Raw genomic sequence first — 144,179 nt, 5'->3', positions numbered from 1 at the left:
ACACCTTATCATCTCTCTGACTGCCTAAGGTAGCAATTAACAGTTTCAATTGTCTCCCTACTGGGATATCAAATTCCCATTGTCTCTTCCCAAAACCGGGAGTGTCATTCATGAAAAATAACATTAAGTAGACAATTAAGTTGCCACACCAGAAAGTTCCTTTCTTTTCACCTTTAATCTTTCCTAGGTTTATTAATAGTTCATCCAACATCCAACCGCATAGATCCAATTTCTCATTTTCTCTCATCATCTTGTAAGTTATGAAAATGCAGGAGCTAGAAACAAAATTCAGTTGGTTTGACTGAGTTACCTTATAACCAATGATCATGCTACTAAATTTGATGTTTGTGTCGGTAATAGTGCATATTCTCATAGATCTCCTATCTGATGGTGCGCCGGTGATTTTATTGAAATAATTATTAGAAACCTTCTTGTCTAGACATTGCCCTACCTTTGGCAAACCAATGATTGCCCTGATGGCTTCCTTGGTGATTTTGTAAGGTCTATCCAACCAAATAAACTCTCCATGTACTCTGCACAAATATACCTAATGATTTCATCTTCGAATTCTAGAATGTCCAGAATGTCGGTACACCCTAAGTCTTCAATGTGCTTGTATGGTGGTTTGATATTTCCAAAATTTCCCATAAGCTCGCTCATGTTCATGCCCTTTATATCAGATGTCCCCAAATCCTCAATGTGACAATGTATGTATTCCCTAACATCTTCGACATAAACAACTCCCTCCAGAACACGGGAAAATGATCCAACCAAGTCATTGAGGGTAGCCACATGCGGATATCGCTTGAAAGTTGGCTTGGGATGGTCTTTGACCTCTACAATAGTTTAATTTGCAACAAAGATAGGAATAGATGATGATCCAACTTCCATGATTAAAGATAAATACCTGATGATCACTTCCGGTGAAACCCTTAAGAAAATCTTCCAGTCACCAATGAAATCGCTCAAGAAAAAATCTGATTGCTCTGAATTGCCTTTGATCACTCTTAGTCACTCTTAACCACACTGAATCTCTCTAAATGCAAGGTAATAAAAAATGACGTGAATTCGACCTTACATCCTCCAAGAAAGAAAAACCCTAATCTTTCATTGACATCAATAACTATCGGTGAAAGATATTGGATCTCGAACAAAATATCTCCACACCTGATAAGCATCTCCAATGTCTGGAACATCTTCTAGATCCTCTTCCCGGGGTATATGCAACATATTCATGAAATTTTCCCACCCCTAAGGCATCTGTCTCAGTTATCAAATGAGCTACCTATTGGTGCAAGAGCAACCTCCTATGCTAGATAAGTAACCGGTGCATTCCCATTTGTTGATTCTTCTTCAGTCTTCCTGACCCATGTCTGGATATGATCTTGTCAGATGTCATTAACCTTCTCTTTCCCTTTCTCATTTTATCCTCCATTACCAACTGGTGGATTTCTGCTTCTACAAAATTTAACAATATGTCCAACCTCATTACATACATAACATGTAACAATGTTCCTTTGAATTGCTTTGCTAAAACCAGTATAATTGCTTGACCTGCACTGATTAGCCAAATGTCCAAATTTTCCACATGCATAGAATTTAACATTCATTTTGTAATCTTTTGTCTTATAACCATACTTATTACATTTATAACATTGACCGGGAGTAGAATCAGGGTTCTAATTTGCTCTGTTTTTACATTGTCTAGCAATGTGAATAAATTTATTGCAAACAAAACATCTACCATTAAATTTATAAGCATTAAATTTCCATGCCAGTGCCTTATGGTTTTGATCTTCATTAGCAGTACCGGAACTCTGTCCTTGCTCAAGTCCAAGTCCACTGGAATATCCAACTTTCCTTTGTCTTTTCAATAACTCATCTAGTTGTGCTGAACTAATTTTGAATTTTTCTTTATACTCGCTTGCAATAGTTAGATCATCTCTCAAAATTATCATTTGTCTCTCAAGCTCTTGTTCATTACTCTAGGATTGTACTAAATCATTTCTTAAAATATCATTCTCATGAACCAGCCTACCACATTCTTCAAATTTGTTCTTCAGGGATACAACAAGATTTAATTCATTTTTCATCTCGTCTTCAATCTAGTTATACATCCTCATGATTATAGCTTGCATTTTATTTCTCATGACTATGTTTTCCTGACTCAGCTTCTGACACTATTCCTTAAGTGCATCTTTCTCTTCATCATCTTGATTTTGAAAAAGTTCCTTCCTCCTAGCTTGAACAGATGACAGCCTCTCCTATAGGACAAGAATGAATTCCTTAGTAGAATTCAATTCATCTTGTATCTTTAAGTTCTTCAACCTTTCAGCAACATAATCTTCAAGTGCCATCTCAAGTTGCTTCTCCAAACCCATGTCGATGGATTCCAAATTTAGGATCTCCCTCAAGCTATTAAGCTTCCTCGAGGCACAAGGCTCTGATACCAATTGTTATAATCCAATAACATTGAGAGGGGGGGGCTGAATCAGTGTTATACCAAAAAGAACAATTTTAGCCTTGTTAAAACATGCATACACCAATCGGTATACCAGTACATACAAAATTGAGAGAAGTAAAACAACCAATAATCCAATCTCATAAATGAGATCCATAACACACAAAATTATACATGGAAAACCTCAAAGAGGAAAAACCACGGTGGGATTTGTGACCCACAATATTAATCCACTGGCCATATGAAGAGATATTATAAAATATAAGGGGCCTACACTTGTTGGAAGGCTTACAACCTAGAGCACACTACTCAATCACAAAAGGAGCCTCACTGACTACATATAAATCTAGACTACAATCCAGAGAAGTGTTGAACTACAAAAGATAGCATCTTCTATGCTAGAATATAGTTCCGGTTAAGTTCTATTTGTTCCAGTCTGAAACCCTAATCCTTTACCAAAATAACCCTTACATAAATATCCTCACATACATGATCTCTTTGATGTATTTCACATCTCCTTCATTATTTTCTTCCAATTACATATTTGCATAAAAATCTCACAAATGATCTAACCAACTGACCTATATACCCTTATACAATTTATCATGCCTTATGTCAGCTTACAAATATATTTACAATATCAAATTACATGTTGGCTAGATAACATAAATACATGAATATTAAAATCAATTGTTGATGCTGAAACCAAATCCAATATGGATAACCATATTCTAAACCATGTCGGCCTGGATTGCTGATAAGCAAAGAAATCCTTCTATCCTGTCGACGTCGGTACCAGTGTAGTGTCTATGAAGTCACTTCCGGTACACAGCTAAACCAAAACATGAAGCCGAAACAAGATACCATGCTTCCATCAATGACAACATAGTGAAGCGAATCAATTAAGTGTCAATTACCAACATTTAACATGCTAGAGGATGTTCCTGATCCGTTATTTACGGGATTTAATGATTGGTTTATATTTATTTTTGCCTAAGCCAACTTGGTTGATCATTGGATTATGGACTTATGTTATGAATTTATTGTATTATCTTTTAGGTGTCAAACCTAATTGTCTAGGTCCTGGGTGGGTATAAATATGATGTAAGATCTCTTTGTAAATCATGGGTTAATAGGAAAAGGTTATGGGATGATCTGTGTGCAAATAATGTTGTAATCATATGTAGAATGTTTGGTTGATCATAGGTGATCAAATTGGGTTCGGAAGAGAGGTTTAAGGCCTCTGGTATTGAGCTTAACCAGAACTGTACTCAAGCATAGGAGATGTTATACTTGCAGTTCACTCTTATTTCCGGATTGTAATTTGATGTTTATGTAGTCAGTGAGGCTCCTTTTTGTGATGAGCAGTGTGCTCTAGGATTTTGGCCTTCCTGCATGTGTAGGTCCCTCATATTGTAATCACATACTTGCTACAAAAGTATTATCTGACTATGGGTAGGCTTCCCACTGTGTTTTTTCCCTTTATTGGGTTTTCCACATACAAATCTTGGTGTCATGTGTTATGGATGGATGGTATCTATTCTGTGATTTATGTTTATATTTAAATTCTTTATCAGTCATTTTGGTATTTGGTTTATGCATTCCGATATTAAGTTTATGTGCTTTGGTAATAAGGATTTAAATGCTTAAAGTTCTATAATCCAGTGACAACTGATTCACCCCTCGTCTCAGTTGTCCTTTGGTTATCTGAATTGTCTAACAATGGCTACCCCAGGGGCTAACTCAATCTCATAAGCATTGGGACCAAATTTGTGAACCACCCTACATGGTCCTATCTTTTTCATTATCAAGTTGGTGTACTTTCCTTTGGGAAGCTTTTCCTTCTTCAAATGTGCCAACACCAAGTCACCAACCTTGAATTGTAGGTCTCTCCTCTTCAAATCTACCCTTTCTTTGTATTTTTCCATATTGTTTTGAAGCATTTCTCTTACTTGTTGATGAATGTACTTGATTGCTACATCAAAATCTTCTCCTTGAGCACTCATCCTGTTTCCTTGTAGATCTCTTAACTCATACACACCTCTCGGGTGCATCCCATAAACAACCTCAAATGGGCTTCTTCTAATGCTACTATTCATGGAATCATTATAAGAATACTCCTCTTAAGGTAGGATTAGATCCCAAGCCCATCCATGCTCTCTGGTAAGACATCTCAAGAGATTTCCCAATGACCTATTAACAACTTCTATTTGGCCATCCATTTGTGGATGGTAGGATGAACTATAAGACAATTTTGTTCCAAGTTTCTTCCATAAGATCCTCCAAAAGTGACCTATAAACTTGGAATCCTTGTCAGAGACAATATTCAATGGTAAACCATGACTTTCTCACCACTTTTTTGAAGAAAAAACCTGTAATATGAGATGCGTCATTAGTACATTTACATGGAAGAAAGTGTGCCATCTTACTAAACTCGTCAACAACCACAAAAACACTATCAAAACCCCTTGGAGTTCTAGGCAGCCCTATTAGAAAATCCATACTCACATTCTCCCAAGGCCTATTGGGAAGTGGTAAGGGTTGGTAAAGCTCTGCATTTGAGGAAGTACCCTTGGCCTTTTGACATATAGAACACCCTTCAACATACCTCCTGACATCAACTTGCATTTTTGGCCAATAATAGAACCTTCTAACCAGATCCCAAGTTTTGTTAAGTCCAAATGACCTCCCAAACTCCCACTATATTTCTCTTTTATGATACTATCCCTCATTGAGCATCTAGGTATGCATAACTGACTCCACTTCAAGAGAAAACCATTCTAAAGTAAAAAAATCAGAATAATCACTGTGGAAGGTATTTAAAGATTGATCACAAACCTCATATATCTCTTTGAAATCTGCATCATCATGATACATGTCCTTGAGTGCATCTACCCCCATGCTTTGTAGTTAGTTATCTCATTCATTCAAGAAACTGAGAGCATGGCTATCAGTAAAAACAATAAATTCTTTGGTTAACAAATAATGCCTCAATTTTTGTAGAGCCTGCACCATAGCATACAATTCCAAGTCATATGAAGAATATTTCCTTTTTAAATCATTGGGTTTCTCTAAGAAGAATGCCACTGGTCTACTCTCTTGTCTTAACACCACCCCTATGGCCTGATTGCTAGCATCACATTCAATAGTGAAAATGTTATCAAAATCAGGAAGAACAAGGATTGGTTGTTGTGCCACCCTTTTCTTCAAATACTCAAAACTCCTATGTGAGGCCCTACCCCGATCTGTCATAGCATTGCAATTATTTTTCATGTTGGACCTATTATTGATACTTTATTTTGATGCATTATGGATATAGATTCTATATGATCCAATGATTGGATAACATTGATATGATGTATGTCATTTATTTTTGATTTGCAGTACTTTATTTATGATGTTAGAAAACATGGATGCATGCCTTACGAATGATTGAATTTCATGATGATTATGATGATGCCATTGAGTAAATTATTTCATGTGGATTCTATTGGATAATTGATAATTTGATTGTTATGAGTTAAATTGTATGCAAAGTGTCTGATTTGTATTCTTTTCATATATTAATATTGCATATGATTATTTGAGATTACTAATGTGCGAAATGAGATGTGTAGGAAAACTAATCCATGTGGCCATGGAAACCATTTAGTGAATCAAGCTAAACCTATGTGTGATTGTGAAGCCAAGGGTTATCTATTTGGAGAGACAACTCCTCATGTATAATGTGTTTTATTTGTAAATATGAATGCTTGAATGGGTGTTTAATTTTTATTTGTTAAAATTGTTAATTCCAAAAAGGGACATTGCCATGCGTATTAAAGTATTGTGTATTTTTATGGTGTCACTTGACACATGTGTCATGAAGTGAGTTGGCAATGTCATGTCCCTTGGAGAGAATTTGTATAACCAATGCATTAATCAAATATCTTAGTGTGGTCCCAATAGAGTCTTGGATAGAGAGTCATTAGAATGGTCAACTCAAGTTTGACCCATAGGTAAACTTTAGGTGAGTTTCTAGAGGGCCAAACTAACTTCTAAGGTTAGGTTTAGAGAATTTTTTAAGACCCGTATGTTATACCTATGGGTAAAGGTCAATTTTAACCATGTGACCACTCACATGTGACTGTCAAGTCACCTCAAAATTTGAGTTTTCCAAGATGGATGAAATTCAACTTTTGAGGATTTCTCCTTCGTTAGACAACCTTTCATTTGAGTGATAGTTTCTCTTCCCCACTTTCTCTAACCTTTTTTAGTTTCCATTTTTAGTAAGCATGTAAGAGGTTGGGAAGACCAACCTGTGAGATCTCACATCCTTTCCAAGAGGTTGGAAAGTGTGAGAAGATTCTACTTAGGGAAGGGTTTCAAACTTAGGATTTTGACCACCCATTCTCCAATCTTGGAGACTTAGAGTTGTTGTTGAAAATTTGGATTTAGAAGTTGCATTTTACACTAGTACATTTGGAGCTGATTTTCGACAGCCGTTTGTCAGATTTGCGATGAATTTTCATCGGAGTGCCGACAAAATCAACTGTTGAAAACTCACCGTCATCTTGGTTGACGATGCCATGCCCGTCAGAAATACAACAATCCAATGGACTCTCCCAACGGTCAAAGAAGTCGTCAAAATCAATAGATTTTGTCACAAAGCCAACGGAAAATTGGAACTTCACACCGATGATGATGCTGTTTATCTGATGCTTGTGTCGTCGGTCCATTCAGAGACATCGACGACCATCCGACTACGAAGTGCCATCGCACGTACAAAATCCTTGTTGGATGTTTGTGTGGTTTGAGTCAGAAGTGCGACGACTCCAGAACATTTCACTGACAAGAAGGTTGTATGTCCACCGATTACATCGTCTGTCGAAAGCTTGGTATTCATCGTAATTCTGATGATGATAATTTTTATCAAAAAATAATTATTATTATCCAGTCATTGATATGTACAGAGAATGATATTCTATCCCCACCACCTACTAGTAGGGGCATAGGTTTGAGACTAATATGAGGCACATCGTTTCAAGCTAATATGATCAGGTGCACCATGGTTGAGATGGTCCAACTCCCTAGTCTCACTCTATGACTAAGCTCATGCCATATCTAAATCAAAGACATCTCAAATACATCATCAGTGGAAAGCTACAAAATGTCATTTTCATACATAAGCAAGACATACACAATTAGGCACAATCACCAAGAGAACAGTAAAAAGTGTGTTTGAGATCATTGTCCTAATTGTGGTGTGGTCACGAAGAGATCACTATAAATTTGTCAACCTCTTCGTGACCACACCACAATTAGGACAATGATCTCAAACACACTTTGTTCTCTTGGTGATTGTGCCCAATTGTGTATGTCTTGCTTATGTATGAAAATGGCATTTTGCAACTTTCCACTAATGATGTATTTGAGATGTCTTTGATTTAGATATGGCATGAGCTTAGTCGTAGAGTGAGACTAGGGAGTTGGACCATCTCAACCATGGTGTGCCTGCATATGTATATAGTTTTGTGTATTCATTAAAAATTTTCATTTAATTTTGAGCATTTTGGTTAGCAAATCAGGGGTGCACTTTACATTCTTGTTGTTATCCAATTCACTTACTTTATCTCTATTTCTTTCTTCATATTTGGGGTCTAGAGCTCCCCCCCAAGCAGAGATTGTTGGTTTTGTCTCCCCTGCTTTGGTTGGAGAGTTTCTTGCTATCTCTGGTAGTTAGACCATAGAGTTCAGCTTTTCTTAGATTCATTAAGCTTTTTATTTGTTGTGTAGTGTTTTTCTTGATATGCTTGATTAGGATAGTGTTTAAGCTTTGATTTTCTTACCCTAATGACTAACATTTGTTTCTTGTGCTTCTCTTTGTGTGTGTAGCAATCAAATAGGTTTTTCTAACTATCCTTCTTTTTGCAGAGCATCATATACATATACATATTAAGTATATATCTATATATCTACATATACATATATGACCAAATCCTATATATCATTTGGTTTGATTTTATTATTGGTTGTTTTCACAAATGATATTATTATAATACCTAATGTTATATCCCTATTTATTTTTGTTATCTAATTTTCATTTATATGTCAATTGCTTTTAATAGGGTTTTTTTTGTTGTTAGCATCTTCATACTTTGAGTCTAAATTTTAATATCCCGAAGCTTATTCCAATCTTTTCTAAGGCCCTAGGTCCTTGTTGTTTTGGAAATCTCATTAAAAGGCTCCAAAAGGTTTCAAATGTACCTTATAAATGAAAAGAAGGGCTATATTCTTATGATTATATTGTAAAAACTTTAGAAAAGAAGCACATTCATGTGACTTCATGAAAACAAAAGTTTTTTCCAAAAGAAAATACTTTGGAGGTAAGGTCATTCAAGTCTTCAAATGCATGTTCTACATGTGACCAATGATTAACTTGAGTCTGAAGGAGTCAAACTTGGGTTTGACATAGCTGGACTTGGGTTTTCATGCAAATACGCTATTAGGGAGAGGGACCAGTAGTTGTGAGGGGTAACTTTGTCAACATGTAGCCATCACATGGAATATCATAAGACCTCCAATTTTTTTAGAAATTTAAAATGGACATTTAACTATCTAAAAATTAAGGTTTGCAGGAGTGACTTTGTTACCAATTTTTTGACTTCAAGAGATAAAAAATAGAATTATTATATAACTCATATCTTATCATGAATTTAGGAAAGTTTAGAGAGAGGATTTATTAAATACCTTGAAGGTGTCTATAAGGTTGAGCTTATTTAAAAGGATGAGATTTCACAATGCAAGGTTTGGAGGGAAAATAATTCGCTTGAAAAGGCATTTTAATTCAAAAGATGTAAAGACAAATAAAATTCTTTATTTATTTACAAAATTTTCTAAAGTCCCTCCTTCCACGTGATTATCAAGAAAATCAATTTCATGCATATCTTGGAGGGAAATAGAAAGCTAAAAGTATAAGCTTTCATGTGATTTTAGGGTTTGCATTCTGTTTCAAATGAAAAGAACCATTTATAGCCAGTTTTTAGAAGTTATGCTAGGGTTCTGTTGGGTCTCAAATCAACAGATTGGATAGGTTATAAGAAAATGCCAACTCCTATGATCAAACCCTCCAATTGACCAAGCCAACTTATAGAGTGAACCTATTTGGTTACTAACTCTCTCACTTAAGGCTCTGCAGGACCTAGGCAGGTATACCTACTTACTAGTTGTTCCTTCAGCAAATGCTTTTTATAGCAGATTTAGTGTCTTGATTTGACTTCCCCCTATCTCAAAATGGCATCAGTTCCTAGAATGGAGATATAGCAGATGAGTTCAAGATTGTTGTTGAAGAAGCTATTCGATCTTGCTGCTTGGAATTTATATATACACTATTGCTAATTTACCCTAGAATTCGTACTCATTTACTCCTATTATTCTTTATGTGAAAGTATGAATTGATGGGTTCTATTTTATAGATGACCAGTGCCTTTCTTTATTGTTTGGGCTGCAAAGTCTTTATATTTCTTTAGGACTTATTGTGTAAAATTATGAGACAATTTTTAAACCCACCCCTTCTCGATGAGTCTATCAATTATTGTTTCTTATGAGCTCTATTTCGATGTCTTTATTGTAAATTGCTTGAATTAATTTAACTCTAACCTTAAGAGACCATCCAAGGAAGAAATATGAGGAACAATTACAATTTGCAAGTAAATCTTTTATTCAAATCTACAATATGAAACACAGAGTTTTACTGGAAGAACACAAGTAACCTTATCTCCTTTAGATAATATCACAAGCAACTGCCTGCAGAAAAATGCAGTAATCTGCAATGGTTCAAATCCACTTCCAGGATTCACTAAAATGCTTCATTTCAGTTTTCTACCTTATTGTTTGTAGGTGGAAAGCCTGAGGTTCAATGTCAAACTTGGTTGCTCTGATACCATATGTAATATTCCATTAATTATACACTTAAAGAAAATAAATTGTGATCTATATTAAGATAAAAAATTGAGCATTTCAAAATAAAACATAACTACTTCAGTTGAAGGAGAAAACTAACTAAATGTTCTTCAACATAATAAGAATCTACCTAATTTATCTAAAAGGAAGGTAATCTTTTAATGATAAAAAACATTGAACAAATATTATTAAGCTAATCAATATGAGAAAGGAATTCAAATGGCAAGTTTCATTTTTGAGGGAAGAGATAAAGGTTTAGAGGTTACAATTCATTTAACTTTCCAACTAAAACTTTTTGTATCAACCCTCGACATAGTTTGGAATAGGGAGAGCATCATCAAGGGCTTCTCCATTCAATCGTAGACTTGCCAGACTCCCATGCCCCTTCCAATTGGAAGAGACCCAACCCTTCATGAGGGTACATTCTAAGGATTGGGTCTCTTTTACATTTGGCTATCTGATCTTGGTGTTCAAAACCTACACGCAACTAGTCAGTCACACACTATAGGTAACCCCTAACTACTATGACCATATGACTAGTAGGTGTATCTAGTTCATGTGATCTAACAATCACCGCTCGACTTGTGCTTCCAATTCTTGAGCTCAACAAACTCACTAGTTACCAACCATCTAAACAAGCCATTTACTTAATGTGTACTAACAATAATGGTTATTAACGACCATCATATGATAAATAGCATACACTTGAGCCAACTAACTCACTAGTTTACTAACCAACTATCTAGTGAACTTCTTAACGTCTACTAAGAATAATGGTCATAAATGACCATCATAAGATAATTAACATACACTTGAGTCAGATGATTCATTGGTTACACAACTTCTATGTTTAGGTGATCCAATTCGTTACATAACAATCTCATGTCTACTAACATTAACGGTTTACAAGGACCTTCATGGGATTGTGACATAACCTAACAAGCCAACTGCTACAAATCCCCTATCTCTAACAAGCTTCAACTGTCATCATGGAATTAAACCTAATACAACATTGGTTCCCTTATTTAGCTAAATTAACACATCATATTATGACTCAACAAAAAATATGGTTCTAATATATTTTTTTGTCTTTGTATATTCCCAAAAGTATGCATCTAATTGATGATAAGAATCCTTCTTCAGGTCTTGCAACCATGGAGACTGGTTATAATCTGATTATAACCGACATGCATTGATTCCAAGATGAACCATATTCGGTTGAACTATGAGTTAAGAGTGGAAAACAAGTAAACATAGAATAGCTGCAATACTCGGCTATTATGCCCTCATGGGCTAGCAATCATATTCTATAGTGAATGCTCTGAGGTTGCTACTCAACCATACCATACACAAGATATGAATGCAGTATTCAATTTTCTTATGAATAAGATACGATAGTGTATTTGAGTGAATAAATTTATCTTCCTTCAGTTCAAGACTTGATAATGAATGAGTAAATCATTTAGGCTCTACAATTTATCTTAACTAGAAAGATCATGAACATGCAATAGCTATACATCGACTACTCAAGGTGGAATTTACACGGCTATGCAAGAAAGAATAATCACAGTTAGGCATGATAGTATGTTCATGACTATCAGAGAAAGATTCTTTTCAATTCATTTTACTTTTTCTTTTAATGAGTAATATTTCCATAGTCAATTAGTGATACACAGTTAACCTCTGCATTTCAGTCATATATGAAATAGATACATACCTAATGTGAGAGTAAATGAGGAAGGAATACCCCTCAAATGCAACATTTGCACGACTATGATAGAAGAGAATCTAGAACAATCTTTGTTTCCTCCTTCTTTCCCCACTACTAAAAGTTCACATATGCAAAGGAAAAACAACTGATTATATTATATATATTTGCCAAAATAGTGCAGTGGTAAGCCTGAGGCTATATTCTACTCCTTTCTCTAAATTTCCTCCATATTACAAAAGCTCCCTCCTTTATATGAGAGTATACATTATCACCAAGCGTCATGGCTTTTCAACATATACCCATCAACTAACACTTTTGTTTCAAACATTACTTCAACTAGGTATTTTCTCCCTTCATCGAAATGTTGTATTCGATCACTGTGGATGTCTCCTCACCGATACCTATCAGATGTCCATTGGGTTTTAATGTTAAAGAAACCTTGGGCTTTGGTGACCTCCTTTATTTTTCCATTGAAATACCTCTTCCATCGATATCACTATGCCCCATCGATGAATGGATCTATTGTCTCACCGAAGCCTTTCTTTATCCTCTCTTGTCGTCTTCCATCAATAAAGTTATATTGGTGAAACAACACATATCAGATACATGCCTTTTAGCCTCCTCGAAACCTATTTCCTCATCGATATATATCTGATGTCCATCGGGTTTCATGTCGAAGAAACCTTGGGCTTTGGTAACTTTCTTTATCCTTCCATCGAAACACTTTTTCTATCGACATCACGACACTCCTTCGATGAATGGGTCTATTGTTTCATCGAGGCCATCTTTCTTTTGATGATTTTCTTCCACTATCATCTTTCATCGATGAGCTCATTAGTAATCTTCCTCGATAAAGTTGCATTGGTAAAACCACACATATCAGTAACATGCCTTTTAGCCTCCTTGAAACCTATTTGCTCATCGATATATATCTGATGTCCATCGGGTTTCATGTCAAAGAAACCTTGGGCTTTGGTAACTTCCTTTATCCTTCCATCGAAACACTTTTTCTATCAACATCACTACACTCCTTCGATGAATGGGTCTATTGTTTCATCGAGGTCATCTTTCTTTTGATGATTTGCTTCCACTATCATCTTTCATCGATGAGCTCATTAGTAATCTTCCTCGATAAAGTTGCATCGGTAAAACCACACATATCGGTAACATGCCTTTTAGCCTCCTCGAAACTCATATCCTTATCGATATCTTTTATCGATTTAGATTCCTTCTATTTGATCAATATCATTCTTTCGATAAGAATGCTTCTTTCGGTAAGTTTCCTTCATGTTGCGCCGATGGTATAATTTCCTCGGAAGCCTTTTCCCGTCGATGAAAACCATCTCTGCTTTCTTCGATATCCTCTTTCGGTGGAATCATTTCTTTCAATGAGTCCCTTTTAGAGTTCATCAGTGTTACCTTTCCTTCGATACCCTTTTTATATCAATGAGACATCGTTGGGTCTCATCAATATTATTTGAATTTTGGATATTTCGATAGAATGCTATTAGACTTGTTTGATAACTTATGGGTTATTATGATATCAATGAAAATGATGATTTCTTCCAAAGATAGATGGCTTCTATGATTTAATCTCTCAAATCAAGATATTTTACTTAATTCAGATTTGATGCTCAACAGGTTCCACAAGCTACTCCTTCAGTTTATGTCCTAGCACGTCACCACAAGGAGGAAGGTTTATAAGAAAAGGACTACATGAAATAGGCAAAGGGTTACTTCAAAGTTTGAATGAGAGGTTTGCCTCTTCGATGAAGGAGTTTCATAAAAATATGAAGAGAATCCATAAGGACATTTACAAAGCACCTCATGCCAACACCATGCAAACCACATGCAGAGTTTAGGCATGATAGAAGTTAGCATCAAAGCTTCTAGAGAGAAATTGTCATAGTCATAATAGTAGATATCCATATTTGGAGGTAGGGTTTTCAGAACCCTATTGTAGAATTTTTAGTATCTTATTGTTTAAATCATGCATTGGATACACCTACAATAATGATTCAATCAAAAGTCGGGTTAAAGGAGAAATCTGATTATCTATAAAAAATAATATAGTTTCAGCTTTGTGTTATGACAACATCTATAAGTTTGTCAATGCTTTCTTGCTCACCGTAAGGGTTCCACATATTATTTAAAAGGGTTGATTGTCTTGCTAGATTTTCTTTTTCCTTGAAGTGAGCAAATCCCTAGGTCTCTTTTGTTCCCTAGGATAGCTTAGAAAGTACAGTCATGCAAAAGTCATTTAGTGAAATCATCAAGAGTTTTTAATCCCAAAACAAATCTCAATCATAAATAGAAAAGGTACAATAGTAGGATTGACACAAACTAGATAAAGATCAAGTACGGGAAGTAGTGAGCAAGGTCTTTTACATATAGGGTAATAAAAGTAATGAATAGTGGCCCAAAATTATTCAAAACGTCGAGAAATAGAGCAACCTCAAGAGTCAAATTCAAAAGACAAAGACATCTTATGATCATTGAGCAGTGATCTGAAATGCTAATTATAGCAAGGTATTGTGACTATAAGATACAAACCATCCTAGGAGCCTCCAATATATCAAAAGTTGAGAAAGTAGCAAGCTTACTGTACAAAGACAATGATCACTATAAAGTTGCAGTCAAGTTCAAAGCATTGATTTGTGGGAACAAAGGGTTTCATATGGGGATAGAGTAGTCTCATGAAATATCATGACAGTCATAATCATAATCTAAAGAGTAGTCAAATCTTCAAGATAGATTGGTGATAGTGCAGTCATTCATTAATTGTTTTGGACATTTTAAGCTATGTTCTCCTAATAGATGGTCAAGTATAGAACAACAAGACTCAAAAAATACAGTCTAGAGAGATTGCAGTCTACAGTAAAGCCAGTAGGCAATCATACCTAGTACCAAATAAAATGACAGTAATCAATTATACTGAGTGAAAAAGAGTAGGGTATAAGTTTCTAAAAGGTCTTTTCAAACCTTAACAACAAATAACATGTTATTGTTGCAGCATTGTCAAAACTTGACAAGAACAACACCTTATAACCTCAAGAGGCATAGCAGTCATAGGGCAACTCATGTCAAATGTGCAACTTGATAAAATAAATAATCTTAGTTTGTAGCCCTATAGCATCATAATGCAGTCATTGACAAAGTATGCATACAAGAAACATCTAGTTCTATTAAGGCACAAGCATCAAAGTCAGAGGTTATGACAACTAGTCAAAAACATCAAGTACAAAAAGGTTAGTCTCAGTCACTAGAACACAATTTGCAACATGCATTAGGATTTGTCCTCCTTACAAATAGTGCAACATTAAAAAGGTATTATCAAAGCTAAAACCACAATTCAAAGAGGAAGCTTACAAAGATAGGACAAAGCTAGGTACAGTCATAAGTCAAGGCAAATACATAGTTGAAACTCAGTCCAAAATAGTGAAGAAGTGCAACAAATGACATGAGAAGTCTAAAGAAGTATTATAGCAATCATGAGTCAAGGATTAATGAAGAGATTTTTTGCATCCATGATGCAATCCTTAAAAGCATCCATGATACAATATCAAACACTTTTTACCGTTCTCTTGGTGAATGTGCCCAATTTTGTATGTCTTGCTTATGTATGAAAATGGTATTTTGTAGCTTTCCACCAACGATGTATTTGAGATGTCTTTGATTTAGATATGGCATGAGCTTAGTCGTAGAGTGAGACTAGGGAGTTGGACCATCTCAACCATGGTGCGCCTGTATATGTATATAGTTTTGTTTATTCATTAATGATTTTAATTTAATTTTAATCAACTGAAGAACAATATTCACGACTTACAAGTAATAAAAAAACTTACAAGGATGAGGCATATTCATTACCTACAAGGATGAGGCATATTCATAACTTTTGTAATCCTACCTTGGATATCAACACTAGAAGCAACTCATATTATTCGTGTACAGACAAGACAATATGGGAGTTCATTATACCCAGCAACTTGTGATGTTGTTCATGTTGGCTCTGTTGGACCCTGCAAATAAGATTCAATATACATTATTCAGTAAGATTAATTGTGCAACATAATGAAATATTGAAAAGTGTGTTATCTTGTTGAGCTTTGCTTGGTTTCAAGAAGAGTTTAATATTCTCTACATAACAGGGCCAACCACGTGAAGGTGGAAGCTCATTTGGCCCCTCCCCCCCCCCCCTAACATCACTCTAAATTCCCCATTAACATTTTATAACATTAATTCATTCATTCTTTCTACCATTAATAAAATATAGCATTCATTCATTAATATCACATAACGTTCAATAGCACATAACATTGATTAACATTAATTAACACGCAACATTCATCAATATTAATTAACACATATCATCCATAACCATTAATTAACACATAATTACATTCACTAACACATAAAAATCAGTCATTATCAAATAAGTTAGATTACAATCATTTCTTTCTTTGTTTTTTCTTTGAAGTTATGAAAAGACTAAGTGGAACATTGGTTTCTGCATTATTTCCCCCCTTTGCAGATGTTCCACCAACTACTTGTGATCTTGATGTATGCCTAGTCCTGTATTGAGGACGAGGACACTGAAGCGAAGGGGGGTCCTCTGCAATAACAAAGAAATGGGTTAAATTCAAAAAAAATAATATTATTGTTACAAGTATTTCATTAATTTAGAGAACATAATTGTTGTGCTCTTTACCTGATGGGGCCACATCATTTTGTGTAGCCTCAACCTCAACATGTTGAACACCCTCTAGATCATCTAGAGTTGAAATACTAAAGGTTACATTAATAATGAACACCAATTGAAATTATATTTGTTTAAAGCAATAATAGTGGTCCTCTTTACCTGAGTTGTGAACATCACATTCTTGATGTTGTGTACCCAGATCATGCTCCACTTGCTCACCACTGACTACATGCTCTAAAATATTAACAAAAAAGGTTACATTAATTACTACTCTAATTACAAATTAAGATGTTTAATTATATTAATAGCTAAATAAATAAATTTGAATAGAAAATGAATACCTCCACTACTGGGATGCACATCCAGACCTTCATGTGCAGGTGGTGTTTCACAATTAGTAGGCTGCATTCCAATGACATGCACATTGTTATCATTGCTTGCTTATTTAAAACAAATATAGTCACTTTATGTTGGAACTCAACATCAATTAGATTATTGGTAAAGTATTCAATTTGAAACAACTTCCATTTAGCATATTTAACTGTGTGATGGATGCACTCGAATGTTGTGTATGCCCACTCAATTCTCATAGCCGATCAGCCATGGTTGAATAGCCTTGCTGGTAGGAAGGCAATTCTCTTGTCATCTTCTGTGGGCACTCTTTTGAATTTAGAGCCCTACATTTTTGCTTGGTACCATGAATTTTGCTTGCATTGTTTGATAAAAAAAATTGTCTGCAATTTATTAATATTTTGATGCAATATTTCGTTTACATGAGATACTTACAATTCATGCAGCAAGTTTCATGTAATCACCAGAACTGAGTTTTTGTTGCCTATGCTTTTCTTGGCTTGGTTGCCTTTGATGTGTCACTCAGTCTATAAAAAGTTTGAAAAATGTTAGATTATATAAATATAAAGAGTAATTAATTAGTACATAATTACATTCTTAATAGTATCTCGTACCTTCTTTTGGCATCTAGTGGTGTATTTCCTTTTTTCCTTTCAATTTTCTCCTCGGCATCCAAAATCAGGTCCTTCCACTCCCTCTCAAGAAATCATGGGGGGATGCTCGTACTTTAGGTTCCTCTCCAAATGGGTCCTGTATTGGTCCCTTACATACTTTAGATATGTGCCAGCTTTTTCAAGGAGCTTGGTTTTGTCAAAGGTGTCATTTCCAAACCACTCAACCATTTGGTTTGTCAATTCATCTTTTAACCTTTTTTCTTGGTCATTCCACCTTTTAAAGCAAAAACAAGCCTGTTAGATTCAGAAATGAACTGAAGCTACATTTATTACACTTCAAGAAATGGATCAAAGAAAAACTATTCTAGCAATGATATGAAATCAAAAGTGGATTAGGGTTAGTTCACATATGATGTACCACCTTTTATATATGGTGGGCCCAAATATCTACAATGCAATGTCACTAAGATATTTATAGAAAATATCATTGCCTGCAAAAAATTCATGGGATTATTAGTCCAAAACAAGTGATCATAAAGTAAATTACAATTAGAGTATATATAATAATAATTTTAATGTACCTGGAACCTTTTGTATATTTAAGGGAATCATTTCTTCGTCGCTCATGACCGATGTGGCCTAAAATGTTCCCATACTAGCAATATGAGAAGACCTAGGAAATGATGGTATGTTATCAGCAGTAGTCGCCTCTGGCACATCCTCATGTGCATCTCCTCCCGCAAAAAATGAATCCACTATGAAATGGCATTAGAATTCAAGAAAGAACGCTTGAAGGGAAATAAACACATGACAGAAGATAGAGCAAAAGAGGGATCTACCAACAGTGAACAGGCCAATATGACATGCACTAGAGGATGTCTACATGCTACATGTTGCCGACATTGTAGTCAACAATACAGGTGAGCGTAACCTTTGATGAGGCGGCGGTGACATTTGCACAGTAACATTGACAACACCTAAAGAATAATACATTAAATATATGAAAAATGCAATAATTGTAAACAAGGATGAACCTTTATTTTGAAAATTGATAGTATCAAGTATGATGTGTTTTGGGTACTTAGAGTGATAAGCCAAGCAAGTGATAATACAAGAAAATTGTCATCACCTGAAGATCTTGCAACACCCTGATCGTGGGAATGACTTTGATGCAGGCAGATAAATTGCTGTAAAAACAATATGTACATATTTTAGTTAATGACATAAAAGAGAATAAAATATAAACCATTATTGAACTTTTGTTATAATTAAAGCTTTCATTACTGCTTACTTGCAAGTTTTCTGCTATTTGAATCAATAATTCCACCCTCTCTCGTATCTCATCAGTGATAGGATGCACGGTTTCCAAAGCAACAATCACTTTTCTAAGTTTTATAAGAGGCATTTTAAAGAATTTCATAAGGTTTGTGGGATCTTCAGGGTCATCATCGCTTAACCCTAATGATTCCATATCCCTAGAAATGTGCTCAGGTACTGCAACTCCCTTTCCCTTTCCCCAAACATCCGTCTATGTCAAGAATATCATTAACAATTACAAGATTAGTATAAATCACTAAAAAAAAGAACATAATAATGTAACAGTTTGCTTCTATCTAATTTGTACAATTACAATGAGGTTTACCTGCTCGGTAGAAGTGTTGCAAGCTACATCTCTATCTGTGATATGTGATGGATCCATGTCGGCCCATGACAAAGAAAAAATATAAAAAACGTTAGCGAAATTAAACCAATAGACTTAGCAAAAAAAATTCATAATAAAATGGTATATTGGATTCATTAATTGGAGGTTGGTTAATGTAAATGGTATATAGTACATACCACCCCCATGATATTAAATTTGTTTGTATCTATACGATTCAAACTGTAATCGATTAGAAGCTCTTTGCCTGCACTTATTGATTTTATCGCACATACAAATACACGATTTCCCTCACGCACCTCAAATACGCAATTGGGTTGTTTATTAGTTGACCCAGGTCGCGTACTATTTATAAAACCTGCAATATTTCTTGTTGCTTTTGGCTGACCATCAATGTATACAGCCACTCGTTTGCTTTGATCATTATCTTTCTGTTGTATATAACTTGCTGACAGTGCATACCTACACATACTTTTTTTATATTTAACTATCTGCATCCAATGATTGTAATTGTAACAAGGTCCAACAAACTCCATCAATTCTACAACTCTATTGTAACAAACCTTTATGCCGTCCATGGAAAATAAGCCTAAACCATGTAACAACGAAGGTGCTATGCGATATATCCTATCGTTAACACAAAAATCAGTGTTTATTGGAGGAAGTTCCTTGGACACCCATTGTTTCTGTAGATTTCTGTACCTCAGTGGCACCTCAATGTCACCTTTGGTCTCATCATCATAAGAACATGACCCCCCTTGAGCAAGGACAAATTTCATGCATTTATTGAATTTTCTTCTAATCTTTTGACCTCTTGTTGATCTCCCTATTGTAGACCTACTACATGTGTCACTTTCATTTTCTATTACTGCATTTTCCTCACTAGACGAAGACAGATCTAAAAAATACCTATTTGGGGGTACCTGCACTCCATGAAATGAGAGATTTAATTGGTAATGAGAGAGAAATTTTGCAAATGAGGGTAATGTTGATGAAGAAGTCCACCCTAAAGTTGATTTTGGGATGAAAATTGGAATAAGTCCAACTGGGGCCTCGAGTGTTGATAACTGTATTAGATTTGTTGCTAATGTCAAGGTTTGAAAAACTGAGGAAGTTTGTTTTCCAAGTAGTTTTAAAAAAAATAAACTGTTTCTATAGGGTGTATTGACTAGTTATACCTGTCCATCCATGAGACTATGCAGGATCCTCATCAAAGGGGTTCAAGGTCCTGTACAATGTAATTCAATTATCTTATGTTAGCTAAAAATTACATAGTACACAACATGAACAACATGAACTTTGTAGACAAAAAGAGTATTAAATAATAAAAAGATGTTGTCATCAAAATCATTGTAAATTTTTTAATTCCTTACCTTTACTTTATGTAGACTATGCAGGATCCTCAACTAAATGGTTGACGATGTTTGTAGTCAACGACCTGTTCCCACCAAGGGTGACAACATCACACAGGGACTATACTTGAAATCAACACCATAAATTGAGCATCATAAGCATTACTACATTTGTAAGTTGATAAACAATAAATACATATGTATCATAAGCATCAGAAGCATCACATGATGTGTCATCATATATGTAATTGAGCATCACAATTAGCATCACATATCATGTGTCATCATGAACATGTAATCCATCACATATGTATCATAAATCACCATCCATCACATAGGTAATAAACAATCCACGTTCTATTAGTAAACACAAAGTTCAAAAAATGTCACATGCATCATTAGAAACATGTGATCCATCACATATGTATTTTAAATCAACATCCATCACATAGCTAATAAACAATCCAATTTCCATAAATAAACATAGTTTAAAAATTGTCACATAAATAGTCACTCTCCCTATCTCCATCTCCATATTAAAAGGTGCATCATGAATTAATTATGTAATGGCATTATAATTCAAAACATAATGAATTAATTATGTAAAAAAATTCTATCAAGAAGTCAATATTAAATAGATAATATACTAATCACATACCTCATACATTTCATTCTTCATCATCATGAACATCAAGGTCATCATCGCCAACATCATCATCATCATCATCATCATCATCATCATCATCATCATCATCATCATCATCATCATCATCATCATCGTCGTCGTCGTCGTCGTCATCGTCGTCATCGTCGTCGTTGTCATCGTCGTCGTCGTCATCGTCGTCATTGTTGTCATCGTCATCGTCATCGTTGTAGTCGTCATCGTCATCATCATCATCATCAACGTCATCATCACCATCACCATCACCATCACCATCATCATCATCATCTTCTTCTTCTTCTTCTTCTTCTTCTTCATCGTCATTGAGAAACTATTGATCATGATCATCATCCACTTCATCTTCTACTTCTTCGGTATCTTCTTCTTCCTTCACATTATACTTTATCGGCCTTCCTTTTGGATCATGTCTAACAACAAATGACCAACCCAGTTTATGTGGAACCTCTGAGTAAAGTAATTGCTCACATCAGCTTGGAAGAACATAGGGCTCATCCCCAACTAGTTCAAATGACCTTGTATTTAGCATTATAAAACCATTATCATGTTCAATAACAGTTCTATCAGGATCATTTTTATTCAATTGTAGCCTGTACCATTTGACGATGAACAAAACTAATTTGAAGGAATTAAAGTCACACTCAAGTATATCATCCAAAATGCCATAGTATCGATTTTGAGACTATTGAGGATGTATGTCATTTCTCAATGAAATATTTGTCCCGTCAAAGACTGCAGTGATGCCAGAATCACAAGTTTTCTTCATGTCATCGAACTTTTTTATGCGAAATTTATGACCATTGCAGCACATAGCGTTGTGGTGTTTGACCTGCGATATGTCAAACATGTAAAATTTATTGCATTGTGAGTTGATAAACATATGGGTGATTAATAAATTTATACGTACCTGTTTATCTCTTAAACCATATGCTAAAACAATTTCCCTTTGCGTAACATTGGAATCTCCATTACGATGTGCTTCTTTAACCAATGAAGCCACACCTTCCCATGTTAATGTGCATCCAGAATGTTGACAATGTTCAATCCATACCATCATCCAATCAAGGTTGTTTGCAATATACAAATGTAGTGCATCCCACTCTCGACCAACTATACAAAAAATGAATAGACGTCTTACAATCGATTTATTTTGAAGATTAAGAATTAATTAACTACAATAATATCTTATAATTACCTCTCACTTTCCTCAATCTACCTTTCCCTGTCAAGTACTCCCCTTCGAATTTGTTAATGGACCCTCAGGATGTGCTCTTTGTCGAACCAAAGCCTTCAAAAATTTCAAGTGCCTCTCAACCATCCACATTGACCTAGTGTGTACAGGTCCACACAATTCAATCTCCTCAACTTGGTGTATGAGGTAGTGTTCTTATGCATTGAAAAAAGTTGGAGGTAGACACTTTTGCATTTCACACATTAAATGAGGAATTTTTCTCTTCCAATATTTTATATCGTCTTTATGGATTTCCTTACATGACAACCACCTACAAGGTATTCAAGACGCAAAAAAAAAAATTACATTACAAGTAAAACAAATCACAAATATAATATCTATACAATGAACTAAACAAATATCACTACTTACCTCATGTATTTTCCAAGATCATATATGACTTGCTTGACATTATTGTCGAAGTCATCTAGGAGAGATAGAGGTAGAACGTACTGCAACAATTATAAAATTATCTTTTCATTTTTTGTAACATAATGAAAAGTACATGTACGTGCAGTACTTAAATACATACTAAAAACACAAGAGCATGAATTACCTTAATGAAGGTATGCCAATCATGCATTTTCATCCCTAGCCCAAATTCACTTTTCTTTGATATGAGATTGTTTATGTTCACAGCAAATCCTATGGGAAATCAAATTTTTCATATGACTTCTTTTATAGCATTGCTTTGTTGGTCCGTTAATAACCAAGGAAGCTCACTTATATTAATCTGGTCTCAATGGCTATTTTATTGAATGATTGGAATCCTGAATGTCACTACATATTTTGACAATTTTTTCTTTGTCACGCCTTCCATCCAATATTTTCCATACTGTCTCTATTATATTCTTTCCAATATGCATACTATCAAACAAATGAACAATTTGTAACTACTCATAGTAGGGAAACCTACTAAATTGTCGGGGATAACTTTTTAGTCCCTTAGGAAGGTGGTCATTTATGCCTTCATGACCTTCATGATCATCAATCACATCATCAGTAAACAAAACAAAATAGAAAAGATGTTTTATGACAAACCAATAGATGGAATGGCATTATCTTGATGATTAATTCTATTATATTCCAACTTCCATAGGTGAGGTATCATTCTTCGTGGCTTTGATGTATTCTCTTCTTTCCCATTGAAAAGATGGTTTTCAGTATTTCGATACTTATGATTTTTGTGGAGAAAGTGCCTATACTCATCAAACACCTACTTTCGTAAACTTTTTGAATGACAAGATTTCATCTTTGGACCACAAACAGGACATGCAAATTTTCCCTTTGTTTGAAGACCTACAAGATAATGTATAATTGGATTAAATATGATAATTTTTTGAATTATAATGTTCATGCACAACTTAAACACTATAACATACCACAAAAATGTGTTAGCCTCAGGGCATTATGTATTGTCCATAGAAGCATCGCATGGAATTGAAATTGTCTTTGTCCTATTGGTCTAGAGACGTCATACATAGTGACACCATTCCATAACTCCAACAACTCGTCGATAAGAGGCTTGATATATACATTCATATCTTTAACTTCGTACTTACCTAATCGAATGAACCAAAACATTACATAATTATTATGACCATTTTACTCCAATATTTATAATTAAATTTAGATGACTATATTTAAATGATAAAATACCTAGAACAATCATTGCCAACATTTGTGCTCCCTCTTTATTGACATCCATGGAGGAATGTTATTGTTGATAACAAAAACAGGCCACACTGAGTAAACAGATCTCATCTCTCCAAATGTATTGACACCGTCTGCTGCCAATGAAATCCTAAGATTACGAGGTTCTTTTTTAAAGTGTGGCCACTTTTCCTCTATGTCCATAAATGTTGAACCATCTATAGGCATTCAAATAATGTCATCTCGACTTCTATTGCATGCATGGTAATCCATAAATAATGCCAAGCTAGTGCACTTGAATAATCGTTGCATACGTGGAATAATAGGAATATAGCAAAGAACCTTGCGATGAACCCTTTTTGTTATTTGATCTGTTCGATATCTACTAATATGACATTCAGGGAATTCAGTTGGAAATTCATGTTGTTTGTGATATATAATATGATCATTGGGACAAACATCTATTGCTTGATACTCCATTCCAATATCTTTCATAACGGCAGATAATTCTCGGTATGAGCGAGGTAGAATATTTGATGGTGGTAACAAAAACTCACCTATCAATCTACAGCAAAAAAATATAATTTGTTATAATAAAGAATATTAATGGTACAACATGATTCACAATTTATTATGACATATATGACATACCTTAACATACGTCACATTGTTATGTTGGATAAACCATTCATAACCTTTAAGTTCACCAACAACAATATAGCGGAGAGAAGAGTTGCCTGCGAGCCTTCATAAAGGGCCTCAGATGCCTTCTCAAGTAGAGGGACATCATGAACAACATCAAGGTCATCTTCATCATCATGATCAGTTGTGCGAGTACTAAATGAGTCATGGATCAGTGTATTTGTACCATCATCTTCAATTGTGTTTTCTGGCTCATGATCGTCATCTTCCATGGGATCATTATCTTCAGCTTTGATATTCACACCTCCATGTTCATCCACTTCGAAAACCATATTCTCAAGGTTGTGTTGATCCATACCATGTGCTCCGGGGTGCTCAACCTATATAAAATTGATAAACATAAATAAACCGTGATCATGATCTCATCATCACGTGATTTATTATGTATATAAATTGTCAAAACGATATAATGAAAAACTTACCAATGGATGATAATCATGTCCACCTTCAATGTGACCATGCAACCTACAATGTTTCTTTGCTATTTTGATTAGAAGTCTTCTAGTCTTTAACCCCTTACAAATTTTGCACGGACAAAAACATTTTCCATCACCTTTTCTTTTCAAGTTAGACCACAATCTAGCAATTATCTCCTTATTTTGTTGTTCGTTGATATTGTCTGACATGGTCTTTCTTCACAGGCAAGAAATAGAAATTATCATCATTGAACAAAGTATCTCATTGAATTTATATTTCTAGTTTTCTTATGGTACATCACACAATATGGAAAACAAGAAATACTCAATAAATAACAGGAGTCATTGATCTAGTATTATCACAATCTGCACTTGGCCTTCAATATTTTCTCCTCCTAACACTGTTTATCCATTACCTGTCAAGTATAGAACTCTAAAACCCGTGGCTATTAAAACACATAAGACAACATTGTAGCATCTTATAATCATCTATTATAAAACCAAAGCACTTGGGAGTGATTCTTTTGTTTGTCACAGCCTAGGAAAATGATGTCTACTGGAGCCTTGAATAACTGACTAGAAAGATTTTTAATTCCTTTTCTTTTTCCTTCTTATTTTTTCACTGTCACTTCCATCCTCTGAGTCAGATGCCCTCACCCTTTTCTTTCTTCTTGTTTTTTCATACTCATTATCATTCTTTGAATTATTTTTCTTTCTTGGTGACTCCTTACTGCTCTCACTATCAGTTTCACTCTCAAAATCTGAGTCTGATGTATCGAAATCTGACAAACCTGATGAACTAGAAGAATTGTCATTAGAGGTAGATTCATCTGACTCAGGAATAGACTTTTGCTGCTACATTACAAGCCTTGGCATATTCTTCAAATACTCATCTAAACTCTTAGTGATATCACCAAGACCAATAGAAGTAAAGAAATTGATAGCAAACCATGAATTTTTGGGATTTTCCTTTGGAGAAATTGAATCAAAAGGCTCCTGCATTGTTGGATCGTTCAACCTTTCATTAAGCAAAAATATACCAAGTTGCTCTGCGAGCTCCTGCAAGAGCATCTTTATAAAAGTAAAGGAAGAGGAAGTAGTATCTTCCCCTATCAAACATATATAAGCAAGACAATGCCATGGAAGAGCATTTGTGCCAAGTAAGTGGGCAAAAAACTTTGCAACATTACACAGTTTATTTGTTTCCAGTCTGTGTATCATAGAATACTATTGTACAAAACACTTATCAAAAAATTCCTCATAAATTTTATTGATCATATAGAATCTTTGCCCAAGAAGACCATAATAACAAAGGTATGTTCTCTCTTGACCAGGTTCAAGCTTGATCTTTAGTAGCTTATGACCAACTTCCTCAAAATCAACACTTGACATGATTGTCAAATAAATTGTATGTCTTAAATTGACCAGGTTTGTCTCTGTCTCATCCTGTATTCTCAGTGCTTCCTCACCTTCCTCTTCATCATCATCATCATCATCATAATCATCATCTGAATCATCGCCTGAATCATTCTCCCCTTCTGCTTCATCTGAAGAAGCATCTCCAAGGATATCTTTCTTCAGTTTTTCATAGGTTGCCTCATGCTCTAAGAAATCAGGATCTGGCTTGAAAACATCCAAACTAGCTTCTTGATCAAGTTCATCTTCTAGGAAAACTTCATGTGTTAACTGATTTGGATGCATAGCTGGATAACCCTCGAACTTAGCTTTGTTAATTGCAAAAAGGCCTTCAATTAAAAACTATACTCATTTGTCAATTTCCCCCTCATGGAGAATACCTCTAAATATTTCAAAAATCCCGTAGAGACCTTTGGGTAAAAGGTCTTGCAACAAAGAACCACATTCTTTCATGAACCCAATAGCAACTTCTACACTATCATCTGTGGGGTTCTCTAGTAAAAGGCTAAGAAGTTCCAAGGCAATGATCTCATGTGCAACTTGTTGATTCACTAAATGATCTATGAATTTGGGTGTTGCTATCAACATGTGCTTGTCATCACGTTTGTATGGCCTCTTAAGCTGCAAAATAGTTCTTCGCAAAAGCAGATTGCCAACTTCAGGAAATTTTGTATTTACCATAGCAACCAACACAACAAAAACATCTGTAAATCCAAGGGATGCCATTTGGGATTTCATACAAGACCTACAAAATAGACCCCTCCCATGGATGAGATTCTCTGCAAACAACTCTGGAATGATGTTCTTGATGTTAGATGCATTTACCTTGTTTACTAGCCCATTGATACTCTTCCGAATGGCATCCCATGTCATGCGCTGGTATTCCATATTGCTCTTGTCTTCCACATCTTTCATCATTTGAGCCAACTTAAATGGGGGAATGTAAACACCCCCACTTCTTCCAACACCCTTCTTAGCTCCTCTTATAGCACCTTTGCCATTCCCATTCTGAGATGGAGCAAACACAACACTAGAAGTTTTCACTTCCACTGCCCCTTTGTCCCTCTTGTTTCCAGAAGCCCCTTTACCACTTAATTCGTGCTTATTTCTGTACATAAACCCATCAAGAAGCATGAGTTTTTGCATATAAGCTCGCCCAAATATTTTACAGTTATTTTTCATCAAGATTCCCTCAGGAGCTAGTAGATCTTGCTTCCATACTTTAATTCTATTTTCTCAAAGGACAATCCTAAAAATCCATGCATTGAAAACAAATTTTTACACCTTTGTTAGTTGTGGTGGCGTCACAAAGAGTTTACATCAATAAAAGAAGAACATGCCAATGCTTTTAATGCAGCAGTAGAAGTCTATCTCTTATTCAATTTCTCTAGTGAAACCTCCATGATCTTTTGTTGGAGTAGAATTTGTTATATTCTAGAAAGGGTATTGTCCTTTGTTGATGGGATATTCATTTACCTCAAGAAATAATTGTTCTTTTCTCCAACAAGAAGTGGAACTAAATGAAGATCTAGCACCATGAAATGAATCCTCGAGGGGATTACTATAGTTAGTTTTGGTAGATAATGATTTGGGTAAAATACTAATATGGCTTTAGGAAACATTATGTACTAGCTTAGCATACTCTAACAACTTTGGTGCGACATGCTACATCCAATTAAGTCTCCATCGGTATCTCTATTGTGTTTATGGACTGGGATTCAATGTACTATTTTTATACACAGATTTTACTTTCAACTGAGGAGGTTTGTATGTACTTACTTGTCTTTCGATTGTATCCGCATTTCAAGAATTTTTTCTATCAACAAATCATTTGTTGTAAGTTGTACAGGTAAATTCTTGAACATGCCTTCCATGCTAGCCTTGTTGATACATTCAACACCATCTTGTGCAACAAATCTTTAGAACTCCACTATTTCATTGAAGAGTGAGTAGTAGGGACAATCTAGGACACTTACAGAGGTTTTGCAAGAGAGATAAATAGACCTAAATATTATGGCTTAATAATGATCAATAGGTAAACAGATAAGAAACTCTCAATATCAAAATGAATTTCTCAATTGTCTTTACTAGAAATGGATAGATCTACTAATAATGGCTTTATGACTGTATGTCAACTTTAGACTCAATCCAAGAAGAGCTAGAACTAATATGCGATATCTAGATTTATGATCTCTATAATATAACAATCCCATAATTATGTTTCCACGCATCTATACCACAACACAAACATCATGCTAGTGTTCAGCCATAGCAATTGATATCCTAATTATAGAATGTGAAATATGCACATAACTATGAATAAAGATTAAGAAAAACTAAGAAAGATGCTTATTGCAAACATAAATGACTAATGGACAAGAATTGAATTCATTGTAGATAGTTTTGAATATCAAATTCACTTATTTGTGTGCATTTAGTAATTCATGTACTTGTGGCCAACCATTTATCTCTTTCATAAATTAAACACTTATTAATAACATTAAATGACTGAGTAATTATGTTTTAGTTGAAATTGAAAATAAAATATTTTATTTCAGGACAGCTCACACTATTCCCTATCATATTTTAGACTCTCGGTTTTGTTAGTAGTGGTTTGATGTCTTTGGAGCTGATCATTGCATTTATTTAGTTACGTTTGCCAACATACTCGTAGCCTGTGCCAAAATGGGAGCTTTGGAACAGGGTATGGACATCCATCAAAGCATAAAAGATAGAGGAATTTTGTCAGATGTAGTTGCAACTGCTCTGTTAGCATGTATGCAAAATGTGGAAGCATAGACAAGGCACATGAACTATTTGATGGATTGCCTCAAAGATATGTGGTTTCCTGGACTGCAATGATTGTCGGATATGCACAAAATGGATTTGTTGAGAAGGCTTTAGAAACTTTCAAGCAAATGCAATCGGTAGGTGTAAAGCCAAATTCTAGGACCATTGCTACTATCCTCCCTGCCTGTGCCAAAATGGGAGATTTGGAATAGGGTATGGACATTCATCGAAGCATAAAGGATAGAGGAATTTTGTTAGATGGTGTAGTTGAAACTGCCCTGGTAGACATGTATGCAAAATGTGGAAGCATAGACAAGGCACGTGAACTGTTTGATAGAATGCCCAAAAGAAATGTTGTCTCATGGACTGCAACGATTGTTGGATATGCACAAAATGGATTTGTCAAAAAGGCTTTAGAAACTTTGAAGCAAATGAAATTGGAAGGCATAAAGCCAAATTCCACAACCTTTGCCAGCATCCTCCCTGCCTGTGCAAAAATGGGAGCTTTGGAATAGGGTATGGACATCCATCAAAGCATAACAGATAGAGGAATTTTGTTAGGTGTTGTACTTGCAAATACCTAGTTTGACATGAATGCAAAATATGGAAACATGGACAAGGCTCATGAATTGTTTGATACGTTACCGCAAAGAGATGTGATCTCATGTGAACAATCAACACGTGCGTATACGGGAGGAAGGGATTGCTGCTACAAAATTGAATGCTCACTCCTCAATCACAGTTCTATGGTTTTACAAGATTAAACTAGGGCAATTAACTACCACATGTATATTTTTTGCAACATGAAATTAAAAACTAGGGCAATTTGAATCTACCTCCTGCGCGGGATTGCAAGCAATGCCACAAATGCCTTCGACGCAGGTTGTTCTTGGGGGTTGAAGTCACCACAGACGCCTACGTGGGATTGCCAATGCATAAATGAATTCCCCTCTTCTTTTTTTTAAAGTAATGGTCATTGTCATCGGAATTATGATGAACTTGAGCACTTTTTTGAAAACAAGAAAATTCCCATTGCTAATGCCTTCTTCATCGAAACCAAATGGGAAATTGCCGTCAAAATTACGACGAATGCGAGCATTTTAAAAAAAAAAATCAAATTTGGCCACAATATACCTTCTCCGTCAAAAACCTCAGTCAGAAATCTATTCCAAATGTATTAGTGTTAAGTTTTGGGAAGAAAAGACAATTGGATTGGGCAGCTCTCCTTCAACCATTCCTCATACCATTTGCAGGATCAAAGGTTGGTAGTGTTCTTCCATGCATATTGAATACCATTGTTAATGTGAAGGAAAAATTGTGTGTATTTTGTTTTGTTGTTTATGTGATTTCTGGAGTTGCATGTGGAAGCTCCTTCTTTGTATTTGTTTTTTTTTGAGTTGTATGATTATTTGTGTTATGGGTGTTTTAAGGCCATACTCACCCTTGGGAGGGTAGAGTGGCCTTGGGGGTGAAGGACTGGTTGATAGCTGATGAGTGTAGAGACTCTCTTCTTGGAAGAGAGAGATACACAAGGGTTATGGGACCCTTGTTGCATTATTTTTATGCTTATGCAAAGGGGATCATAAGGGGAGATATGGGCTTCTAAGCCATGGGGGACATAAGGTTTGTTTTGGGTCAAGTATGTGACTTGAGTTGGTTATATTTTGGTAGCCTTGTGAAGGCTATTGTTCCTCTTTCTTGCAGATCTCTTGTAGATACTTGGTCCACCTTCATCCCAAAAAGTTAGTCACATAGTGACAATGTAAATCCTTGTGTTGGGATTCCATGTGATGTTTAAGTTCTTCTTGCTTATGTGGTTGAGTTTTTTTGTAACCTGTTTAGCCTTGGTTCTCCTAGCTCAAGGGTGGCTTCTTGTAAGACTAGGTTGGGAGGTGAGCCTCCATGGTCACAACCTATAAGTTTTATTTGCAGGTTTTTTATTTGGAATAAAGGATGGAGAAAAGCCAAGTTCATGTGCAAGTCTCCTATTTGATTCATTTGAAAATTCTGAAAATATATATTTTAACAAGCCCACATTCTTGTAGAAATGTAAGAGGCTTGAGATTTTAATCTTGTTACTATTGTAAAAGTGGATTAAAAAAAATGATTTGTATTTTATTAGAAAGTGTTCAAAAGACTATGAGTAAAAGAATGTATTAAGCTAGTAATTTTTATTATTTTTGTAGCATGAAAAAAAATATAAAAGCATTATGTTTTCTGCTATAATCTTTTTTAAGAGAAAAGAATAAAGTTGGGAAGTTTATTTCTTAGATGAAATTAAGTTGTAAAGTTTCAGATTTAGATATTGTCAAGTAAATATTCTTGAAAGTTTTAAACTTTATATGCGTCTTATTTTAAATCTGTTTGAACTATTTAGTAGATTCATTCAAAATATATATATATATATATATATATTCATTTGCAAAAATAAGAGTAAAGAGAAATATATATGTATTTACAGTTGCTTAATTTCATTGTAAAAGAAAATAAATTTCATGGAAAGAAATTGGATAGATAAACCCTTTTTCTCATATTTTGTTTTAGCATTTAAATTTGATTATTACCTAGTTTAGAGTTCGACTATTTAATCACTGCATTAGTATTCATTTAAACTCATGGAACTATTAAATTTCCTAAATCTGAAAATGAAAGTTCATTATAGCATTTCTATAAATCACTACATTTAGTAAATATGGAAAATACATTGCAAAGGAAATGTTTAAATATATGCCTTCACATTTCATGTAAACAAACAAGCTGTTACAACAAACTAATCTGAATTATAAAATAACCTGCTCACATTAAATGTATTGTTGCAGATATATATATTAGATGTTGCATTTAACCAAAAACAAAATAGTATAGTAGGACTAAATTTGAGCATGTATATATATATGCATTTACTTTCATTTTCTGGTTCATATACATACATACATACATACATACATATATGCATACACACATATATACATACATAGATATATATATACATACATACATACATACATATATATATATATATACACATGTGTATGTATATACATACATGTATATATATAGATACATACATGTATGTATATGTATATATATACATGTATGTATATATATATATACATGTATATGTATATATATACATGTATGTATATATATTTATATACATACATGTATATATTTATATACATACATGTATATATATATGTATATATATATATATACATATTTTAAAGATATAATAAAAATATATATATATAAAAAGTAATGCTAGGAATGCTAGGAATGCAGTAGTGGGCCCTGAGAAAGGAGCCAACGACATCCCTGGTGGAGCAACCCATAGTGGGTGACCACTGTGAGGCTGTGTCCTCAGCGTGACCCACAATGGGAGAGCACTGTCACGCCGCATCCTCAACATGTCCCATAGTGGGCGACCACTGTGAGGATGTGTAATGCTAGGAATGCAGTAGTGGGCCCTGAGAAAGGAGCCAACGACATCCCTGGTGGAGCAACCCATAGTGGGTGACCACTGTGAGGCCGTGTCCTCAGCGTGACCCACAATGGGAGAGCACTGTCACGCCGCATCCTCGACATGTCCCATAGTGGGCGACCACTGTGAGGACGCGTCCTCAACGCAACCCATAGTGGGCGTCCACTATGAAGCCGCGTCTTGGGTGGCGCAGCCCAGCCACTGTGGTGTCGCCATAGTAACTTTGTCACCCGGGTAGTAACTCTGCTGTCGTCATGGCCCTCTTCCCTACAAGCAACCTACATAAACATTAAGAGAAAACCCTAACCCAATTTTTGGGTTAGGGTTAGTAAAGCTAACAAAGAAAAGAAAGAATGTTAGATGAGTGTTAAAAGGAAATTAAAAAGAAAATAAACCATAGCTATGGTAGAAAAAGAAATGAAAAAAATAAGAGGGCCTTTGGAATTTAAAATAAGTGAATGGGAAAATTCCCATTTTATTAGAGTTAAATTTGTTTAAGTTTTCGTGGGTAAAAACCCCATTTCAAATGGAAGGAAATTATATTATTATATTATTGTCTTAAATTAGGGAGGTATTTTTGTCATAACCCTTTTAAAGGAGAATTTGTATAACAACTTAATTAGAGTTATTTTAATATAATAGGATGATTTAAATTTAATGATTATTTTAATCTAAAGGGGGGATGATTTTACTTTTAAAGAATATTAAATCTTTGAGGGGAATTTATTTCAACATTATTGGAAGGTTTATTTGTTAGGTAATATTATTATAGATTTAGTTAAATTTTAAAAAAGACAATTTTTGATATCCTTATTTAATTGGCTCAATTTATTATTTTTAATACAATGGAATTGTATTAATATTAATTTTATAAATTTGGGGAATTATTTAAATACTTCAAGGGATTATTATTAACTCTTAAAATATTTGGAGGATTTATTTGGGTGAATTAAATTAATTGATTGATAAAGTTGTGATGGCTTTATAGGGTTAAATGATTCAATTTAAGTAATGGTAATTATTGTAATTGTTAAGTAAACTAAAATATAATTGTTTATTAAGCAGCTTAAGAGATTGAGATGAGACTTAAGTCTCCTAACTAAACTAAATTAATTATCGCTCTGCTTAGGAACCCATTCTTATTGACACATGAGTTAACCTTTAGTGTAAACAAATTAAGCTATCTCATCTTTTGAACGTAGAACATCTAGTATTTTAGTGTTGTTTAAAAACTTTTCTTGTTGCATTTTTTCCCAAAAGTTTGGCCATGACATTTTGGTATCAAAGAAAGGTTTCCAGCACTATGAATCTTAGGAGTCTACCTCCTACCCATATAGAGGGTTAGGCAGAGCATGAGCCTGAGTTAGTCCATCAAGCTGAGCCACCCCTAGTTGTGGCACCTGTGATTATAGAGAGAGCACCCCGTGATCCCGAGGATCAGATTAGAGAACTTTTACGTCTTTAGCCACCATCATTTGTAGGAGCTACTAATGGGGTAGACGCTGAGTCTTGGCTATTGAGTCTAGAAAGGTGCTTCAGATTGTATCCCTATGAGATCAATTCGAAGGCACGGTTTTTCATTCACCTTTTGAGAGGCACAACTTCCACATGGTGAAGGCAGGAGGAGTATAAGAATGACATAGTTGTAGACACCATCACTTGGGACACCTTTATGGAGAGATTCAGAGATAAATACCTATCAGAGCACTTTAGGCAGTGCAAAATAGATGAGTTTCATGACCTTTAGAAGAAGGGGATTTTAGTGTCACAGTATGAGAGAAAATTCTTTGAGCTCCTACCCTATGTAGACTACATGAAGGATGAGAAGCTACTCGTTAATCGGTTTATTAGAGGATTGAATATTGCTATAGCAGGACCAGTTCAGATGGCAGCTCCAGGAAGCCCTTGTTATCAGAGGAGATTTAGGGTAGACCTCAAGACACACAAGATAGATGTTAGAACCAAAACCCTATACCTCAGTCTTTTGGGTTTCAGAAACCCCACTGGAAGGGTAATCACAAAAATTTATCGAGGTCCTTCAAACCCCCTCCTCCGTAGCAGCCACAACAGATTTAGAGGCAAAGGCCTCCACTGGGACAATGGGGCTTTAAGCTCAAGCAGTGGCAGACACAAGGTCCTAGGTGAGATCAGTGACCACAGGTATAGTACACACCTCCTGCTCAGACTGAACAGTCCTCGAGGGGTGGTTACAGTGGATTGAGTAGGACAGTCGGACAGGCATACTCTAGGCCACAGGGTGTTCAGTTTTAGACACATGGACCATGGTGCTTGCTTCACTTATGGGGCCATGGGACACATGGCGAGAGAATTCCCACAGGGCCAGATGGTAGGTAGTCATTGTATGACAGATTTAGAACCTACAGTTGGGGACATGGGCAAGTCCCATAGAGTCTTCGTAGGAGTTGACAACCGCCAAGCTGAGCATCAGGCCACAGCCATAGAGGCCATAGGTATGATCAGAGGTAGTAGTGTTACTATCCTGTTTGATTCAGGAGCTACAGATTCTTTTATATCTCCATTGGTTGTGGAGCGTTGCGAGATAGTGGTAACTAGGCAAGATGTTAGTTGGGAAGTGGAGTTAGCTTCAGGAGCTAGGGTGTTCATTGAATCACTGGTTAGGGACTGTCAGCTTCAGATTGGAAGTACAACCACCATAGTAGACCTTTGAATCACACCACTAGGATCTTATGGAATTTTTCTTGGCATGAATTGGTTGTATTCCCATAGAGCCAAGATGGACTATAGCTAGAAAAAGATCAAGTGTGTGGACGATCATGGTACCTCCAAAGAAATTTCAGGGATTTGGACACCTGTATCACTTTGTATGATATCTGCTATGCAACTTAAGTAGAGCATGTGAAAGGGATGCCAGTTATTTGCCATCACCATTAGTGATAGAGAAGAAGAGGATGAGAAGGAACCTTCACTTGATGATCATCCTATTCTTAAGGGGTTTGCAGATGTGTTTCCTTCCGAGCTACCTGGTATGTCACCTTGTAGACAGATTGGTTTTCACATAGATCTTGTACCAGGAGCTAAGCTAGTTTCAAGAGCACCATATAGGATGACCACTAATGATCTTAATGAGATTAATATGCAGCTTGAGGAACTTTTAGAGAAAGGTCACATTCACCCTAGCGTCTCCCCTTGGGGTGTACCAGTAATCTTCGTAAAGAAGAAGGATGGATCCCTTCGGTTATGTATGGATTATCGACAGTTGAACAAAGTAACCATTAAGAACTGATACCCTTTGCCCAAGACCGATGACCTATTTGATCAAATTCAGGGTGCCAAAGTATTTTCAAAGATAGATATGAAGTCAGGGTACCATTAGATGAGGATAGTGGAGAGCGATATCCACAAGACCGAGCTTTCCGTACTAGGTATGGCCACTATGAGTTCATCATGGTTCCATTTGGTCGTCTTACGAATGCTTCAGCTGTATTCATGAGTCACATGAATGGGGTATTCCACACTTTCCTTTATCGATTTGTGATTGTGTTTCTTGATGATATATTGATATATTCTCATAATGAGGAGCATGAGGAGCACTTGAGGCAGGTATTACAATGCTTGAGAGATAATCAGTTGTATGGTAGTTTGTTGAAGTGTGCATTCTTTAGATCAAAGATCCAATATATAGGACATGTCATATTTGGTGATGGGATCTCAGTCAACCCATCGAAGATCAGAGGTATTATGGATTGGCCAGTGCCAACTAGTGTGACATAAGTCAGGAGTTTCATGGGTCTAGCAGGTTATTATAGAGGCTTCATTGAGGGGTTCTCTAGGGTTACACATCCTATTACATCTCTTGAGCAAAAGGTTGAAAAAAATCAGTGGATAGAAAAGTGTGAGAGGGCCTTTTAGGAACTCAAAAAGGCACTTACTAGTGCACCTATCCTTGTTGTGGTAGATCCCTCAGCCAATTTCATGGTGTGTGTAGATGCTTCCTTGGATGGTTTAGGAGCAGTCCTTATGCAGGATGGTCAAGCTATAACATATGAGTCTAGGAAAATTAAGACTCACGAGCTTAACTACCCTACTCATGACCTTGAGCTTGCAGCAGTGGTGCACGCACTTGTGAGGTGGATACACTTTCTTTTAGGTCATTGTTTTGAGATTCATTCGAATCATCAGAGCTTGCAGTACATATTTAGTCAACCTAATCTTAATGCTCGTCAAAGAAGATGGATGGATTTCTTATGTGAGTATGATTTTGATGTTCACTACATCAAGGAGAAAGAAAACATAGTTGTAGATGCCTTGAGTAGGAGATGTCATGAGATATACTCCATGTCTATGGACATAAATTTGAGAGATCCCATATTGCAGTAGTTTCCTAAGGATGAGTGGTTTTTAGAGGTATGTCAGGTGGTGCAATCTTAGGAGACCCTAGAAGGGAGATTTGTAGACTATTCATTAGAGTCTGATGGACTACTACGCCATAGAGGGCACATTTATGTGCCTTCTTCCTAAAAGTTGTGTGATTTCATTGTGATGGAGGCTCATACAACTCCTTATGCTACACATCCCAAAGTTAAGAAGATGCATGCAGATTTGAGGGAATTGTATTATTGACTAGGTATGTGGCAACTCATTTCTGAACTAGTAGCCTGATGTCTTGAGTGCCAGAGAATCAAGGTGGATCACCGTCATCCAGGTGGGTTACTCTAGTCTCATGCGATACCAAAATGGAAGTGGGATACTATTTCGATGGATTTTGTCATTGGTCTTCCTATGTCATCACGTCGTCATGATGCCATCATGGTGATAGGTGACAAGTTGACCAAAGTGGCCCACTTCTCACCAGTTTAGATTACTCTCATAGCACTAGCAGTGGCACAAGTATTCTTGCAAGATATTATCAGACTTCATGGCGTTCCACGCAAGATTATTTCAGACATAGATTCCCTCTTTACTTATTCCTTTTGGAAGGAGTTGCAAGTAACGTTGGGTACCAAACTCAACTTTAGCACAGCCTATCATGTGAAAATGGATGGACAGACAAAGAGGGTGAACCTGGTGTTGGAAGATATGCTACATATGTATGTCATGGATCATCTGACCAGATGGGAAGAGTATCTTCCTTTGGTAGATTTTGTCTATAATAATGGGCATCACACTTCTTTAGGGATGCCACCTTATTAGGCTTTGTATGAAAGACCTTGTAGAACACCTTTGAACTGGGACCGCATTGAGGATAGAGTAGCTATTGGTCTAGAGATAGGTCCAGATATGGAGCAGTAGGTGGATTTGATTACACAACGCCTTAGAGAGGCACATGATAGTTAACTCTTTTCCTTGATTGAATTTGGCTTTCTATAGTTTCAGCACTACCAAATACTTGTTCTTCTGGTTCCTCAGGAGCTTCCAAGAAGGCTTTTGCATAGGTTTCTATTATGTTGTCATCAGTCTCATACCCCATTTCAGTAACCTAGATGGTTCTAGGAATAACTGCCTCCATCCAAATTTCATCTTTCTTTATTACAAAACTCCTTTTGGTACTTATCCACAATAGCTTGTGATAGCCTTACTCTTGTTTTCATTCGAGCCTTTAGTGCTTGAAAGTGCTCATTTATAATTTTCTCCCTGTTATCTCCCATATTGTTCAGCAATTTTGATAGTTGTTTTCCTACTAATATATCAAATCCAAAATCTTTGGCACCAATACCAGGTACTTATTTGGTAATGTATAGCATCAGAAAAACAAGTAGGTTTCCAAATCTGAATGTTCCTTTCTTTTCCCTTTTGATCTTTCCTAGATTGTCTATTAGCTCATCTTTAAGCCATTCACATATGTCTATCCTTGCATTATCATTTATCATATCATAGGCACTTTTGATACATAGGCTAGAAACTAAGTTTGACCTATTTGCATGTGTAGTCTTTTAACCTAAGATCATACTGATAAATCTGATATTTACATCGTTTACCCTTAGTGATGTCTTATCAAATGTTGCACCAGTTAGGATTGTTACTAAGTCATTTGAGACCTTCTTAGTTTTGTCAGGTCTATTGCTAGTGGAGGGTAACCCTGTTACTACCCTTACCACTTCTTTTGTGATCTTGTGAATAGAGTCTAACCAGAAAAATTCACCATGTAACCTGCTTAACACAATTCTTATGATATCCTTGGGGAAATTTGGGATACTAAGAATTTTAGTGAAACCTAGGGTTTCTATTAACTTTTGTTCAGGTTTGAGATTTCTGGATTCATCATAGATTACAATCTCATACATATTTTTAATTTCATCATCACCTAGTTCATCAATATGACAATGTATATACATTCTAGGGTCTTCAGCTTATACTACTCCTTTAGGGATTTGGGAGAATGCACCTATGCTATCATCTTTCTTAGCAATTTTGTGAACTAGCTGAAAAATGGGTCTAGGTCACTTAACAACTTCAACAACAGTAGGGTTTGCAATAAATTCAGGAGTGGATGAAGATGCCATAGCTATAAATACCTCAATCTGCCTTAAGGATGAATGCTTTGATGGATTGCTTCACTTCTTTTCTTGGAGTACCTTCGCTTAGGAATTTTCACGCTCTCAAAGATTTGAATGCTCAGTGAATGAAAAAGAGCCAAAACACTTGCTTTATAATGTTATTTTTGCCAACTACCACATTTAATACTTGTCGGTTAAGTCACAATTTAAGTCATCTGCCAGTATAGAAGTAATCTCAACTTCTCACCATCAACCAAGGGAATAATAGCATGTTTTTCATTTTGTTGCTAAACCCCCAAAGGTTTTTTCTTCAGTTAGATGAGGGGTCTCCTGTCGGTGGAGTGTTACTCTGTTCTACCGGTGGAGGAGTAATCACATCAACATTCTGATTTGACTTTCTGATCCATTGTTTTGAAAATTCTTGCTTTACCTGTTCAACTTTTTCATTACCTTTCAAACTAGGACCTTTGTTATTTGCCGGTGATGCCTTACTTCTGCAAAATTTAGCAATATGTCCAATCTTGTTACAGGCATAATAAGTCACATTGTTCTTTTGAATAGCTTTCCCATATCCTATGTTGGTATGTGTTCTGTATTGATTAGATAAGTGCCCAAATCTTCCATAAACATAACATCTCACATTCATTCTGCAATCTTCTGTATTATGACCAACTTTGTTGCATTTAGAACATTGACCGGTGGGTGCATTAGTGTTGTGATAATTTCTAGATCTACACTGATTTGCTCTATGACCATACTTGTTACAGTTAAAGCATTTTCCATTAAACTTGTAAGTAGTAGGTTGTCTTACCAGTTTTCTATGATCATGATTGTTTGCAGTACCGGAGCTTTCACCAATTTCAAAGCTAAGGCCATTAGTGTCACCATTAGGTTTCTAATTCTTTAGCATGTCACCAAATTCTTCTGAACTTTTCTTGAATTTTTCTTTGTGATGATTTGCAGTAGTTAGTTCACTTTCTAAGATTCATTTCTATCTTATGAGTCCAGTTCTATCATTTTGTGTGTGTATTAGATCTGTCTTCAACATATCATTTTCATGACTAAGTCTTGTGTTTTCATTTCTCGCATCATTTAGTCTTTTCACCAAGTCTTCTTCATTCTTCTTCCTATCTTCAATTTCTTTACAAAATCTCATAGTCATATCCTTCATCTCATTCTGTGTTGTACTGATCTCTTGTCTTAGCTTGTTTACCAGATCATTAAGAGTTTCCTTTTCATCATTCTCATTCTGCATCTTTTCACAAAGTTCTCTTCTCTTATTTCTTGCAATGGTAAGAGTTTCTTGAAGTGCTTGAATGATATCCTGAGTAGCCTTTAGATCATCTTCAAGTTTGATATTTTTCAACTTTTCTACATCATAGTCTGAAAGAGCTGTTTTCCATTGTTCTCTCAAGTTTTCCATCTCTACAGGTGATAAGATCTTCCTCAAGCTGTTAGGCTTCTGAAAATAGAGGACCAGGCTCTGATACCAATTGTTAGGATTCCCAAAGATACTAAGAGGGGGGGGTGAATCAGTATCTAATCGGTTTGTTAATTTACTTGAATTAAAACATGTAAAGTATATCAATACTGTGTACTGGTAAATGAAAAAAATGCAGTAAACAAGAATAACAACAACCACATGAAAACCACACCATAACACAGTAGTTTAACAAAGAAACGTAGTGTGGGAAAAACCTCGGTGGGATTTGTGACCCACAATATTCACTTACTGGCCAATAAGGGAATTTTACTATTTTACAAGAAGGGCCTGCACATGCAGGAAGGCCAAGTGCCTAGAGCTCACTGCTCAATTACAAAGGAAGTCACACTGACTTACAAAAATGGATTATACAAATCCAATGTCTTCTCCTGCTTCAAATTAGCATCTGCTATGCCAGATCCAGTACCGTTTTTAGCTCTGTTTCGTACATAAACCCTTAACCTATATTTCACATATTAGGTCTACATAATTTTTGCCTATCACCTTATTACTAAACGTTCTACAATGATCTCATACATATATGAGTCATATTACAACTCACCATGTCGGCTTACAATGAGTTTACAATTAATTACAAAATATATTATCAACAAAATTCCTGTCGACCAGAGTGTCAATATCCATCCTTTCACTGTCGGTGTTCTATGTGTCGGTGTAGAGTTTGTTGTTGCCGGTGCTAGTATATTTGTCTTGCCAGTATCATATGATTGCAAGGTTGCCATCAATGACAAAACATTCAATCACCTACAATTTCTCATTGGAGTGTGCATTTGCCAACAATTATAGTTCGGTCTTGAAGGCCACAAATACTAAAAATTGTCAAAAAACAATACTTTTGGGGATATTGTGGGTGTATGGTCGAAGATAATCAGTTTGAAGAATAAAATTTATATTTTTATGTGTATTTTTTGAGTCTCAATGTGTTATAGTCTGATCTTTATTAATTTTGATGCATTTGATGTTCACATCTTGAAATTTCCCTGGTTAGAGATGATAAGGAAATGATTTAACTTTTCTTTGGAAGCAGTGGCATTTGATTTGGTGTTCATTAGATACAGTTATCAAAGTTTTAGTAAAATCTGCCAAAACCCTAAACTAGGGCATCCAATGGCTTTATAAATGTAATATCTTTTGTTTAAATGTTTTTCCAATCCTTATTTTGGGCAGGGATGAGGTTAAGGGTGTATACTACCTATCCATGGTGTGTGTAGGGTTCCATGTAGGAGATTGAATGTGCATGCAAGAGGTTTCCATGACTATTATAGTCATAGAGAGGCAGTTTGACTATCACAGTCAAGAGTAGAAGCTTTGTTTGAAGTGACAAAGTATGTTATGGCCAAGAGGGCTTAGAGGGGGGTTGTGTGGTGTGTGAAAAACCTTCTCAAAGTGTTGGTACAAGTGGAGTACACAAAGGAGGGGCTAAACTAGTGAGTTACCAAAGTTAGCAGCAGATTGTCACAGTTAGGATAGTCTGAGGTAAGGCGAGTTATTTGCCAAGAAAAGTTGATTTCAAAGATACCATGGGATGTGGTTTGAGTCTATATTGTTGTCAAAGTGCCTTAAGTTATTTGGATTGGATATAACCATTGTTTGGGTGTCCATCTTAAGGGGTATTGGTTGACTGTCAAGCAACCAGTGTTAGGACAATGATAACATTTTGTCTTGTGGACCTAGTTTGGATTCTAGTGGGTTGTAAGACTTCCAAGTACAATGTGGGAAGAGTCTACCTTGGTGTTAGAGTATGGAGAAGACTAAGAGCAAAGTGTTGATCCTAGGGTAGGGTCCAAAGGAGTGATTAGGTTACCAAAACCTTGAAAGTGCAATGTTAAACAAAATGATGAGATGATCAGTCATGATCAATAGGAGTTGGAATGGAGAGTTTGTAACACCTAGCATGTAGAAGGATCCCCTGGTGTGTCACGTTGAGTCATTGAACCCTTGGGAGTTCTAGAGTAGGATTTCTCTACATCAGTCTGAAGTTCAACAAAGATAACTATAGAATATGGAGTGACAAAAGGAAGATTTACATTAAGAGTCTTGGTAGTCAGTATTGGGATCATATAGAAAATAAGTATACTACACCTACTAGACCCCTGACTGGTGATCAGAAGAAAGAACAACAAGAAAATCACAAGGCATTAGAATCTATTATTAGTTCCCTATCTGATGTTGAATATGTAGATGTTCATAGTCTTGAAACTACATATGAAGTATGGAAGAAATTAGAAGAGATTTATAGCAGTGATGAACATATAAAGATTGCCAAAGAGGAGAGTTTAAGAGGAAAGTTTGATGGCATGAGGATGTCTGAAGGTGAGAATATCTAGCAGTATGGTCAAAGGATTAAAGAGATAGTGGGTGAGATAAAGAGTGCAGGAGGGAAAGTGGAAGATGCCACAGTAATTAGTAGGGTACTGAGAACCCTGCTATCAGTCTATGCTATCCAAGTTACAACTATTCAGGAGCTGAAATCCATTAACAAGACAAAGGTAACTCTTGACTCTATTATTGGCAAACTTACTACTTTTGGACTAAATGGCTATGATGGTAGTGCACAAAAATTAGAATCTGCATTTAGAGATTTTTTCTCTAACCCATCTATGAGAAAAAGTAGAGATACCGACCATAACTATGAATCTAGATCTAGCAGAGATGCTAAAGATGAAGACAACTTAGTGGAACTTGAAGCATTGTTGGAAACACAATTGCCTAGAGGCACTGGTAAATATAGAGGTAAGCTACCTTTAAAATATTTTGCATGCAACAAGATTGGTCATATAGAAGCAAACTTCCCTAATGGTGAAAATGAATACAAGAGACAAATTTAAGAAATATAAGGGTAAAGGCAAGAGAGATTAACTTGTAGCTATTGACAGTGGCATTACTGATGAAGAATCTAATGATGATTCTAGTGAAGATATTGTATTTGTAGCTATTAAGGAAGAAATATTAGATCAGAAGACATTACTATCCAGAATGGATAAATCTAATGATTGGATCATTGATAGTGGTTGTTCACATCACATGACCGGTGATCAGAGGAAATTTCTTCCCCTAAAAGAATTTGATGGCAGTGTTGTCAGATTTGGCAATGACTCACCTTGTATGGTTAAAGGTAAGGGATTTATTTCTCTTAATGGGAAGAGTAGTGCTGACGATGTCTATTGGGTTGAAGGCCTAAAGCACAATCTGTTAAGTGTGACACAACTTAATGATAGAGGATACCCACTAGAGTTCATAAATGGAATGTGCAAAATATTTGACAACAAAGTTGAATTGATTGCAATTGGGAAACAAACCAGAGGTAATCTATTTCATCTCAATCCTAAAGTTAGCAATTGTTTGATTGCAAAAATAGATGATAACTGGCTTTGGCATAGAAGATTTTGTCTTATAAATTTTGACAATATTGTTAAAGTAAGCAAGTCCTTCTGAGCAAAGCACTATTTAGATTTGGTTAATACAGATCTATGTGGACCAATAAGAACAAGAAGCATTCAAGGTGACAGATACTTAATGATCTTCACTGATGGTTGTTCAAGGATGATGTGGGCCATTTTCTTGAAGGATAACAATGAAGCTTTTGGTAAATTCAAGGCATTCACAGCCTTAGGTGAGAAAGAGAGTGGCAAAAAGATAAAATGTCTAAGAATAGATCAAGGTGGTGAATTCACTTCTGTAGAGTTCACTAAATATTGTGATGATAATGATATCAAGCGGCGACTTTCTACACAAAGGACACCACAATAGATTGGTATAGTAGAGAGGAACAACCGGTCAGTGGTTGAAGTGGCTAGAACTATGTTGATACAAGGAGGTATATCAAAAATATTTTGGAAAGAAGCTATAAGTACAACTATGTACAGAATGAACTAATTCTGGTAAAAAGAGGTAAGGACAAGAACCCATATGAGTACTGTTATGGGAGATCACATGATGTTAGCTATTTTAAGATATTTGGAAGTAAATGTTTAATTAAAAGAGGTGATTACATAAGAAAGTTTGAAGTTAAGAGTGATGAAGGCATATTTCTTGGCTATTCCACCAAGAGTAAGTCCTATAAATGCTTCAACAAGTAGACACATAAAATTGTTGAGAGTGTTGATGTTTGTGTAGATGAATGTCCTGAAATTTCAGAAGGAACCAGTTTTGATAAGAAGGATGATGATCCTTGCATTTTGCTTTTGGAACCTAAAACTATTAAATCATAAATTGGTAAAACAAATCTTGATGTACTTGTTCAATCGAAACAAATAAATTCAGAGGAAGATTATAATGAAGAAGCTGAACCTGAAGAGAATGATCATGTTATTCCTAGGTATGTGAGACTAAATCACAATCCTAAATAGATAATTGGGGATAAGGATGCTGAAGTACTAACTAGAAGGAGAATAAGAGAGAACTCTTGCATGATGTCCACCTTTGAACCTAGAAGTGCTAAGGAGGCAATTGGTGATGATAATTGGGTGAAAGCTATGGAGTAGGAGTTAGATCAAATTGAGAAGAACAACACTTGGACCCTGGTACCTCGACCGATAAACAAGAATGTTATAGGTACTAAATGGGTGTTCAGAAAAAAATTAAATGAAGATGGTGTTGTAGTTCACAATAAGGCAAGATTAGTATGCAGAGGATATGTGCAAGAAGAAGGAGAGGATTATGGAGAAATGTTTTCCCTAGTAGCAAGATTGGAAGGTGTCAGAACATTTCTTGCATTTGCAACTCATAAGAAGTTCAAGGTATACCAAATGGATGTCAAGTCTACATTCTTGAATGGGATACTATAAGAAGAAGTTTTGAAGACTTTCGGTATGAGTGAATGTAAACCAGTTGGAACCCCAATTGTTATAGGTTGTAAATTGTCCAAGGAAGATGTATCTAAGTTTGTAGATGAAAAAGAATATAGGTCAATTATTGGAAAATTACACTATGTTGTTCACAGTCGACCGGATATTGCCCATGCAGTTGGTATTGTTGCTATATTTCAGAAGAATCCAAAGGAGGCACATCTGATGGCAACTAAGAGAATTTTTACATATCTAAAAGGTATTGTTTACTATGGGTTATGGTATCCATATGGTGGAAATTTTGATTTGAAAGCATACACAGATGCTGACTAGGCTAGAAATATTGATGACTAGAAGAGTACTACCGATGGAGAATTATTTCTAGGAGGAAGGCTAGTCTCTTGGAGTAGAAAAAAGCAAAGTTGCACTTCACAATCTACTGCTGAAGCTGAGTATGTAGTAGCTTATATGAATTGCACACAAGCTATGCGGATGAGGCACATTTTGGAAGGTTTGAAGATGGAAATCTCAGAACCAATAAATATTTTATGTGATAATACAAGTGAAATAAACATTTCAAAAAATCTTGTTTTGCACGCAAGGATCAAGCACATTGAATTGAAATATCACTTCTTGAGGGAAAAATTTAAAAGTAAAGATGTTATCTTGGAGTATGTCTCTACCAAGGAGTAGCTTGCAGATCTCTTTACCAAACCTCTGCCTAAGACCACTTTTGAGTATCTTAGAAGTCAATTGGGGGTTATCCCTCTTCATGAAGTTAGTTGAGCATGATGTTGATTGCATCAGTCCCTGAATTACTTGTAGAATTCTACATGGATTGATGAAAAAGTGGATGTATTCCACAGGGGAAGCATCAACATCATAGTGAGAGAAGAATTACATGTTTTACTTTCACTTTGGAATTATTGTCAAAGGGGGAGAAGAATTATGTGATTGAGGAGAAGAGTTTTGTGTTTGATTAGGTGAACCAGTGGTAGGATGAAGATAGACAAAGCAAGGTGAATACTTGGTAATGTAAACCAGGATTCCTATTCACCAATCTTAGTAGCAATAAGAGGCATTGATATTTGTATTGTTATCAATGCCAAAGGGGGAGATTGTTGGTATTTTGCATAGAGATTGCATTAATGATATGTTGTCAATGATGTCAATTGAACTGGTAATGGTATTTATGTTATTGTTAATATTGTTGCTTTTGATGTTGGCTAGTAACCGGTAAAGAGAGCTTTGTGGAAGATGTTGTAAACCTATATGTTAAGTTTGTGAGATAAACCAATGAACCAGTGTAAAGGGTTAAACCTTTCTATGTATTGTAACTAGTAAACCCTATCAGCTGTTAAACCCTAATTGATATAGTTTGATGGTTTATTATCTGATGAGCGGTAATGATGGAGACACATGTGATAATTGAATGGGGAGGATGTTCAAATTGTTTTGGCGTGTTTGTTATCATCTAGGGAAGGAGCAAAGTGGATTACATTTAATACACAACATGTGATGAGTTACAAAGTCCTATGAAGCAGTGATCATGGAGAGGTTGGAATTTTCTTGAAGAATGTGAAGAGATTGTCATGATTTCTAAAGGTCAGGATTGTACCGACTTGTTTGTAATCTCGATGTTGAGAGTTAGGTTTTTGTTGTGTTACCGACCTAATTGATATCCATTTAAGGTCATTGAAGTTGTTTGTAAAGGTTGTTGGCAAGGTTGGTAGAAAACATGTTGAGTGTGCAGTTGCTTAACCAGTGGATCGATCTCCACTTTTAGTGAAGGTAGATTGAAGCATAGAAGGATCTGATCAAGCAAATATAGTGCCACTCTGACAGATCAAGAAAACCTATTTTTTTCTAACAATCATAGTAGAAGTAAAATCCCTTAACTGGGTAAGCTCTAACAAGCTTGGTTACTCATTAAATCCTCTAACAAGGTGGTCCATTAGCTTGGATTCTTAAATCCTCCAACCAGGTTACTCCTAATAAGATATTGTGATTTTCATCAAGGCATATTTGTAAATCCCTTAACCGGGTGACTCCTAACCAGAATTAGTTCTTAACAAGACTTATTGTAAAGCTTTAATAGGCTTGGCTCCTAATAGGGAAAACTTCAGAAGAGTTCAGATCGCTATCCTTGTGAGTCCCATCTCAACGTGGTTTTTACCTATTTGGCTTTTCCACGTATAAACATTTGTGTCAAGTGGTGAATGCTTTTGTGGTTGTGTTCTTATTTGTTGATTTGGTTAATTTGTGATAAGGCATGTTAAGTAGAAGCATTGAGAGATGAATATGTTGAGTTATGATTAAGCATTGTTGATGTTTACAAGATTGAAGTTGTTTACTATTAAAGTTGTCATAACAGTTAAACTGGTTGATGTCAAGCATTCTTATGAATATTGATCTTGACTGAGATATGTTTACTTTGTTTGATTGAGTTTGAGTTTGGGAACTTTGTATCAGTTTTTCAATATACTGATTCACCCCCCCCTCTCAATATTATACCGGATGCTTATTCTTTCATCATACCATCAAGATAGTGTTGACATCAATGACAAAACATTAATGCAACACATAATCAATTCCACCAAATGGCCAACAAAATGTGCATTCTTGAATAGGGATCTTGATGAGGAAGTTTATATTGAGAAACCTGATGGTTTTTCACATCAACATCGGAGGAGAAGGATGAATACGTCACCGATATGTTGTGTGGTTGCAAAATAGTATGAATCCCACCAGATAGAGATGTAGTCACCATGTGTAGAGCTTACTGACAATGAATGTGCCCACACCAGATCACATGTGCCGATTTGAAGATGTGAAGATATGATGTAAGTCACATGAGTGCATTGCAGGATGCAAATGACAAGGTATTACTCCACCAATAAGTGGATCTTATCTCCTATTATGCATAGTGTGAATCATTTTTATGAGAGATAAGGAAGAAGAGGTAAAGGAGAGTGTTTAAAGGCTCAACACTAGAACTACTGGTGAATCAAAGGGATGCCTCAAGTGCATGAAATCAGGCATATGAACTGGACCGACATAGAAGGCATGTTATACCACCATAACAGATGAAATTTGATGGGTTTGTCCCTTTGAAAAACCGGTTGAGATATGGTCTGAGTTGATCAGGAAGAAGGAAAGGTTGAGCAGATGTAGACAGATGAAAATGGTCGGATTGAAGATGGAGTCTATTGAAGGTTGATGACATGGTGTCACAAAGAGTGTGTACTGGTATGTAAGTCCACCAGTAATATTGACAAGGTGCAGATGTAGAAGACTTCCCACTTGATGAGAATGACCATGATATGGATAAACATGTCTAGTAATCGGTTAAGGTGTTCCATTGACAGTTCAGCAAAGAGAAAACATGAAGGATAACTAGTAAAGTGTGAGATATAGGCATGTTTAGTAAACCGACAGAAAAGAAGAACCGATTGAGTGGTTGGTAGATGATCTAGCAGAGGTGGAGGTTGATGTGGATGCCACGGAGAGATGAAGTGGCAAGGTCACAGAGGTCGGTGAAGTACCGTGTAGGGATAGGTGTTTCTACATGTGTGCATTTAATATGGATCCCATGATTTGTGGATCAGATCAGAGGAGTGTGGCTCGAGGAAGAATGAACAATAGAGAAAAATCAAGGAGTTGTTGGCAGCAGAATCAAAGCAAGAAAATTAGATTGTGAGAAGACCTCAAGAAGGAAACAACATCAATATTAATGGCATTTTGACAAATGCAGGTCGAGATACAGGGTCGTTGTTGCTAAGTTTAGAAAACGTGTATTGGAGGGCATGCTAATGGTGGTGATGTGCAAATAGGTGTTTGGGGATCATATTGGATAATATCTGATTGGATTTGGTTTACCCCAAGGTTGATGTGGAAACCCTAATAGCTTGAGATTTGAATTGGGTTTTGGCGGGAAACACAGGTTATAAATAAGGAAGCCAAAGATATTATTAAGGGCTCTTGGATGAGATAAGAGTGAGCTACTACAAAGTGATTGAGTGTTGCATGAGAGAGTTAGATCAGTCAGAGGGAAAATAGATGAAGACAATAGTGTTGGTGTAAATAAATATTCATTTTGGATATTATTACACTTACTTAAGTTAACTTAGGATAATGCATCTCTTCGTAGTTTGGATTTGAGACACTTAGGGAAGTGTGCACATAGGGATAGAGCTTGTAGGAGAAATTCCACCTTTTGTGGTCTTATTTTGCTGTTACACTCCACATTCGGTGGGTCATCCACCTCTTGTGGAATATTATATTATTTCTCCTACCTACCCCTAGTATTTCTTACCTACCCTTGTTTCTCATTAAGCCACATGTCATATTTGTGTGCTCATACATCCATATGGCCTTGCCTATATAAGCAGACCTCTATTCATTGTATTGGTTAATCCAGTTGATCATTTTTGCATATTGATGAGAATACAGTTTGTTCTTATCATTCTATTGTCTCTTTTATCCTTTTCATTCCTTGATCTCGGCAAAATCCTACATGGTATCAGAGCTATTGGGGCTTCATTGATCGGTTTTTGGAGACATCATGGAAGGCTTCTATTTTCAGATTTGGAGATCTCCATTTTTTGGGGGCGTCATACAGCAATTTGGACATCACTGTTGAATCCGGGAGGCCGTTTCCATAAATTTCGACTATAAAGTCGACCTATTTTGGTGAGAAATTTTTTTTCCCCATTTTGGCTATTATCGTACGGATTTCGAAATTTTTTATTTATTTTTCGGAAAAAAAAATAAAAAATTTCTGAACAATTTCGAAAAAAATCAAAAAAAAAAAAAAAGTTTTTTTTGTGTGTTTGGAGGTCCGTAGACCCCCCCTTACCCGCAGTGCATGTGTTGCAAGTTGCAGGACGTACTTGCTGACAGAGCCGCGACTCGTGCCGCAGGCCCACGTCACCCGCCGCCGCCCGCGCCGGTACCTACCGTCCCCGTCGCCACCATCCGAGCAGGTTCCTCCGGTGACCGCTTCCACTCTACACATAGCTGCCACCTCTGCCGACCGGTCAACCTCTCTCGCCGGCTGCTTCGGCTCCCGGCCCGCCGCCAGTCCCCTCGGCACCGGGCTCGGCGGTCTCTCCCGCCATCGGCGACCACCAAAAACAGGCGGCCCCATGTCTGCCACATGGTAGGCGGCCACTGGCCCATGGACAAACCCGTATGCACAGTCATTTGCCACACAGAGCTGACACAGACCACCCAGTCAACCGTCCGTACGGTACGACAGCTCAGTCATCTGCAAAGTCACTTGCCTAGTCAACAGTCCGTACAGTACGGACACCCAGTCAACTGAGAGGCGAAGTTTTGCGACGGTCATACAGCCGTCAAATTTAACACAATGACTTGCTGATGTCAGCACCACATCAGCATTTTTTGAAATTTTTTTGACCCCTCTCCATTGGGCTTTTCAGTTTTATAGTTCAACTTTGAAAGGCCATATCATGCTCATTTTTGCTCCTTTTTTGGTGCAATTTTTTTTGAAATGGGCTAAAATTTCATGATCTTTGCAGTGGTGTGGTTATTTTCTGATTTTGGTGCATAGGGTTTTCAGAATTTTTGGATTCTCTCAGCTGTACCTATCCAATCCTCAATTCTGCAACTTCAAAGGCCTCGTTTGAGCTCATACGACCTCCTTTTCATGTGCCGTTTTTTTTGAAAGTGCTTATTTTTTTGTCTACTTTCATAATATATGATCAGATTTCAGATATTTTGAGTGGAAATTGTACTTTAAGATATTGGTCTTATTTGGCCTCTTAGGTACTTGTAAATTGCTTGGATCTTAGTTAGATCTCTTACATTATCAGTTTAAGACTTTTTTGGCCTTATTGAGGCAGTTGTAAAATTGTAACTCAGAAGTCCACTTTGCCATTTTTTGCAAGTGGCCCATTGTATACACACTACTTATAAAGTGCCAAATCATCACATTTGGGGGGGGTTCTTTGATTGAGTGAATTTGGGGGGGTGTCTTGTGTGATTGTGCCTCTCTTTGTGCTCTTTCCATTTTTGTTGCAATGAGTCCTAATAAATTTCCACCTTTAACTCCACATAATTATACATCATGGAAAATTAAAGTATGGAGTAAACTAATGGAAAAGGGTCTCACACACTACATAGATGGAACAATAACAACACCACCTGATCCTAAGGCTGATCCAATTGCTCAATTAGAATGGCTCACAAAGAATTGCATGGCTCTTGGAACCTTACGCAAGTATGTATCAGATGACCTCATTTTTCACATTGAGAAGTGTAAAACAATCAAAGAGGCTTGGGATATGTTTCGGAAATTGTATGGACAAGTTGATGAAATTAGAGGCTATCAGATTGACAATGAGCTCACCAACTTGGATCCCAAAAGTTTTGATACAATCCAAGATTATGTCACCAAAGCAAATGAGCTAAGAGAAAAGCTTAAGGATTGTGGAATTGACAAAAAGGATGCTCTGTTGATCTTCAACTTGTTGGACAAGCTTGCACCAGAATATGCAGCATTTGTGTCTAGCTTCCAAACTCATCGTTTGACAGTGGGGAGTTCCTATGTTATGCCTTCATATGATGCTTTCACAAAAATGTTAATATTGGAACAATCTAAGTTGTTGAACATGGGGTTTATCAAGTCTTCAAAGTCGAAGGCTTTGGTGGCTAATCAAGGGAATCAAGGAAGTCAAGGCAAAGATTCCAACAAGAAGAAGAAGCACTCTAAGTCTAAGCCACACTAAGAAAAAGGACAATCATCCTCTCCATCACAAGGTGATTTTTCATCCTCTTCCAAGAAGGGGACACCACCTAAGAAGGATAAACCAACTTGTGCATATTGCAAGAAGTATGGTCATGATGAGCATCGATGCCACGCAAAGCAAGTTGATGAGTTAACCAATCTTCTTAAGAAAAACAACATCAACTTGCCATCCGCCTACACAAAGAAGGATTCATCTCCTTCCTCTTCCTCATAGTCTAAGGGAAAAGGCCAAGCATTTGTGGCTACAACAGGTTCTTCACAGCAATGGATACTTGACTCGGGTGCCTCATATCACATGGGTTCTACAAAGGAGTAGTTTTCTTCATTAGAGCCATCTAAGGTACCTCACATTTACATAGGTGATGACACACAAGTAGAGGTTGAAGGGAAAGGTTCAGTTGACATGGATGATGGAACATTTGAGAATGTTCTTTATGTTCCTAACTTGTCTACCAACCTTCTCTCCATCTACCAAATCACTCACTATGGGAATGGGAAAAAGGTTGAGTTTACACCAGATTCAGTTGTGGTAAAGGAACTTGATGATGATGCCTTGGTAGCAGTGGGACAAATCAATCATAACTCAAGGCTTTATTCATTCTCCCACTTTGTGCCAAGTTCACCTTCTAGGGCCTTGCTTACTCATTCAAATTCAGAAAGTAAGCTATGGCATGAGCGGTTTGGTCACCTCAACTATCGCTATCTTTAGTAGCTAAGCACTAAAGACATGGTCACAGTTCTACCTCAAATCAGTTTTTCAGAGGGTGTATGTTTAGGTTGTTCCATGGGCAAGCATCCCGAAGAGAAGTTTGATAAAGGGAAAACTTGGAGAGCTTTGGAAGTTCTTCAACTTGTTCACAGTGATGTAGCAGGTCCATTTCCAGTACCTTCATTTAGTAAGGCCCGCTATGTTCTTACCTTCATTGATGACTTCTCCCGCTTCACTTGGGTCTACTTTCTCATTCATAAGAGTGAAGTATTTGATAGATTTTAGGACTTTAAGACTTGTGTGGAGAAGCAATCAGGGAAAGTGGTCAAGATTCTTCATACAGATAATGGAAGGGAATATGTGAACAAAAGACTTGAGGATTTTTGTACATTTGAGGGGATTGATCTTCAGCATTTTGTAGCATACACTCCACAACAGAACAAGGTTGCAAAATGCAAGAATAGAACTCTCAAAGAAATTGCTAGTTGTATGATTCATGCACGTTCTCTTGATCCTGCCTTTTGGGCAGAGGCTATTAGTTGTGCCACACACATCCAGAATTGAGTTCCTCACAAAGCTTTGCAAGGTATTACTCCTTTTGAAGCTTGGACTGGTAGGAAACTGATTGTGAGACATTTCAGAGTCTTTGGGTGTCCAACATGGGCTCGCATACCTCCATAGAAATGAAAGGCATTGGAATCATAGAGTCGACCTTGCATATTTGTTGGATATCCTGAGGGTGTTAAGGCATACAGATTGATGGATCCAGAGACACATGAGGTATTCATTGAGAGGAGTGTTCACTTTGAGGAAAGCTCTCCTAGCTTAGCCTCTCTACCTCCTCCACCTTCCTCCATTATGGATAGTGATGTTAGTGATTCAGATGATGAGACTCCTTCAACTCTGACTTGCAGGGTTACACCTCCATAGGGTCCACTTGTAGTTGAGGAGCCTCATTCTCCAACTCCACCTAGACCTCGTTGGGCTTGACAGACACTTGAGTCTACGGGTTCTCTTGTTGGGGATCCTTTAGATACATGGAGAACTCAATCACAACATCAGGATCTTCCACATGCATTCATTGCTACCGCTTCCAATCCACACACATTTAGGGAAGCATCAAGGGTTCCTGAGTGGGACCAAGCTATGGAGGAAGAGTATAGTTCCTTGATGAGGAAAAACACATGGGATTTAGTCCATCTCCCTAAGGGGAGAAAGATGGTTCGATGTAAGTGGATCTATCAAACCAAGTTTGCAGCGGATGGTAGTGTGGATAAGTATAAAGCTCAGCTTGTTGCGAAAGGTTTCTCGCAGGTTGCAGGTGTTGACTATACTGAGACCTCTGCACCTATAGCCAAGATGAACTCCATTCGTTTGACACTTGCTATTGTTGTAGCTCATGGTTAGGTTGTACATCACATGATGTGAAGAGTGCTTTTCTTCATGGTGATCTTGATGAGGAGATTTATATGGAGCAGCCATAGGGTTTCATCCAGGATACTTCCTTGGTTTGCAAACTAAGGAAATCTCTCTATGGCCTTAAGCAGGCCCCTAGGGCTTGGTACACTAAGATGGATTCCTTTCTTCTCTCCAAAGGGTTCACTAGGTGTCATTCCGATCCGACTGTGTACATTTTGCGACAGGATGACTCTCACTTGATACTTGTGCTCTATGTTGATGACTTGATCATTATAGGGAGTACTTCATCCATCATTGGCAGGGTCAAATCTGCTTTGCATGATAGATTTGCTATGACTGACTTGGGTCTTTTGCACTACTTTCTTGGGATAGAGATTTCATAGTCACCTTCTGAGATTACACTATCGCAGCCCAAGTATGCTCTTGATCTACTTGCACGCTTTCATATGGCTGATTGTAAGCCTACCCCGACTCCCTTTCTTTCAGGAGTCAAGCTTGAGGCTCAGTGTTCTTCTCCACTAGTTGATGCCACTTTGTATCGTCATCTTGTGAGTAGTCTCATCTACTTGACTCATACACGCCCTGATATTTTATTTGTAGTTGGCATGGTTTCCCACTTCATGCAGGAACCACATGAGCTTTATTGGAAAGCTGCCAAACGCATCCTTCATTACATCTAGGGTACACATCACTATGGGATTCACTATGCAGTAGGCACAGGACTTAGCTTGGTTGGTTACATAGACTTTGATTGGGCTGGCGATCTTGATGATCATAAGTCTACTTCTGGTTACAGTTTTCACCTTGGTTCGAGCCACATTTGTTGGCAAAGCAAGAAGCAACATGCTATTGCTCTCTCTTCGACTAAGGTTGAGTATCAAGGTGCTATTAACGTAGTTATTAAGACCATTTGGCTCCAGTAGATTCTCATAGAGTTTGGTTTCACCACTCCATGGCCGACAGTTCTACATTGCAACAATCAGAGTGCTATTGCAATCTCGAAGAACCCGGTCCAGCACCAGCAGACCAAACACATCGAGATTCATATGCACTATATCCGAGAGCTCATCTAGGAGCAAGTCATTGATTTGCAGTATTGTCCTATAGCAAAGCAGGTTGTTGACATATTCACCAAACCTTTCACCGAGAGTAAGTTCCAGCAGTTGCGAGCTCTCTTGGGGGTGCGGGATGTGTCATTAGGGGGGGTCAGTTGACTTCTCCTTCCTCTCTTCTGGGGGGGACTTTTTCCTCTTTGAGGTTTTGTCCTTCTTCTTTGAGAGTCTTTTGTACATTCATCTCTCTTTTGGGGGGGAGTTTTTTCCCATTGGGTTTTCTCCCTTTCTCTGTTTGTGAGAGATTGCATCGCATAGTTTTGCTTGCCTTTGCATATTGTACATGGGTACCTATCATGCCCTCATAGTTGGGACCCATCTTGCATTGTTGACTTGAGTCTTCATTCCCCTAAGTTGCACTTAAGGGGGGGTGTTGGTGTAAATAAATATTCATTTTGGATATTATTACACTTACTTAAGTTAACTTAGGATAATGCATCTATTCGTAGTTTGTATTTGAGACACTTAGGAAAGTGTGCACATAGGGATAGAGCTTGTAGGAGAAATTCCACCTTTTGTGGTCTTATTTTGTTGTTACACTCCACATTCGGTGGGTCATCCACCTCTTGTGGAATATTATATTATTTCTCCTACCTACCCCTAGTATTTCTTACCTACCCTTGTTTCTCATTGAGCCACATGTCATATTTGTGTGCTCATACATCCATATGGCCTTGCCTATATAAGCAGGCTTCTATTCATTGTCTTGGTTAATCCAGTTGATCATTTTTGCATATTGATGAGAATACAGTTTGTTCTTGTCATTCTATTGTCTCTTTTATGCTTTTCATTGTGCCCTTGATCTTGGCAAAATGCTACAAATAGCGATTGAGGGAGTGAAGGTTAAATCAGTGATAGGGTTAAATAGAGGGTTAACCAGTATGGTTTGAGTAAATGGTAAAGTAGCTAGATTCAATCAGAGGAGATAACCGGTAGGTGCTTGTACTAGCAGGAAGAGAAAAAAGGGTACTGAAGAGAAGAGCAGTAAGGAGGAGAACCAATAGAGAAAGAAGAAGGGTAGTGGTGAACCGATAGAGTTTACCAGCAATGCAACAACATATGAGAGCAATACAAGAGTGAACTAGTGTAGCAAAGAAGGCTTCTCACTGGCAGAAGGAAGTTATGTGCAGAGGTTGCAAAACTATTTTGTAACCAATATATTACATTTGTATTTGAATGTTCATTGTGGTCACTGAGTTGTAGCTCGGTGTAACAGTTTTAGCTCCTTTGGGTTGTATCCCATAAACAAGTTAGGGGTTGGTGCTCCTTGGGTTGGTGCCCTTAATCAGGGGTTGGTGCCTTAGCTTGGTGCCCTAAAGATTGTAACAAAGATTCATTGTGAGGCTAGATTGGAGCAGTAGACTCCAACAACATTTCTCACCAAGGTTTTTCCCAGCTTGGTTTTTCCTCATACATACTAGTGTCATGTGATGTCCCTTTGTGTGAATGCATTTAGCTAGATCTATTAATTGGTATACATTCATAAGGATAGTTAAAGGGAAAAATTTGAGAACCACTGATTCCCCCCCCCCCCCCCTCTCAGTGGTGCATTGTGTCTGACATTATATGGACTGAAAGAAGCACCTAGAGCTTGGTATGCAAGGTTGGATAAATATCTTTTGAGGCTTGGTTTTAGTAAGGGCAGTGCTGATTGTAATTTATATTATAAAATCATTGATGATGATATACTAATTTTTGAAGTGTTTGTTGATGACATTATTTTTGGAGGTGAAGATAAGTTACGCATAAAATTTTCTAAGAATATGGAGAAAGAATTTGAGATGTCTATAATTGGAGATGAAATTTTTCTTAGGTTTGTAGATTACTCAGACTAACAAAGGTATTTTTATCTATCAAACTAAATATGCTAAGGAATTGTTGAGGAAATTTGGTATGGGAGACTCTAAACCGGTAAGTACTCCTAAGGTTACAAGTGAGAAATTGACAAGAAAAGATGTTTCTGCACCGGTAAATCCTACAAGATACAAATCTATGATTGGAGGTATGCTTTATTTGACTTAGACTAGGCCTAACATTATGAATTCTCTTTGTATTGTTTCAAGATTTCAAAGTGATCCTAGAGAAAATAATGAGATGGTGGTGAAAAGGATTTTTAGATACTTGCAAGGTACATCAAAATATGTCTTGTGGTACCCTAAGCATGATAACTTTACTTTATGTGCATATACAAATGATGATTGGGTTGGAGATGTTGATGACCGTCAAAGAACTTCCGGTGGAGCTTTCTTTCTTGGAAAGAAGTTGGTTTCATGAATCAGCAAGAAATAGTCATATACTTATTTATTTATAGTTGAAGCTTGTTGGTATTTTGGTATGGTTTTGTCATTGATGTCAACACCTACTAATACACCTACTTTGAAGATCTAGCAACATTCACCGACAAGCAAGTAAACTGTGCAACAATTACTGGTATATGGTTCACCGACATGATATATTGTTCATCGGTACCTAGAATGATATGGAAGAAACTTGGCAATGTCAAAGACATCATGTGGACACTTTGTTTTGAAGAATTAATCATTGGTATATTCATATTTGCATATTTTCTTTTATCGACAAATATGTCCAAGTTATCTAGGGTTACACCGGCAGGTTTATCTTTTCCAAATCAGCATGGCACGCTATAGAGATGATTTATTATTGTTGTAAATGCATTAAGCCGACATGTTCAATTGGTTATTGCATTGGATATTATATTGTATGGAAAATATTTTTATTGTAATATCTTGTAGAGCCGACCTACTAAAATTGGTCTTAGGGTATCATATAAATGTAAGATCTTATTTGTAAGATCAAGTGTAAAATGCGAAAAGAATTAAGTGAAGGTATATGCGAGATCAAGTAGGATATACATGAAGATATCATTTGAAGGTGAAGTTAGGTTTTTATAGAAGAATATCAACATTACATTGGTATTGAATCCAACATATGAAGATGCTATTTTGTGTAGTACATTCTTATTGGATTTAACCATCCAACTGTAGTCAGTGTGACTCCCATTTTGTGATTGAGCAGTGAGCTCTAGGCTGTTGGCCTTTCTGCATGTGCAGACCCCATTTATGTACACTTACTATTTGCAGTAGTATCATCTGATTGTGGGTAAGGTTTCCCACCGTGGTTTTTCCCCTTACAGGGTTTCCACGTACAAATATTGGTGTCATGTGTTGTGGATGACTTTATGTTTATGTTTCATGCATTAATCCTTACCGCTATAGCAATTTACTATTAACACTGTCTACTGGCACAATTAACTAGTTTACTGGTATTAAGCACTAAGTTGGTTAATAAGCTTTTGGTTTGAATTTATTAGACAACTAATTCACCCCCCACCCTCTCAATTGTCTCTGGGACCTAACAATTGGTATCAGAGCTTAGTCCTCTTTTGTAGAAGTTTAACAACTTGAGGAGATCCAATGTCTACTAATTATTTCAGGAAGGACAGTCCTAAACTTGATGGAACCAACTATGGAATATGGAAGATCATAATGGAGACACATCTGGATTGCATTGGTAAAGACATTTGGGAAGTTACTAAGAATGGTTATACTGCTGCTGTAGCTGGTCAGACTGCTCTAACTACTTTAGCCAAAGATGAAGAAAATGATTGCAAAGAAAGAGAAGCACTTTTGAGCGCATTATCAGATCAACAAATCATGGGATTATCAGATAGGTCTACTGCTAAAGCTATTTGGGATCACTTGGAAACACTAAATGAAGGAGATTCCACAGTCAAGATTGCAAAACTTGAAAGCTTCCGAGTCAGGTATGAACATCTAAAAATGGAAGAAGATGAAAGGATTTCTATTTTTATGGAAAGAGTAAACGAAATTGTTTTAGGTATTAAATGTTGTGGAGGAACTTTGAGTGAGGATGAAATTGTTTCAAAAATCTTAAGAGGTTTGCCACTAGCATATAAAACGAAGGTTACTGCTATAAATGAGTTGAGAACAATACCTAATACATCAGTAACTAGGGATACATTGATTGGAAAACTTTCAGCCTTTGAAATTGAGGAATTTGGTCTTGTTGCTACTATAAAGACTGATTTGGGCTTTAAAGCATCAACATCATCTACTCCATCATTTGACAAATCAGACTGGAGAGCCTTTTATGCAAGAGAACTTGAAGAAACTAGGAAGGAGAATGAAGAGCTTGAAGAACTTGAAGCACTATTTGCAAGGAAAATGCCAAAAGGTCCAATTGGAAGTAAGTATGAAGGTAAAGCACCAAGATGCCCTGATAGACATGCTAGACTAAGAGAAGAAGCTAGAAGAACATACAAGCCTAATCCTGAATATCAGAGATACAGATTTAAAAAGAAAAAAGATAAATCTTGTTACATTGTTGATGAAGGTGTGACTGATGATTCTGATGAGGATCTCGCAGACAATGGATGAGTTTTTGTTGCTATAACAGAAGATCAATTGGCACCTACTGCTCAATCGGTAGAACAAGCCCTAGCAGCTAAAGTTGAAGCAAAGGATGAATGGATTATTGACTCAAGATGCTCACATCATATGATTGGAGACAAAGGTAAATTCTTGAACTTTCAAGAATACAATGGAGGTTTAGTAAGATTTGGAGATGACAAAGCCTGTTCAATCAAAGGTAAGGGTTCAATATCTCTTGATGGTAAGCATAACACTGACAATGTCTACTATGTTGAAGGATTAAAGCATAATCTTTTAAGTGTTGGTCAATTAGTTGAGAAGGGATTTCAGTTACAATTTAAAAATGGAAAATGCAAAATCATGAATAGAACTGGTTTGGAAATTGCAACCGGTAATCAGACTAGAGGCAATATCTTTCATTTGAATAATAGTGAAAAGGCATGCTTAATTGCACATATAGATGAAAGTTGGTTATGGCATAAGAGACTATGTCATGTAAACTTTGATTGCATGGTAAAAATCAGTACTTCTAAGGCAGTTAGAGATCTACCTAAAATTGTGAAACCTCAGAACACAATTTGTAAGGAATGTCAATTTGGAAAACAAGTTAGAGCTAGTTTCACAAGTATTCCAGAAAAATCCAATAATGCTCTTGATTTAATTCACACTAATTTATGTGGTCCAGCTAGAACTAGAAGCTTACAATGTGATAGATATTTCATGCTAATTATTGATGATTATTCTAGAATGTGCTGGGTTACTTTTCTCAGAGAGAAATCAGAAGCACTTGGAAAGTTCAAACTATTCAAATCAATGGTTGAAAATGAAACCAATAATAAAATCAAATGTTTAAGATCAGATCAAGGAGGAGAATTCACATCTAAAGACTTTAATACATTCTATGAAGTGAATGGAATCAGAAGACAATTATCAACACCTCAGACACCACAACAGAATGGAGTTGTTGAAAGGAAAAACAAAACAATCTTAGATGCAACTAGAAGTATGTTATCAGAAGCAAATCTACCACATGTGTATTGGAGAGAGGCAGTTAGCACTGCTATCTATACATTCAACAAAGTTCACATCAAAGGTGAAACCGGTAAGACCCCTCATGAACTATGGTTTGGTAATACTCCTACTCTTAAGTATTTCAGAATTTTTGGAAGTAAATGTTATATTAGAAGAGATGAGTATATTGGCAAATTTGATCCTAGAAGTGATGAAGGAATATTTCTTGGTTATTCATCTAAGAGGAAGGCATATAGATGTTTTAATAAAAGATTGCAAAAAGTTGTTGAGAGTACAAATGTAAAGATTGATGAACAATTCAGAGGAACTTCAAGGTATATAGACTTTGAACTAGTAACAGAAATTGTGAAAAATGAACCTATACTGTATCCACTGGTACAAAATGAAGATCCAGTTACCCTGGTATCATCAGAAGATTCCACAGTAATTGAAGAACAACAACAAACTAAGACACCCCGGTATGTAAGATTGAATCATTCTGAAGATCAGCTAAATGGAAACAAATTTAAAGGAGTTATGACAAGAGGAAGATTGGCAAATGAAGAGGTATGTCTTATTTCTCAAATTGAACCATCATCTATTAATGAGGCATGTGAAGATAAATTTTGGATTAAAGCTATGGAAGAAGAATTAGGACAAATTGAGAAAAATAATACTTGGACATTAGTTCCTCAACCTAAAGATAAGAATGTAATTGGAACTAAATGGGTATTTAGAAATAAACTTAATGAAGATGGTAAGGTTGTCAAAAATAAAGCAAGACTAGTGTGTAAGGGATATTCTCAGAAAGGAGTTGATTACAATGAAACCTTTGCACCAGTAGCCAGAATTGAGGCAGTTAGATTATTCTTGGCTTTTGCAGCTCACAAAGACTACAAAGTTTATCAAATGGATATTAAATGTGCATTTTTGAATGGAGATCTTGAAGAAGAAGTATATATTGAACAACCTGATGGATTTTCTTTGACAGATGACAATGATATGGTTTGTAGGTTAAGAAAAGCTCTGTATGGACTGAAACAAGCCCCAAGAGCTTGGTATGCAAGGTTGGATAAGTATCTTTTGAAGATTGGTTTTACTAAAGGAAATGCAGATAGCAATTTATATTACAAAATAACTAATGATGACATCTTGATTATTGAAGTATTTGTTGATGATATAATCTTTGGAGGAGAAGATGGATTATGTAAGGAATTTTCTCTTGAAATGCAACAAGAATTTGAAATGTCTATGATTGGAGAAATAAAATTCTGTTTAGGTTTGCAGATTTCTCAGACTAATGAAGGTATATTTTTGAGTCAATCCAAGTACTTGAAAGAATTACTAAAAAAATTTGGGATGGAGAACTCTAAACCGGCAAGAACACCTATGACTACAAATGACAAATTATCTCAAAGGGATGAATCTACACCTGTTAATCCAACTAGATACAAATCTATGATAGGAGGTTTACTATATTTGACACAAACCAGGCCTGATATTATGAATGCGGTATGTATTGTTTCTAGATTTTAGAGTAATCCTAAGGAAAATCATGAATCAATAGTAAAAAGGATTTTCTGGTGCCTACAAGGCACAACAAATCTTGGATTATGGTATCCTAAAGATGAAAATTTTGATCTATGTGCATACACAGATGCAAATTGGGCAGGAGATATAGATGATAGAAAGAGCACCACTGGGGGAGCATTCTTTCTTAGAAAAATATTAGTTTCTTGGTTAAGTAAGAAACAGAATTGTACATCTTTATCAACAGCAGAATCAGAATATGTTGTAGCAGCAACAAACTGTACACAGGTATTATGGCCTAAGCAAATGTTCAAAGATATAAAGGTAAAATGCAAGGAACCTATTACTATATAGTGTGATAACATTGTAACAATTGATATATCTAAGAATCTGCTATTACATTCTAAAACAAAACATGTTTCTATCAAACTGAATTTTCTAAGGGAAAAAGTTGAAGAAAAGGAGATAAAACTGGTTTATGTGAATACTAAAGAATAGCTTGCAGATATTTTCACAAAACCTTTGCCTAAGGAGACTTTTGAATATCTCAAAGATCAGCTTGGATTCATACCACCACCGGTAGAGACTTAGATAGTTGATGATTATCATCAACTAGCAGAATTAAAAATACAAATCTTTTATTTCGGTATTTGATGAGGAAGCTACTTCTCAGGGGGAGTAGTTGGTATATTGAATTGGTCGGTATTTTGTATGAACTTGACTTTTTGTGACTTTGGCATTTGATGTCAAAGGGGGAGAGAAATCTATGGAAAAACACATTATCTTTTTGGGGAGAGATTTTGGGGAGAGATTTTGTAAAACACATTTAAGGAGAGATTGGTATTGAAAATAATCTTTGGATAAACACATGTTACTCCCAGGGGGAGAAATGGGGATTGTTGGTTTTTGTATTTGGCATTTCTATTATGGCACTTTGATGGTTTTTCCATCTTGTGTTGCCATCAATGCCAAAGGGGGAGATTGTTGGTATTTTGGTATGGTTTTGTCATTGATGTCAACACCTACTAATACACCTACTTTGAAGATCCAACAACATTCACCGGCAAGCAAGTAAACTATGCAACAGTTACTGGTATATGGTTCACCGGTACCTGGAATGATATGGAAGACCCTTGGCAATGTCAAAGACATCATGTTGACACTTTGTTTTGAAGAATTAATCATTGGTATATTCATATTTGCATATTTTCTTTTACCGGCAAATAGGTCCAGGTTATCTAGGGTTACACCGACAGGTTTATCTTTTCCAGATCAGCATGGCATGCTATAGAGATGATTTATTATTGTTGTAAATGAATTAAGCCGACATGTTCAATCAGTTATTGCATCGGATATTATATTGTATGGAAAATATTTTTATTGTAATATCTTGTAGAGCCGACCTACTAAAATTGGTCTTAGGGTATCATATAAATGTAAGATCTTATTTCTAAGATCAAGTGTGGAATGCAAAAAGAATTAAGTGAAGGTATATGTGAGATCAAGAAGGATATACACAAAGACATCATTTGAAGGTGAAGTTAGGTTTTTGTAGAAGCATATCAACATTACACCGGCACTGAATCTAGCATATGAAGATGCTATTTTGTGCAGTACATTCTTATTGGATTTAACCATCCAACTGTAGTTAGTGTGACTCCCATTTTGTGATTGAGCAGTGAGCTGTAGGCTGTTGGCCTTTCTGCATGTGCAGACCCCATTTATGTACACTTACTATCTGCAGTAGTATCATCTGATTGTGGGTAAGGGTTCCCACCATGGTTTTTCCCCTTACAGGGTTTCCACATACAAATATTGGTGTCATGTGTTGTGGATGACTTTATGTTTATGTTTCATCCATTAATCCTTACCGGTATAGGAATTTACTATTAACACTGTCTATCGGCACAATCAACTGGTTTACCAGTATTAAGCACTAAGCTGGTTAATAAGTTTTTGGTTTGAATTTATTAGACAACTGGTTCACCCCCCCCCCCTCTCAGTTGTCTCTGGGACCTAACAAAGCTGAGTATGTTTCTATTGATACTAATTGCACACAAGTTCTTTGGATGAAGCAAATGTTGAAGGATATAAAGGTGGATTGTGATGCCCCGGTAGTTATTCACTGTCAGAACTCTATTGCTAGTGATATATTAAAGAATCTAGTATTTCATTCTAGAACAAAGAACATATCTATCAACTATAACTTTTTGAAGGAGAAGGTGGAAGCAAATGAAGTTAGACTGATTTATGTGAACACTAAAGAGTAGATTGCGGATATTTTCACTAAACCTTTATCCAAGGAATCATTTGAGTACCTGAGAGACAGATTGAGAGTTTCTTCCCCTCTAGTAGAGACTTGAATGATGTGGTTTGGCATCAGTCCGACATGCATTATCAGAGATGCTATTCATTCCAACACTGATGTGGGATGCTACTGCTCAGGGGGAGTAGTCAACTTTGTGATTCAGAGACTTATGTTTTTGCTTTGATATTTCTATCAGATTTCTGGCATTGATGTCAAAGGGGGAGTGATAGTAATGTGAAAAAGAAAGGGAAAAAGAAAAAGAAAGGGAGAGTGATATTCGGAGCATTACAAAGATATTATTTATAGGGAGAAAGATATTGATATTCAGAGCTATCTATGGGAGATTGTTGGTTGTCTTCCATTGGGGCAGACTTATTTGGCATTTCTTGGTACTTAGATCCTTTTCACATCTGGTGTTACCATCAATGCCAAAGGGGGATATTGTTGGCCATTTGGTGGAATTGGTTATGTATTGCATTGATGTTTTATCATTGATGCCAACTCTAGCTATTTGGATGCATTACCGACACCCTTCTGGTCCTGGTAGGTTGAGTAATTTATGATTAACTTGGATCCGGCATGATCTGGTAGGCTTCAGTATAGTCTAATGATGGAATTGTCTTGTTCATGATACTTATACTCATATTTGGTCAGTTGGTTTTGGTATGGAGATCAGATGTTATCCTGCTTGCTTAGAAGATTGGTTTTTGGTTTTAACAAGGGTTTCACCGACAAAGCTTCTGATAGAGATCTTTGATGAATTGCATAAGTGGTGTTGGTGTAGCTTCTAATTGAGTTTCAAGATGATTTTGGTGATCATGTTCAAGACTTGGTGGATAGAGATCATTACTGAAGTGTATGGACCTATACTTTGTCTTGGTTGATCTAGCTTATGGATCGACTTTAATGTAACGTGTGGATATGACCTATTGATGTATTTTAGGGATGTTTTATGAGTTGGATATTATTTTTTTGAAGACCGAAATCATTTGTAATTATGTAATTGGTTTATTATCTGGTGGCCAACCTGATTGGTTATGGTCTAGGGTTTTATATAAATTGATGTAAGATCTCATTGTAGATCATCATGGTTATATATAATAGGTCATGGTCAAGGAATGTAATGTGCTAATAATGTAATATCATTCAAGAAGAGGAGTTGGTTGATCATTGGAGATCGAATTGGGTTTATGTAAGAGGATTTAGTCCTCTAGTATTGAGCTTAACCAGAACTGTACTCAAGCGTAGGAGATGCTATCTTTTGTAGTTCAACACTTCTCTGGATTGTATTATGGATTTATATGTAGTTAGCGAGGCTACTTTTGTGATGAGAAGTGCACTCTAGGCTGTTGGCCTTCTTGCAAGTGCAACCCCTTCATTTTAATTCATATACTTACTGCATAAGTATTATTTGACTATGGATAGGCTTCCCACTGTGGTTTTTCCCTTTACCAGGTTTTCCACCTACAAATCTTAGTGGTGTGGATGGCTTTTAATTTGTGATTATTGTTTATGCTAACTACTATTCCGGTATTACTATTTTGGGTTATTGTATTAATGTTTAAATTGATAATGGTCCCTATAATCTGTGACAACTTATTCACCCCCCGTCTTAGTTGTCTTCTGGTTATTTGAACTGTCTAACTTTGTGATGAGGTATACTAGAATTATAGACCTTGAATTCATCATCTACTTTTTCTTTCCCATGATCTAATGGTTTCCCTTGATTCATATCCCTAGACCCTTTACTTTTTTTTATTCTTATCCTCTTCTTGGTCTCCCTAAGTAGAGGAAGACATTGCTTCCCCAAAATATGCTACTTTGTCAAGGTCTATTAAAAAATTAGACTTATGATCCCCACATGATAGTTCTCAACAAACACTGAAAAATTTGAATATTGCCTCATCATTTTTTAACTAGTCTAGATGTGGTTTGTCTTGTTGTTCCTAGTCAATAAGGTGGGGAAACATAAGTCAAAGGTCACTGTCTCCATTAGAATAGGGCATAGATATTAGAGTGAAAACAAAAGTGTTAAAGTAGTGTCTCCATGAATTAGGATCAATTTATTTATCCTCATAGATAATATCATCATCGACAAGAGGTTGATGATCATAATACTGGTCTACAACATAAGTGCTAATACTATGAAGGGATAACCATTTGTAAAAATGAGAGTTGGTCTCAATTTCGATGTATGTTTCAACATCAAATCCTTCTTCAAAGGATTTTCTACATTCTTCAATAGGAGGCAATGGGGTCTCAGTATTGTTCACTACCAATGGTATACTACTTCGACTTGTGGACCCTTGTTCTATCCGTGGAGTCATACCAAATTCTTCAATGGTAGGTACTAAAGTAGTGATGTTAACATTCCTATTCCTCAAACTGACTTCTCTTGCAAGGGCCACACTCATTTCTTCTAATGAAAACAAGTGGGAAGGGGTCTAATACCACCAATGATAGATTTCTTTGATCTATTGATTCTTTCTTGGGTGTTACACTAACTTGTTCTGAAGGAGGTATGTTAGTTAGAGGAATACTTAGTATTCCTGGTGTGTTATTTTGGCTTGTGGATCCCTATTTTATTTTTGCATATCCTAGGCCTTGATTTCTTGGATTATCTAAGGGCAATATTGGTTCTATAACTCCTCGGTGTTGTGCCCACAATCCTGTAGTGCTATTATAACCATGTCTCTACAACATTGCAATCCCTTTTCCATAATGACCTAAGGGGACCTAGATTGATGGATTGTCTTCTTCATCCTTGTATAGCCATTCACATATATCCTTTTCCAATGAATATTCATTCACGTCTCTGGAATTGATGAAGGATGAAGAGGGTGAATACCAAACTATTGCTTTTCTTTTGCACTAGTTAATATGATTTGACAAGGATTTTCCCAAAATATTCCGAGGACAAGGGTAGACTACCTATGTAGAAGGCCTCTGAATAAGAGTATTCTCCACATCCTTTGTCATTGATGCAAAGTTTCATATTAGGTTTATATGTAGAAGGTGTTGATCTATCAGATATTGACAAAGACTCAAGTTGTGAGGTAACTGGAGCTCCCTAATTTATAAGAACTTGGTTGTTTGTGCTTTCGCTTAGGTTGTTGCAATGTTGGAATGGAATGTGATCCCCTTGTATGGTGATTTCAATGCCATTGTAGGGAAACTTGACACACTGGTGAAAATTAGATGGCATTTCTTTCATTGCATGTATCCACAGATGACTTAAGAGAATGTTATAGCCCAATTCAGAGTCTAAAACTTAAAATGTTGTGTTTGTTGTTATTGGCCAAACCTTTACCTATTGTGTGGTCAATCCTTTAGATGGGTATTCCTCATCATCATAAGCCTTCATATTAATACTCTTAGAGGGATCAATACTGAGTTCAGAGTACTCCAAGGCTTTAACCAAGTTCAGTGTACAAATATTGAGACTGACTTTGCCATCTATCAATATCTTTTAGTTCGTATGTTTGTGAACAGACACCTCCAGGTGGAAAGGATCATTATGTAATGGTTTATCTGCAGGAATATCTTGCTATGTAAAGGAAACATGAGGGCAGCAACTAAGTTTACCGCCATCTCTTGAATGGCATTCTCATTGGTATCATGGGGTATAGTAGAGTCACATGGGGCTTTGTCTAGGATTGCTTTATGAGTTGGGGATATGTGTGATAGCTCAAAGAAGAATACCTATGCAAAGATGTTCTTTATTTGATCAATTACATGATAAGTTCCCACTAGATAACTATTGGATGACACTCCTTGGAGAGTAACCTTAGAGTGATAGGTTATTATCACACAATTGATACTTTTGGCCTTCACCCTAATGGTAGCGATAGTTTCATTGGTCTTCTTGATGTGGTTGATCTTGTAATAATAGGATGCATAAGTATAATTGGCTTTATTGTCCTGTGAAACTGAAATGGAGGTTTTTCCTTTCTCATATTATAGAAAGGGTTATTAAAAATAGTGTGATAAATTTTCAAGGTTTCTCTTAGATTTTTGACACTTATATCTCCCTAATAAAAAAGGTCTTGAAATAAATTATTAAGCTTGTACCAATTTGTTGTCTTATGACCTTTACTTCAGTGATATTCACAAAAGTTGTTATTGTTCCACCAAGCTAATTTGAATGGATCGGGCTTGGATTTCAGGTAGTATTATATTACATTCCTTTAGATTGGCTTCTTGATTGCAGATTCAATGGTTTCCTCGAGGGGACTATAATTCCTCTTTGGGTTAACATTCTTTGGCAAACACAGATTATTAGATTGATCTACATTTTTGGAAGCAACATTATTATCATTGGGTGAAATCTTATTAGGCGCAAATGCATTATTGGGGCCTTATAGAGAGATGATGGGTTGGGTACTATTTACTAATCTAGCATCCACTATACCATTTTTGGTAACATTCTTGTTTTTCTATCAAAATTTGGATTTCTCGTTACTCACATTATTGGTCGAATTGCTTTTCTTAGAGTTCTTCAAGATCCCTTGTTTGATGAGACCTTTCTCACACTTGATTCCTTTTTCGATTACCTAGTGGAATGAATTAAAGCATTCCATTTGAAAAGGATATTTTATCTAGGGGACTAAGTTCTTTGTGAACATTTTGACTTGTTCCTTTTCAGGTATATAGCATGGACTCCTTTGGCCAAGTGAACGCAAATGTTGTAAGAAGGAAGTGAAAGATTCTACCTCCTTTTTCTAATTATCACACAAGTATATTAATGTTATAGGGTTATCAATTGTCTGAGAAGAATATGCAATGAATTGTTCACCTAGTTCTCCCCATTATCGTATCCTTGGTGGGAGCTAAGAGAACTACTCCCACCCAAGCTTTGGGGAAAGAGACACATAAGGTATGTATTGTCACCTACTACCTTTATACAAGTAGTGGATAGTTATTGAATATGATCTCTTGGCTCACCCTTCCCCTTTTACTTCTTGAATTTATGAGTTTTGGAGGAAAGGGAAACATATATATCATCCGATTGAAAGGATTTGGGCAAAGATCTTCCATAGTGTAGATATTTTTTTGTGTTCCCTATCTACAGGTTTGACATCTATCGTTGTAGGCTATAGAATTATGGAACAAGGAGGTTTGTTTGAGTCAATGGCACCTATGTAGCATGATTGGTATTGACTAAAGGGTTGGTATTCATACACATAGGCGATTGCTGGAAGGTTGAATGACTGTAAAGTTATGAACTGCTACACTCACTTGGTGGGTTGAAATACATAAAATGGGTGCTAACATTGGGTTGAATTGTACTGAATGGCTTATAAGAACCTTGATTGTCTTGAGTGACATTTTGATGGCTATATGTTAATCCTACAAAGACTAAGATTGAATGTTGTGTCATGCTAGCCATTGTTCCCCCAAGGGTTGAGGTTAGAATTTGAGTGGCTTTGGACGATGTTTGCAATGAAGTAGTAGCTCTTGTTTGAGATGAAACATTATTGTTTGTCTAAGTGTTTGCCAATGAGGTATAAATATTTGGGCTTTAGGTAGAAGCCATGACAACTTGGGTTGATGTTGCTTGTGTGTTGTGTGTAGAACTTTTAGTGGTAATTGATGAGGCATTCCTTGCTTGAGATTGTTGAGAGGATGACCCTTGTGTTTGTCTTGTGTTTGAGAGGATGAACCTTGTCTTTGTCTTGTGTTTTTGGTAACTTGGCTCCATTTAGAAGTAGCAATAGGAGGCATGTATTCGATCCATTATTGAAAAGACCATTGAGGAGTGTAAGTGTATGAGGATCTTGTTGTCTAGCCTCAAGTTCTTTGGTTGTTAGGTTATGTAGAAGGGTATCTATTGAGAATGAACCATTGGTATTTGATGGTAAGGTTTCACCTCTTCTAGATTTTCTATGTGAATATGCTAATAGGTTCATTATGCTAGTAGGATTGAAATTAAGGTCACTATTCAGATGCATTTGACTCTTAGCCTTTTGTGAGTTTTTAATGGGCATTAATGACTCCTAAGACACACTAAAATGTAATTTTGTGATATGTAGATGTAAATGGTGTTTGAGACTCACTAAGGATGTATTCCGGGACTATAAGGGATTGTGGAGGACTCTTAGGACACTCTAAGTGATCTATTGACGTTATGCAAGGTGAGGAGGAGGTTCTTGTTGTATGCATACTCTTTCAAGTATTTGTTGAAGGATTTCTATTTCAACCATTTCTTGAATACATTGTACCTTCTCCTATTCTTCTTCTAATACAAATCTCACTCTCATATACTCGGGTGTGTTTCTCTTTCATTTCCAAGAAAGGTTGTTTAGACCTTAGATAATTATTACTTGCTTGTCGTTGAATCCTAAGTTTGGTTGCAAGATTGGGAATATTTCTCTATGTGGTAAGACCATTGTGTTTCATGCTAGACAATTTTCCTAAATAGAATTGTATGATTCGTAAGGTGATGAAGCTATTGATATGGATGATGCTAATGTCAACTACACCCAAGGGTAAACTTATGGAGATTGCATGTGAGATATGAAAGATTATTTTGACCCAAGAAAAAGTTGAGATTGATTCCAAGATGACAAATGTTGATACCCTATGCCAGACTTATGAGCAAGTGAATTAGATTATGAGGATTGACGGATGGGGGGCTTAATTTCTTAATGGTGTCTCTAGCTTGAAGTTAAAACTAGATCCTTTGATGACTTGGGATGAAACTAAATTCAGGATAAAAATGAGGACTCCTATGGATGTGAAACTTATAGGGATCTAATGACTCCAAAAGGATCTATTGATCTTAAAAGTTTGGAGAATTTTGGAACCCAATTGTGAAATCAGGATTCATCTATTCAAGTACTAGTTTACCAGTCGTATGCGAGTTTGGGCTAAGAAAAATGTGAAATGGAAAATTGAAAAGTGCAAAGTTTTTTCTATTCAAATACAAAATGACAACTAGACAAATATGAGATAAACTTAGGATAAATGTGACAAGGGTTGTGTTTGAATGTGAATTTTTGAGTTCCCTATGGAGTCTGAAATTTTTTATTTGTTTTGAGGAGTTTTAGTCAAATTGTGATAATCAGATAGTCATAAAACAATTCATACAATATGGCTTTGGACTTCTATTACTTTTAAAATCAAAGTTGTGCATGTTGAAGGACCTAGATAGGCCCAGTTTAGGAATGACTTTACTAGTTTAACACTATTGGAATCAAGGAACACTGAGAGGGAGGAGGTGAATCAGTGTTTTGCAATTTTTAACTTTATTAACTTGTTATTTCAACCACTTAATGCAAATGAAGAAAAGTAAAGTGCAGAAACACAAAGAAAAGATTAGCAACACCATAACACCAAGATTGGTTATGTGGAAACACAGTTAAGGAAAAAAAAATGGTGGGATTCAAAACCACAATATTAATATACTCTATTAGAAGTATAAAAATATTACATAGGTGAATGCACATGTATTTAGATAGACTACCTAAAGCTGACTACTCAATTAACATTAAGGGCTACAACCTCAGAACGCTAACTGCCTTACAAAAGAATTATAGATAATAATTGGAATGTTTTAACTATTAAACAACATCTACAAATGCCTGAAACAGTTCTAGTTAAGCACAAAATACTCTGTTATGCACCACTATTCTGTTATGATATTCTACTATATTCTGGAGTACAAACCCTTCAACCGCACACCTGAAATTGCACACAATCGCTCATACACACTTTATACACCACCATTGATAAGCTAAATGATCAAATAAATCAGTCTAATATATCCACATCAATAATTTATGTATATTTTATCTCAGTCCAAAATGCATAACACACAAATGAAACCTGTTGCCCAAGTTAGCTCAATCCGATCAAAAACATCATGTTGACCAAAACAAATTGTCCACACACTTCCCAAATGTCAACTCACCAACCTCAAACACACAAGAAATTACCAAAATCACTCCACACGATCTGCACAATGAATCTTCACATGTTACTATTGATGAACACTGTACTACCAGAAAACCTGTCTATCAAATCTTCCAATTAACACAAGACTCAACACCAGAGGCTACAAATCAGGAATAAGGCCTATTACATAAACACAATGCTTCTCAAATATCCACAACATCAAATACTCAACACAACTAAATTGCTAATCACAACACTGTACACTCTGTCAGATGACTTGTTCTTCTCACCGAACCTCAATCAATCTTCCAGTATGAATGAATCATGAACTGCAAATTGTATATTTGACTCAAGTTTCCATGAATGATAACATTTGATCATCGATGCAGTGTCTCTTTCCAACAATCTCCCCCTTTGGCATTGATGGCAACACTTAGTGAAAAATAACTAAGTGTCGGACCAAAACCAAAATATACACAGTGCAACCAAAAATTTGACTATCGAACTCCAAAAATCAATGACTCCCCCTAAGATAAATATTATTCACTCCTCTACTCTCCCCCTTTGACATCAATGATAAAGGTGTTACAAGTACGGTTTTTGTTGCATCAAAAGATCGACTTGTTAATGTCCGATACAACCAATAGACTTATAGAATCCACAAGAGGTGGTTAAGCCATGTCACAAACCGGAGTGCTACACTGCACAAGATAAGGAGACCAAGGGTGCACACCTCGCAACAATCCCCCCAAATGCAAGAGAGGGGTTTGAACGTGTGACCATGCTCTGATACCACTTGTTACAAGTGTGGTTTTCATTTCACCAAAAGATCAACCTATTAATTCTTGATACAATTACTAGACTTATAGAATCCATAGGAGGCGGTTAAGCCATGTCACAAACCCAAGCGCTATACTATACAACACAAGGAGACCAATGGCACACACCTTGCAATAATTTATGTTGGCACAAGACACTATCCCGGTGATGCTCCAATGAATATTGGTGATGTATGGTGCATGATATTTCTTAGGACTTTTCATTGATGACAACTAAACCTATTTATCTTATTTGGTCTGGATTTTTGGTTAGACAGATGTCCTGAGGAAGTCTCGAGTATATTTTAGTCGGTGATACTCTATGTGCATCTTTGGTGAACAATTCTCATTTTCGGTGATGTGCTCTTAGTTTCAGTGATCTAAATTAAGTTGATTGAGTATGAGAAGCAAATTATGATGTAATAGGTCACCCTCCGGTGTTGATTCTTTAGCATGTTATAAGGTCTGGTATGTGGTAGAGTAGAAAATAGGTTTATCTCCATTATTGAAGGTGTATCGTGTGGACCAGATTGTTTGAGGTGATTCTGGTGGTTGTTGATTAGTTTGAGGTAATTGGACTGACTTATGGGAAGCATGTGATCATATGTTTTGGATCCAAAATATTGTTTTGAGAAGATTTGAGCCGACGTGAAGATACATGTTTCATATTTTGAGAAGTCGCATTGTGGGAGATTATTTTTGCTAGTGCAGATATATAAGATACAATTGGTTAATGCATTTGGGAATGGATATGATGCATGAGATGATTTTGGGAGCAATTGAGTGCAGTTTCACATGCACACCTTGCGTTTTGTTGACCCAATAATCAGTAGCAGGGAAAAACATAATATTTTATTAGAACAGTGTAGTGGATCACTTTGTGCCTAACCAAAACTATTACTTGGTATAATTAGATGCTTTTATTTAGTTCACTACTCATTGTAATAATTTTCTATTAGTCTGTGAGGCAGTGAGCCTTCCTTTGGGTTGTATCCCTTTTGTAATTAAGCAATGAGCTCTAGGCCGTGTGCCTGAATACATGTGCATTCCAACACATGTAATATTGTTTTACTACTGTCCATAGTATAATAATATTGTGTGTTCAAATCCCATTGTGGTTTTTCCCTTTCTAGGTTTCCACATAAAAATATTGGTTTTATGTTTATGTGCATGTTATCTTTGTGTTTCTGCATTTTAGTTTCTTATTTGTGCATCTAGTTGATAAAGAATATGATTAACAAATTTATAAATGTTAGAACACTGATTTGACCCCCCTCTTAGTGTTCATTGATTCCAACAATTGGTATTAGAGCCTAGTTCCCCAAAGGAATCATAACACCTTGAGGAAGATCTTTAAGATTCAATCAATGGACTCCAATTTGCAGAGACAACTTAGTGTGGCGCTTGAAGATCTTGATGCAGTTATGAAGGAAAAGAGTAATCTGACAAGAAATCTAAATGTAGCTAAAGATTTCATTAACACCCTGAAACATCAATTGAATAATTCTTGCGAAAAGAGAAAAGAGTTGATGGACAAGTTGAAGGAGAAATAAGAGAAAAACATTGAAAATCAAGAGAAGATTGATGAATGTGAGAAGCTGGTTGGTGCAAGAGCACCTAGCTTCATTCTCAGCTTCATTTTCATCTCAGGTTTGATTTTTCTTGTTTTAAGTTGGAAAGTGGTTTAGGATGTTTTTGAAGTTGTTCTAGGTTGTTTTTATGAGTTTTGAACTCATTATGGGGTTTTGGTTTCTTGTGTTCATCTTTTTGCTCAAAGTTGCCAGTTTGGTGTTGCCTGGCAAAATGATGGAAAAATGAGTTTTTTTTGTGGTTTTTGTTTTGAAAAGGTTTTAGACATGTTTTATGCTTGGGTTTAAGGTATGAGAAGTATTTTTAGGTGAGGGTTAGTTTTGGAGGTCAATCTTGCATTTTCTAGGCACCAAAAGTTGCCATTTAGGCATCAAAATGTCAAAATTAAGTGCCCTTGGACATGTACCTATTTGTACAAGAGGTTAACCAACTTGGAGAGGTATTTAATCTCCTATTTTAACTATTTTAAGGGTTGATCATTCAAAGTTAAGAAGCATTTTGCAAACTTACACTAGTTTTTTGGGTTTTTCTCTAGTTTTTGGCTCCATGTGAACATCAGTCCGTACAACAGCTGTACTTGGCCATACTATTCTTGAATTTTAAGTTTCTAATATTTTTCCTTATACTTTTCCCTTTGGTGGCATTTTATTTTATCAAGTTTTGAGTTTGTGGCAAAATTAGTTTGATTTGACAGTTTCACTGCCTTGTCTAGGAATTGGCAAGGATGCTTCACCAACTTGGTTTCTTGGAGTCCTAAAATGCTCATGGCTTCCCAAGAACCAGTTGGTCAAATTTTAGACTATGTAAATACATGTTTTGTCTTCAATAATGCAGGTGTAAGGATTTTTTGTGGCCATTAAGCCTTAGGCAAGTGTGCCATTTGGCTAGGGTCTTGAAGGAAATTTAATGCTTTGCTTTACTATAGCAAGTGCATTTAAAAGTTGAATAGACTTGCCTTGATGAAGAAGTTTGTATGCCAAGGCAAAGAGGCTTTCTAAGCCATGAAGAGATTGTTTGCAAGTTTACTTTGTGAAAATAATGTAAAAAAATAGTGAGTCACTGTTTTAGAGTAAATTTTCTTGCATTAGCCTTCTCTCCGTCATGCATTGGAACTTGTAAGGTTGTTATACCTCCTTCTAATTGCTTGTGAACAAGCATAAGGAGTGTTCTTGATGTTAACTAAGGGTTTGAAGTTGCCAAGATCAATCAATGATCTTTGAGGCAAGACTTGAAATGCAAACTTGCTATCACAGTCAATTAGGACTGAGTTTTACTTTTTCCTTGAAGCTATACATGTATTCTTCTCCTTTCAAATGATAGGTATGAAGGAAAATAAGTCAACAAAGATTGAGCCTTGTTAAGAAGCACTAAACAAACTTTTTGTGAGGAGTTCTAATAGTGAAAGTGCAAGTCACAGTGAACTACAAAAAAATAGTGAAAGACAAAGGGCAACAACAGTCAACTTGACAGTGAATTAATTCAATTTTGTAATTGCCTAATTCTTGTATGCAAGGCTAACATGACTCTTCTTTTCTTCTAGATGGTAGACATGTTCGCATGTTGAATGTAATTGGTTGTGTTTGCCAATGATGTGTTTAAAAGAGGCAATATTGGAAAAGTTGTAAAATGTTGCATTTTCCTTATAAGCAACTTTTTGTAAAAACTTGTTTTTCAAACTTTGAAGTGTAAATCTTCTTATTTGTGGCCTAAATAGTTATTATTAGGGTGGCACTAAGGTCTCTTGTCAATATTGGAGGTTTATAGTTTGGATCTTGGTTTTTCACCATCAAAACCCTTAAAAACCCTCCCTTTTCACCCATTTTTGGGATAGTCATGGACAAGGCCTGAGAGACCTTGAAACTTTATGAATCTTCAAGAATTCCCAAAAGGGTATCCAAAAGTGTAAAGATTTTGTTTTGGAATTCCATCGATTGAACAGGGCGAGCACAAAACCCCTATTGGAGGGCTAATTGCCTAGTAGCCCGTTTTAGGCCTAAAACCAAGTTTTTGTCAAATCGGCTAAGCAAGTGAAGGTTGCAAAGCATGAAATCCAGCAAAACAAGTTGAAATAGGTCAAGCTAACATGAATTCAACCTATTTGGTGAGTTTGGCTTCATAAGATGGTTTTGGAGCCCTTGGAAGGATGTCATCAAACTAGGGAGTTGGGGCTTTTGAGTAGCCAAGAAGAGTTTGACATAGGGAGGTGGAGCAAGGTGAGTTGTTAGACTGCCTTTGATCTATTTTCACTCTGACCTTGGTGTTTACACCTTGAAAATAGTAAGGAAATTTTGCCAAGCAAACATACTAATCACCTAACAACCACCCAACACTTTCCTCCCTATCATAGTGGTATAAGAACCCAGCTACACTTGGGAAGAATTAGCAATTTGGTAGCCATGGTGACAAATGTAGAACTAGCAAAGAAAGTGGAAGACTAGGAAGAAGAAAATAGGTTACTCAGAGTGAAGCTAGACCTCTTAGATCAAAAGCTGGGTGAAGTAGAAGTGAAGGCGGATGAAGCCACCAATAAGATAGAGGGAACAAAAGGTAAGGGTAAGCTATTAGCTATAGAGGATGAGACCCCTATACCAGACCCTGTGATAGAGAATGAACCCTTTTTGAAAGCCTTGAAGGCTATGAGTGGGAGAACACTAGAAGGAGTCCCACTATTCAGTGGTAAAATGGACCCAGAAGTGGTCATGGAGTGGATTCAGGGGCTTGAGAGCCATTTTGAGTGTGATGGTGTGACAGAGGCCTAGAAAGTGAAGGTGGCTAAGTCCAGGTTGAGAGGAGCTGCCTTAACATGGTGGAAGTTCATTCAGGATGAATGTGAGAAAGAGGGCGAAAGGCCCATAGCAACATGGAAGGGAATGTTGTCCAAGATCAGAGAGGCTTACATTCCAGAGGACTATGAAATACAGCTCCATAGGAGAAGGCAAAACCTTAGGCAAAAAGAGTTAGATGTTAGCACCTACACTGAGGAGTTTCAGAAGCTATGCCTTCGGTCAAAGATCCAAGAGGATGAGAATGTCAAGGTTGCTAGGTATCTCAATGGTTTGAGATAGAACATATAGGGACAGTTAAGTTTGTTGTGCCCTACAACAGTCCAGAAGTGCTATCAACTTGCACTCAAGGTAGAGGAAAGGAGTAGGAAGAAGCAAGAGTAGCATAACAGAGGTAGAGGAAGAGGTAGAGATGGTCAAGGCCATCGAGGCAGTTTTGGGGGAAGACACATAGACCAAAGGTCCCAGGGGGAATCTAAGCTTATAGAGCAAAGCGGGGATTCTTAGAGCAAACCTAATTATAGGGGAAGGGGATCAAGCAACCCAGGAAGGGGTAGGTCTAGTGGCCCAGGTAGAGGGTCTTATTTCTCCATAATGAAATGCTACAACTGTCAGAAACTGGGTCATCTTGCTTATAGGTGTCCTGAGAAGCCTAGTTCTTCCCATGGAGGTGAAAAAAAAGTGAACTATGTGCATGAGGAAGGGAGTAGTACAAGAACTCCAGCAATGTACCTAGCACCCGAAGATGGTGAAAGTCTAATGATGAGGAGAGTATTGATGCAAGAACCTCATAACTGTGAAGTGTCTCAGAGAAGAGCATTGTTCAGGATAAAGTGCAAAATCTTGGGCAAGGTATGTAAGGTGGTTATTGATTCAGGCTTCATAGATAATATTATCTCAGAGGAGGCAGTTAGCAAATTGAACCTACCTAGAATGAATCATAGTGAACCCTACAAGGTAACTCGGTTAAACAAGGGCCAACATGTCCTAGTGAATGAACAAGCATGGGTAGACTTCAATATAAGTGAATACAAGGATAGTATACTATGTGACATCCTTCCCATGGATGCTTGCCATCTACTATTGGGTAGACCTTGGCAATTTGACAGAAGGGCACACCATGATGGTGAAAAAAACACATATTCCTTTCAAAAGAATGGCATTGTCTACAAAATTTAGTCCCTTAGTGAAGAGACAGAGAACAACAAACCACAGGCACCTAAAGTGCTATTAGTCAATGAAAAAGAGTTCATCCAAATCATGAAAGAGGGAGATGGGATTGGTTATGCACTTGTAGTAAAACCTAAGGAGGATAAGAAACAAAAACAAGTTGAGATCCCACAAGAAGTGCAGCAACTTCTTGATAACTTTAAGGGCATCATCAGTGATGGACAACCAGCAACATTACCTCCTCCTAGAGCCATTAGTCATCAAATTGACTTTATACCAGGATCTTCTTTGCCAAACAAAGTAGCATACAAGATGACTCCTGAGCAGAACAAAGAGGTAGCTAGACATATTCAAGAGTTATTGAATCGAGGATTAATAAGAAAGAGTATAAGTCCTTGTGCAGTACCCACTGTGTTAGCACATAAGAAAGGGGGCACATGGAGACTATGTATAGACTCCAGAGCTATCAACAAGATCACAATAAGATACAAATTCCCTATTCCCAGGATAGAAGATTTGATGGATTGTTTAGGGGGTGTGAGGTATTTCTCCAAAAATAGACTTAAAAAGTGGTTACCATCAGATAAGAATAAAAGAGGGTGATGAGTGGAAAACTGCTTTCAAAACAAATGAGGGTCTTTATGAATGGTTGGTTATGCCTTTTGGACTCTCTAATGCTCCCAGTACCTTTATGAGGTTAATGAATGAAGTATTGAAAGATTTTCTTAGTAAGTTTGTGGTAGTCTACTTAGATGATATACTCATTTTTAGTAAGAGTAAAGAGGAGCATTTGAAACACTTAGCTATTGTTTTGCAAAGATTATCTGATGAGCAGTTAACCATAAATCTTGAAAAATGTGATTTTATCCAGCAAGAGCTAGTCTATCTTGGTTTTGTTGTGTCCACTGGAGATTTTAAGATGGATCAATCTAAAGTTGCAGCCATAACAAGTTGGCCAACCCCACAATCAGCCAGTGAAGTTAGGAGTTTTCATGGTCTAGCATAGTTTTACAGGAAGTTTATCAAGAGTTTCAGTGAAATTTGTGCACCCATGTTAGATACAATAAAAGGTGGTCATAAAGTCAAGTTTCAATGGACAGAAGTAGCCAATAAGGGGTTTGAGTTACTCAAAACTAGAGTTACTACATAACCAGTGCTAATCCTTCCTAGTTCTGACAAACTCTTTACAATAGAATGTGATGCTAGTCATCTTGCAATAGGTGCAGTCTTGAGTCAGGATAATAGACCAGTTGGTTTCTTTAGTGAAAAATTGAATGATGCAAAGAAAAAGTATTCATCTTATGATTTAGAGTTACATGCATTGGTGTAGGCACTCAGGAAGTGGAGGCATTATTTGCTTCCTAAGGAATTTGTTGTCTATACAGACAACCAAGCAGTCAGTTTCTTGAATTCTCAGGATAAACTCAACCATAGACATGTGAAATGGGTAGAGTACCTACAAGCATATACATTTACTCTTAAGCACAAGAAAGCCAATGTAATAAAGTAGCTGATGCTTTAAGTAGGAGATTGTTAACTATTCAGGAGATCCAAGTAAAGAGTATTGGGATTGATTGCTTTCAAGATTTATATCCTAATGATGATGATTTTGCTGGTGTTTATAAAGTTTGTCCTGCTTTTGAGAATCATTTTCATAGTGAGTATGCTAACTATACATTGCAGAATGGTTTTTTATTTAGGGGAGGACAGCTATGTGTTCCTAAAGGTTCAATGAGACAAAATCTCATTCAAGAGAAACACAATGGGTGTTTGAGTGGCCATTTTGGTCTCAATAAGACCTTGGAGTTGGTTCAATACTTTTATTACTGGCCTAAGATGCAGAGAGATTTCCGGAGGTATGTTGAACAGTGCATGGTATGTCAGAAGGCTAAAGGTCATAGCACTGATGTTGGTTTATATCAGCCACTTCCCATCCCTTCCAGGTCATGGGAGTGCATCAATATGGATTTTGTTGTAGGCTTACCAAGGAAAAAAAAAGGGCATGACAGTATCTTTGTGGTTGTTGATAGATTTAGTAAAATGGCTCACTTTATACCTTGCAAAACTACTAATGATGCTAGTCATATTGCTTTTCTTTTCTTTAAAGAAGTTGTCAGAATACATGGTTTTCCATCTAGCATTGTATCAGATAGAGATGTTAAGTTTTTGGGTCATTTTTGGAAGACTTTGTGGAAGAAATTGGGTACTAACTTATCTTTTGGCTCAGCTTACCATCCATAGATAGATGGCCAAACAGAGGTGGTGAATAGAACATTGGGTAATCTACTCAGATGTCTCACCAAGGAGTATGGACAAAGCTGGGATCAGCTCATCCCACAGGCAAAGTTTGCCTACAATGACAGTGTAAACATATCCACTGGTAAGAGTCCATTTCAGGTTGTTTATGGTATGCATCCAAGAGGTGTTTTTGAGTTACATGATGTGACTAACTTGCAACATGTTAGTGGGACAACAGAAGATATGGCTCAATCTCTAAAAGAGATACATGAACATGTTAAGCAGTCTTTGCAGGACACCACAGCAAGAGTCAAGGCAAGGGTGGATGCTTCAAAGAGGGATGTCCAATTCACAGTTGGAGATTTTGTGATGGTACATCTCAACAAGTCTAGATTGCAAAAGGGAGTTCCTACAAAGTTGCAAATGAGAAGAATTGGACCTTGCAGGATTTTGGCTAAGTATGGTCCAAATGCTTATAAAATTGATTTTCCTGCTAATGTTTCTTTGTCTCCTATCTTTAATGTTGCAGATTTGTTACCTTTCAAGGGAAGCCTCCACAAGAGACTTAGAGAACTTCAGACATTTCAACTTCCCTTTCTAATCTATCTATCCCCTCTTCTTCTTCTCCCATTCCTGAACAGGTACTTGATTCCAGGATCATCAAAAAGACTAGAAGACATGACTACCTTGAGCATTTGATGAAGTGGAAAGATCAACCAACTTTTGAAGCCACTTGGATACCTAAAAGTGACTTCACCAAGGCTATTATTCCTCTCTCTATTCTGCCCAAACGAGTCACATGACTTCTTTGTCACCAGGGGAGTATGGTGCAGGAGCACCTAGCTTCATTCTCAGCTTCATTTTCATCTCAGGTTTGATTTTTGTTTTTTGAAGTTGGAAAGTGGTTTAGGATGTTTTTCAAGTTGTTCTAGGTTGTTTTGATGAGTTTTGAACTCATTATGGGGTTTTGGTTTCTTGTTTTCATCTTTTTGCTCAAAGTTGCCAGTTTGGTGTTGCCTAGCAAAATGATGGAAAAATGAGTTTATTTTGTGGTTTTTGTTTTGAAAAGGTTTTAGACATGTTTTATGCTTGGGGTTAAGGTATGAGAAGTATTTTTAGGTGAGGGTTAGTTTTGGAGGTCAATCTTGCATTTTCTAGGCACCAAAAGTTGTCATTTAGGCATCAAAATGTCAAAATTAAGTGCCCTTGGACATGTACATGTCCATACAGGAGGTTAACCAACTTGGAGAGGTATTTAATCTCCTATTTTAACTATTGTAAGGGTTGATCATTCGAAGTTAAGAAGCATTTTGCAAACTTACACTAGTTTTTTGGGTTTTTCTCTAGTTTTTGGCTCCATGTGAACAACAGTCCGTACACCAGCTGTACTTTGCCATACTGTTCTTGAATTTTCAGTTTCTAATATGTTTCCTTAAATTTTTCCCTTTGGTTGCATTTTATTTTATCAAGTTTTGAGTTTGTGGCGAAATTAGTTTGATTTGACAGTTTCACTGCCTTGTCTAGGAATTGGTAAGGATGCTTGACCAACTTGGTTTCTTGGAGTCCTAAAATGCTCATGGCTTCCCAAGAACCAGTTGGTCAACTTTTAGACTATGTAAATACATGTTTTGTTTTCAAGAATGCAGGTGTAAGGAGTTTTTGTGGCCATTAAGCCCTAGGCAAGTGTGCCATTTGGCTAGGGTCTTGAAGGAAATTTACTGCTTTGCTTTACTATAGCAAGTGCATTTAAAAGTTGAACAGACTTGCCTTCATGAAGAAGTTTGTATGCCAATGCAAAGAGGCTTGCTAAGCCATGAGGAGATTGTTTGCAAGTTTACTTTGTGAAAATAATGTAAAAAAATAGTGAGCCACTGTTTTAGAGTCAATTTTCTTGCATTAGCCTACTCTCCATCATGCATTGGAGCTTGTAAGGTTGTTATACCTCCTTCTAATTGCTTGTGAACAAGCACAAGGAGTGTTATTGATGTTAACTAAGGGTTTGAAGTTGCCAAGATCAATCAATGATCTTTGAGGCAAAACTTGAAATGCAAACTTGCTGTCACAGTCAATTAGGACCGAGTTTTACTTTTTCCTTGAAGTTATACATGTATTCTTCTCCTTCCAAATGACAAGTATGAAGGACAATAAGTAAAAAAATATTGAGCCTTGTAATAGGAGCACTAAACAAACTTTTTGTGAGGAGTTCTAATAGTGAAAGTGTTGGTCACAGTGAACTACCAAAAAATAGTGAAAGACAAAGGGCAGCAACAGTCAACTTGACAGTGAATTAATTCCATTTTGTAATTGCCTAATACTTGTATGCAGGGCTAACATGACTCTTCTTTTCTTCTAGATGGTAGAAATGTTCACATGTTGAATGTAATTGGTTTTGTTTGCGAATGATGTGTTTGAAAGAGGCAATATTGGAAAAGTTGTAAAATGTTGCATTTTCCTTATAAGCAACTTTTTGTAAAAACTTGTTTTTCAAACTTTGAAGTGTAAATATTCTTATTTGTGTCCTAAATAGTCAGTAGTAGGGTGGCACTAAGGTCTCTTGTCAATATTGGAGGTTTATAGTTTGGATCTTGGTTTTTCACCATAAAAACCCTTCAAAACCCTCCTTTTTCACCCATTTTGGGACAGTCATGGAGAAGGCCTAAGAGACGCTGAAACTTTATGAATCTTCAAGTATTCCCAAAAGGGTATCCAAAAGTGTAAAGATTTTGTTTTGGAAGTCCATCGGTTGAACAGAGTGAGCACAAAATCCCTAATGGAGGGCTAATTGCCTAGTAGCCCGTTTTAGGCCTAAAACCAAGTTTTTGTCAAATCAGGTAAGCAAGTGAAGGTTTAAAAGCATGAAATCCAACAAAAAAAGTTGAAATAGGTCAATCTAACATGAATTCAACCTATTTGGTGAGTTTGGCTTCATAAGATGGTTTTGGAGCCCTTGGAAGGATGTCATCAAACTAGGGTGTTGGAGCTTTTGAGTAGCCTAGAAGAGTTTGACATAGGGAGGTGGAGCAAGGTGAGTTGTTAGACTGCCTTTGATCTATTTGCACTCTGACCTTGTTGTTTACACCTTGAAAATAGTAAGGAAATTTTTCCAAGCAAACATACTAATCACCTAACAACCACCCAGCACTTTCCTCCCTATCACTGGCTAGGGAGAATGCAGTTCTGAAGAATGAAATGCAATCTATTGTGATGAAGCTGACTAAGGAGATTAAAGACTAGAATAAGAATGAAGAAAGATCAACTCAATCCTTGAAGGAAAGATCAAATGAATGTAGCAAACTAGCCTATGAGAATGACTAGTTAAAACCTGAGTTGATGCAAACAAAGATTGATGGGTAAGAACTTGAAAGACAAACCATAATTTTGAGAGATGAGTCAACCACTGCTAATGAGTACAAAGAGAAGTTTAAAGCTATTTTAGTCTTGTTGGATGAGATGTTGGATAGTCAGAGACATGGGAATGATAGAGGAGGACCTGGATATGAGAAAGCTTAATCCTCTGATTCTAGACAGAGCAATGCAAAATCAAATCATCAACAAAGAAAGAAATCTCCAGTAAGACAACCTAATTCCTATAATTCAATGGTAGATGTTTTACTTGGAATAAATTTTGTCATTTAGAAAATCAATGCAAAAGTAGGATGAATAATGGGACGATGAATAATGTGATGAATAATGGTCCTACCTTTACCGGTCAATGTTTCAAATGCAATGATTTTGGTCATAAGTTATGATGATCAATTTGAAGGATACAAGATGTTTTGCATGTGGGATGTTTGGACATATATCTAATCAATTTAGGATGAGACCAAATCAAATGAATTTCAGGCCTATGTAGAGGAATGTTGTCTGTCATGCATGTAACAATGTAGGTCATATTGCAAGATATTGCAGAAACAAGAATGCACTGGTGAACAAGAAACAATTTGATGTGAAAGGCAAAGCAAAGGTAGATGAAATCAGAGATCAGCATAAGAAGATGTGGGTAAAGAAAGAAGATCAGAATGTGTAGAATGTCTCTACACTAGAATCTAGTGATGGAACCTCATCCGGTAACTAGGGCTTTTTGGCCTTAGGGGGAGTTTTTCATGGAAATAAGTAGAACCCCCTCTTCAGAGATTTGTAACCGGTTCCAAAAGTTTGCAGAAGATTTAGATCAATCATGCAATGTGATATTCGGAAGATTTCATGGAGATTTGAGATTTCGGTATGTGATTTCATGAAAAGTAAGGTAACCAATAGCTTTAAGGTTGAGCATTTATTACAACTAGAAATTTGGTTTTCTTAGGTTATAAAGGGCATTTCAAGAGTTTATTTTTCACAATACAACCAAGGGAAAAGTGCAGAGCAATAGAGCGAAAGAAATTTGACAACAAAACCAAACTTGAAGTGATCATTTAGTGATTTCCTATGCTCGGTTGAGAATCTAGAGGTATTTGTCCATTCGCGAGCTATCCTTTTAAAACCCTAAATTCGTAATGGCATCTACATCTAGTATTTCTACTCCTCTGGTAGTTGATATTTTTGAGAGGGAAAGGCCTGTTTTCAAAAGGTATCCTTTCAAATCAGTTGAAGATGATCCAGAAGGAGAATTTTCTTCAATTTCATATGAGGTTCTTCACAATGAAGATATAAGGACATACATTCATTGTGACATTGAAGAACTTGGAAATGCAGACATGCTTACACTGTATAATAAGCATATGTTAGACACTCTTGGAAACCTGAACCCAGAATACAAGATTCTTGTCAATAAGGGTTTTGCGCAATTCATCCATTTTTCAGTATCTGATGAAGTGAAATGGGTTTGATACATTCTCAGTAGGGTTCATGCTAATTTTATCTAGCTGGATAGACCACATAAGATCAAAAGTAGGCTATCCAGGAAGTAACATGCTTGAGTGCAACCAGTGAGATATCGAGCCTGAGGAAAGTGCAAAATACCACTATGGTAGCAGTTACTAATTCCCAATATGATAACTGGTCGATGAAAATTAGTGATATAGTTGAACGTGATGTGAGATTTGCCTCAATGGTGGTAGGCTACAAAGTATATCAATCTAGCAGGCAAAACTCAGTCTCCACAACTGCAATATTCATTGCATATCAGATGCTTAAGGAAAATAAAAGGTGTGATCTTTGTTCTGTACTTCTGAGTGAATTATTGAGCAACTTGAAGAAAATTAAACAAGACAAGAAACATAGTTTCAAGTTTGGATCTTTAATTTTGTACTTAGCTTTATATTTCTTGAATGAGATTCCCTGTATTGGTAAAGTCCAGTGGGCTTATGACAAACCAGTGATGATGCAAATTAAGGAAGGGTTGATGGGTATAGGTGACAGTGCAATGAGAATATCTACCTTATGGGGCTATTTTAAGAACTTCCAAGCCTCTGTGAAAGTCAGAGAAAAAATTCCTACATAAATAGTAGAGAAATATGAGAAGACACTTTTTTTATGGTTGATAAAGATCAACGCCATATGGAGATAGTCGATCCGAGAATAGTCTAGATCATGCCCATAGGGTATGAGGTTGATGATATCATTCTTGAGGCATATGTGCAACACTTATTGAGTCAACCGGTAGATCACAATGAACAAAGATTTGGAACTTTTCAAGAAAAGGATCTAATTTTGCATAAGAAATTCACTAAGGCCGAGAGGAAGAGGAAAGTGAGAAAGGAAGTAGAGGAACTTGTTGAACACATGGGTATTACCCAAGAAGAAGTGCAGAAGGAAAGGGAGAAGAACATTCTAAATGAGGAAGATGTGATGAAGCCACAAGCTAAACCAACTCTTCCCAAGTAGCCCAAGGCCAAGCCTAACAAATCTGCACCGACCTCTAGTGTGCACAAGCCGTTACCTCCACTAATGCAGAGCCCTACCCACACACCTAAGGACAAGACCAAAAAAGGTTAGACTTTTGACCCCTCAAATGATCAAAAGGGTCTTGCAAGGAAGGACTCCACACCTTGAATGAAACTACACACAATTCCACTAGGCTTGGGCCTACTCAAGATGAGTAAATGCCTCAACACCTACCCGACACCATCCTATGACACCTTGCTCCTAAGGGGTTAGGATTTGGTTCATTTATGGGCATTAGAAACTGGTCCAAGTACTGGTTTTGGGATTAGACCCCAATTCCTCATACCTCCTTTAGAAACCTACCCCCTAAGCTTGTAGCCCTATTTAGCGATAAAATGGATCTTAAATCAAAAATGTTCCACACATCCATACAAAAAAATTACCATTTCAAACACCCTTTTGGAAGTTTTAATGATCCCCAAAATCGTTTGACTAGGTCTACAATTACAAGGTCTGATCCCTTTACGGGGCCAAGAGACCTAATAGGAGCAATTAGGCCTATTTTCCAAAGCAACTACCAAACAATGAATCCAAACTGGAAAACCAACTCTATGAGCATTTGGTGGATGGTGAGTAACCTTTAGTTCTAATTTAGTACACCTAGAATCCAACGCTATGAAAACTTATGATGACTGTCCTAAATCTTGTCTTAGGTAGTCACATTGAGATGCCTACCTAATTCTGCTCCTTTCTCTACACAACCAAGTTTCCCCTGCAACAAACCATGAAAAATATAAATTACATAGTATTATCCTACATCCCTCTAAAGGAAGATTCTTCTAATGGACTAGGATGCAAGATAAGGCCATGTTTGTCCAAAACCCTCTCCAAACCCTCAAATTTCGAGTTGCAGTCAGAAGAATGGAGGGCTCTCTCTACTTCGGTACAATTAGAACCTTAGACCACCACCAAAAGAAATATATTTCATCCTTATATCTACTCAATGGATGGTGTGGTTCAAATCTATCTGTACAGGCACGTGCAACTCCTGCAAACTCAGAATTTATTGGAAAACTAAAGTATTTTGTGTTTTATTTCTTTACAAACTCCAATTACAACAACAAAAACCTTGGTAATCATGTCCACAAGGATTATAAAAATCCCCAATGGTTTCACACCAAATTTGGAGTAGGTTGGAGTCATTGAAAGGCTTCCCCTAGTTGAATTTCAAAAAGTTGCACTTTTGCACTCAAAAGTTACATTTTACAAAAGTTGCAATTTTGCAATTTTGCATAAAATATTGTAAAACTTGCTAAGGTTGGAATCCACATACATGGATCAACCAAACACTCATAAAAAATTTCTAAAAACCTATCAAACACAAAACTAAACCATCTACTACCCCTATTGACCACATTGTCTTAATTGGCTTATCAAATTGCCCAATTGGTGACATGGGCTTACATGGTGGGGTTTATTGCATATATGAAACACAAGACACACTAAGACACTCTAATGATCCTATTTTTAATACTTAGGGTCATTATTTGAGTGTAGATGAGGTTCCCCTACACCATACTCCCCAGGAGAAGAGATCTCAAGCCCACTTAAGATCAGAGTTTATAAATCTGCACCATGGTTGGATATTTATTCACTTGTCATCCAAACTGCCTCAGAGTCTGGTTTGTCCTATGAAGTCACCAAGTGATCAATGTACTCCTTGTTCTTTGTATTCTTTGTGACTCTAGTGTCTAACACTTTTCTCAACTTAGGTGATTCACGCCTTGGAATGTCATTGTCTTTTGCAACTTGCATTAGTTCCTCCCCTTCATTGTCACTACCTTTGAAAAGTGTAAGATCACACACATTAAAAATGGGTGATAATCCAAGATTAGGAGGAAGTTAGATCTCATAGGAATTTTGTCCACATTTCTTCAATATCTGACATGGTCCAATCTTTCTTTGTATGAGCTTGGTGTATTTGCTTTTTGGGATTCTCTCCTTCTTCAAATGTACCCATACAAAATCCACAACACTAAACTATACATCTCTCTTCTTCTTATCAGCATGAGCCTTATACTTTACTGCAAACTATTGGAGATCAGATTTGACTTGGTCATGGACCTCTTTGATGGCTGATCCAAAAGCTTCACCATTTGCACTAATGGGATCTTCTTTGGGTAAATCCCTTAACTCCAATACTCCTCTTGGTTGGATGCCATATACAATCTGGAAAGGAGACTTCCCTGTGCTCCTATTGATGGCATCATTCTAATAAAACTCTGCCTATGATAGTATATTGTCCCAATTTTCTCCATGTTGCCTTGTCAAACACCTCAATGGGTTTCCCAGTGACCTATTGACAACTTCAGTTTTCTCATTCATTTGAGGATGGTAGGTTGATGAGAAAGCTAGGTTAGTTCCCAACTTCTTCCAAAGGGTCCTCCAAAAGTGACCTATGAACTTCACATCTCTGTCTGAAACAATGTTTAGGGGCAATCCATGTATCCAAACTATCTCTTTGAAGAATAGGTCTGTAACATATGATGCATCACAAGAAGTCTTACATGGCAAGAAATGGGCCATTTTACTAAACCTGTCCACCACTACAAAGACACTATCAAATACCCTCCTTGTCCTAAGTAGACCCAACACAAAGTCCATAATTATGCTCTCCCATGGTCTAGAAGGAATGGGTAAAGGCTGATACAAACCTGCATTTTGTTGGAATTCTACACTCTTATGAGAATAGTTGATGTTGTCATTGATGGCAACCAACTGGCAATCATTTGGCAACCAACCAATAGACACTGACACCGGCAATAGATTTATACATACACTGGTAGGCACTTCATTGACATTGGCAATAATGTATACCGACACTCAAGCCAACATGGAATAAACTTTTATTTATTTTATTTTAATGTAAATATCTTTTGTAAGCCAACATGATACATTGTAAAAGACTCATATATGTATGATATCTTATAGGTCATTTTAAATGATAGAGAGGAAGATGATGGATGAGAAGTATAAGGCTATTTTGTATAAGGTGATATAGTTGATAGCGAAGGTTTTGGTTATTGTCTAAGCTTAAACTGATACTGAACCTAGCATGTGAGATGTTGTTTTGAGCGGTACATTGTATTAGATTTGATAATCCATTTGTAGTCAGTGTGACTCCTATTTTGTGATTGAGCAGTGAGCTTTAGGCTATTGGCCTCCCTACATGTGTAGGCCCCTCATTGTTAGTAGTATTTATTCATTGGCCAGTGAGAAAATATTATGGGTCACAAATACCACCGAGGTTTTTCCCACACCAAGTTTTCTCGTTAAATATTTTGTGTTATGGTGTGTTCTCTATGTTGTCTCTGTTATTCTTATTTGTTGCATTAATTCTTATTTACCAGTACACTGTGCTGGGATGCAAAGTTTCTAATAAGTTTAAATATTCTGCTAACCAGTTAGACACTGATTCACCCCCCCTCTCAGTTTCTTTGGGACTGTCATTGAATCTAACAATTGGTATCAGAGCCTGGTCCTCTATTTTCAAATGCCTAACAACTTGAGGAAGATTCAGACACTGGTACAGATGGAGAACTTAAGAAAACAGGTGGAAGGAGCTCTTGAAGATTGGATTGCATAGGAATTCATTAAAGGACTTCAGGGGAATTTTGCTATAGCACAAAATAAAAGAAAAGAACTTCATGAGAAGATGCAGAATGATGATGATGAAAAAGAAGCTCTTAGTGACATTGCAAACAAGTTGAGACAAGAAAACAGTAATATGAAAAATGAAATGCAAGATATGACTATGATTTTATGTAAAGATATTGAAGATATGAAGAAGAATGAAGAAGACTTGAATAGGAGACTTAATGATGCTGGAAATGAAAATCTGAGACTTAGTCATGAAAATGATATGTTAAAGACAGATCTAATTCACATGCAACATGATAAAACTGAGCTTATGAGACAAGTAGGAATTCTTGAAAATGAGTTGGCTACTGCAAATAAGAACAAAGACAAATTCAAGAAAATTTCAAAAGAACTTGATGACATGCTGAAGAGTCAGAAGCCTAGTGGAGATACTAATGGACTTGGATTTGAAGTTGGAGATAGTTCTAGTATTGCAAAAACTCAAGATCAGAACAAATCGGTAAGACAACCTAATGCTTACAAATTTAATGGGAAATGTTTCAATTGCAACAAATATGGTTATAGAGAAAAATAGTGTAGATTTAGAAATAATCAAAATATGAACTCACCCACCGGTCAATGTTCCAAATACAACAAAGTCGGTCATAATTCAGAAAACTGCAAAATGAATGTGAAATGTTATGTTTGTGGAAGATATGGACATTTATCTAATCAATGCAAATCACAAACCGGTCAAGGATATGGAAAGGCTATTTAGATGAATAATGTGACTTGTTATGCATGTGACAAGATTGGACATATTGCTAAATTTTGTAGAAGCAAGAATGCACCGACAAACAACAAAGGATCTAGCTTGAAGGGAAAAGAAAAGGTAGAAGAAGTAAAGAAAGAGTTTTCAAAACTATGGATTAAGAAAAGAGATCAGAGAACTAATGAAACTATATCTTCACCGATAGAACAAATTAACTCTCCACCAGTAGGAGATTCTTCATCTAACTGAGTACTAATCCCTTGGGGGTATGGTAGCGAATTGAAAAACATGCATTCTACCCTCGGTTGATGATGAGAAGATACATTTTTTCTTTACTGGAAGGTGCGTTAAGTTTTCAGTTAACCCGCGAGCATTTAATGATGTTTTAGAGAACACTTTTTGGCTATAAAGCATCGAGAAACCCTCATTTCAAACTCACTGAGCATTCAAACTTTTTGTGAGCGCAAAATCGTGCAAAGGCATTCAAGGCGAATCAGAGAAGTGTTTTTCAAGCAATTAGCAAACATCCGGATAAGAGGTATTTTTCATAATGGTTGCTTCATCTTCTGTTTGTGAATTTATTTTGAACCCTACCATTCTGGAGAATGTGAAATGCCCTAGGCCCGTATTCAAAATAATTCTCGAGATTGCGAAGCAAGACGACTCTGTAGGAGCTTTTTCAAAAATATCTAAGGGTGTAGCATTTGCAGAAGACCCTATAATTTACATACATTGCAATATAGAAGATCTAGGATATGAGGAGTTAATGAAAATGTTTAACAAGGTCATTTGTGATGAACATGGAATTGTTAAACCCGAACATAAGATTGTGGAAACTTTAGGTTTTGTGTAGATACTGAATATCCCTCAATTTCCAGAGGAAGTGGTAAGGATTGTATTGAGTAGAGCACATGGAGAATTCTTATGGTTGGATTCTGTTTGTAAGATAACTCGATAAGAAATCAGGGCAGTTACCATTTTACCCTCAACTGGTAGTAGACCTGATAAGACAAAGAAGATTCCTAACAAAATGGTGACAAGCCTAACCGGAGAAACATCTGACAATACATCACTTAGAATGAATGACATTAAGGACATTAATGTGAGATATGTAAGTATGGTCCTTGGATACAGAGCCACACATGCTAACAGACTCAATTCTGTTTCCTATTGGGACTCATTAAAATTGAGTCAAGTTTAGAGGCCCATTTCAAAATTTTGCCCTACATTTCCAAATGATAAAATGAGTCAGTTTGAATGGCCTAGTTAGAGAGGGTGAAGTGGAGCCAGTTGATTTTCAAGAGGGTTAGTCTCGGGATTCATGTCCTACACCTTTCATTTGGCCTATTCAGTGATCTGAAACTTTTAGAATTCAGTTTGGATAAGTTTACTAGGTACCCATTTCGAGGGGTGAGCTGAAAGTGCATTTTAGGCACAAATGCAGATTTTATTGAGTAGCCTACTTTGAGAAATTATATCTTTTTCCCTGTTGATTGTCATCAAGAAATTCAAAGTGGATTGGATTCTATGCATAAATGTGAGTTATCCTACAAAGTTTCAAGTCTTACCAAATCCATTTGCTCAGTTTTTGAAGGTCAATCCATTTGCAGTTTGCATGTTTTGACAAGTCCCTGTTTCGACAACTAGTCGGAGCCCTGTTTCGCATAAGTGTAAAAGTTGCCTCACTAAGTGTTATGACACAATGTTTTTCCCGGGATAATTTTAGTATAAATGATGAGCTACGTTTAAATTTTCAAGCCTCTGTCAATCCGTTTGATCGGTTTTTAAAATGGTTCATTTAGCCATCGTTTTCAGTCTTCTGCACTTTCAGTGTTATATTAGTTAATGTAGCTATTCTCATGAGCGCGCCATTTGCATCCAGTCAGGTTTTTGGTCGAACTGAGAATTCAAATATTTAGTATGTACTTCAAGGTACCTATGTTTCAAATTTGAGGGCCTACGGAGGTCGTTTGGTATTTTTGAGAAAGGCATCATGTGTTGCCAGAACATTGACTTCGTCAGGTGCGCAGTGTCAACAAAGCCAGTTTGCCATTTTCGCCGATTAATATCTCTTCACTCGGGACTCATCTTGAAAAACCGTTTGGTAAAGTTCATCCTTGTATATCAGAGTACACGCCTATAAATTTTCAAGATCCAAAAAGGTGTTTTCACCACTTTGAAAAATACGTGTTCGCGATTAAATGCGAAAATGTGGCATAAGTGCCTGAAAGTTGTAAAATTCAATTTTATGATCCGAAAATGATGTCGATCATTTCTGAAGGTGTGTTTGAGGTTCCTAAGGTATTTCAGAGGTCAGTTGCATGAAAACAATTTTTTTTTTAGCCGGACCCACTTTGGGGCCCGACTTGGATAAATGCCTGTGTGTTAAATTTTATGGCGAAATGGTCTGAAATTCATGCTAATGTGTAAGTTATTTGTAGTTGGAGGCAAGAATGTTCAGTTTTATTAAGCCAAGTATATCTTATAATGCAATTGGCATGTGAGTGCAAAGTAAATGGAATGTGTTTTGAGAAGGCCTTTTGAAACATTCAGCCAAATGTGTTTTGGTGACTGGTGCAGCGTTTAAAAGAGAAAATGAACTCCCAGCAAATGTGCATTGGTAAGAATCCTCCCTTCACGTGGTATGTTAGAGGGGACATTGAAGGAAACTTTCAGTAAATACAAATGGTGCAAAATCTCCCCCTCTATGTGGTTTTGAGGAACAATTTTTTAAACTTTCAAACTGCTGCAACCAAAGACTTCCCTCCTTCCTCTATGTGGTTTTGTGGGAAATGATTCAGCAACAACAGTAGCTCCTCCCCCCATGTTTTTCCTCAGACTCCAATGCTTCATGTGGAGATTGAAGAAGGAAATGTTCCAAACAAACTAATGCACTTGGTAGATGTAATGATTAAATTCCATAGCCTTTGCCAGTCCTCCCTACTGTGAGTGGTGGTAGTGGCAAACAAATATAATTTTTAAGCTTTAATGCAGATGCAATTGGTTGAAAGCCAACATCCCCTCTACCATGGGAGTCATCAAAAGAAAAGGTTTTAAAACAAGTGCATTTGGAAAGCATAGAGCCCAGCCAACATCCTCTTCCCTTGAACGTAGTGTTTAAAAAGGGAAATAAAATCATTTTAACTTTCAAACAAATGCAACATCAGGTAAAAGGCAACGTTGCAGAGGCTGTCAGCCCTTCTAAATGCTTGATTGATGGTGTGCACTTGTTATGCTGTGTGATATTCCCCTTTGTAAATGAAGAAACATGCTTGGAGATATTGAGAGTAATGTAGGAGGCAATAGACACTTTTAGACAAATGCAATTTGCAGGTGTGAAGTGAATCCAGAAGCATTGAAACTTTCAGCAGATGCAAATTGGAAGGTATAAAGCGTAATTTCTTCCCTTGTGTGGTATGGGTAAGGCAATTTCCATTAAAACCCCTAGGCAAGGCACCAAAGAAGAGAGTAAATCCTCCCTCCATGTGAAAATTTCAAGCAAAATGCAGTTTCAGGCATAAAACTTAGTCCCACATTGGTTCGGCGAGCATGTTTCCTGGGTATTTAAGTATAAGGCTCCACACTAGTAATATGTCAAAGCCATCAAGGCTTTTGATGGATGGTGCCCGTTGAGTGCCCAAGGTGGACCCCACGCGTGGGCATGGATCCCAAGGCGACCGGAGGAGGTGATAGACAGTGACAGGTGGACCCCACATAGGCATGCTTCTCGAGGAATATAGGTGAATTTTGCAGAGGAGGGTCAGCTTGACCAGTGAGAAGGTCTGAGATGATCTGATGAAGCATGTTGATTCGCAGGCCGAAGGTGCTCAAAGGTTAAAGGCAGCGAAATGGCGAAAGCGAGTTGGCAAAAATGCAGCAATGGTAAAGATCGAGCAAGTTCGGGTTGATCCGATGGTTCGTGCGGTTTCATGAGGCAAAGATGCACAAACATTAGAGGCCGCGAAATGGCAAAAGGCGAAATGCAAAATGGCAAAAGCCAAGTGGCGATGACATGGTAGGTACAGTCAGATGTCCAGCAGGTAGGTCCCGTTTAGGTGGTGATGATGTGGCACAGAGGTGGCGCCTAGGTGGACAACAAGCAAGCGGACACATGGCGGAGTGACGAGGTGTCATCCCAAGTGGCACCCAGTGGACTCCATCGACCAATCAGGTCCCGACACATGGCAAGGTGTCAGGGCACAATCAAAGCAAAAATCAAAGTTAAATGCATGTTAATAATATAGTTCAGACTATGTAAAAAAAATGAAAAATTTAAATGATTGTGCACACTTGAGGAATTAATTCGCTCAGGGCTCATTGTTTGGCCAAAATATGAAGCATTATATGTTTCCGGAAAGCTCTCGGAGTGAGGAATCCGATCAGGTAGTTAATTGTAACAAATATAGGATATTTTGAGAGTAGTTTCCATGGGAAAGAAGAAGGTAAAGAATTTCAGTTAGAGAAAAGAGACACTTGGCTTGTTCTGATGAGATCTGATCTTTCCCTCCTCTTCTTATTCTCAATTCTTCTCATTTGTAAGGGTTCCAAAAATTTGGAGAATGGCTCCATATTTTCATGGCTTCCAATTCTGAGTTCTTTTCAAAAAAATTTACAGAGCAATGTCCTTTTCCATAGAATAGAGTTCGATTCATGCTATAGGTGTTCTTAGTTGCATGTTCTTGTGTATGTAAGGCATACATAAATTTCAACAAGATTGTCTCTAGATTTGTATTTCCATTTTATCAAATCAGATCCTCAAGGAGGATGGAATTTGTTATCTCAAGGAGATAGTTGTGATTGTTTGCAAGGATTCTTCAATGAAGGATTTAAATTTTGTAATAAATCATGAATAATGGAATATAGTTTCAAGATCTGATGATTTTGTAAATGATCTTAGTAATGCATTTATGCAAGGTATTAATGCATGAATATTTAATAATGAAGATGGATTTGCAATCGAAGCTTCCATTTATAGTTTGATGTATGACTCTGTTGCCCTTGGATAAGGCACTGATCTTGCAATTAAGGGGGTTTTCAAACCAATTTAAAATTCAATCACAATATCTTTAGTTTATGTTATGTTTTGAAATGTTTCATCTATCTCATGCTCAAGCATAGTTGAGTTTTATGTGTAGATTTAGCCCATTTGCAATAAACTGCTTATTTTAGAGCCCTGGTGAGATCTATCTATTTATGTTGATGTTGTCATAGGTGTGTAATAGGTTTAATTCTAAGCATCAAAGGTATACGCGCCTAGGTTTTGCAGAGCCTGAAGAGTAGAAGGATTCATATCCTTGTCATGTTGTCCAAGCCCTAAGGTTCTTCATAGATTGAATTGGCTACTTCATAGATCAATTGCAGGTGTTCTTGGGTTATCACTTTTGGTGAACAACATTTCCAATCTTTGCATTTATAGTGCACATGAAATGATAAACAACAATGCTAAGATAGATGTGTGTGAATGGTTAAAAGATGAGCTTATTGATAACCTGAAAAAGATTAAGGGAGACAAAAAGGGTACTTTCTGCTTTGGAAACCTTCTAGTATGTTTGATGTTATATTTCACCAAAGAGATCCCCAATAGAGAACCCAAAGACTTTGGTTATGATACACCGATAGGAAAATAACTACATGAAGGTTTTACCAACATGGGAACTGATAGAGATAACAACATAATAGTTTACTTAAAAAATTTCCAATCTAAGATGAGAGCTAGGGAAAGGATTCCTCAGAGCATAGTTGAGAAATATGACAAGAAAATTTGTTTTGTCATTAAAAGAGATGAAACCTGGATGGAAGCAGTAAGCCCTAGAACTATTTGGGTTACTGAAATGGGATATAAGGTTGATCTACATGTTCTAGAAATGTATGCAAAAGCACTGCTTGAAGCACCTAGAGAACCATCAGAAGAAATATTTGGAAATGCATAAACCATAGCCAGTAAAGTATCAATGGAGAAAAATAAGAAGAAAAGAGACAAATTCATTAGGGATGCATCTAAGAAAGCACAAGGAATCAAAGAAAACATCATGAACCTTAGTGGCATATCGGCTAGTGAGCTTGAAGGACTTCAACCGGAGACACATATTTCACCGGTTGACACATCTTCTGACAATGATAGTGGAAAGGTTGTTGAGGTCAAAAGAGTGGAAAGGAAAAGGAAAAACTCACTGACACCTTCTCCTACACCAAAGAAAACAAGAAACTTAAGGAAGAAACAATAGGTGGCTAGGGAACCCAAGAAGAAGCTTACTCCAAAGAGAAAACAAACACCGGTTACCCCTTCATTGAATGATTTACTGAATGAAATAATAGAGGAAGGCAATTTATCTAATGTGAATAAATGGTATACTTCTTCAAATGATACTGACAAAAAAACTATTGAAGAAAGCAATGTTATTCATTTAGACATTTACAAGAAAGTTTTGATTGAAGTTGTTGATGAGCTACCAAATGATCTCTACATGAGACTAGAAGCTAAAAGGCTATCAGTGATGGAATTATACAAGAAATTGAAATTTGAATCACTCTTGTTTGTTCACTCGGTTAACTCCAAAGAAGAAATTGATGAACTTATTTCTTAGGCTAACCGATCAGTAATTTCTAGTGGACACCGGCAAGTGAAACTGATGGCTAGAAGAGTAAAGGAAATTGCAGCCGAAACAGCGGACAATTGGGATATATTCATTATAGAGAAAGAAAAACAAGAGGAAAAGAGAATACCCAAGAAGACTTTTAAGGTTTATCAAAATGAAAAAGGTAAAGGAAAAATTGATGGGGTTACAAACATTAAGATTACTTACAATCTTCCAGCGTCACCTTTGGATATTGTACCAGTACACTCAGAAGATCCATCAGTTACTGACACAGAAGGAATAAAACATGATGACACTAATCCTGAGTCAGAGATACTTTTTAGAATGAGTATGGATACACAAGAGGTAAACATTGTTGTGGATAAGGAAACCTCCAAAGTTAATGTAGACAATGTTGACAATAGCAACATAGTAGAGGAACCGGTACAAACTATTAAAACTGAGACATCAACACAAACAGAGAAACTGACACAAACTGAAAAACTTACTGAAGGTAAAGGTACTAGCACAAGGCCACCGAAGACTAAGAATCCGGCAGTTGAACTTGTAGAGAAACAAACTGAGGTAGAGGTGCACATAGAGATAGAGAAACCGACAATCACAAAAATATTGCAACAATATGAGAAACCTTTAAAAGTTGAGATGCAAACACAGACTAACCTACCAAAAGAAAATGCAAGAAAAATGGACACATCTGATGGAAGCAAAGACGTATTAAAAATGATTGGTTAGACATCATGTTGTTCTCCATTTTCAAAACTTATGTTCCTTCTCTTGAAAAGTGAAAACTATTACCTCTATGTTGCAATGGAAGAGAACAACGAAAGTTTGAAATAAAGACAACAATATGAGGTTCCAGACTTAGGAAACCTCCTACACTTTAAGCTTATAAAATCTTGGGCAGGCGAACCCTTTAAGACTATTTTATCTCAAAAATATTAAATGTTTTGCAGGAAACCAGTGTAAATTCCTACAAATTTCCCTTACTGACAAGTACAACTAAACTTAAATGTAAAGTTGATTTTGTCTTTTGAATAGGATCAAAAAATGTACCCAAAGACTCAACAGATAAACCAGTGCCTTATCTGGGCAACAAAGTCATCTATAGCAAACTGCAACCTAACAAGAAAAACTAATACACACATCACAAATTCTTGATCTATCAACTTTGAATATGCCTGACATATACAAAGTTCAAATATACATTAGACTTCATCATCCAATCCACACCAAAAGTAATGATATCAATTTTTTTGTTTCAAGTATATCTATATTTTCCTTCTTGAGAAAAAGACTAAAAACAATATCATTAGATGCCTAGCAAATCATTCAAATAAGCGATCCTTGATTACTTAAATGGAATAAACACTAGTACAATGACATAGAGAAAATATAAGTCTAAGTTTAAATTCTCTGGACTATATATTTCATTCCTCTGTCAGAAGGTTACAAGTATTTCATATTTGACACATAAATTGCTAAGACAAAGGCCTGTATTAATTTTTCCAGAGTTTAGCTACAAAAATTATGTCCTCCTTTTTAGGTAGCTTTGGTATCCTTTTATAGAAAATTAGGATGCAACAAGCTTCGGGCTACCTCCCAGAAAAATCTTACCATAACTGTCATTTTTACTAAAAGTTACATTGGTGTGTTGTTGCAGTTGAGGGAGAAACCTAACATTCTTCCTGGGATGCATGCTTCATTAATTCGCTAGTCATTCAATTGGAAAGTAGCCGAAAGGGCAGGCTCTGATCTCCCAAAATTGGTTGCAACCACCGATAGCCACATAATGCCAATGTATCATCTTATGCTAGAGCATTTATGAGTTATTATCTTAAGAAAACAAACACCCGCACACCATTATGTTTTCTATACATTGCCTTGAGTACCTCTCACCAACTTTGCACTTCGAACAATATCTGATGGGATTTTCACATCTCTGCCATCGTTTCTTTTGAATATTTTAAAATTTGGCGCTAATGAACCAAGAAAACCATCTTTCTAAGAACCTTTCCCTTAGTTGCCATGTCGCGGCCTTTAAAGTTCGGGCATGTTTCCATTGCAGTATAGCGAGAACCACCCGATCATGGGAAACTAACACACCCATTAACTTTCTTGAGTAATTTGCTTAGAAACGGGCCCCACCACTTGGTCTCCAATATGTTAAAAATTAACTGCTACCACTATCAGTTCACCGTAACTGCTTACCTTAGCTACTAGCAATAACCATTGTTTGGATTTGCCACTAGTCGTTTGTCACTATGTCATAGGTGATAACCATCATGCACCTTCGGATTGCGATGTAGCGACAACCGTCGATCATCATAGGACTTTCTTGTTCTTTATTTCCTCCGGATTGCTCAACTTTTCATCGGGCCCCACCACTTGGTTGCCAAGTCATGGCTATTAGCCATCACACATCTTTTTGTTGTGGCTTGGTGACAATCGTAGATCTTCCCTAGCTCACCTTTGATCTGCCTTAACTTGCTCGACCATTAATGTCTGGGCCACTTCACATTTAATGCACATACTTTGTCGCCAAGTCGCATGGGATATTTGGCGATCACTTTCGCATCGCGACATGGTGCCAACCATTAGATCATCTCACCTGGCCGTTGATATTTCCAAACCTGCTCGGACTTTACCTTCTCTGAACAGCTCTCGCTTATGCCACGGTGTCAATGCATTGCATCTCTGAATTCACTCTCTAATGTACCTAGACTCCACCTATCTAGTCAGGCCTACAACTTGTCCAACTTTGGTTCGCCACCTGACCCACCTGGACCACCAAATCATCTCCACCGGATCCACCACCTCTTTTGGTTTGTTTGGCCTTAGCCTTTCAGCCAAACTTCCTCTTTGGCTATCCATTTTTGTGTCTCATCGAAACCCCATTTTCATTGATGCCTTCACTTTTTGATGAAACCAATTGAAATCTCCTTGATGTGCCCTTTGTCAATGGATCTGAGCACTCAATGAACTATTTTCTCATCTTATCGAAACCCAAGTTTCATTGACACCTTCACTTATCGATGAAATTGATGCCTTCGCTAAGTCCATTTTGAGATCTATCAAAGCCATCATCTGCTCAATATACACCTTGATGATATGCCACCCGTCCACTACGTGTTACCATTTGATTGGCTCTGGAGTTCACAATGGGGTGCCACATGTCACGTGGGTATTCATTCTGGGCTCTCCACTCTGACATCTTAGCATGACCTCCACTAACTGCCAGAATGAACTGCTTGCCTTCACCGCTTGCATCAACTACCAGCCATGGTTCACCACTAGTGGTTTTTCGCCAAGTTGCAAGCAATATCGGATGAGAATTTTTACGTCACGACATAGCGACAACCCTTGGATCCATCTTGATCACCATTGATCTTTGTTTATCTGCTCGACCCCTAGCCCCTCTGAGCGGCTACATCTTATGCCACGACGTCACCACGTGTTAGCCACTTGTCTGACACATCATCAACCACGTGTCACCACACGACACCTCATGACTTTCTTAGTGCTTACCTCAGCACAACCTGTCCTACCAGCTCATCAGTCACCAAGTTGCGACTGTTAACAATCAAACACTTTCATCCTACGGTATAGCGACCGCCGTCTGATGTTTTGCAACCTACCCACTATTTAATTTCCCCTTTTACTGCAAAATTTTGGGTGCTTTGAGGTGCACACAGGGGGCCCACTACCTCTGAGATGCCATTTGCCAAAAGCTCATGAGCTTTGACACTTAATTTATACACAGCCTTGCCCATAAATACTAAAATGCTCCTCCCTACAACCAATGTGGGATAAAAGGTTTTCCTTAGCCTTTTCTAGTGGGTCCCCACTACCTAGTCACCATGTCACGGCGAATAACCATTGAGCACTTCTAGGTTGCGGTATAGCGACAGCTGTGAGATCAACAAGAACCTGCTCGATCTTTAGGAAGCTCGACAAATACATAGGAAAAACTAAGACTTAGGCAAAAAATAAAATTTAACAGAATCCGCCCAGGCCTAGACATAAAAAAGGGGGCCCCTTATTGATGACACACAGACCCTTCTGCTTAAGTACCATGAACCTTGAACCAATTAGAAAATGGTTCATAACAAACAATACGTATTCTCACATGCTTATTAAAAGAAATATTACAAAGCCATGACATAAGCACGAGAAGCAGTTGAACCTTGAATCTTGAACCAAAATGGTTCAAGGGTTCAAGTTCAAAGCAAATTACAAAAATGCGCTATAGAGGCTTAATTTTTTAAACACCTTCATGAAAAAGCAAAAACCTAAAACCCTCAGAATTTTATTGGTCCCAACAGTGGCTCTGACTAGGGATGGTTGTACGCAAGATCAACACAAGAATCTAGCAAAACTCTGGAATGCAGACCAACAAGAAAAAAAGACTTATCCATGATTCAAAATAGGGGCCCCTTATTGCAAAACACACAACTAAAGGCTAAAATATACAACCTACAACTACTCTGCATGGACTGAAATAGATCAAGAGAAGTAATATTTCAGGAATTGTCCATGCATTGGAAAATCCTATACTTCGCCATTCATTCTTCACAAGAAGTATGAACCCTTTCCATTGACATCACAAACAATTAAAGGGCCTATCTACAGTGATTCAAATTTCTTATGCTTGCCTTTGTCTTGGTCCTTCACATTTCACTGCAACACCATGTCATCAATCTAGAACTTCCTTGCACTAGTCCTTTTATAAAAAAGGTACTTCAACTGTAATTGAAGTTTCATATTCCTTTTATGGGCTGCAATCCTCATTTCCTCCAGCTTTACCAACTGAATCATTCTTTCTTCCATGGGTTTAGACATTTCAAGTTCTTCAATATGTAAAAAATGGTAAACTAGAAGCAAATTGTTCACAGGTAACCCGACCTTCACTCCATAAACTAGGTCAAAAGGGGATGTACTAATGGCCTTTTTTATAGTCACCCTATGAGCCCATTAAACTAATCTGAGTTTTTGATCCCAAGACCTTTTATTTTCTTTTAGGATCTTCTTAATGATGTTGAGGAGGCTTTTATTGCTCGATTCTGCCTGGCCATTTCCATATGGGTGGTAAGGTGAAGAGTATGACATAATAATTCCACAATTGGCACAGAATTCTGTAAACTTCTTAGATCTGAAGCACATAGCATTGTCCATGACTATTTTAGCTGGCACACCAAACTTTGTCACTATATTATCCATCAAAAAATAAATGACTACCTTACTAGTGGCCTGTTTGGTAGGTATGGCTTCAATCCACTTAGTGAAATAGTCTATAGCCACCATGATCCACCTGTGACCCCTGCTTGATTTTTCTATTATTTCTCCAATAAAATAAATGCCCCATTGAACAAAAGGGGCTTCAACTATAATAAAATTCAAAGGAAAAGCACCAGCATACCTTAGTCTAGAAGAAAACCTTTGACAAGGATCACATTTTTGAACATATTTATGAGCATCCTTGAACAAAGCTAGCCAATAATACCTTGCTCTAATTATCCTACCAGCAGTAGTCTTAGCTGAATAGTGGCCTCCACACACCCCACTGTGCATCTCTTTCAGAACCCTCTCAGCTTGGAATTCATCTAGGCAAAGCAGTAACATCCCATCACTGTTCCTCCAATACAGGTCTCCCTGAATAAGAACATATTTTTGTGACTTCAACTTCAATGTTCTTATCTGGCTGTGTGTCATACCTTGTGGACATGAAGCATTCTTTAGGAAATATACCAAATCTGAATACCATGACTGCCTCTTGATACTAGTTGTCAGGACTTCCTTTGTTTCAACATTATTAACATCGACAATTGAAGAGGATAAAATCATGCAAGGTGAGATTAGATGGTTAGAAATCCAAAGAAACATTCAAAATGCAAACAAAACAATTTTATACCTTGCAAGCTATCATCTCCCTCGGATTGAGCTTGATGAAGTGAAGGCGCCCCTTGATGCTCCACTTGATGTGCTCCTTGATGTGGATGTGGATTTCTCTCCAAATGCTCAACAAAATTATGTTTGGATTGGATTTGGATGATGAGGATGAATGAGATGAATTGGATTAGATTAGAAGATATTTGGGCATTATGAGGGTATGATAGGAAGAAGATAGAAGACAAATGGGCAGCATGACAATGTATGAGAAGTGGATCCTTTGTGAGGAGAATAGACTCCAATTTATAGATTGGAGAAGGCCAATGGAGGGCCAAGATTGATTTGGTCATGAAGGGTTGAGATTGATTTTAGAAATTCCTTGGGAAAAAGGGGTGAGAAAATTTAAATTTTAAACATCGGGAATTAAAAATTCCAAAATAAGGATGCATTGAGGGATTCAAATAAATTTGAATTTCTTTGAGAGGCTCAATGTTGATGTGACATGAATGGGAATTAAAAATTGATGGATAATGATAAGCATGATTATAGATTCTAGAAGGATTAATTAGGTTGAGTGGGATTAGGAAAAGTGATTTGTAGGAATAACATGACTAGGTTAATTAATTAGAATTAATTAACTGAGTGGGGTTTAGAGGAAATAATTATTGAAGGGGACTTTAGAAGAATAGGAGAATAATTAATTTATTTGATAAATTAATTATTGGATGATAGTGATAGAATTAATTAAATTAGATTTAATTGATTCTGAGAGGAATGAGGACAACACAATTAAATTAATTAATTATGTTGATAGGCTTAAATTAATTAAATATTAATTTTAGGTGTCTACAACAATAACCAGATTTGATCCAGCCATCAACTTTGCAAGGCCTAATCCCCTTACCAATTTGGTGATCTTGGTCTCTAAGTTAAACTCTTGTATTCTAGTTATGTGTTGCATTGGTTTTGTCATTGATGTCAACACTTCTCAACACCTATCCTTCTGGAGATCTTTGGTTATGTTCACCAGCAAGTTCAATGACTTATGCATAGTCATCGGTATTTGGTTCACCGATAGGTTATATTGTTCACCAGCACAAAGGATGACTTGTTATCATCTGTAGATCACTTGGTTATGTCGAAGACATGGTTTGGACACTTGGTTTTGGTGATTTGGTTATTGGTCTAATCGAGTTTGCATATTTGTTGTTACCGACAAATTGGTCTAGTTTATGGACCGACAAGCGTTATCTATTCTAGATTAACATGACACATTATGGAGATGATTTATTGATTGGTTATTATTGTAAATGTATTAAGCCATCATGATGCATCACATATTGATTAATTTGTAATTTATTTAATTATAATATTCTTAGTGAGATGACCTACACATTTGCTCTTAGGTTTTGGTATATATGTAGGATCTCATTTGTGAGATTAACATGGTATTGGTAGAGGAATGTAATAAGGTATATGTGAATATAAGTAGAGCTACTCATGCAAACTTCATTTGAAGATTAAAAGAAGGTTTTGAAGAAGACAATCAAAGCTTAACCGGTACTGAATCCAGCATATGAAGATGCTACTTTGAGCAGTACATTATCATTGGATTTAACCATCCAATTTTAGTGAATGTGACTCTCATTTTGTGATTGAGCAGTGAGCTCTAGGTAGTTGGCCTTTCTGCATGTGCAGACCCCATTTGTACACACATACTATCTTCAGTAGTATCATCTGATTATGGGTAAGGTTTCTCACCATGGTTTTTCCCTTTACAGGGTTTCCACGTACAAATATTTGTGTTATGTGTTGTGGATGTTATTTGTCTTTCTGTTTCATGCATTAAACTTTATCGGTACTGTTATTAACTATTAAACTGTCAGTAGGCATTAAGTTTGGTTTACTGGTATTATGCATCAAGCTTGATTAAGTTATATTTGGGTTGAAATTAATAGACAACTGATTCGCCCTCCCTCTCAATTGCCTCTGGGTCCTAAAAATTGGTATCAGAGCTAAGTCCTCTTTTTGCAGAAGTTTAACAGCTTGAGGAGATTCTATGGAAACTAACTATTTTGGGAGGGATAGTCCAAAGCTTGATGGAAAATTAGAATGGAGACACATCTGAATTGCATTGGAAGAGACATATGGGATGTTACAAAGAATTTCTATGTTGGTCCTACACAGAGTCAACCTAATCCACCAAACTTGGCTAAAGATCAGGAGAATGATTGCAAAGCAAGAGAAGCACTTTTGAGCGCATTGTCAGATCAGCAAATCATGGGATTTATCAAAACCAATCTACTGCTAAAGCTATTTGGGATAAATTGGAGACATTGAATGAAGGTGATACCACTATCAAAATTGCAAAACTGGAATGCTTTTGGGTTAGGTATGAAAATCTGAAAATGGAAGAAGATGAAAGAATTTCTGCTTTTATGAAAAGAGTTAATGAAATTGTTTTGGGTATACAATGTTGTGGAGGATCCTTAAGTGAAGATGAAATTGTTTCTAAAGTTTTAAGAGCATTTCCATGGGCATAAAAAATGAAAGTAACTACTATTAATGAATTGAGAACAATGCCTAATACATTAGTATCTAGAGATACCTTGGTTGGAGAACTTTTAGCTTTTGAACTCGAAATAGATTTATCTTTCAAAGCATCATCATCATCTACAACATCATCATCATCATCTGAGAAATCTGATTGGAAAACACTTTATGCAAGAGAACTTGAAGACATCGGAAGAGAGAATGAAGAATTGTAAGAGCTTGAAGCACTATTTGCAAGAAAAATGCCTAAAGGTCTAGTTGGAAGTAAGTATGAAGGTAAAGAACCATTTAAATGTTTTAACTACAATAAAATTGGTCATATGGCATCTAGGTGTCTTGATAGACATGCAAGATTGAAAGAAGAAGCTAAAAGGACATATAAGCCTAACCCTGAATATCAGAGATACAGATACAGATTTAAGAAGAATAGAGACAAATCATGTTACTATGCTGATGAAGGAGTTACTGATGATTCTGATGAGGAACTGACAGACAATGAATGGGATTTTGTTGCAATAAAAGAAGATCAACTGACACCTACTATACAACTGGTAGAGCAGGCCCTGGCAGCTAAAATTGGAGAAAAAGATGAATGGATCATTGATTCTGGATTTTCACATCATATGATGGGTGATAGAAGTAAATTCTTAACCTTTCAGGAATACAATGGAGGTCTAGTAAGAATTGGGGATGATAAATCTTGTTTCTTTAGAGGAAAAGGCACTATATCTTTTGATGGTAAGCACAATACTGACAACATTTATTATGTTGAAGGTTCGAAGCATAATATTTTGAGTGTTGGTCAATTAGTTGAAAAGGGATTTTAGTTACAATTCAAGAATGGTAAATGCAAAATCATGAATAGAACTGGTTTGGAAATTGCAACCGGTAATCAGACTAGAGGTAATATCTTTCACTTGAATAACAATGAGAAGACATGCTTAATTGCACATATCGATGAAAGTTGGTTATGGCATAAAAGACTTTGTCATGTAAATTTTGATTGCATTGTAAAGATCAGTACAACTAAGGCAGTAAGGGATTTACCTAAGATTATAAAACCTCACAATCGGGTATGTAAGGAATGTCAATTTGGAAAGTGTAGTCACATAAATCTGTCCAGTTAATTAAATGAATATTTAGTATTTATTTGATTATTTAACCATCAATCAATAATTAATTAAATTAATATTTAATTAATTCATCTTAACCCTCTTCTCCTATTAATTAAATAAATTATTCAATTTATTTGATTTAATTCACTTAACCAAATTCAGATCATTACTTAAATAAATAAATCATATTTGTTTAATTAAATATTCTCTCACATTTAAATAAATTAAATATTTATTTAAATCCCCCAAAATCTCATCTCTCACATTTCAATAAATTAACATTTATTTAAATCACCTTTATCCTCCACCCACTTGCATTTTCCTACAAATGCAAGTTGCACAACTATTTTAAATAAATTATTAATTTAAAATCCTATTTATCCTCACCCACTTGACACCTTTAATGGTTTCCCTTAAAGTCTTCTTAAGACTTTAATGGTTTCCCTTAAAGTCTTCAAACTTAATGGCTTCCTTCTAGAGTCTTCTTAAGCCTTTAAAAGTTTCCCTTAAAGTCTTGAAGCGTTTAATGCTTTATCTTCCTTTTTCTCATTTAAATAAATTAATATTTATTTAAATATCTATCCAAATGCAAATTACACTATTTAATTGAAATAAATGATTTTATTTTAATTGAAAATCCCAAAATTCCTCCCACTTGCATTCTCCTACAAAATCCACTTGCATGCCTAAATCTCTTCTAGATTCTTCTAACTCCTTCTAATTAGCCTAATTCACCCCCTAAATATTGTCACATTCCTAATCAACTTGGAGTCACTTCTCAAAGCCCTCAAAGTCTTTGAAAGGCATTTAAGGCTTTAAGTCTTCAAATGGTTAACCTCTAAAGTCTTGCAAACCATTAAAGGCTCTTACATAACCATTTATGGTTAACTCACCTTTTACCTTTGGTTAGAGACTTTCCTCTAACTTAACCATTCTTTTGACTCATGGGTCTCTTCAAAGAATTTATCTCTTTGACTAAGGTAGCCATTTAACCCTTGTACATTCATTTATCCCTTGGATAAAAGGAATATCCATTAACCTAACCCTAACCCAACCCCCTAGGGTAACCATCATGTCCCCTCAAGCATTTAATGCTCCTTATATCTCCTCTCAAGCCTCCTCATGGTGACACTTGTCAACATGGGATTGGGTTGAAAGTCTCACATGGATTGAATATCTTTCAATCCTAACCCTTGTTAAGATTGCTCAATCTTAACCCTTCATTTCCCTATTTCTTCTATAAATAGAACCCTTTTCCTCAAACAAAGAAGGAAGCATTAGAGTATTGTTGTTATACTGGTATTAGCATAGAGCTTTTTCATAGCATCACTATCTACACTTGCATAGCATTTGTTTACCATTTTCAACCATCTTGAATCTCCATATGGCATCCATGGCTAGTGTTAAAATTTGAGAGCTACACTCATGTGGAACTTGGAGAGGAGAGGAACAAGGGAGGAGCAACTATGAGCATCTTGATTAGCATTTGGAGGAGTATATTTTATCTATTCTATATTTGTATGCTTTCTATTTCATGCTTAATATATCTCTTGATATGCCTATTTAGGATAATCTTTTGTTGCTAACACTAACATTTGTTTCTTGTGCTCTTGTGTGTGTTACCATCAAACACATTTTCTAATCTTTTTTGCAGAGCATCAGAAAGCAAGTTAGAACAACTTTTAAGAGTATTCCAGAAAAATCCAATAATGTTCTTGATTTAATTCACATTGATCTATGTTGTCCGGCAAGAACTAAAAGTTAACAAGGAGATAGATATTTTACGCTAATCATTGATGATTATTCTAGAATGTGTTGGGTTACTTTTCTCAGGGAGAAATCAGAAGCTTTTGGGAAATTGAAACTATTCAAGGCAATGGTAGAGAATGAAACCGGTAAGAAAATAAAATGTTTAAGATCAGATCAAGGAGGTGAATTCACATCTAAGAAATTTAATACATTTTATGAAGTGAATGGAATTAGAAGACAATTATCAGCACCTCAGACACCCCAGCAAAATGGAGTTGTGGAAAGGAATAACAAAACTATTCTGGATGTAGCTAGAATCATGATATCAGAAGAAAACCTACCTCATGTATATTGGAGAGAAGCAGTGAATACAACAGTTTATACATTCAATAGAGTTCACATCAAAGGTGAAACTGGTAAGACCCCTCATGAACTATGGTTTGGTCTCTTAAATATTTCAGAATATTTGGAAGCAAATGTTATATTAGGAGAGATGATTATATTGGTAAATTTGATCCTAGAAGTGATAAGGAATATTTCTTGGTTATTCATCTAAGAGCAAGGCATATAGATGTTTTAATAAAATATTGCAAAAAATCATTGAGAGTGCAAATGTGAAGATTGATGAACAATTTAGAGGTAATTCAAGGTCTATGGACTCTAAACCGGCATATGAGATAAACACAAATGAACCTACACTAAATACACTGGTACAAATTATTGATCCAATCACACCGGCATCATCTGAGAATTCTACAGTGACAAAAGAATAGAAGCAAGTGAATACACCCAGGTATGTAAGTTTGAATCACTCTGAAAGTTAGATAATTGGAAATAAGTATCAAGGTGTAATGACTATAGGAAGCCTGGAAAATGAAGAGGCATGTCTAATTTCTCAAATTTAACCAACATCAGTTAATGAGGCATGTGAAGATAAACATTGGATTGAGGCTATGGAAGATGAATTGGAATAAATTGAAAAGAATAACACATGGACATTGGTTCCTTGGCCTAAAAAAAAAAAAAGTAATTGGAATTGAATGGGTATTAAGAAATCAACTTAATGAAGATGGTAAGGTAACCAGAAACAAAGCAAGATTAGTGTGTAAGAGATATTCACAAAAAGAGGGAATTGATTACAATGTAACATTTGCACTGGTAGCTAGAATTGAGGCAGTCAGACTATCTCTAGCATTTGCAGCACACAAGAACTATAAAGTATATCAAATGGATGTTAAATGTGCATTTCTAAATGGTGATCTTGAAGAGGAAGTTTACATTGAACAACCTGATGGATTTTCTTTGACAAATGACAAAGATATGGTTTACAGGTTAAGGAAAGCTTTATATGGATTAAAGCAAGCTCCTAGAGCTTGGTACGCTAGATTGGAAAAATATCTTTTGAAGCTTGGTTACACTAAAGGTAATGCTAACAGAAACTTATATTTCAAAGTGGCTAATGATGACATCTTGGTTATTGAAGTTTTTGTTGATGATATCATTTTTGGAGGACAAGATGGATTGTGTAAAGACTTTTCTAATAAGATGCAGGAAGAATTTGTAATGTCTATGATTGGGGAGATAAAATTCTTTTTAGGATTGCAGATTTCATAGACTGAGAATGGTATATTCATATGTCAATATAACTACTTGAAGGAACTACTAAATAAATTTGGTATGGAAAACTCTAAATCGGTGAGTACTCCTATGACTACAATAGATAAACTATCATTGAAGGATGATACAACACCTGTTAATCTGACAAGATATAAATCTATGATTGGAGGTTTACTATATTTGACACAAACAAGACCTGATATTATGAATATAGTATGTATTGTTTCAATATTTCAGAGTAATCCTAAGGAAAATCATGAATCAACAGTGAAAAGGATTTTCCGTTATCTACAAGGCACAACAAATCTTGGTTTATGGGTATCCTAAAGATGAAAATTTATATTTATGTGCATACACAGATGCTAATTTGGCAGGAGATGTAGATGAAAGAAAGAGCACCACCGATGGAGCATTATTTCTTGGTAGCAGATTAATTTCATGGTTGAGCAAGAAATAGAGTTGTACATCATTATCAATAGTAGAATCTGAATATGTTGCAATAGCAACTAATTATACTCAGGTATTATGGATTAAACAAATGTTGAAAGACATAAAGGTAAAATGCAAAGAACCTATAATCATTTACTATGATAATATGGTAGCAATTGATATATCCAAGAATCCAATATTTCACTCTAAAACTAAACATGTTTCTATCAAATTCAATTTTCTGAAAGAGAATGTTGAAGTAAAAGAAGTGAAAATGGTCTATGTGAATACTAAAGGGAAGATTCCAAATAGCTTTACTAAGCCTTTGCCTAAGGAAACTTTTGAATATCTCAGAGAGCAGCTTGGAATTATACCCTCACCAGTAGAGACTTATATAGTTGGAGAATGGCATCAAACCTATAGAATTTACAGAGAAATCCTTTTTCCTACTTTGATGAAGGAGAGCTACTTCTCAGGGGGAGTAGCTGGATAAGTTGGTATTTGTAATTAGTTCTATGAACTAGTTGTATTTGGTTTTTGTATTGCTTTGGCATTTGATGTCAAAGGGGGAGAGATATCTATGGAAAAACACATTATCTTTTGGAGAGAGATTATTCATTAAGGGAGAAATATTATGTATTTTGATTTTTGGTAATTAATTTCTTTGGGAGATTGTTGGTTTTTGGGTTTTGGCATTTATGCTTTGGAACTTAGATGGTTTTTCCATCTTGTGTTGCCATCAATGTCAAAGGGGGAGATTGTTGGTATTATGGATGTGTTGCATTGGCTTTGTCATTGATGTCAACACTTCTCAACACCTATCCTTCTGGAGATCTTTGGTTATGTTCACTAGCAAGTTCAGTGACTTATGCACAATCACTAGTATTTGGCTCACTAGCACAGAGGATGAATTGTTATCATCTAGAGATCACTTGATTATGTCAAAGACATGGTTTGGAAACTTGTTTTTGGTGATTTTTTTATTGTTCTAATCGAGTTTGCATATTTGTTGTTACCAGCAAATTGGTCTAGGTTATGGACCGGCAAGTGTTATCTATTCCAGATCAGCATGACACGTTATGGAGATGATTTATTGATTGGTTATTATTATAAATGCATTAAGCTGGCATGATGCATCACATATTTATTCATTTGTAGTTGAATTAATTGTAATATTCTTAGTGAGTCGACCTACACATTTGGTCTTAGGTTTGGGTATATATGTAAGATCTCATTTGTGAGATTAACATGGTAGTGGTAGAGGAATGCAATAAGGTATATGCGAATATAACCAGAGCTACTCACGCAGAAATTATTTGAAGATTTAAAGAAGTTTTTGAAGAAGACAATCATAGCTTAATTGGTATTGAATCCAACATATGAAGATGCTACTTTGCCCAGTACATTATCATTGGATTTAACCATCCAATTCTAGTCAATGTGACTCTCATTTTGTGATTGAGCAGTGATCTCTAGGCAGTTGGCCTTTCTGCATGTGCAAACCCCATTTGTACACACATACTATCTGTAGTAGTATCATTTGATTGTGGGTAAGGTTTCCCATTGTGGTTTTTCCCCTTACAGGGTTTCCATGTACAAATATATGTGTTATGTGTTGTGGATGTTATTTGTCTTTCTGTTTCATGCATTAAACTTTACCGGTACTGTTATTAACTGTCAAACTATCAACCGACATTAAGTTTGGTTTAGAGGTATTATGCATCAAGCTTGATTAAGTTATATTTGGGTTGAAATTAATAGACAACTGATTCACCCCCCACCTCTCAGTTGCCTCCAGGTCCTAACACATCTCTTTCCTATTACTTTAGACTAGGACATAATGTCTTTTACAGCTGCATGTGGTACATAGGCTACAATTCAAGCATTTACCAGATAAGGCCTAAATGCCTTTACGGATTTGACTAGAGCATATGCCTACTTCTCCATGATTTCATACTTTAATTCAGCAACCTGTAATGATTTATTATAGAAAGCAATTAGATGTTCATACGCTTCATCATCCTTCTATAGTAGAATTGTGGCTACTGTATGATAAGAAGCAAAATAAAATAATCAGAAAGGCCTACTATAATTAGGGAATTTTAGCATTGGTGCTTCTTAAATAGCCTTCTTAATTTTGTCAAAATCCTATGCAGCTTCTTCATCCCAAGAAAACTTTGCATCTTTTTTAAGTAATTTAACAATAGGCTTAACGATTTCAACAAAGTGAGCTATAAATCTTCTAACAAAATTCACCTTGCCCAAGAAAGACTGAATTCCTTTAGCATTATATGGCTGAGGTACATTATTTATAGCTTCAATCCTTTCAGGGTCTATTCTAACCCCTTCCTTGGAGACAATTGTAGCGTCCTAAAATTGTGACACTTGCAATTTCAATTGCATTTCGGTCTTCACGATGGTGACACAACACGCAACCTGAATGGAGACCCCGAAACCTGATTATGACACTGAAAACTGCATTTTTCAAGCACCCTGGCCTGAACCTCCTTGCACCCTGCTGTCCCGGGAGGTGGGACCAGAGCGCCTAGTGCCCTGGTCCTTCAGGACCAGGGCGCTCAGCGCCCTGGTCCCCCAGGACCATGGCGCCCAGCACCCTGGTCCCTGGGCCTATTTTGGGCCCGGTCTCCTAAGGGGTCTCGGGTCTTTTTGTTTGCAATTTGGAAATTAACTTTCCTGGTCGGCCTAAGGTCGGGAAAATCAGTCTATTAGCCCTAATTGACAAGTATATAAACTACATTTTCTCTCTCATTTTGGGTAGAAGATAAAAGTAAGAAGGACATATGTGTACAAACATTCAAGCATTCAAGCATTCAAGCAATTAATCATTCCAAGTCTCCATTCAAGGCTAAGTGTTGCATTCAAGACAAGGATTCAACCATTGAAGAGGAGATCACATACTACATACTACAACAACATACAACATCTATACCTTTGCACATAAGGATACAAACATCCTTAGAACAAGGTATTAGTACTTGTTTTACAGTTATTTACATTTATAGCACTTGCTCATTTCTTGGTTAATTCCAAAACTGGGGTTTGACCTAAAGGCAAACCCCTAATCCCTAACCCCCCAATCGTCTTCACTTTTCTGTGTGTAGGTTGTAGGTACTGGGCTGAAATTGAAGATATGGAATCCTTGTGCAGAGACGAACAGATCCCCCTTCGTTTCGCGGATTTTTCGGAGGACCATGGCGCTCGGGCGCCATCGTCCCGACAACTTTTGCTCAAATTTGCAGGATAGTGCCGTATTGACATTTTACTACTAATTCCAGGTCCGCAGCTTCATCCTATATCCCTATCTCAGTTTATAAGCGAATCTTTGTCACTTTCTATGCATTCCTAGCTTAATTCTTCTATCAACATTCTTTACAAAAGAGGGTAGCCTTGCTTTCTTAACCCTTGAAACTCATTTAGCATCCAATCTTGCATTGTGTGGGATTGGATCTTGTGGGTTTCAACCCCTCTTTTGAATGTAAAGTCTCTCCCCTAAGTGAAAACCATCAACCCTAGTGAATCTCCCTTCTCTCTCCTCGGAGTTGGAAGAGGGGAGGGAAACTAGGGTTCGATCGTGATTTTCCGCTTTACAACAATATGACCTAATAATTTTCCTTCTGTCACTGCAAAATGACATTTTTTGGGGTTCAACGATACACCAAACTTTAGAGCTTTGCAAAAACCCTTTTCCAACTGACCACAGTGATCATCTGCCCTCTTTGAGAAAAATGTCAAATCATCCTGGTAGACTACCATTATGATGTTGATAAACTCCTTAAAAGCCACATCCATTGCTCTCTGTAAAGTAGCTCTAGCATTCTTTAGACCGAATGGCATTCTCACATACACAAAAGTCCCGCAAGGGGTAGTAAAAATAGTCTTAAATGGTTCAGACTCTTTCACTAGTACCTGATTATAACCTAAGAACCCATCCATCATTCACAACAGATCACAACCTATTACCCTTTGTAACATGGCTTCCATATTTGGGGAAGAGTAATTGTCCTTTAAAGAGGTGACATTCAGATTTCTAAAATCTACACAAAGCCTTATATCCCCATTCTTCTTTCTGACAGGGACCAAGTTGGATACCCATGAAGAATGTATTGTAGGTTTTATAATCCCCCTTCCCTTAACTTGGTTAACTCTTGTTGCATTTTGATCTCCAAAAGGGGGTTAATATGTCTTTGCTTTTGTCGAAAAGGCTTAGCATCAACATGCAGAGGAATTTCATGTTGAAATAAATCTTGTCTATACACCTTTAGGTCCTCATAGGACCAAGCAAAAACATGTTTATACCCTTGTAATAAGTTAATGAGGTTGGTCCTAACATGGGGAGACAGGTTTTTCCCAATATACACCAGCTTAGGGGATGCTTCTGTCCTTAAGTTCACCTCATCCAATTCCTCCAATTTTGTAGATGATGCTTGGTGTAAGTGACCATCACTACAACTGAACATACCCTCAATTTCAACTAGTCCCCTAGGTATCTCATTTGTCTCTAGCTGCACTATGTCACTTCCAAGAATGGTTTCCTATCCATCTACAACTTCTACCAATGCATTACAATCAATCCTTTGACCTGCATAGTCGTCGATGCATTGTACAAATCTAAGGATGTCTTCATCATCCTCAAAAACTTGCCAATTATACACATTATCTGGGATTGCTAGTCTGGCTTTTATTTCAATTATTGAAACTCCAGTCAATGTTACATCATCATTCTTTAATGCAAAATTAACTAAAAGTCTGTCATAATGTTCTTAGACCTTTGAATCCAATCAATAGAAAATGCATTAAAGTGTTCAATGACATCCCAAACAACATGCTTATATCTTTTTAACTTGTCATTTTTAGATGCATATCTTGACCTTATCTGAGACACTACAAGCTCAGAGTCTCCATAAACCCTTAAAAATTTGATCCCATGTCTTTTAGCAATTTCTAAGCCTAATAGAAAAGCTTCATACTCAGTTGTGTTGTTTGTACATTGGAATGCTAACATAAAAGAATACTTGAAGGTAATACCTGATGGGGAAACAAATAGTACTCCCACTCCAGACCCTTCCTTAGAGAAAGCTCCATCAGAGTACATCTGCCACATGCCTTCTTGTTGTGATTCCAGCTCATTGACAATAGGATCAGTATTATTTAACTGAGGCTGAATGGGTTCAATTCTGAAGTTATCAAGATCTACATCAATCATGCAATTAAGAATGTTTGGGTCAATTTTTTCAGTAACCACTAGGGCACGTGGTTCTCTATACAAGTTTACAGAATTCCCATTCATTGGGATAGTTTCATATGACAAATCTAGCTGAAGATGTCCTCCAATAGCAACAACCCACTACCTAGACAACAACATGACATAATGTGGCTTGGTGTCTGTAACAATTACATCCATTTTGTAAGTAGCTTTAGGGAAAGCTGCTATTTTTACTTCCACATCTCTCATGGTACCCACAATAGGAACTTCTCTATTATCCATAGCATAAAACCTCCCATATGAAGTGTGTACAAACAAACCTAGTTCTTTCATAACCCCATAGGGCATCACATTGGTAGTTGCACCAGAATCTATCATGTAATTTTTTATCAATCTATTATTAACTAATAGTGTGACATAAATGAGATCTATTTGAGATGGTTCCTAATTGATAGTAGTTCCCACATAAACTTTTGGGACTCCTTGTTCTTGATCCTTCTCATCTTTTACATTTGCCTTTTTAGAAGACGCATCTCCATTTGATATACTTGAAATCAAAGAGAAGGTAACCTCCCTATGTTCTTTTATTTTCAGCAGCTCTATTAAAGGTACTAAAACCTTCATCTGCGTTAAAACTTGAGTCGTGTCAAAAAAAGTGCTAACATTAGACTCAATAAGAGCTTTAACCTTTTTTGCCTTTTGGCTACATGTCCTCTTGTCACCAGTGGTCTCTGCCTTATTTCCAGTTGTATCAGCAATATCAAATTTTGCTGAACTACTTGACTGGTCACCTTTAGCCTAACTATCTTTGGCGGAAGTTTTGTTCTCAATGGACCTCTTAGAAGATGTTTCTTTAAAAAATAGAGAACCAGGCATACCTTGACTTCCATCATCTTTGTTGCTCCTCAGATTGTAATTATTCTTGGCTTTACGTATTGCCGCCTTAGTGAGATTCTTGACTTCCTCCTCACTAGGCCTCCTCAGATGAACCTCTTCGTCATCTATGGTGACTATGTTCAAAGTGGGATTCTAATAAATTGTTAATTGTTCATGGAAATTTGCATTTCTTTTTGAGACAACATATTCACTTGCTTCATCATCTGAAGACTCATAGTCAGTTTCCACAGTATAATCAAACATATTAATTGCAGGTTCATCCTCACCTCTCATGGATTCATTCAGAGCTTGAGCCATGACACACTAGTAGGGGGAATGTGGCCCATCAAATTCCATACACCAAGGGGTACTTTCCACATTGTGTACATTTCCTTCCTTTAATGGATCAAGGGTATTCTGATTTTGTGCGCCCTTTTTATCTTGCACTGGTTTGCCATCTTTCCCTGCAGTGTTATATGGCATATCGTGCAGTCTAGTCGATCTGTCCTACCAGTTGTAGTGAGGCCTCTCAGGCTTACTTACTTTAGCAGTAAGATCCTTGACAATAGTCATTAATTTTTCCATCTTATTCTCTTCTTTAGAGGATTTGTTTTGTTGTGACTTTTGTTCCTGCCACAATCTTCCATTAGTCCTTCTTCCCACTTTACCTGATGCTTTCCTATTACTCTCTACATTGATTGCAATTTTGAAAGCATCCCTTAAGCTATGTGGGATGTTATCTCTAAGAATGTAAGCCATTTTGGGGTCAAATGCATTATAATAGGTAGTTAGACACACATTTTCATCTAAACTCATTGCTTGAAAAATTCTATGCATTTCCTTTTGAACCCTTGCATTAAAATCTATGACGACTTCATTATCAAATTTCCTGATGTTATTAAACTCATTGAGCATGAAGCTCACATTAGTCTTGTCTCCATTTTTCTTTTGAAAGCAATTTTTGAACTCTTCCCAAGAACCTATACTGTCCATTGGTAACCCTATGTACCAATCTCTAGCATCCTCAATCAAGGATTGCACAAATAGCTTCATGATGACATCTTTGTATGCAACTTCATAATCATTAATCATGTCACCAAATGATTTCAAATGATCTTCAGCACTGACAATATTATTCCTAGCGAACTTCTGGAGTTTATCCCTCATTTCAATAGGGACATGGTTTGGGTATCCTACAATTCCATCAAAATACAATGGCCTATACAACTCCACATTTATCAGTCTCCTTTGAAACTGATTTCCAATAAAGTTATTTCCAGTATTTACCATTGGGCTTGACTACCAACTATAAGAGTTCAATGACTTTGATTGTGGGTTGGTCATTGACTAGTTTGGTTTGCTGAAATTGCACTTGAGGGAATAGTGGAATTACTTGGGGCAACAATTTGCAATTGGTTAGCAGGTGGGATAGCATTCATTTGTATCATTGGTTGTGTGTTCAATAGAGAGGAATAAGTATGTTGGGACATAGGATTACTATTAGCTTCAGGTGGGAAGTTTATAGCAGGAGCTTTTAAGTAGCGTATTTTTCTTCTAAACTCTGCATTTAGTGCTTCTATTTCAGCCTTTTCTAACTCTCTTTTTAGGTCTTCATTTTACTTCCTTACTCTTTCTACTTTGATCTCATGCAACATCATTCCCTAGGGTTCTTCTACACTTCCTAACACCAGACCCACAGATCTATTCTCCAACACCTTCTGCTTCCCTTTGTCAATAATAGGTTTGGCAAGTTGGGGATCACTGTGAACCTCCCTACTAGGTTGTGATACAAACTTAGGTGCAGAAACAATTTTTGGATCAAGGATTTCCCTAATAACAAGACCTTGCTCTTTACTCACAGGTTCTTCTTGAGCAAACAACTCAAGCTCTATAATTTGTTTTAATAACCTATCTCTTTCAATGAGTTTGGCTTTGGTTTGCCTTTTCCTTTTCTTTCTTTTTTCTTAATGCAATCAATTGATGTACTCTTTGATTTAGAACCTCAATCTCCTGAGACACTTCATCTTGGTCTGGAAAATTTTCCTCTTAATCAGACACATTTAACTGGTCCATGTCAATCAAGCTGATATTTCCTTCCATAGTTTTGGGAATGGAATTGGCTCTATTACTTGTAATATGCCTATCTCTCCTAGAAACGTTGGTATTAGATAATCTTGGGTGAAATGTTTGGATATCATCATTAGTGCCAAATAGGCCAGCATGAAAACCCATAATATCATGGTCAGAGTCATGAGAAGAGGCATTGGATCTTGTGTATACAGAATGCTCAGAAGACTTGCCTGTTTGATTACTCTTTTGTTTCCATGATTGATATGATTGCTCAAGAATAACAGTCCCTCTCTAGCCCTTCTTGATTGTTTCAGGTAACCCTTCATGCAACTTCTCTTGAGGTTTTTTTTTTCATATAAGATCTAGTATTCCTTCTCCTATTCATTTTGCTAATCTTGTGAAGTGACTGTGATTTTTTCTAAAAGAGCACTGGTTTTTTTTTTTACTTCAAAGTTGCCACCCAATATCTTGGGAATAAAATATATAGTTTAACATAGTGAATCACTTACAAGAAACCTAAAAATGAAACTATTGATCTTTAGAAAAGAACATCACAGTATTATAAGATGCTATGAGATAAACCAAGGATTTTCTTTAGAAAGGTAAGCACAATAATTTTCAGACTAAAACCAAGGGAACCTAATCTCAAAGCTTTTAGGCAATAAAGACACAAATATGTAGTATAAGACTTATCTTATTTGACTCTCCCCAGCAGAGTCACCATTTTTGTTGTTCTCCATTTTCAAAACTTTTGTTTCTCCTCTTGAAAAGTGAAAACTACTGCCTCTAAGCTGCAATGGAAGAGAACAACGAAAGTTTAAAATAAAGACAACAATATGAGGTTCTAGACTTAGGAAACCTCCTACACTTTAAGCTTATAAAAGCTTGGGCAAGTGAACCCTATAAGACTATTTTCTCACAAAAATATTAAACGTTTTGCAAGAAACTAGTGTAAATTCCTGCAAATTTCCCTTACTGACTAGTACAACTAAACCTAAATGGAAAGTTGATTCTATCTTTTGAATAGGATCAAAAAATGCACCCAAAGACTCAACATATAAACCAGTGCCTTATCTATGCAACATAGTCATCTATAACAGATTGTAACCTGACAAGAGAAACTAATACACACATCACAAATTCTTGATCTATCAACTCTGAATATGCCTGACATATACAGAGTCAAAACCTGCATTAGAATTCATCATCCAATCAACACCAAAAGTACTGATATCAATGATTTTATTTCAAGTATATTTATATTTTCCTCCTTGAGAAAAAGAATAAAAATAACATCATTAGATGCCTAGCAAATCATTCAAATAAGCGATCCTTGATTACTTAAATGGAATAAACACTAGTACAATGACACAGAGACAATATAAGTCTAAGTTTAAATTCTCTGGACTATATATTTCATTCCTCTATCAGAAGGTTACAAGTACTTCATATTGACTCATAAATTGCTAAGATAAAGGCCTATATTAATTTTGCTAGAGTTTAGCTACAAAAATTGTGTCCTCCTTTCTAGGTAGGCTTGGTATCCTTTTATAGAAAATTAGGATGCAACAAGCTTCAGGCTACCTCCTAGAAAAATCTTATCCTAACTATCATTTCTACTAAAAGCTACATTGTTGTGTTGTTGCAGTTGAGGGAGAAACCTAACATTCTTCCTAGGATGCGTGCTTCATTAATTCGTTGGTCATTTAGTTGGAAAGTAGCTGAAAGGGTAGGCTCCGATCTCCCAAAATTGGTTGCAACCACCAATAGCCACATAATGCCAATGTATCGTCTTGTGCTAGAGCATTTATGAGTTCTTATCTTAAGAAAACACATAGCCACACACCATCATGTTTTTTGTACGTTTCCTTGAGTACCTCTCACCAACTTTGCACTTCGAACAATATCTGATGGGATTTGCACATCTCTGCCATCGTTTCTTTTGAATATTTTAAAATTTGGTGCCAATGAACCAGAAAAACTATCTTTCTGAGCACCTTTCCCTTAGTAGCCATGTCATGGATTTTAAAGTTCAGGCATGTTTCCATTACAGTATAGTGGCAACCACCCGATCATGGGAAACTAACACACTTGTTAACTTTCTTGAGTAATGTGCTTAGAAATGGGCCCCACCACTTGGTCTCCAATCTGTTAAAACTTAACTGCTACCACTAGCAATCCACCATAACCGCTTACCTTAACTGCTAGCAATAACCTCTATTTGGATCCGCCGCTAGTGGTTTGTCACTATGTCGTAGGTGATAACCATCATGCACCTTTGGGCTGCAGTGTAGCGATAACCGTCGATCATCATAGGACTTGCTTATTCTTTATTTCCTTCGGATTGCTCAACTTTTCATTGGGCCTCACTGCTTGGTCGCCAAGTCACAACTATTAGCCATTGCACATCTTTTTGTTGCAGCTTGGCAACAACCGTAGATCTTCCTTGGATCACCTTTGATATGCCTTGACTTGCCCGACCCTTAACGCCTGGGCTGCTTCACATTTAATGCACGTGCTTTGTTGCCAAGTCACATGGGATATTTGGCGATCACTTTTGCATCGCGATATGATGACAATTGTTAGATCATCTCGCCCAGTCGTTGATATTTCCAAACTTGCTCAAACTTTACCTTATCTGAATAGCTCTCGCTTATGCCATGGTGTCAACATGTGGCACCTCTGAATTCTCTCTTTGATCTACTTGGACTCCACCTATCCAGTCAGGCTTGCCACTTGTCAGACTCTGGTTTGCCACCTGACCCACCTGGATCACCAAGTCATCTCTACCGGACCCACCAGCTCTTTTGGTTTGTTCAGCCTTAGCCTTTTGGCCAAACTTCCTCTTCGGATATCCATTTTTGTGTCTCATCAAAACCCCATTTTCATCGATGCCTTCACTTTTCAATGAAACTGGTTGAAATCTCCTTGATGTGCCCTTTGTCGCTAGATCCGAGTACTCAGTGAACTATTTTCTTGTCTTATCAAAACCCAAGTTTCATCGACACCTTCACTTGTCGATAAAACGGATTCCTTTGGTGAGTCCATTTTGAGATCTATCAAAGCCATCATCTGCTCAATATACACCTTGATGATATACCACCTGTCTACTATGTGTTACCATTTGATTAGCTCTGGAGTTCACAACGGGGTGCCACCTGTCACGTGGGTATTCATTCTAGGCTCTTACCTCTGACATCTTAGCATGACCTCCACTAACCGCCGGAATGAACCGCCTGCCTTAATCGCTTGCATCAATAGTCGGCCATGGTTCACTGCTAGTGATTTGTCGCCAAGTCATAGGCAATATCGTGTGAGCATTTTTATGTTGTGACATAGTGACAACCCTTGGATCTATCTTGATCACTGTTGATCTTTGTTGATCCACTCAACCCCTAGCCCCTCTGAGTGGCTACATCTTATGCCACGGCATCAACATGTGTCCGCCACTTGTTTGACACCTCATAAACTACGTGTCACCATGCAACACCTCCTGACTTTCTCAGTGCCTACCTTGGCGCCACCTGGCTTGCCAGCTCATCAATCGCCAAGTCGCGGCTATTAACAGTCAAACACTTTCATCCTGTGGTATAGTGACCACCATCTGATCTTTTGCAACCTACTCACTATTTAATTTCCCCTTTCGCTGCAAAATTTTGGGCACTTTGAGATGGCACAAGGGGCCCACTTCCTCTGAGGTGCCATTTTCTAAAAGCCCATGAGCTTCGACACTTAAGATATACGCAACCTTGCACATAAATATTGAAATGCTCCTCCCTATGGCCAATGTGGGATAAAAGGTTCACCTTAGCCTTTTCCAGTGGGTCCCCACTACTTAGTCACCATGTCACAACGAATAACCATCGAGCACTTCTAGTTTGCGGTATAGCGACAACCACGAGATCAACAAGAACTTGCTTGATCTTTAGGAAGCTTGACAAATACATAGGAAAAACAAAAGATAGGAAAAAATTAAAATTTAACAGAATCCACCTAGGCCTAGACATAAACAAGGGGGCCCCTTATTGATGACACACAAACCCTTCTTCTTAAGTGGAAAAATAACAAGCAAAGACCTTTAGCGAAAGAAAGGGACACATTGAACCATGAACCTTGAACCGATTAGCAAATGGTTCAAAACAAACAATACGCATTCACACGTGCTTATTAAAAGAAATATTACAAAGCCACAACATAAGCAAGAGAAGCGGTTGAACCTTGAACCTTGAACCAAAATGGTTTAAGGGTTCAAGTTCAAAGCGAATTACAAAAATGTGCTATAGAGGTTTAATTTTCTAAACCCCTTCATGAAAAAGCAAAAACCCAAAACCCTCAGAATTTTATAGGTCCCAACACATCCAACACATCTATAGGTGAATTCAGACCTACCAATGTTACAGAGGTACTTTTGGATTCAATTAAGAAGATTATGAATTGCAATGCATTGGCCTATAAGTTAATTGATAACACACTACCCATTCTTAAGCTGATTGCACCAAATTGCAACACAGATCACATTAAGGATTCTTTAGGTAAATTGGACACATTGTCTAAATTTATTGCTGATAATGTAATAACTATTGACAAGGTGAATGAGGACACAATCAAGGAGAGAGTTGAAAAAGATAAAAACATATTCTTTGAAGACACAATAAAGAAATGTATCAATCATGTAAATACATTATTACCGGTACTTAACTCTACAATTTTGGAGTACAAGAAGATATATAGGGAAACATGCAAACCTCACCTTTTGATAGAGGACATAGATAAGGAGATCAGGAAAACACAGAAATAAATTGATGACATAGCAGATAATATAATTGGTTCCTCTTGACATATTTCAGTTTTTGAGCAGGAAATGGCAGGTTTTGAGGAGAAATTAGAGAAACTTGAGAAAGAAAAGGCAAGGATAAGGTCAAATGCCTAGGAACTTACAAATAAACTTGGTCCTAAGTTGGACAATCTTATCACTCAAAGAATTGAAATATCTAAGACATTAGTTCAAGGAGAGCATTCACCGGAGGAACACATACATTATCTCACCGACATGATCCAACTATTGGCAAATACACACTGCAATGAGAAATTGTAGGTGATTGAAGGTATTGTCATTGATGGCAACCTTGCAATCATGTGATACCGATAGGTAGACACAAGCACTAGCACCAGAAGACTCTACATTGGCACACAGAACACCGACAACAAAAAGGAAGAATACCGACATCCTGGCCGACAACAATTTTATATTAATGTATTTTGTAATTAATTGTAAAATCTTTTGTAAGCCGACATGGCAGATTGTAATATGACTCATATATGTATGAGATCATTGTAGATCATTTTGAAGACACGATATAGGATGCAAAGTATGGAAGAGTAATAGTAGACCTAATATGCGAATTATTGGTTAAGGGTTTATGTTATAATAGAGCTTAAACAGGTACTCAATCTGGCATAGCAGATGCTTATTTGAAGCAGTACAAGACAATGGATTATTATAATCTATATTTGTAAATCAGTGTGATTTCTTTTGTAATTGAGTAGTGAGCTCTAGGCACTTGGCCTTCCTGCATGTGCAAGCTCCTATTGTAAGAGTAATATTCCCTTATTGGCCAGTAAGCGAATATTGTTGGTCACAAATCCCATCGAGGTTTTTCCCACACCGGGTTTCCTTGTTAAAATACTGTGTTATGGTGTGCTTCTCATGTTGTTGTTATTGTTCTCATTTACTGCATTATTTCTGGTTTACCATTACTCAGTTTTAATATGCTTTACATGTTTTAAATCAAGTAATTTGATATACCATTTAGATACTGATTCACCCCCCCCTCTCAGTATCTTTGGGAATCCTAACAATTGGTATCAGAGGCTGGTCCTCTATTTTCAAAAGCCTAACAACTTGAGCAAGATCTTGTCACCGGTAGAGATGGAAAACTTGAGAAAGCAATTGGAAACAACTCTTACAAACTATGATGTAGAAAAAGTGAAGAATATCAAACTTGAGGATGATCTGAAGGCTGCTAGGGATATTATTCAAGTACTTCAAGAGAATTCTACTCTTGCAAGGAACAAGAGGAGAGAACTTTGTGAAAAGATGCAGAATGAGGAAAATGAAAAGGAAACTCTTAATGATCTGGTAAAGAAGCTAAGACAAGAAATCAGTACAACAAAGAATGAGATGCAGGATATGATTATGAGATTCTGTAAAGAAATTGAAGATAGAAAGAAGAATGAAGAAGACTTGGTTAGAAGACTAAATGATGCTGGAAATGAAAACACAAGAATCAGTCATGAAAATGATATGTTGAAGACAAATCTAATGCACACACAAAATGACAGAACTGAACTCATGAGACAAAAAGGAATCTTGGAGAATGAACTGATTGCTGTAAATCAACACAAGGAGAAATTCAAGAAAAGTTCAGAAGAACTTGGTGACATGCTGAAGAATCAAAAACCTAATGGTGGTACAAATGGCCTTGGCTTTGAGGTTGGTGAAAGCTTCGGTACTGCAAACAATCATGATCATAGAAAACCGGTAAGACAACCTAGTGCTTACAAATTTAATGGCAAATGCTTTAACTGTAACAAGTATGGTCATAGAGAAATCAGTGTAGATATAGAAATCATCAGATTACTAATACACCCACAGGTCAATGTTCTAAATGCAACAAAGTTGGTCATAATTTAGAAAATTGTAGAATGAATGTAAGATGTTATATTTGTGGAAGATTTGGACACTTATCTAATCAATGCAAAACACATACCGGCATAGGATATGGGAAAGCTATTCAAAAGAACAATGTGACTTGTTATGCCTGTACCAAAATTGGACATATCGCAAAATTTTGTAGAAGGCATCACCGACAAATACCAAAGGTCCTAGTTTGAAAGGTAAAGAAATGGTTGAAGACGTAAAGAAAGAATTCTCAAAACAATAGATCAAAAAGTCAGATCAAAATATTGAAGGGAATACCCCTCCACCAGCAGAATAGAGTAACACTCCACCGGCAAGAGACTCTTCATCTAACCGAAGGAAAATCCTTTGGGGGTTTAGCAACAAAATTAAAAACATTCTATTATTCCCTCAGTTGATGGTGAGAAGTTGAAATTACTTCTATACCAACAGATGAGTTAAGTTGTGACTTAACCAACGAGCATTAAATGTGGTAGTTGGAGAAAATAACATTATAAAGAAAATGTTTTGGCTCCTTTTTCATTCACCAAGCATTCAAATCTTCGAGAGCACGAAAATTCCCGAGCAAAGGAAAAACAAGTGAAAAAGTGAAGCAATCCATCAAAGCATTCATCCTTAAGGAAGATTGAGGTATTTATAGCTACGGCATCTTCATCCACCCCTAAATTTATTGCAAACCCTACTGTTGTTGAAGTTGCTAAGTACCCCAGACCCGTATTTCAACTGGTTCCTGAAATTGCAAAGAAATATGATAGCACAGGTGCATTTTATCAAATTCCTAAGGGAGTAGTATATGTTGAAGACCCTAGGATGTATATACATTGTCATATTGAGGAATTAGGCGATGACGAGATCAAGAATATGTATAAGACTATGATTTGTGATGAGTCTGGAAATGTCATGCCGGAACATAAAATAGTGGAAACCCTAGGTTTTACTGAAATCCTTAGTATCTCGGATTTTCCCAAGGATATCATAAGGATTGTGTTAAGTAGAGTACATGGCAAATTTTTTTGGTTAGATTGAATTCATAAAATCACAAAAGAAGCAGTAAAAGTTGTAACAGGGTTACCTTCTACCGGTAACAGACCTGACAAAACAAATAAGGTCTCAAATGACATAGTGATAAAACTAACCAGTGCAACATTTGATAAAAGATCTTTAAGGGTAAATGATGTAGAAGACATAAATGTTAGATTTATCAGTATGATCTTAGGTTATAAGGCTACACATACAAATAGGTTGAACTCATTTCTAGCCTATGTATCAAAAGTCCCTATGATATGGTTAATGATAATGCAAGGATAGATGTATGTGAATGGCTTAGAGATGAGTTGATAGACAATCTATGAAAGATTAAAAGAGATAAGAAAGGAACATTCAGATTTGGAAATTTGCTTGTTTGTCTGATGTTGTACATAACAAAACAAGTACCTGGTATTGGTGAAAGAGATTTTGGTTTTGACATTCCAGTAGGAAAACAACTATTGGAAAACTGAGAGAAAAACCTAAATGAACATTTTCAAGCATTGAAGACTCAAATGAAAACTAGAGTAAGACTGTCACAAGCTATTGTGGATAAATATCAGAAGGAAATTTATTTTGTGATCAAGAAAGATGAAATCTGGATGGAGGAAGTTGTCCCTAGAACTATTTGGGTAACTGAAATGGGCCATGAAACAGATGACATTATCATTGAAACTTATGCCAAAGCCCTCCTTGAAGCACCCAATGAACCTACAGAGGAAGTTTTTGGAAATGCTAAAACAATAGAAAGTGGAATTCAATCAAGGAAAAGGGTTAAAAAGGTTGAAGAAATCATAAGGAAAGGAACCCGACAGGCTAAAGCAATCAAGGAAGATGTTTTGAGACAAATTGGTATAAGTGAAAGTGAGTTAGAAGCACCTCAACTGGAAACTCATCTTTCACCGGTTGGAACTTCTTCTGAGAGTGATATACTGATAGTATTTAAAAGGGTAGAAAGGAAAAGAAAACCCACACCAGTACCCTCTCCTATACCAAAAAGAACTAGACAAAAACAATAGGCAGTAAGGCCCCCAGCAAAGAAAATGACTCCTAATAAGAAGAAGGTAAAACAAGATATCGCTCCAATAGACAAACTTCTTAGTGAAATTATAGAGGATGGTAAGCTGAAGAACATCAACAAAATATACAATACACTATCAGCTGATGATAAGGAAAGCATAGAGAACAGTGTAATCTTACACTTAGATATATACAAGAAATTTTTTATGGAAGTTGTTGATGAAATTCCAAATGATCTATATAGAAGACTTGAAGCTAGAAGGTTAGCCATCGTTGAGCTAGACAAGAAAATTAAGATTGAAAAACTACTTGCAGTACATCCAGTCAACTCAACTGATAAAATTGATAAACTAATCAGTGAAGAAAACCAGACAGTATTCTCTACTGCTCACTGACATGTAGCACTGATGGCAGGTAGAGTAAAGGAAGTCTCTGAGGAAACACCAGATGCATGGGATATATTCTTTGTGGAAAAAGAAAAACAAGAAGAATTACTCAGACCAAAAACTATTAAAGTATATCAAAAGGATAGAGATAAGGGGAAAGGTAAGGTAAGTGGACCTCCAAGCTTTAAAATAACTGACAGTATGCCCGACCTCTTTCAGATACTCCAACGGTAGATACTACTGACAGTCAACCAGTCACAGAGAATATGAAGACTCCACTAGAGGATACAAATCCTGAGTCTGAAATTTTGTATACTATGAATGTAGACATCCAGGAAGTAAATGTTGTGGTTGACAGAGAAACCACTGAAGATAAGGAGGAAGATGTGACTACTAAGTCACCAGCTGCAGAGGTTAAGATAAGCATAGAAAAACCTACACAGGCAGAACAACCGGATGAGGATAGCACTGATAAACTGGTATAATCAACTAAAAAACCATCTGAAAAACCGGCAAAAGAGAGTTCAGAGGTACAATTTGAGACTACATCTGAGAAACTGACAGTTGAAAGCTCAGAAAAACCTTCTGAGACACAGATAGAGAAACCAAAATAGGTCCAGGTTGAAGCACAGGTTCAGACAAAGATAGTGCCACCGACCCAAACTGAAAAGCATAAACCTTTTTTGTAGAAATGCAAACACAAACTAACCTAGCAGAGGTCAAATCAAGTAAGGTGATTACCACAACCGGTAGCATGGCTATTGTAATGACTATTAGAAAAACATCTAGTACATCTATGGGAGAATTTAGACCTACAAATGTAACAAAGGTCTTATTGGATTCAATAAAGAAGATCACAAAATGTAATGCACAAGCCTATAAGGCTATTGATGATACAATTCCAATTCTTAAATTGATAGCACCAAAGTGCATTGTTGATAATAAGGATTCTTTAGGTCAACTAGACACATTGTCTAAGTTCATCACTGACAACATATTGACTGTTGATCAAATAAATGAGGTTACATTTAAGGAAAGAATGATTAAAGAAAAAGAGAAATTCTTTGAGGAAACTATGAAGAGGAACAAGGAGAAAATGGATACCCTATTACTAGAACTTGGAGAAATAATTTTTGACTTAAAGAAACTGTATAGGGACACTTTTAAGACAAATATCTTAACAGAAGACCTTGACAAAGAAATCAGTAAAGCACAAGACAAGATTAACAATATTGCTGACAATCTGATAAGATCATTGGATTCATTTTTGGAGATAGAAAGAAGATTGCAGAGCTAGAAGATAAAATCAAGAAGTTAGAGAATGACAAATAGAGAATAAAGGATAAAGAAAAGGACTTGAAATGTAGACTTGGTCCAAGATTAGAATACCGCATTTCTTTGAGAAAATAAATATCTGAGGCTCTGGTTCCCGGATTGAAGACACCGGAAGAGCAAATGCACATACTCACCAATACAGTGCAGAGAACACAAGAGGCAATAAAAGACAACAAAACATTCAATAATGGTATAAATTTGATTTTGACAGATATCTTTCAGATTGTAACCCACCGGTTACAAGAATCCAAGCAGGACTCCAGTGACAGTGAATGACAACCTTTGTCATTGATCTCAAAGGGGGAGTAGTGTGATGAGAAAAATGGTCTAAAGGAAATAGAGATTATCTTCTCAAGGGGAGCACACATTTTTGGAGAAAAATGGTCAGAAGGAAGTAGAGATTATCTGCTCAGGGGGAGCACACATTTTTGGACATACAGTTTTTTTGGCAAATATTTTTTTTGGACTTTAGTTTTCGGATGCATTGTTGAATTTTTCTCATGAGTGTTGCCATCAATGCCAAAGGGGGAGATTGTTGGCAAATGCACACTCCAATGAGAAATTTTAGGTGATTGAAGGTATTGTCATTGATGGCAACCTTGAAATCATGTGATACCGACAGGCAGACACAGGCACTGATACCAGCACCGACAGACTCTACATCGGCACATAGAACACCGGCAGCAAAAAGGAAGAATACCGACATCCTGGCTGACAACAATTTTGTACTAATGTATTTTGTAATTAATTGTAAAATCTTTTGTAAGCTGACATGGAGGATTGTAATATGACTCATATATGTATGACATTATTATAGATCATTTTGAAGACATGAGATAGGATGCAAAGTATGGAAAAGTAATAGCAGACCTAATATGTGAATTATTGGTTAAGGGTTTATGTTATAATAGAGCTTAAACCGGTACTAAATCTGGCATAGAAGATGCTTATTTGAAGTAGTACAAGACATTGGATTAGTATAATCCATTTTTGTAAGTCAGTGTGACTTCGTTTGTAATTGAGCTGTGAGCTTTAGGCACTTGGCCTTCCTGCATGTGTAGGCCCCTATTGTAAGAGTAATATTCCCTTATTGGCCAGTAAGCAAATATTGTGGGTCATAAATCCAACTGAGGTTTTTCCCACACTAGGTTTCCTCATTAAAATTCTGTGTTACAGTGTGCTTCTCATTTTTTTGTTATTGTTCTTATTTACTATACTTTACATGTTTTAAATCAAGTAATTTGATATACTGGTTAGATACTGATTCCTCCCCCCCCCCCCTCTCAGTATCTTTGGAAATCCTAACACCAACAGACTAAGGAAAATTTGAATGATAGAAAAAGGTTTATGTAGAGTCTAAATTTAATTTTGGCAGATATTTTTGAGATTGTAACCAATTAGTTACAGACTTTGAGGCAAAAATTTTGAAATTGTTTGACTATTTTTGACATCCTTTGTCATTGATGTCAAAGGGGGAGTAATGGAGAGAAAAATACATGTATAGAAGAGATCACTTGCTTAGGGGGAGCGCATGTTTTTGGGATCTTTTAGGACTTCAGTTTTTGGAAATAGTTTTTGGATTTTTCTCATGAGTGTTGCCATCAATGCCAAAGGGGGAGATTGTTGGCATTCTACACTCTTATGAGAATAGTTTATATTGTCATTGATGGCAACCAACAAGAAATCATCTAGCAACCAGCCAACAGACACCAACACCAACAATAGATTTCTACATACACTGGCAGGTACTTCATCGACATTGGCAACAATGCATACCGGGACTCAGGCCGACATGGAATAAACTTTTGTTTATTATATTTTAATCTAAATATATTTTGTAAGACAACATGATACATTATAAAATACTCATATATGTATGAGATCTTATAGGTCATTTTAATTATAGAGAGGAAGATTATGGATGAGCAGTATAAGGCAATTTTGTATAAGGTGATAAAGTTGACATCGAAGGTTTTGGTTATTGTTTGAGCTTAAACCGGTAGTGAACCTGGCATATGAGATGTTGTTGTGAGTAGTATATTGTATTGGATTTGATATTTTATTTTGTAGTTAGTGTGACTCCTATTTTGTGATTGAGTAGTGAGCTCTAGGTTGTTGGCCTCCCTGCATGTGCAGGTCCCTTATTGTAAGTAGTATTTATTCATTGGCCGGTGAGTAAATATTGTGGGTCACAAATCCCACCGAGGTTTTTCCCACATTGGGTTTCCTCATTAAATATCTTGTGTTATGGTGTGTTCTCTATGCTATCTTTGTTACTCTTATTTGTTGCATTAATTCTTATTTAGCGGCACACTGTGTTGGGATGCAAAGTTTTAAATAAGTTTAAATATTTTGCTAACCGGTTAGACTCTGATTCACCCTCCCTCTCAGTGTCTTTGGGACTTTCATTGAATCTAACACATTTGTGGACTTCCCCTTGGCTTTCTAACATTTTACACATGTCTCCACAAACTTTATTACATCTGCCTGCAATTTAAGCCAGTAATAATGTCTCTTCATAAGGTCTAGGGTCTTGTCAAGGCCAAAATCACTTACCATGGCTCCACAATGCTTCTCCCTAATGATATTCAACCTCATGGAACAATTAGGAATACACAACTGCACTCCTTTGAACAACAATCCATCTTGTATCAGAAATTCAAAAAACTATATATGATACCTCTCACTAAAGGTTTCACATACCCTGTATATCTCTCCAAAGTCTTCATCAGCATCATACATACTCTTCAAGGAATCAATACCAACACTCTCCATCTTGATTTGGTTGACATTTAAGACCCTCCCACTCAAAGCATCTGCAACTTTGTTCTTGACTCCCTTCTTGTGTTTGAGGGTGAAGGTGAAGGGTTGTAGGGTCTCTACCCACTTCATGTGCCAATGGTTTAGCTTATCTTGGATATTTACGAAACTGAGTGCTTGATTATCTGTAAAAACTATGAACTCCTTACGCAATAGATAGTTCCTCTACTTCTTCAAAGACTGTACTAGAGAATACATCTCCAAGTCATAAGATGAGTATCTTTTCTTAGCATCATTTAGCTTTTCACTAAAAAAAGAAATAGGCCTTCCTTCCTGACTAAGAACTGCCCTAATAACCATGTGGCTTACATCACATTCCACCTAAAATATCTTGTTGAAGTCTGGTAAGGCAAGGACTAGTTGTTCTGCAACCTTCTTCTTCAATGTTTCAAATGAATCATCTGCCTCTTTGGTCCAACTGAACCTGCACTTTTGCCCTCCCTTTATGGTGTCAAGCATGGGTGCACAAACATGAATAAATCATCTTATGAACTTCCAATAAAAATTTTCTAGACCATGGAATCTCCATACATCATTCACAGTCTTAGGTGTTGGCCAATATAGTATAGCACTCACCTTCTCTTGGTCCATTTTTGATAAGGTTTACCTAGCTTGCTCACACTTATCCTATTGGTGTTTCTCACTCCACCAACTCCACTAGGCCTTTATATGCTTAAAGACATCCAATTACTTCTCAAACTCTACTAGGACTATTTCTTTTTCCACCTTAAGGTGACTTTCAACAACTGTCTTCACTAGGAACTCTACCAAATCAATGTTCTCCACTAGTTGTCAATCCTTCAAATTGACATTTTGTCACTCTCACCCCCAATGGTGTCATGTGTTTTATAGAGATGTGGAGGTGTTCATTCAATGTGATATTTGGTCAACTACATCAAGAAAATGCTCAAAAGAGGGCTACTAGGAAAGAGCCCCAATTAGGCCTCCTAATTCGGGTTTTTAGGGATTTTTGCTCATATGATCCAAAAGAACTTGCAAATATCTTTATTATTCTTTAATAACTCATTGAACCCCAAGATATTTTGTTGGTTTTATACCCCCAAGTGTCCATACAATGCCCTAACCCAAAAATGAGGTTTTGTTAGGGTTTCAATGGCTTTTAGGACCGTGACTCTCCAACTTTGTGAAAAGCACATCAAATTATTTTGTCAAAGCTTCTCCTTTCGTTTGAAACTTTGTATGGACCTAATAAACAATGCCAAATTCTTAGGCTAATGTTTTGGTTTCAGCCCTGCATTCTTTTGTCATTTCTCCACCTTGTCTTTCCTAGTCGGGTTGCAATAGGACTCACATAGAGCAAGGTGGAAAGAATAGTAAAATTCACTTCCATAACTCTTCCTTGCATATTTACAATGTACATTTGGTTTCCTACCATTTACCAATAGGTTGTGATGGTAGCACATTGGGATTTTATGGGGCAACCATTTTTCACTGATAAGCTATTTACAAGCCAAAACTGGTTGTTTGAAAACAAACTAGTAAAAGAACTAACAAAACCTATTTACAAAGCATGAAATGGACTATATGACACGAGAAAAAACCAAAGAAAAATAACCCAAGTTTGGAGCAATGGATTCAGTCCATTTGTATTCACTGTTCAATGCAAAATAAGGCAAAAACAGTAATAATAGTTTGAAAATATGTGGTTTTAGATTATTATTCATAATATTCAATGCTTCCAACCTTGGTATCCATACAAGAGAGGGTTTAAATAGTCTTCCCTACATGTGGAGGCATCTTAGGTCAATTTTTGAACCCTAACTCTGCCGCTAAGCTCTTTTAGGACCAAGTTGTCATGACAACTTTTACAATATTCCACATCTTGCCTTTCCAGCTTAGGCAACCTCTTACAAATCATTACTAATTTATATGTCAAAATTTCTAAGGCTATTTTGGACCCCTCTAATAATTTAATCAACCTATGCCTCTTTTGACTATCTAGAAGGCATCATTGACTACTCAAACCAAGAACAACCAACAAAGTGCAAACCTAGAAAGAAACAAACTAAACTAGGCATACACTTGACTCAACCTAGACTCTAATCACACACATTGGACCCTCTTGGAGTCCTTATTGGAAATATGACTTGGCTAAGGTCAGTACAAGCCAAAATTGAAGGACTATTAGCCTAAGTCCTAGGTGCTCCTGCACCATTCTCCCAAACAAAAGAAAATTAAGTCACCTCTTTTGGGATCAGATTCTGATCAATGCCTAACTTCTTGAACTCTATCTCAGGCACCCATGTAGCCTCTGCATCATCCATACTTTACCACTTAATTAGGTGCTCCCAATAAGTTTGGTGTCTTGTCTTTTTAGCAATCCTTGAACTCATTATCTTCTCAGCCTTTGGACTTGCTTTTGCTAGGATTTGAAGGTTATTTGCATCATCTACTATCTCCATTTGACTCTAATCTGAATCTGGAATGGGCCCTTTGTAAGCCACTAAATCTGCTACATTGAAAACCGGTGACAGTCCTATTTCACTTGGTAGGTCAATCTTGTATGCATTTTCTCCATACTTGGCTAAGATGGCACATGGAACCAACCTTCTCATCTGCAACTTATTAGGTATTCCTTGCTACAACCTTGCTTTGTTGAGGTGCATCATGACAAGATCTCCTACTTGGAATTGTAGGTTCTTTCTTCTCTCATTAACCTTTTGTTTGATCTTAGTTGTGTTATCTTTCAATGCTTGTTTAACTGATTCATGTATCTCTTTCAAAGATTAAGCAAAATCTTCAGCATATCCACTCCTTGTTGCTGCATTCCCTAAGTCTCTTAGTTCAAGAATACCCCTTGGGTGAAGACCATAGACACCTCAAAAGGGCTCTTTCTTGTGGTTCTATTGATGGTATCATTGTAAGCATATTAAGCTTGTGCCAACACTTGATCCCATGTCTGACCATATTCCTTGGTAAGGCACCTCAATAGGTTTCCTAAGCTCCTATTTACCACCTCAGTCTATCCATTTGTTTGTGGATAGTATGCAGACCCAAAAGATAGATTGGTGCCAAGCTTTTGCCAAAGTGTTTTCCAAAAATGACTCATAAACTTTGAGTCCCTGTCTGAAACAATGCTCATGGGCAATCTATGTATCCTTATCACTTCCTTAAAGAACAATTGAGCAATATGTCATGCATCATGGGTGATCTTGCAATGTACAAAGTGGGCCATCTTAATAAACCTATCCACTATGACATAAATGCTATCAAATTTCTGCTTTGTCCTTGGAAAACCCACTACAAAGTCCATACTAATGCACTCCCAAGGTCTATTTGGTATGGGAAGAGTTTGGTATAAACCAGCATTTGAAGATGTGCCCTTGGCCCTTTGACAAACAATATAAGTTTCCACATACTTCCTATCATCTTGATTCATCCTAGGCCAATAGTAATACCTTTGGACTAACTCTCGAGTTTTGTTGACTCCAAAATGGCCACTAAGACTGCCATTATGCTTCTCTTGTATGAGATTTTCTCTTAATGAACCTCTAGGAACACAAAGTTGCCCTCCATTAAACAATAACCCATCTTGCAAGGTGTAATAAGAAAACTCACTATGGAAATGGTTTTGATACTCTTTGCATACCTTATAAGCATTTGAGAAATCTTCATCATCCGAGTATAGGTCTTTAAAACTGTCAACACCTATGCTTATTGACTGAATTTCTTAGATTGTCAAGAGTCTCCTACTCAATGCAACAACAACCCTTTTTAGTTGACCTTTTTTGTGCTTGATCATAAATGTGTAGGCTTGCATGTATTCTACCCACTTCATGTGTTTGTGACTAAGCTTGTCTTGTGAGTTTAGGAAGCTTAAAGCATGATTGTCTGTGTAGACTACAAACTCCTTAGGAAGGAGATAGTGTCTCCACTTCCTCAAAGCCTGTACTAATGCATATAACTCCAAGTCATATGAGGATTATTTCCTCTTAGCATCACTTATCTTCTCACTATGAAAAGCTACTGGTCTTTCTTCCTAACTTAGGACAACATCTATGACAACATTGCTTGCATCACATTCCACTGTGAAGAGCTTCTCAAAACTAGGCAACACCAAAACCAGTTGAGTGGCTATCCTTTCTTTCAAGGTTTCAAATCCTTTATTTTCTTGTTCATTCCATTGAAACTTTTCCTTCATTCCACCTTTGATAGTGCCCAACATTGGTGCACATATAGCACTGAATTGCCTAATGATTTTCTTGCAATATTGAGCTAGACCATAGAAGCTTCTCACCTCTATTGCTGACTTGGGAGTAGGCCAATTTACTATGGCTTCAACCTTTCTAGGATCCATCTTGAGATTTCCATGTGACAACACAAACCCAAGGTAAACCATCTTCTGCTTCAAAAATTCACACTTGTCTAAGTTCATGGTTAGCTTCACCTCATGCAATCTTTGCAGTACAATTTGCAAATGTTTAACATGATCTACCTTATTCTTACTGAAAATGAGAATATCATCTAAATATACCACCACAAATTTACCTATGAAGTCCTTCAACACCTCATTCATAAGCCTCATGAAGGTGCTTGGGTCATTTGATAAGCCAAATGGCATTCCTAGCCATTCATAAAGATCCTCTGTTGTCTTGAATGTTGTTTTCCATCATCACCCTCCTTAATCCTAATTTGGTGGTATCCACTTTTAAGGTCAATCTTGGTCAAGTATTTGGCTTCCCCTAAACAATCCATTAGGTCTTCTATTCTAGGAATTGGAAACCTATATCTAACGATGATCCTATTTATAGCCCTAGAGTCAATGCACAATCTCCAAGTACCACCTTTCTTTGGGGCTAAGAAAGTAGGTACATCACAAGGGCTAATGCTTTTCCTAATTAAGCCTTGGTCTAAAATCTCTTGAATTTGTTTAGCAATTTCAACATTTTGTTGGGGAGTCATTTTGTAGGCCGCTTTGTTGGGTAGGGATGCTTCAGATATGAAGTCAATTCGATGGCTTATGGCTCTTTTGGGAGGTAAGGTGGTTGGTTGTCCATCACTCACTATCTCTTTGAATTGTTTCAATAGGTCTTGAACCTCTATTGCCAAATCTAATTTCTCCCTCTTATCTTCCTCTTTAGGTTTCATCACTAATGCAAAACCTATTCCTTCACCTCCCTCAAGTGTCTCCAAAAACTATTTTTCACTCACCAAAAGGACATTAGGACCTATTGCTCTCTTTTCACCTTCCTCAAGGATAGATTGTATCTTGAATGTCACTCCATCTTTCTTGAATTAATATGCATTCTTGGCTCCATCATGAATAGATTGTCTATCAAATTGCCATGGTCTTCCTAATAGAAGATGGCATACATCCATGGGTAGGACATCGCATAACACTTTTTCCTTATACCTCCCAATGGTGATTTTTACCCATGCTTGCTCATTTACCAAGACATGTTGGCCTTTTATTCAACCAAGTGACCCTATATGGGTTGTTATGAGGAATACGTTGCAACTTGAGCTTACTCACTACCTCTTCTGACAGAATGTTGTCTGTTGACCTTGAGTCAATTGTCACCTTACAAACTTTACCCATAATCTTGCATTTGATTCTAAATAGTGATCTCCTTTGGCTAGGCTCTTTCTTGACCGATTCTTTGATCAAAGTTATTCTTATCATTAGGTTTTCACCTACCTCTGATTCTAAAGCCACTTTTGAGGTCTTACTGCTTGAAGACTCTTCTTGAAGCTAGTTTACCCTTCTCTCACCACTCTGTGATGAATATCCCTTCTCTGGACATCTATATGCTAGATGACCAAGTTGATTGCAATGGTAACATTTCATTGAGGCAAAATATGATGAACCTCTACCTTGTCCACTAGTTCTTCCTCTAAACCCACTATTTGACCCACTTTCTCTACTAGACCCTCCTTTACTTGAACCAAGGTTTTCCTGCTCAGTGAGTTTAGATTCACCTTGTGTTCTTTGCTCTGAATTTCTTCCTCCAAAGCCTCCCTTATGGCCTCTATTTTCTTTTCCTCTACCTTTGCCTCTGCTACTACTTGAATCATGTTTCCTTTTCAATTTTTCTTCCACTTTAAGGGCAAGTTGATAGCTTTTATGTACTATCTTTGGGCTCAATAGACTTATTTCCTCTTGGATATTCCATCTTAGTCCATTTAGGTATCTGTTAGGATTCCCAAAGATACTGAGAGGGGGGTTGAATCAGTATCTAATCGGTTTAAGGATTTACTTGATTTAAAACATGTAAAGCATGTCAATACAATGTACTAGTAAATCAAAAGTAATATAGAAAACAAGAATAATAACAACCACATGAAAATCACACCATAACACAGTAGTTTAATGAGGAAACCCAGTGTGGGAAAAACCTCGGTGGGATTTGTGACCCACAATATTCACTTACTAGCCAATAAGGGAATATTACTGCTACAATAGGGGCCTACACATGCAGGAAGGCCAAGTGCCTAGAGCTCACTGCTCAATTACAAAAGGAAGTTGCACTGACTTACAAATATGGATTATAATAATCCAATGTCTTGTACTACTTCAAAGTAGCATCTGCTATGCCAGATCCAGTACCGGTTTTAGCTCTACTACATACATATTCCGTTAACCTAAAATTCGCATATTAGGTCTGCATTATTTCTCCTATCGTTCATTACCAAATGTTCTATAATGATCTCATACATATATGAGTCATTTTACAACTCACCATGTCGGCTTACAATGATTTTACAAATAATTACAAAATATATTACAAATAAAATTCCTGTCAGCCTAGGTGTTGGTATCCTTTCTTTCACTGCCGGTGTTCTGTGTGCCAGTGTAGAGTTTGTCATTGCCGGTACCAGTATAATTGTCTTGCCAGTATCATATGATTGCAAGGTTACCATCAATGACAAAACCTTCAATCACCTACAATTTCTCATTGGAGTGTGCATTTTCCAACAATATCTAGCTACCTTAAGGCTTTCTTCTTCCACAGCATAAGACCTAAGACTAAGTTTGTGAAACTCCTATGTATAACCACATACATCAAGGTCTTTTTGTCTTAGGTTTTGTCTTTTCCTATGGATCTGCACTTCATAGTCATCAGGGAGATAAGCTTATTTGATTTTGACCAACATTCCTTTCCAAGAAAAGATGGGGGTTTTACCCACTTTCTTCCTCTCATCCCACACAAATTTCCACCATGTGAGGGCATCTCCCCTCATCCTAGACTTGGCCACTTTGACTCTTTGAGCTTCTGTTATGCCTTCACATTCAAAATTGTTCTCCATGCCCTCTATCCATTCTAGAACCACTTCTACTTCCATCTTACCAGTGAACAATGGCAATCCTTCTAGTGATTTACCACTCAAGGCTTTCAATGCCTTTAGGAAAGGTTCCTGTTCAAAAATAAGATTAGGTTTAGGCACTTTGTCTACTTCTGACACCTCTTTACCCTTCCCTTCTACTCCTTCAACCTTTACCAATACTTCATCTGCCTTGGTTTCAATTTCACCAAGCTTACCTTCTCATTCTGATAATTTTTCCTTTAGGAGCCTATTACCTTCCTCCTGATCATCCACTTTCTACACCAACTCTGTATTGGTCACCATGTTGTCTCCAATATACTCTTCCAATTCTAAGGACATCAACTTTTACCTATTCCAAATCTTATAGGCTCTGATACCAAATTGATAGGGTTTACCTAGCTTGCTCACACTTCTCCTATTGGTGTTTCTCACTCCACCAACTCCACTAGGCCTTTCTATTCTTCAAGACCTCCTATTCCTTCTCAAACTCTTCTAGGACTATTTCTTTTTCCCCCTTAAGGTGACTTTCAACAAGTGTCTTCACTGGGAACTCTACCAATTCAATATTCTCCACTAGTTCTCAATCCTTCAAACTGACATTTTGGCACTCTCACCCCCAATGGTGTCATGTGTTTTGTAGAGGTGTGGAGGTGTTCACTAAACATGGGATTTGGTCAACTAGGTCCATTTTTACTATTTCCAAACTCATCTTCCTTACCGATTTCAAGAAAATGCTCAAAAGAGGACTACTAGGAAAGAGCCCTAATTAGGCCTCCTAATTTGGGTTTTTAGGGATTTTTGGTCATATGGTCCAAAAGAACCTAAAAAAAGTTTTATGATTCTTCAATCACTCATTAAACCCTAAGATATTTTTTTGGTTTTAGACCCCCAAGTGTCTATATAATGCCCTAACCCAAAAATGAGGTTTTGCTAGGGTTTCAATGACTTTTAGGACTGTGACTATCCAACTTTGTGAAAAGGGCATCAAATGATTATTTCAAAGCTTCTCCTTTCATTTTCAACTCTATATGGACCTAATAAACAATGCCAAATTCTTAGGCTAAGGTTTTGGATTCAACCCTGCATTCTTTTGTCATTTCTCCACCTTGTCTTTCCTAGACGGGTTGCAACAGTACTCGCCTAGACCAAGGTGGCAACAATAGTAAAATTCACTTCCTAGAATCCTCCTTACATATTTATAATTTAAATTGGGTTGCATACCATTTCCCAATAGGTGGTGAAGGTAGCATAGTGGGATTTTCTGGGGCAACCATTTTTCACTGATAAGCTTTTTACAAGCCAAAACTGGCTGTTTGAAAATAAAATAGTAAAAGAACTAACAAAACCTATTTACAAAGCATGAAATGGACTATGTGACACTAGAACACACCAAAGAACAATAAAACAAGTTTGGATTAATGGATTAATTCCATTTGTATTCACTATTCAATGCAAAATAAGACAAAAACACTAATAACAGTCTGAAAATCAGTGGTTTCAGATTATTATTCACAATATTCAATGCTTCCAACCTTGGTATCCATACAAGAGAGTGTTTTAAATAGTCTTCCCCATGTGTGGAGTAATCTTAGGTCAATTTTTGAACCCTAACTCCACCACTAAGGTCTTTTAGGACCAAGTTGTCATGACAACTTTTACAGTTTTCCACAGCTTGCCTTTCCCACTTAGGCATCCTATTACAAATCATTACTAACTTCTATTTCAACATTTCGAAGGCTATTTTGGACCCCTCTAATACTTTAATCAACCTATGCCTGTTTTGACCATCTAGAAGGCATCATTGACTACTCAAACCAAGAACAACCAACAAAGTGTAAACCTAGAAAGAAACCAACTAAACTAGGCATACACTTGACTCAACCTGGACTCTAATCACACACATTGGACCCTCCTGGAGTCCTTATTTGAAATCTGACTTGGCTAAGGTCAGTACAAGCCAAAATTGAAGAAGGACTATTAGACTAAGTCCTAGGTGATCCTGCACCAATTTTCAACTCACCTTGTGAGATTACAAAACCCAAGTAGATGATCTCCTCCTACATGAACAAACACTTATCCAAATTGATCATTAGTTTCTCTTCATGTAACCTCTTTATAACCATATCTATGTGTTTTATTTGTTCTTCCCTTTTGTGACTAAAGATCAAGATATCATCTAGGTATACTATGACAAAGTTTCCTATGAATTCCACAAAGACTTCATTCATCAATCTCATAAAGGTACTAGGGGCATTAGACAACCCAAATGGCATAAATTTCCACTCATACAACCCCTCATTGGTATTAAAATTTGTTTTCCATTCATCCCCTGGCTTTATACTAATCTGATGGTATCCGCATTTTAGATCCATTTTGGTGAAATAATTAGCACTCCCCAAGCAATCAAGTAAATCGTCTATCCTAGGGACTAGGAACCTATACCTTATAGTTATCTTGTTCATGGCCCTTGAGTCTGTACAAAGCCTCCAAGTGCCTTATTTCTTGGGTGCAAGGACAATAGGTACTGCACACGGTCTTAAGCTCTTGCTAATCAGTCCTGATTCAAGCAACTCTTCAATCTGCCTTGCCATTTCTGCATTTTGGTCTTGAGTAAGTTTGTAGGCTACCTTGTTTGGGAGAGTAGATCTAGGCATCAGATCTATGCAATGACTGATATCTCTCATCGGTGGTAGGGATCTTGGAATTCCATCTAAGATGATGCCTTGATGTTTATCAAGAAACTGTCTGACTGCAGGGTCTATGTGCTTCTGTCCTCCTTTCTCTTTTGCATACTTCACTTTGCTCGTCACCTTGGGGCTAGGCATGAGGGCATAGCAAACTGCACCTTTCTCTGCAATCTCCTTCATGAACTATATACCTTCTACCATCAACACCTTTGCATCCTTCCCTTTTGATTCCATCTCTTCCTCTATCAAAGGTGTTGTTCACCAAAAGTGATAACCCAAAAACACCTGCAAATCTATCTATGAGATAGCCAATCTCAATCAATGAAACACCTCAGGGCTTGGACAACATAACATAGGATCTTAATGATCCTCCTTCACTTCAGGTTCTGCTAGACCTAGGAGGGGACACCCTTTTTGATGCATTAAATACAACATTCACAAACACAAGACTGCATCAACAATAAGCAGACAAACCATTCCACAATCTCACCAAATTAGGTCACATGTACAAATGGGATGAATCATATACAAATAATAGGTGAAATAGAGCTTTGGAAGGATAGAACATTAACCCCTAAACATAAAGGGAAATAGATTTATCTTTTAAATTGTTTGATCTGAAAAACATCCCCAAACTTGTAAGACCAGTGCCTTATCCAAGGGCAATAGAGTCACACATCACACTATAAATGAAAGATTATACTGCAAATCCATCTTCATTACTAAATATTCATGCATTTAATGCCTTGCATAAATGCATTACTCAGCTCACTCACAGAAAATATCAAATCCAGAAACTATATTCCATTATTCATGATCTATTACAGAATTTAAATTCTTCCTTGAAGAATCCCTGCAAACAATCACAATTACCTCC

This window comes from Cryptomeria japonica, chromosome 6 (assembly GCF_030272615.1).
Source record: "Cryptomeria japonica chromosome 6, Sugi_1.0, whole genome shotgun sequence".
Classification (NCBI taxonomy): Eukaryota; Viridiplantae; Streptophyta; class Pinopsida; order Cupressales; family Cupressaceae; genus Cryptomeria; species Cryptomeria japonica.
This window is presented reverse-complemented; position numbering follows the sequence as displayed.